The 144,179-nt window shown below is 40.7% G+C and overlaps 2 protein-coding genes across 2 annotated transcripts; one reads left to right on the top strand and one right to left on the bottom strand.

Annotated features, from left to right (window-relative positions):
* Positions 1-53,149: 53,149 nt before the first annotated feature.
* LOC148015882 (gamma carbonic anhydrase 2, mitochondrial-like) lies at positions 53,150-138,626 on the bottom strand. The gene is made up of 5 exons (XM_087663577.1): positions 138,408-138,626; positions 99,700-99,843; positions 98,751-98,876; positions 98,514-98,665; positions 53,150-53,620 (listed from the first exon to the last, which is right to left on the bottom strand). The coding sequence occupies exons 1-5, from the start codon at positions 138,520-138,522 to the stop codon at positions 53,333-53,335; spliced, it is 825 nt and encodes a 274-aa protein (XP_087519703.1). The 5' UTR covers positions 138,523-138,626; the 3' UTR covers positions 53,150-53,332.
* Positions 130,216-130,797, top strand: LOC148015883 (uncharacterized). Its single transcript, XM_087664793.1, has one exon. It carries the CDS (start codon positions 130,216-130,218, stop codon positions 130,795-130,797), a length of 582 nt encoding a protein of 193 aa, XP_087520919.1.
* Positions 138,627-144,179: the final 5,553 nt, after the last annotated feature.

The raw sequence follows: 144,179 nt of genomic DNA, 5'->3' as shown, positions 1-144,179 counted from the left end.
CCGCCTCTCCCCGGCCCTCATAGGCTCTTTGAAGGTGCTCCTTGGCTTCATTGGGCACCTTGTATGCCCCCATTTTCCCCTTTATCCTCAGCATGACTAGCATACCCCACAATAACAGCTCACGTGTTTTGTGCCTGTTTTCAAAATCTGACTTAAAAATCCCATTTTTTTTCTCATATCTCGGGCATCCGGAACCCGATTTAGGCAAGGTAAGAGTCTAATTTGGGGTTTTGGCACACTCCGGACGCAATGATGATGTTAGATCTGCCAAATTCTGATCACAAAATCTTCTATAACAGATCTGAGTTGATTTACAACAAGAAAATGTCATTCTCTTAGCTTATGTGATGCTCCCGAGGCTTGGTATTTGATGCCCAAATTCTTTGGGAATGTTTGCCCAATGTTTTGAGATGCTTTGGGACTTGGTTTGAGCTTCCATAGCTCAATTTAGGCAGAAATTTTTTGCTGTACATTGTTTAGGCAGCAAGGTTTTATCAGGGATGGCTTATGCATAGTGCTCTTTGTTGACATTCGGGTGTCCTATTGGATGTATTGATGCTTGGTCATCATGGTTCATGCCTGGATATGCTATTTGAGAGCTATTGAGCCTTGATTTGGATGCAGACACTTTGTTCTTAGTTGGGATTTATGCTACCTTGGTTGATAGGTTATTTTACCTCCAGTTTGGTTATGCCTATGGTTTACGGGTGCTCCCGACTACTTAGGATGATATGCTGATGTATTTGGATGATGCCACTTTGATGTTTATGCTCTCTGATGCTTCTTGAGAAAAGAGTAGAGCTCAATTCTTGGTTCACTATCATTTTCTTTGCAGTTGGCATTTCACTTGACAAGGTTTATGCCCCATGCTACCCATTATGGGACTAATGTCTGATGTGGATGCTTTTGGGTTCGACTACAGTATGGCAGATGTTTGGGCTTGAATTGAATTGCATTTGAGAATTTTGTGGAGCAATTTGCATTTAGTTAGCTTATCACTTATGCAGCTTGGATGCTATTTGGCCCTTAATGCCCCGATTATGGATCTTGGATTTACTTGGATGCAGATACATGTTTTGAGCGGTGCTTGCTCCATTGTCTTGGCAGTTGGTTATTGAGATTTCATTGCTCATTGATGCTTTGTTCTTTGCGGGTTACTCCTTGATCACTAGACTTCTTGACAGTGCTTGGGTTTAGCTGTTATGGCTTTGTTGCTTCTGTGTTGCCTAGCTTCTATGGAAGTTGGGTTGCTTTTTCCCATACAGGTTAGAGAGTAGTTGCTCTTGATGCTTACCCAGCTATGCAATTTTTCTACTGTCATGTATTTTACAGAGCCACTTATTTAGATATTGTTGCACAGATACTTGGGCTTCTCCTGGAGCTTGACCATTGCAAGATCTTATGCCACTTACCGGTCTTGCATTGACTTGGATGCTACTACATGGTCTGACGTACTGTAGAGTCATGTTTGCTATTATGGTTATGGGCTGATTTCATAGTTGAATAGCATATGCTCTTATGACAGATGTCTTATGCTTTACCGTATTGTGGTTGGTTATGTCATGCAGTTGGCTACGACTCTTCTTCATGTGGGAGCTTTTGCATCCTTGGTTGATGTCTTTATGTCCTCCCATTTGTTGAGGTTTCATGAGCCTTTGCAACATGCTTCTACCACTGATGTACTTGCAGATGATTGTCTTTATGAGCAGGTTCCCTCCGTTGGGATAGTCCTCAATTGCTTGAGCTCTGTGGATGCTATGGATAACCCTATTCATGATTACTTGGATTCCTTGTCGTCTTCTACAGATGTATGCTTCCATTGTGGGAAGCTTGGGCATGTTAAAAGAAAATGTTTCAAATGGATTAGAGAGCAGCAAAGACAAAGACGGACTCGACATGAGCAAAGAGTCAGATATACAGGAGATGCAATGTGTGTTACCACTGTTACTAGTGGTGAGGTACATGTTGTTACCCATGATGATGCAGTTGAGCATGTACTCATGCCATCTAGTTTCCCTACAACTTTCTTGCTCAGTGATAAGGCCTACGCCTTAGATTGGCTATTGGATTCTATGGCATCTTGTCATGTTACTCCACATAGAGCATGGTTCTCTACTTACAAGGAGTTTAATGGATGAATTTCTTTGGGCCTTGAGCAAACTTATGCTATTCTTGATATAGGGGAAATATACCTAGCTTTGCCTAATGGGACTTCTCTTATTCTTAGGGATGTTTTACATGTTCCCATACTCAGTAATAGCTTGGTTTCTGTCAGTCTGTTGCATGATGCAAGTTACTCTATTTCTCTTCAGGATAGGTCATGGAAGATCTATCATGGTTGCTTGGTTTTGGCAAGAGGTTCTCGAGTTGGTTCTCATTACCTAGTGCATGTCTCTCATGTGGGAGATTCTATGGTTGCAGTTATCCGGATACCACATGCATTGTTATGGCATTATCACCTAGGCCATATGCACCACAGAGAGATGGAGATCTTGTCTCGTTCAGACTCATTGTTGCCTCCTATGTCACTTACAGATCTCAATGCTTTTCCTAATTGTACTCTTGGTCCTTGCAGAGCCCCCTTGGATTATGGCGATCATACAAGGCATACTTCTCTAGATCTTGTCCATTGTGCAGTATATGGACCTATGCCTTCCTAGTCACTTGGTGGAGTGTCGTACTTTGTTACCTTTGTTGATCATGCTACCCACCGTGTTTGGACTTTCCCTTGGTGCAGATTGAGGATGCTGCAGTTATGCTTGACAGGTTTATGGATTCTACTGGTAAGCATGCCTAGGTGCAGATGGATTATGAGAGTCATGCTCTCTCTCCCAACATTCGGACCTCTTGTCAGCAGTTTGGCATTGATTTCTTGTGCCCACGGTATTATGGGATTGCTCATGGCATGTGCTTGACCTTATAGTCAAAGGTTGCTTCTATGCTTACCACAGCTGGGTTGTCTTATGGCTTTTGGGATGAGGCCCTTATGACGGTAGTCTATTTGGTTAACAGGATGTCGTGCTTGACCTTGGATGGTATTACACCCCATGAGGCATGGAGTGGCATGTAGCCCTCCTATGATTACTTGAGGATGTTTGGCTACTAGGCATTTGTACGTATGCCACATGAGTCTATGTCACGTAGATGTATCCTCCTTGGTTATGGAGATGGTGACTTTAAGGCCTACAAATTATGGGATTTCGATGCCCAGCAGGTCATACACAGCCGTCATGATGTTGTCTTCTATGAGATGCAGACACCTCTTAGGCCTCTTTGATGAGCGTTCAATACGCTCTATGGGTGATTTTATAACAACTACAGTGCCATTACAACAATCTATTTATGCTGAAAATGAGGCACTTATTGGCCTAGATGACATAGCTATGCATAGCAGTTAGGGGTCAAGATGTTGGTGGTCAGTTTTGCTAGACCCCTTGCAAGCTCATGAGAGCCATTTTCTTGTAGTTTTGTAGGCTAGATAGCCAACCATATGTTAGTCTTCCGCTTCGCTAAGGCCACATGTAGTCTTGAGACCCCATTGGACGAGTGTTCACGATGTTGGATCTCTTTCAGTGATTGACTCTGGAGAGTTTGACTGCTCTCTGCTGTCTTGTATGCGCTATGGTGATGCTATGCCCGACTCTGATGCTTTACTGCCGTGCACTGATGAGTTGTGCTTGCTTCATGAGAAGCATTCTTGGATTGCTCCATTGTATGGAGCTACGGGATCGCTTATCTCCTAGATGTCATGGACTCAGAGATACTTGACTTTTCTATTGTAGAGGTTCCCGACACTTCTTGCACAACTCGCTTTCCGATTGGGCATTGGGTGAGGTGTCATGATTTCTCACCTTGTCTTTTTTTCCTTTTCTTTTCTTTGTTTTCACTCCCCAGCCACATTGGCCTTTTAGTGGGAGGTTGTTAGGGTAAAAGGCCTCTGGGCCTGCCCGTGTACTGCCCATGTACACTGTGACCGCCCATTCTTTATTCATATATAATATGATAGTGTAATAAGGCTGTTAGTTTAGTTGGACAGCACCTACATTGTGTGTGCTCTTCTCTCCCGCATCTTCCTCTTCTCCTGCCATTGCATCCCCTTCACAAGCGATTGATGCAACCTAGATGGGGGGAGTATTCATGGAGGGGGCTAGCTAAGGCTAGGGTTCCTTTTAAGAAACACTAATGTTTACTTTTCATTTTCTTTTCCTAAAGATAATATATATTTAAAATATTTATGTGTCTAGCAAATAGAAATTAAGGAAAAAGGGATCGTGCCGATGTTCCTATACAAGAAGTCCCACTCTCTCTCCCTTGTTTATCATTCTTAGAGATATCTCTCTTATTGCTCGTATTTGTGGTTTAGTTCCTCTTCTACATACATCTAAAGGTGCAATTCACTCCCTCTTCCTTTCTAAGTTTTATGGAATGCCATAACCCTTCCCTTGTTCATATGTAGAGTTTCTCAAGATTATGGTTGCCTCTAATGCATCAATAAAGTCCAAGATATTTTAAAATACATTTTCTCTCATATATGTGAAAGAGATAGAGTATGAGAGATAGTCATTTCTATGCTAAAAAACATTGAATCTATATGAGAGATTGAGACAAGACTATGAAGGCATTGAAGATGAATGCTATGTAATGAAATTTTATTCAAATTGGAGCATTATTATTATTTTTTAAATTTCTTTTATGGATTATTGGAAGAACATGAAGAATGTGATCAATTTTGTTAAAGATAGAGCAGTGGGAGATTCTTTCCATCATGGTGTGTGAAGATTTGTTGTGCATGGTATTCTTTTTCCTATTGTGTTTACAGAAATGATACAAACATGCTTGTTGATGAATACAATATAGATTTTCTTATAGTAAGATCCCTATTTTCTTGGTATTCTCTTAATAGCATCACGTTTTTTGTACACAACCAAGGGAAACTACCATCAACAAGCATCAACAGAGGCTAAAAATGAAAGAAGTGGCACTATTCAAGAGAAGGAAAAGCAATGGAAGATTGTAGAGTTCTTGCTACTATTGAAGAATTGGATATCTTCATTGCTAAATACACTTTCTACAAGAAGTGCATTCCTCAATGGCACAAACATGTTACTATCTTGATGTGGGTTCTATGTGATAGATTGATTCCACTGTCTTTTGAAGCTATAGGAAGTTGTATGGCAATAGCCAATTGTTTCCAACAAGATGAAAAATCCAAGTAGAAATAGAGAGAATGACCATCCATGGGAGATTTGGCCTTCATTGAAGAATTTTTAAAAATAATCAATCGAGATATTGTGAGAAGCTTCAGGAGTCATGCTCAGTTGAAGTTCACAAGAATAAGAAGCAAAAGAGTTGGAATTTATTTGTGAATGCTCAACAACAAGATACAAGGGATGCCTGGTGCACTAACAACCTTCTGTTTGTCTAATTGGCAATCCATTGGAAGCTAGTGGACAGAGTGTTCTTCACAACCTATGCTATTGAAACACTCCAAAGTTGGTATTATATCAAGACAATAGCACTATGGTGATCCTTAGAAGAATGAATTTTGATACCTTCAAAACTCAATATCTTCCTCTCTATAGTGGAATGAAAGCTAAATTCAGAGACGTTGAAAAGAAGGAAGTAGAAGAAATGTTGGCAAGAGAGTCCTCCAAAGAGATTGAAGCCCTTCTGATTCTGTTCTGTTGAGTATAAACAAATTGGGTGGAGCTAACTCCTTGATTAATGACATGATCAAGAGGCAAGCACTAGAACGAATCCAGAGGTAAATAAGAAGAGAGAATGAGAAATTCAAAGCCCAGAACAAGCTAGCAGTAGAAGCCTCCTTTGACGCCCTCATGGCACTCTTTACGGAAGTCTTGATAGCGATTCAAGGTCCCCTTTCTAGCTAGATCCATCCTAGAAATATTGATGATAGACCAGCCAATGTAGTCGCATTGCCAATTTTTAAAGGAGAGCACAATGAAGACCCTGATCTTCATGTAGCTAAGTTCATGATAGTGTGTGTGGCCAACAATGCCAGAACCCTCGAGCATTGGTTGGCAATATTACCTGTCACTTTCAAAGGCGCAATATTTTAGTGGTATGAGAGACAAGAAGTAGGAACTTTTGGCACATGGCACAGGTCTTTCTAACTAAAGTTAGGCATGAAGGATTTGAAGAGTGGATGCAAGAGGAGTTCATGAACTTAAGTCGGTCCTCTACTGAATGGGTGACAGCATATGTCTCTATAGAATGGAATCCATACTGAAGAAATGGACCAAACCATTACTTGGATGAAGGTATCTAGAAGGGAGTATTTCTTAGAGGCCTACAACTAGAAGTTTTGAAGTTTATGGAGTTCATAAGACCAGTTAACCTGCAAGCTACAGTGGAAGGTGTGAGATTATATGATGAAGTTGAATTAAGACTGTTGATGACCTCAAAAAGAGGAGTCTTACCTTCTCCCATGCTAGGAATAGTATACCCACCAAATGCAGCCCCAGTGACTGTTCCCTGCCCCTAACCTCATATGCAAAAAGTATCGCAGTACAATCTACCAAATCCATAGTGGCCATAGAAAATAATACCTTAAATGATGGTTCAGCCACAACAACAATGGCCTCAAAAAATTCCTCCAATGGCAACTCAACAACAACAATGGAACCCTACCAACTAGAACCAATAAGTAGCAATTCAACAAGAGCTCTAAATGAGAATCAGAACATAGGAACCTTTGGATCAACCCAACCAGTTTATGCAGTGATTACGAAGGCTTTCCAAAACCCTACTGTGAGTACCTCATGAGGAGAAAATTTGAAGGTCTATTTGTCCAATTCAGTTGCAAGCATCAAGAAATAGCTGACGGATGTCAGTAGAGAATAGCTCTAAACACTAAAGGTGAATACCGCCAACATATCCAGACTTGAAAGAGGTGGAAGAGATGTGATGTGATCTAATACATGGTGCAGAAAGTGCAACCAACAAGCAGAACATTTAGCCGCTGAATGTACTCGGAAACCAACTTTCCATGGAGTCTTCTGCTCATACTATTTAAGGAAGAATCATATAGAGGATATCTACTCTCTAAAGTAGATGCATGAAAGAAGGAAGAGAGACAAAGAAGAAAGATCCAACTTGTTGGAATCCAAGATGACAACCCAAAATATCAAACCCAATCCTAGAGAGTTTGGTCTTAAATTTGGCCCAAGGAGGTTTTCCTCTCAAAGTTATAGAAAACAATAGTTTGGCAAAGGTTAGAGATCAGAAGTGGAGTGTTATAGATGTGGATTATAAACCCTTATCCAATCGATCCAAAGGAGAAGGCCATATTGCAAAAGATTGTCCCAATCCAACTCATGTGAAAGCCAACACCATTGATAAAACCAATAGAAGAACCAAGAACCTGCTTCTAACTTAGTGGAAGTGGAAGTTGCCACAATAATACGTATTAAGAAAAGAGAACCCACAGTTTCAAAAGAGAACATTCCCTCTGTCAAAACTATGAAGTTCAATTTTCCAAAAGAGAAATACAACATTACAGTACATAGAAATTCAATGCCACAAAAGGATACAGAGACAATTACAGAAGAGCAAGACCGGAGGTCCAAGAGATAGAGGATGTAGAAGTATCCCCAGTGACAGAAGAAGTGTAGATATTACCATTGTTAGAAGAAAGAGGGAATATGAAAGTGGGTGTTGCCTCATTCCCTAACCAGCTGGAAAACCCCATGGATCCCATCAAAGAGTATGACTTGGTCAAAGACCTAGACACCTTCAAATATAACCTAACATTTCGACAATTTGCTAATGCTATCGACCAACTATCGAAAAAATGAATTAAGAAGAATAAGCCTTCCTTTAGCAGTGGCTCTTGTCACCTGAATTTGCCCTTCTCTAGTAAGGATGATGATGATGCACCTTGCCAACAACCACTAGGTAGGTAGCCCAAATAAAACTCGGATGATTCCTATTATGTGACATTCCTAAAGGCATCCTTTGAAGATGAGTCCTCAAGTCAAGAGAGAGTTAACTCTTCCATAAAATCCAAAACGGCCATGATACCATTTCCGTATCTCAAAGAGCTAGCCTCGTCCTCCCCATGGAAGGAAGAAGTCGCTTCTAGCAAAGTATCAAACGAGGAGGCCACTCCCTTGAAGGAGTTGGATATGTACCCAGAAGCAGTCCCCGAGACCTTTATCCATGAGGTGGAATATAAAAAGCTTTATCCATGAGGTGGAAGATGAAAAGAAATTAACTTTTGTGGATAAGATGGTACTGAATGGCACTTAAAGGTGGGTATCTGTCTTCCAGAAGAGGAGCTATGAGTCTTGTGTGACCTATTGAAAGAGAACTTGGACGTGTTTGCATTGTCGTATAAAGATCTAAGGGCAATTGATCCCATGGTGTGTTAGCATCACATCGACCTAGAGCCCAATGCCAAACTTATAAGGCAAAGGAAGAGGTGCATGATCCAAATTACTTAGCCCTAGTAAAAGCCAAATTATTGAAGCTCCTTAAAGTTGATTTCATTTATATCATGGTCAATAGTGAATGGGTTTCGCCCATCGTGGTAGTATCCAAGAAGAATGGGAAGCCCTGAATATGTGTGGACTTTCAAAAGCTAAATTCCAAGATAAAGAAGGATTATTTACGTATTCCTTTCATAGATCAAGTGTTAGAGACAGTAGCGTGAATACGCTCTTGAGGAAAGACACTAAGTTTACTTGGACAATTGATTGTGACAAATCCTTCAATACTCTGAACTAGTGTTTGATTGAAGCCCCCCATCCTACAATGATTTGATTGGATGAAGGAATTCTATGTGCACACTGATGCATCTGCCAAAGGGCTAGGTATAGTCTTATGTCAAAAAGGCTCCTTAAAATTGGATTAGCCGATCTATTGTGCATGCTAAAAATTCACTCATCAAGAAAGGAACTACACAATGAGGAAGTTAGAGTGCCTCCTTGGAGAAATTTCAACACTGGGCCTGATGTTGATTCACTTCAAATTTTGTGTGGATCATGAGGCATTGTTATTGTTGATAAATAAAGTAGATGTGAAAGGCTAAATGATGAGATGGCTCCTTCTATTCCAAGAGTTTGACTTTGAAGTGGTTACCAAGCGTGGTAACTCCCATGTTTTGGCAGATCATCTATCGCGAATCCCTCAAGATGAAGAAGCATTGCAAGATGATCCAAACCTCCCTAATTCTTTCTTGTTTCTAGTCAAAATTGTAACTCAATGGTATGTAGACATTTCCAACCTCTTGGCCACACAATAATATCCCCCTAGCATCTCTAGCAGAGAGAAGAAAAGCTTCTATTGGAATCAACCCCCTACACTCTACTAGGTGGCACTTTGTACAAGAAAGGAAAAGATAAAGTGTTGCAGAGATCTATTGCAAGAGACAAGATCAGCATCATCTTGAAAGCTTGCCATGACAAGCCATGTGGAGGACACCTTGCAGGAGAAGCGACAGCCAAGAAGGCTTTGCTTGTAGGTTATTGGTGACCTACATTACATAAATATGCATATGATTATTGCAAATGTTGTGATGCTTGTCAGCCCTACGGATGGGAAAACCTACCAAATCTAGTGTTATACCACTACAGCCCCTGTACTAATGCATGAGGACATGGATTGGGTGCCGTCATGTAGTAGGCATTGGGCAGAGCACAACATCACGGAGCTGTTTCGACAGACCTTCTGGCGCTGCCTATGGGACAGCTGGAGGTTGAGGAGGGTATCGTATTTTTTATGGCTGGTGGCACATGGAGGCGGTGGAAAGCTGGCTTGCCCAGATGCAGAAGGAGGGAGTTTATAAGTGCTGCACACAATAGTCTATGGAAATCCCAAAGCACTGCCTTTGGTCGTGTGAGGCGGCACAGCTCATGTGGAGAGGAAAATGCCGCATCCTGCACCGCATAGCACCCAGCCTTGGATGTATCTCTTGGGGTGCTTTTTGTTGGTAGGCGGTCAGCCAGGGCCGTCACCTTCTGTATGAGGTTGAGATGCAGGATACGATATTCATTATCGAGGCAGGGTCGTGCGTAGTGGTGGGTTTAAAGGCTCTACCCATCCGTCAAGTACTAGAGCCCATAGCAGACCGATCTGAGGTATGGGAAATCATAGAGAGTCTTACTGGTTGGCATATTTGGAAGGCGCGGTGTTAGGTGGCTTTCGATGGAGAGAGACTTTCAGTACATGCGACCTTAGCAAAGCTCTGGACCTCCATCATCCACTCCCTTCAAGGCCGATGGGATCAGGTGCAGGGTGAGTCCAGGGCTCGTCAAGAGCTCCGAGGTCATTTCATGCGCACTTGGGTAGCCAGGACCTGTTCTTTGTGATGCAGGTAGGTAGCCCGAGATGGTGATACACCCCCCCTCCATGGGTTCTTGCCCCTATCCCCTTCAGATTGCCTTGAGAGGCTTGTATATATGATGTATCTGTGACTTACACCAGGTCAAGCCTGGTCTGTTGAGCATGAGCACTTCTTTGTATTCAGGTTTTTTTCTAAAGTAATATAATTAGCCACACTTTATTTGCAACAAAAAAAAAAACCCACTACAACCCAATCCTTTCTCTAAAGCCATTTGAAAAGTGGGGCATTGATTTCATGGATCTAATTGATCTGCTTACCAGAAGGAAGCAGAACTGGTACATTTTAATATTTACGAACTATTGACAAAGTGGTGTAGATCCAAAGCTATCAAACAAGATGATGGTAACAACATGGCATTGTTTCTGTAGGATAATATCATTACTTGGTTTGGTAGTCCCTTAGACCTGGTTAGTGTGACAAAGGCACTCACTTTCTAAAAAATATTATGGAAGACCTAGCAAAGCTTTACAAGGTATACCATAGCAAGTCCATACCCTACTACCCTAGAGCTAACAGCCAAGTCTCTATTCGATCCTAACAAGGACGATTGCTACATATCATCATGATTGGGACGATTGACTTACAGAGGTCCTCTAGATGTATAGAACTTCCCAAGAAAGATACCCTTTTAGCTGGTGTACAGTACAAAAGCCATCTTCCCTATTGAGTTAGAGTTTTCCTCTTTGCAAGTGATTATCACTAAGCACTTGGGAGATAATGAGTCACTATATCTCCATCTTCCACACTTAGAATATTTGGATGTGATCCAAAGGATGGCCTTGCAGTGTATGGAAGCCACTCAGGCTCGACGAAAGGCTTACCATGACAACTTTATCAAGCACAAAGAATTCAAGGTAGGTGACCTCATCCTTGCTTATGATTCTTGCTTTGGCAAGTTTCCAAGAAAGCTCGAACTGTGCTAGATGGACCTCTACAAGGTATTTGCTATCAACCCTAATGGCTTTGTCCAAGTGCAAGCCATGGATGCCTTTGATGATTCCTTACTAATAATGACTATCACCTAAAGTACTTCCCTCCCTAGGGATCGTGATAATGATAGCTAGCAGATCCTCTCCCTTTGAGACATCTGCCTTTTGTTTGATTACCTTCCTATTCAATCCAATTGACATGGCGAGGCTAGTTCCAACCTATGGTGCCTATCGTGCTGACCTATAAATGGATATGATATTAAAAAAAATGGGTATGATATAAAAGGACTTCGGTCCCTATCGTGCTGACCTACTCTTTGAGAAAAAGTGGAAACACCATCATCAAGAGTAGGAAAAAAGAAAAAGAAAATAAAACAAATAGAACTATTATGGGAGAAAATGAAGAAATTTCCTACCAGAACAGGCCTTGCTCCAAGAAAAGGTGGCAAACACCCTTGGGCGGAAATCTAGCTATGGAAAAGGTGGTAGCATCTCGTAATCCAAACTAGCAGATTCCATAATCAACCTTCTAGAATCCAGTTCGGAAGCTGCCTCCCTTGGTGTCTTGTGTCCTACGATTCTCTATGAGTGTCTGGCTCCTCCAATAGACATAACCTCCTATAGCCAAAATAAGTTCTTGAATAGTCAGCTACCTCCCTCCTTTCCATCAATAGAAAAACTTTCATGTCATCAACAAGTCAACACCGATCTTCATCGATCACCCATTGAGTGCCATGAGCTTGCATCCTAACAGGATGGGGTTAGGAGTATGGGTTGCCTTTTATATTTCTCAATCAAGTGTGAGATAGAGGGTGGGGTGAGTGACCAAACCTTGCCCTTTAAATTCATAATAAGAGATGAGATGTATGAATGGAGCATTATATACACGGGTTGGGCCTCTCAATACATAAAGCACAATTTGTTCTTATGCACAGCACTATAAGGCTCGGTCTTCTTTCTTGCACTGTATGCCGTCACAAGGTAGGATACACTATTACACCATCAATTGCACACAAGGAATACAACTTTCATACAAGTGATAATGAGAGGGTTATATCAATGGGTGTTAGGAATCGGGTTGCTTTGTTGTATTCATCAACACAGCATGAGACAAAGGAGGGTTGAGTGTGACTGGTTTTCCCTTTCATCAATTTAGAGGTGTGCTTCAAGGGATGTTACAACTACTAGCTCCATGTACATTTTTGTTTCCTATGAACATACGGGACGGGCCTTTGCCATCATCACAAGACAAATCAATCTGTTTTGTGCATGGCACTGCAAGGCTCCCTGGCCTGCCTTCTTGCATCTATACCAGATGGATTGGGATGCACTAATACACCATCAAGTGTACATGCTGCCATACTTCCTCCGCCATTTTTCTTGTTTATTTCTCAACAAGGTGTGTGATATGGGTTCTCCTTCCTCCCTCTCTGAGCGATGTGAGACATGGGGCGAGTGACTGCTCTATCATCCCAACATGAGTGGCTGTCAAGATTGAGTGTTGTATTCTTTGCCATCAATGGCTTATCATTTCTTCATCAACATCACTACCTCCTAAGATGTTGTTGCATGGTCCCTACCATGTTGGAAGTATGCTATGGCGAGCCATGGTACATCCTAGGATGACTTCAACTCCCCGTTCGTCAATGTTGGTCTACATCGACCACTTGAATGAGCCAAGTGTTTCTAAACCCACCTCTTGAATTTATTTATGTGCGTGACATATCTTAAGTGTGGGGATGCAAGAGTACATATCATGGTTGAGTACTAGGCCCCTATTGATTAGTCAAACTAATTTGTTCACATTTTAAGTGTGGGGATGTATCCTTGCATCTCATATTTGTATATGTTCATGAATCCATTGCTATTTGATCCTTACACGATATTATATTTCATTTATGCCCTATTAAGGTTCCTTCCTCACCCACCCGTCCTATTCTACCCCATTCCGTGGTCTTTTCTTGCCCTTTCAGTTGTTTTATAAATTTGTTGATCCTCCATGTGAATGCATGCTACGTTCACCAAAATTGGAATCTGACCTTACAACCCTATTTGTCCCTTTGAATTGGTCACTTTTTCTTTTTCTTTCCCTCTCTTTCGAGAAATGGTTCATCAGTTATTAATTTTTGAAAAAAAAATGTGAATTAGATGTGTTTCCATGCGAACGTGCCTTTCTCATGCCAGAACTGTAGATTGATATAATAGCCTTGATCTATGAGTTTATTTTTAAGTGATTTTTATCATTTTTTCTATGTAAACATGCTCTTTCTCGTGGGACTAGTATCTCGCTTGGATAGCCTCAAGTTGTTAGTCCCTCCCTGGGCAATTTTTCTTTTCCCATTGATTTTTTGTTATTAATTTTTAATTGTGTTTTTCTATGCATTTTTGCTTCTTTTTTCATATGAACGTGTATTTCTTACATTGGAGTTGCATTCTGACTTAATGGCCCTGTCAATTACCATTTCTCTAATATTTTTTCTTTTTGTTGACCCTTGTTTCGCTTGACGAATTGTCTTGAATTAATTTTTGTTCTGATTTTTATATGTGCTTTTATCGTTTTTTTCCATGTGAACACCCTTGTTTGTCATCAAACCCATGTTTTGATCTGATATCCTTATCCATCTTTTCAAATCAAATATTTTTCCTTCTTGTTATATTCTATTTTGACCACCCAATTTTTTGTTACTAATTTTTTATTATATTTCTTTTAAAAAAATTCATGTGTACATGTCCTATTCTCGTCAAAACTGTGTTTTGACTTGATAAATTTGTGTGGCACCTTTGCTTGGACATTTTTCCTTCTTTTTGCACTTCGTTTTGGCCAATGGATTTTTTGTTATTAATTTTTAAGTGTGTTTTCATACATGTTTTTTGTCCTTTTTCCATGTGAACATCTAGCTTTTGCCTCGTGACATGTGTCTGTGCATCCGTTGTGTCACGTCTGACCTGCCCATATTTCTCCCACTCCTATTTGCTCCCATCATCATGGCAAATTTGTTTTACCCCTGCACTTTGCAATGGGGCATAGGATGAGAGAGGCGATTATTGTTTTCATATCTATTTTTACCAAAAAACCCCCCAAAAAACCTAGCAAAAAAAAACTTAAAAATCAAAACAAAAAAAAAATCAAACCCCCCAACCATTCCTTCCCGTCCCCTCACCTCCCTACTCTCTCTTCTTCTTTCTTTCTTTCTTTCTCTTATTCTCTCTCCTCCCCCTCTCTCCTCGCCATCCCTCCCTCCTTTCTCCTCTGTTTCTACCTTCTCCTCTCTCCCCTTCCCCCTTGCTGACCACCATCTCCTCCACCTCCCCCTCTCTCCCTGCCATCCCTCCCTCCTCCTTTCTTCTCCTCCCTTTCTCCCTTTGCCACTCTCCCCTTTTCCCCCGCTGGCCACCATCTCCTCCCCTCCCTTGACCCTCCTTTTCATGGCCCCCCCGCCTTCGCCACTACCTCCCCTACTCCACCTCCTCACCTCCTACCCTTCCCTGCCACTCCTTGGCCTCTACCTCCTTGCACCTAGGCCTTCCCCACCACCTCCTGGGTTGCCCCCTGCCACTTCCCCGCTTCCTCCTCTCCTCGTCCCCTTCCCCTTCATTGCTTCCTTCTCCCTTGTCGCCACTCGCATGCTCCATACCACCCTTGCAGCCACCTGTTGTCGGCACCTCTTCATTTGCCCCCCTACCTGCTTGAATTTTCCCACCCCACCTGCCTAAATCATCCCCTCACCCACCTCATTCACCCCGCCCGCCTGCTTCTATTTGATCCCCCCCTTCCCCGACCCCTTTTTTTTTCCCACTTCCCTCCCATTTTTAAACCCCCCCCCCCCCCCCCCCCATTTGCCTACCCCCACCTACCCGCTACTCCACCAGCCCCACTTCCCACCCCACTCACCCACCCCTATTTGATCGCCCCCCAACCCGTGCCCCCCTTTACCACCCCCATTTCCCAACCCACCCACCAACCCAATCCCTATATTCAATTATACCCCCATTTCCCACCCCGCCCACCAACCCAATCCCTATATTCAATTACACCACCCACCCATTTTCCCTACCCGCCCGCCCGCCCTTTTGCCTTTTGGCCTTCCTGCCCATCTTTTTGGACACCCCCTCCTATGCACACCCCACCCCCTCCCTCGTGTGTCGGCATTCGTGTGTGGATCATGTTGGGCTTGTCCCCCTGTGTCATTTTCTTCGCGTCGTGTTTGCATTCATGTGGGCCCTTGTTCATGCATTCGTAATCCATAGCACCTGTTCATGCATGGGACTGTAGAGCACTTTTTGAGTGTTTCACCATTAGTGGTCATTCACACACAAATTTTTTTGGTTCATACATGCGTGCCCTCTATCCCCTCGTTCACATGCAAGGATGTGCATGTGGCCTTTTTTCCACTCAATGTTTCTACATTGAATAAGTAGTACAAAATTGTCTTTGTACAGTAGGCAACTCTTTTTGAACTAGTCAACACATCAATCTTGACATGAGATGCAATCATTGCTCTTACTTATTTTTAAAAAACCTTAAATATTTTAAAAAATCTTAAAGCTTAAGATCCTTAAAGCTCACATCTCAATAATCCTCCCTTCATGTAGTTGCATTTTTTGTTGAGATAAAGACTGTAGTCTTTTAAAAGGACCACAATCCTCTTCTTTATAAGCCCATCAAGAGATCTCATTGAGAAGACAAACCTTGTTCCTACATGGGAGTTAGATTTTTGATACATTCAAGGAAATTTCTTATGCAAAGTCTTCGATTATCAAGAAGTTATCTATGTGCAAGATAGATCTTTTATGATCAATAAGAGTTTGATCCTACACAAGGATGTTAATTTCAACCATGTCTAGACCTTCTAATATATTGACAAAGTAGACATGGAACCTCCTCTTCTCGAGATAACCTTGTAGCACACAAGAAATTAAAGGGTTAGAAATTTTCATGGGTACATATAAAGAAAAGTGTGACTTCTGAATTGCCCCTCTTCAATCATTTGATATTGTCTTGGGTATGTCTTTCAGACATTGATACAATTCAAACATTGATTAACTAGCACTCACGCACGCACACGCACGCACGCACGCACGCATGCACGCACACACACACGCACGCACGCATGCACGTATGCACACATAGAGTAACTTTTAAATTTCAAAGAGTGACCATGAAATCAAATTATTCCATTGATGAACCACACATGAGCTAAATGAGTACTCAAAAGAAAACAAAAAGTATACATGATTTTTTAATAGCTCCTAAATCTTCTAGATTGACCCTTGCATGAAAAATTTATTGGATTCATATAAGCACTATTTTGTTTATGACTATCCACTCGAATTGCCACAATCTTGTGGAGACCTAGATCACAAGATATAACTTTTCCCTAGGGTAACTCCATTTGCATAAATATCCATATAGGCACAATACTTTGCACCAAAAAAAAATGCAAAGACAAGTTATCAAATTGCTAAATAAAGGGCTATTTCATTGTCGTTCTTCACCATTTGGTGCACTTGTCTTTTTGGCTAAAAGGAAAGCAACTCTAAATGAAGACAATCCTATAACCAATCCTCTAGACTGCATTAATTTCAGCCTTTGCACATTTGCATGTCCAATACGTTTATGCCATATTTCAATATCTGCAACTACTCCTTTTCCTTTAGCATACATAGCAACATCCATTGTAGGAATTCCAACATCTAGAGTGAACATGCGGCCAACTCTACTTTCTTTTGTGACCAACCTGCACTTATCATTAAAGTTTTCTACAAAACAACCTTTTGCATTGAATCGAACTTGCAACCCTTGCTCTACCATTTGGCCAACAAACACTAGATTCTTTGTAATTGATGACACATGTAATACATCTATCAGACTCTTTGTCTGGCCATCATACGAGGACAAGGGAACATTTCCAATGTGTGAAATTGGGTGGCATGAATCATCACCCATCTACACATAACCTGGATTTTGTAAGTCATGCATCTCTCCAAACCATTCAACATGACTGTTCATATGATTAGATGCACCTGAATCGATATACCATACATCATCATGTGTCCCTTTTCCTGTAAATGCATTCATCATATGCTGCATAACGAACAGATGCTCATTTTTATCTTCATTCTATTGTGAAGACGATGCATAGTTTCCTTGCTGCAATTTACCACTGTGAATATCATCCTTCTTAGCATAACAATTTACTGCAATATGACCTATTTTTTCACAATAATGACAAACAATAGCAGAATTTCCAGAACCTCTATTCTGTCATCCACCTCTTCCTCTAGAACTCCCCCTACCTCTAAAGTTTCCTCGGCCTCCTGAAACCTGCATTTTACCAAATTGCTTATTGAACTTGTGTTGTTGGTTATCGCCACCACGTCCCACACCACAGCCTCTTGAAGAGGATCTACCACGTCACCTTCCTAAACTTAAGTAAAAAGCTTGAACCTATTCACCATTTTTTTCAAATGAGTCACCCTGCATATTGATCTCTTCGATAATCATGAGAGAGATTAGCTCATCAAAATTTGGAAATGGCTTCCATACGTATATTGAAGTAACCAATGATTTCCATGCCTTCTCATTATTAAGGCCACTCAAAGTAGATGAAACCAAATCATCATCATCAGGCATTACATTAATTGCTGAAAGCATCTGCAATGCTCCTCACCTTCAACACATACTCATTAACAGATATTTTTCCTTTCTTCAAGGCATTCAACTCTTGCTTGAGTTGTATCTTTTGTGCCTTTGTATTTACTAAAAATATATTCTCAAAGATTGTCCAAGATGCATGTGAAGTTTGTGCATTCGTGATATGTCCCAACATCGTATTATCAATGACTACAGATAACCAATACATCACCTTTTTGTCTTTCGCATTCCATTCTTTTCATGCTTTTAATTCATCTACTATCGGAGGGATACCCAGCTCTGACTCCTTTTCTTCACCTGAAACAAACTCATAAATGCCCTTTCCAATGAGGAAGTGCATCACACGGAACTTCCATGAAGGGTAGTTGTTCTTGTCGAGCTTCTCAATAATGGGATTTCCGCTGCTCTCTACCATTATCACAAACAAGAATACAACACAGCAAGCTAGTCTTCTACAATCTTTCACAACACGTGCACAACAATACACCAAGCAACATGATTCACTGATTGCTCAATAGTACATGTAATCTGCAACCTGGTTGCAGATAAACCTTATTGCTTCCTGCAAACACCTCAAAAATTACAGATTCAAAATCTATAACCTGTGCACCCACTTTTGGTCAATATAGCCGAAATCAAAGCGTGCCTTGAAAATGTTGTCTGCAACCTTGTGGCTCTAAAACGGGGCCTAAAACGGCCTCAGATGCCCAAATTAATTGTGGAAAAGACCTAAAGGGCTTACCTACAGAATACACATTGCTGTGCTCACACACCAAATCTCACATCAATCTGAGATTTTTGCTCTACCCTACTTCCGGTGCCTCCATAGACACTATCGAAGAGAGAGTGGAAGAATGGGAGAGCTTCTTACCCGTTGCTTGCTTGCTTGAACCTTCCTTCTTCTCCTTCACTTCAGCCTTCAAAATCAGCCTCTCTCAGTGGCACGGCTCTGATACCATGTCAAGAATCGCGTGATGGGGGGATTTACTTGAGCTGCTGCGCCAAACACACACTGTATACACAAGAGGAAGCTCACTCAAGAACACAAGAAGAGAGATGGAGGCCAAAACGTTTTCTTGCTTATTTTTTCTTCTTCTTCCACACACTATACAATGTACACAAAGTATACATAAGATACAACATAAAGAAAAGTAGCCTACTAAGTCAAACAATGCATAATCGACTACACTAATCGACTGGTGCTATGTCTTTGCCAAGTATAGGTAGGTGTAACAAACTAAATATAATATGTGATAAGTCAGTGGCCATGTGAGTATCATAATGACCACCAATGTGCTAAGTGTAGACGTGCGGACCCATCTAGCCAGGCAGTCCATCATCAATGTCCGCACGTGTTGACCTTTCCATCTCAACATGGCCTCCCTCCCTTCATCTCTCCCTCTCTCACATATAGACACATAGTTATGATTGTGAGGATATTCCATTAGGGGACTAGTAGAACCCCTACTTCTCCTTATGTGAGAAAATTACACTATTTTAAACTATTGATAAGAAGGAAGTTAAGTAGAGTTTAAATTGAGATCCTTTATGAGATTCCAATCCAAAGAGTACTTGGCGCACAACATTAAAGTCAAATGGATATTGAATTACTTTTAAGATAGAGACAGAAATTAACTTTATCAAGTTTCTACCTAAGGAAGTGAGGATGTAGTTAATCACATCTAGGCTAGAGAGAGATCCCTGATATGGCCTATATATTTTCCTATTTAACCATTGAAAATGCTAGTATTTTTCCTTCAATTATCCATGAGTTAGGATTGAGTAACTAGAATAGTATGGTGGAGAACATTAGCTAAGAGATGATGAGGGTGCCCAAGGGGCTCTAGCACTCTAGGCATAAATCCCTTGGTTATCTAGGACTAGTCTAACCCCTTGCATCCAAGTCCAAACATGAATTAGCTCAGCCATCCAACTTTCACAAACTTTTTTATGTATAAACTTGAGTTCCACAATAACTCTACAAAGCAATATATGAGATATGCAATTATTCCACAATGCCTTAAGGTTGTTATTTGCACATTTTGCTTTATTTCAATCCCTTACCCACAATAACTCTACAAAGCAATATATGAAATATGCAATTATTCCACAATGCCTCATGCTTGTTATTTGCACATTTTGCTTTATTACAATCTCTTACCCACCATGAAAATCCTATAGCTCCTTGGCTATGGAAATGTCATCCAAGTGGTGATGGACTAAGGGAGCCATATGATCAGATGCAATAGACCATCCCATGAGCACCATAGGAGCTAATAAAGCCTCCCTAATACTCTTGCCACATGGATTGAGAGGCAAAGAGCACAAAAAATACATAAGGAACTATAAAAGCTCCATCTAAATTTATACGTATCGAGTTCAAGTCTATAGAACACGTACAACGATTTGGCAAGTTTCAATCTGAGCTCATTGATCAGGCGATTGCGGATTTTCAACAAACGGTAATCATTAAACACCTTGAAAAAGCACAAATGTTTTTAATAATAGTGTCGAAAAAAATCAACGAAGCGTATGTACAAGATACCTGAATAACTCGGTCACACTCGCATCACTCCACCGGTATTTTGCTTGCACACTTAAGAGTGCAAGCAGTGTCTTCAGGTGAGATACTCAGCACCCATCATATAATGGTATGGATGCTTCCTCTCTAAACGGACCAGAAGTCTTGACATCTATGGCAATCAATGCATCGATCATTGCCTCCATCTCAGGCTCCAAGATTGTAGGTAGGTTTGGAAGGCTGCCTGTCTCCTCTGGCATTGATGGTATAGATTGGCCTTGCAAGTGGTAGATTGGCTCATGCACTCCATCCATCGCACGCCCATGAACTCTTCTAATTGGTCACAAAGGGTGCACTCCTCCTTGGGACGAAACGGTACCTCCCTGGATAGAAAATTTGCAAAAATTTGCCAGCGAGACCCAATCTTATTGTATATGGTATTCAATTAGCTTGCAAGTACAATGCATGATTGATATTAAAACTTATAACATATGCATTGATTATAGGGAATTAAACAAAGTGACTATAAAAAACCAATACCCTACTTGAAGAGTAGCTTCCCTATTGGATGTATTTAGGGAGATAAAGTTTTTAGTGAAATATATTATCTTAAATTGGGATATCATCAAATTTGCATGGTGATGTGTTTAATACCGCATTTAGTGCATGGTTCATTCATTTATGGCTATGCCTTTTGATCTTATTAGTATACAAACTACATTTATACAGATGATCAAAACAATATTCTTGGATTATCAAGGACTTGTGATTTTTTTCTTTGATGATATTATTATCTTTTGTAAGTCGAAAGAGGAACATAAGAGGCTACTTGGAATTGTACTTGACTCACTACATAAAACTCATTTGTATGCAAATCTTGACAAGATTTGGGTCATTCAAAATCAAATTGAGTACTTAGAACATATAATTTTTGCTAACGGAATCATTATGGATCCAAAGGAAGTTCAAACAATAAAAGATTGGCCATTCCATAAGAATGTACATGAAGTCAGATCTTTTCTTGGTTTAGTGGGTTTCTATTGAAAATTTATCCGAAACTTTTCATTGATTGTGTTACCTTTGACTATATTATTATGTAAAAACATTGTTTTCTTATGGGATTCTAGCCAATAGAAGTCTTTTGACACTTAGAATATATTTTGACCCATACACCTATATTGCAATTGCTAGATTTTCTCACCATTTTCTTTTAGTAGTGAAGACACTAGTGTTTCATGTACAAGTGTAGTTTTTAATGCAAAATTATCACCCTATTACCTATAAAAGTCGAAACATAAATCCAATCATCTATGACAAGGAACTATTGTTAGATTAAATTCTCTCACCATTTAAACAAGTATACCAAATTTTACCTTCTTTCTTTCCTTTTTTAGCTTTGTAATAATGTGCCATGGCCTATGATTGTGTAACAATTGGTCAACATGAGATGAGTTCCAAGCTATTTGGGGGTAGAGAACAAGACTACATAGTGCAAGAGAGTTAAATGGAGAAACTATCCCCCCCCCCCCCCCCCCCCCTTTTGTAGGGCAACCATGACTCAAAGTCACTACAACATTATGCTTCTAAAAAGAGATGAGCTAGTATTAACCTAAATTCAAATTGAGTCTCATGAAGAATCTTGCCAATTAAAACCATTGAGCTAAATATGAGACTAATGTACTTCATTTCAAAGTCTACTCACCATAAAGACTAAGATCAAAGCTTCAATAGAGTAACAACTCAAAACCTAGAGAAAACTCATCTTTTGACCATGCACTAGAATTGTTACAATATAGCATGTGATAATGCTATATTATTCATATATTCATTTGGCCTCTATGTTTGGAATGTAGGTCCTCATAAGAGTCCTTCTAATCGGTAGCCTTAAATTTTTCTTTATTAAGTAATCGTTCCACATTTCCAATTGACATCTTCTAGATTCCCCTTCATGCACCATGACTTTGGATAATCCTTTTGTTTTTCCCCATACACTATTCTATACATATGGCATGCCCAAGGGAATGGACACAATGTAATCCTCATAGTACCTTTATGCATCAAGGGTAGTGTAAAATATGTAAAGCTACATTGTCATCATTTAGTAGTGGGGGTATGTGCATCTAATGACAACAATTCTCACAGTAATATTTTGCATTCCTCTCACTTTACATACTTCTTCAAGAAATATAAATCTAAATATTCAAATGGTTTTGTAAGACATAATTGTGATTGGATCATATTCTCTTTAAGTCCATAAATCATAGGTTGCTTACAAGTATATCATGTAAGAGATATGTAAAAATGCATACCCTTAGCCCATGACTTCGAAACCTCCTACTTCTCTAGATAGTAAAAATTTTAGAATATGTCTTCAATGTGGATAGAGTGTGCATGACCTGCTATAGCTTAAAGTATACCAATGCTTCCCCTTTCATATCCAATGTCCAAATCTTATCATTCAACCACCCAAATTGAAGAAAATTTAGCAAATTAAGTGTGTTTCTTTGAATAAACATCACATAAAATATGATAGGCAAGTGACTTTGGTATTGGATTTAGGGTTATAGAAATGTACACACAAATTAGAAGAAGCTATGTGTGCACATGTAGCTTCTTGGAGAATAAGAAACTTGAGAGCACACAACATAAAATAATGGGAGGCATCCAAGTAAAAGATTTACAATATGAAGTTTTCCCTAGAGTGAATGGGTATATATATACGAAATTGGCAAAAAAATACCTCCCTATAAGGGAAAAAGGTGTATTGATAGTTTTAAGTGTGTTTGCATAGGTCAATGCCAAATATGGTAGCAAATCCCCTTACTAGTGATGTGGCAAATAAAAGTTGGAACTCATATATGGAAAAGTGTTAAGGCTAGTGGACTTTGATCAATCAAAGGAAATAAACCCAAAGCTTTATAAAAAGCTTTGAATTTCTCATGAGGCAAAACCTTTGTAAAAAGATTTGCAAGGTTATCTTGTGTTGGCACATAGGCCAAGCTAATCTCTCATGTAGAGAGTCTCTCCTTGACATAATGATAATGCACCTCAACTTGCTAAGTGTGAACATGAAACATTAGGTTCCATGCAACTATGAATGTTATTTCATAGTCTCATTGAAGATAGTGGTGGTGGCAAATGCACATCCAAATCTACCAAAAGGTAGCTAAGCCAAATGTACTCAATCATAAGTATGAAAGTTATAATATACTCAACTTTACAACTAGAAGTGCCCACATTGAGTTGCTTCTTGCTCAACCATGATATGCAAGTATGAAGCCAAAACCACTTAGGATAGATTGTTGGATGTGTATGTGTGTGTTTTTTTTTGGGGGGGGGGGGGGGGGGGGAGGCTACATGTGTCTAGTCGCCTATATTTATCTTGTATTTACTACCCACACACATGTACACTGCAAGTGGTGGCCACCCATCACTATTACTTTATTATTTATCATTACTCTAATAATGAGCTAATAATAGAATAAGGGAAGCTAGGTCACACATTGTGATTGTTGGAGTTCCTGGATACAATCTTGCTCTCTCTTCTTGGTCCAGCCTCCATATACCTTGCTTTATTCTTTTGCTTGTGCTCTCATTCTTGCTCGGCCCTTCCATCTTTCAACTGGTATCCAAATGTGCATTTGAGGAGTGTCATCAGCCTTCACTTCAGCCTAGGAAGAGATATTTATTCATAGTTTTCTTGGCAACCACTCTTTGAGGTATTCATTGGTCCTATCCCTTCCCAGATTAGTCCCACATCTTCTAAGCTTGAATCAAACCTTCCCTTGGATTGTTTGAGCTTCCCAAGTGATCATTCAACTCAAAAGAAATTGGGAGTCCTTTTAGATTAGCCCATGTTGATTGCACTAGTTTGGGTAGCACATGTCCCTCATTTGCTCAAGCTTCTTCAACCCCTACTACCTATTGCTCTAGAAATTGTTTAAGCTTTGGTACACCTTGGTACTTGCTCTTGGGTATTTTTGGCTTGATCTTGAGTACCATTTGGAGAGATTGAAATAAGCCATCGATTCATTATTAAGCGTAGACTGATGTTCAATATTTAGAAACATACATTTGATTATTTGATGCTCCCATGATGCTTACAAGGTATGTTTATGATGTCCAAATGATGTGTTGATGCTTAGCAAAGCTTCTTGGATTGATTAGAGCTCATTTAGCTCAAGATTTGGGAGGTTTAATGCTATTATACACTATGGGCAGTAAGGATACATAGTGAATGCTTATGTATTTGATGCCTACAAGCTTTCAAGGTATGCCACATGGTTGTATTGATGCTTGCCACTCATAGATATATACATATATGCTAATGTTGAGCCTTGAGCCTAGATATTGAGCTCAGATATTTATATACTCAAATAGGCTACTTGTTTTGAGCTTTATTAGTTACAAGCTTGGTCACTTATATTATACATATGCTCCCAAATGTACATTTGATACCTCTTGGATTCTAGGATGCTATGACACATGTCTCAAGCTTGGGTTACTCTTTGGTCTTCCAGACATTGTTCTAGTGGGAGTACTTCGATATTTTCATTACAAATCTTGGCTTATTTGAGGCAATGGAAATCTCTTATTTATGTATATATGCTCAATGGGTGGGCTGGTTTATATTATATTTGTACACATATCACTTCCTCTTATGTCAAATGGGGTTGCCAGTTTTCGATATATGCATGATTATGTACTTGAGCTTTGTTGTTCATTTGTAGTGAGTTAGTTGCAGATTAGTGGCTCTCCGTTGCTTTTGGAAATCTTTCATAACAATTGGCTTATGCACATGCTACTCTTTTTTTTGGGAATGTATCTATGTACTTCATATCTTTGGAACTTTGACAATATTTGGTACATTGGTGGTTTATGTTCTTTCTTGACACTCCTAATTGCATTATACATCCTAGTTGCTATCTAGATTTTCATGGCAATGGGAGCTTGTCATTTTAGCCTTTTGCTTATAGTTACATATTTTTTCCTCTACAATTTTATGAATAGCAATGTTAAAATTCATTTTTGAGTTAGTTTCTTAAGAGAAAATATTTGGTTTGAGCACTTTAGTGCATTTAATTTGTGGGATAGGTATACATTCTATTGCACCCCGCCTCTTGCATTTTGTTTTGAGCTAATTTTGGGGGTGATGTATTGTTATTACAATAGCCTATTCACTCATTGTTTTGTAATCATAATGATATCTACTTTAAGGGCTTCTAGGGATAGTGCCATTTTGCACAACCACAAGTTGGACGATAACCAACTTCAATTATTGAAAGACCTAGATATGGAAACTTTTGATTTGAAAGGACCAATTAGAGCATTGAAGACTTAAATAATAAAGCCCAAAGAGTTTTATATAGAGGCTTTATCTAATCTTGATGAGTTATGCAAGTCAACTATTATATTATCTTTGTCAAAGTAAGCTTATTTTAATGTAATTGAAACTAAGGGTGGTCCTAGGAGTTATGGGATGAAATATGTAATCTTTATGTGATAAGCAAAGCCCTACTTTGCAATTTTATTGGCTTAAGAGCCTCATGGACTTATTATGAATAAAGTCATCCAACTTACTTCATAGGGGGTTACTTTTGAGGAGAATCTCAGGGCTATGTTCTTGCTTGTTACTTTCCCTAGGTCTTGGGGTACTTTCCACCTTTCATAGATGAGTACCATAACAATTGTACAGTGAGGATGTAGTTAATCACATCTAGGCTAGAGAGAGATCCCTAATGTGGCCTATATATTTTCCTATTTAACCATTGAAAATGTTAGTATTTTTCCTTCAATTATCCATGAGTTAGGATTGAGTAACTAGAATAGTATGGTGGAGAACATTAGCTAAGAGATGATGAGGGTCCCCAAGGGGCTCTAGCACTCTAGGCATAAATCCCTTGGTTATCTAGGACTAGTCTAACCCCTTGCATCCAAGTCCAAACATGAATTAGCTCAGCCATCCAACTTTCACAAACTTTTTTATGTATAAACTTGAGTTCCACAATAACTCTACAAAGCAATATATGAGATATGCAATTATTCCACAATGCCTTAAGGTTGTTATTTGCACATTTTGCTTTATTTCAATCCCTTACCCACAATAACTCTACAAAGCAATATATGAAATATGCAATTATTCCACAATGCCTCATGCTTGTTATTTGCACATTTTGCTTTATTACAATCTCTTACCCACCATGAAAATCCTATAGCTCCTTGGCTATGGAAATGTCATCCAAGTGGTGATGGACTAAGGGAGCCATATGATCAGATGCAATAGACCATCCCATGAGCACCATAGGAGCTAATAAAGCCTCCCTAATACTCTTGCCACATGGATTGAGAGGCAAAGAGCACAAAAAATACATAAGGAACTATAAAAGCTCCATCTAAATTTATACGTATCGAGTTCAAGTCTATAGAACACGTACGACGATTTGGCGAGTTTCAATTTGAGCTCATTGATCAGGCGATTGCGGATTTTCAACAAACAGTAATCATAAAGCACCTTGAAAAAGCACAAATGTTTTTAATAATAGTGTCGAAAAAAATCAACAAAGCGTAAGTACAAGGTACTTGAACAACTCGGTCACACTCGCATCGCTCCACCGGTATTTTGCTTGCACACTTAAGAGTGCAAGCAATGTCTTCAGGCGAGATACTCAGCACCCATCATATAATGGTATGGATGCTTCCTCTCTAAGCGAACCAGAAGTCTTGACATCCATGGCAATCAATGCATCGATCATTGCCTCCATCTCAGGCTCCAAGATTGTAGGTAGGTTTGGAAGGCTGCCTGTCTCCTCTGGCATTGACGGTATAGATTGAGCTTGCAAGTGGTGGATTGGCTCATGCACTCCATCCATCACACACCCATGAACTCTTCTAATTGTTCGCAAAGGGTGCACTCCTCCTTGGGACAAAACGGTACCTCCTTGGATAGAAAATTTGCGAAAATTTGCCAGCCAGACCCAATCTTACTGTATATGGTATTCAATTAGCTTGCAAGTACCATGCATGATTGATATTAAAACTTATAAGATATGCACTGATTATAGGGAATTAAACAAAGTGACTATAAAAAACCAATACCCTACTTCAAGAGTAGCTTCCCTATTGGATGTATTTAGGGAGATAAAGTTTTTAGTGAAATATATTATCTTAAATTGGGATATCATCAAATTTGCATGGTGATGTGTTTAATACCGCATTTAGTGCATGGTTCATTCATTTATGGCTATGCCTTTTGATCTTATTAGTATACCAACTACATTTATACAGATGATCAAACCAATATTCTTGGATTATCAAGGACTTGTGATTTTTTTCTTTGATGATATTATTATCTTTTGTAAGTCGAAAGAGGAGCATAAGAAGCTACTTGGAATTGTACTTGACTCACTACATAAAACTCATTTGTATGCAAATCTTGATAAGATTTGGGTCTTTCAAAATCAAATTGAGTACTTAGAACATATAATTTTTGCTAACGGAATCATTATGGATCCAAAGGAAGCTCAAACAATAAAAGATTGGCCATTCCATAAGAATGTACATGAAGTTAGATCTTTTCTTGGTTTAGTGGGTTTCTATTGAAAATTTATCCGAAACTTTTCATTGATTGTGTTACCTTTGACTATATTATTATGTAAAAACATTGTTTTCTTATGGGATTCTAGCCAATAGAAGTCTTGTGACACTTTAGAATATATTTTGACCCATACACCTATACTGCAATTGCTAGATTTTCTCACCATTTTCTTTTAGTAGTGAAGACACTAGTGTTTCATGTACAAGTGTAGTTTTTAATGCAAAATTATCACCCTATTACCTATAAAAGTCGAAACATAAATCCAAGCATCTATGACAAGGAACTATTGTTAGATTAAATTCTCTCACCATTTAAACAAGTATATCAAATTTTACCTTCTTTCTTTCCATTTTTAGGTTTGTAATAATGTGCCATGGCCTATGATTGTGTAACCATTGGTCAACATGAGATGAGTTCCAAGCTATTTGGGGGTAGAGAACAAGACTACATAGTGCAAGAGAGTTAAATGGAGAAACTATCGCCCCCGCCCACCCTCCCTCCCCCCCCCCCCTTTTTGCAGGGCAACCATGACTCAAAGTCACTACAACATTATGCTTCTAAAAAGAGATGAGCTAGTATTAACCTAAATTCAAATTGAGTCTCATGAAGAATCTTGCCAATTAAAACCATTGAGCTAAATATGAGACTAATGTACTTCATTTCAAAGTCTACTCACCATAAAGACTAAGATCAAAGCTTCAATAGAGTAACAACTCAAAACCTAGAGAAAACTCATCTTTTGACCATGCACTAGAATTGTTACAATATAGCATGTGATAATGCTATATTATTCATATATTCATTTGGCCTCTATGTTTGGAATCTAGGTCCTCATAAGTGTCCTTCTAATCGGCAGCCTTAAATTTTTCTTTATTAAGTAATCATTCCAAATTTCCAATTGACATCTTCTAGATTCCCCTTCATGCACCATGACTTTGGAGAATCCTTTTGTTTTTCCCCATACACTATTCTATACATATGGCATGCCCAAGGGAATGGACACAATGTAATCCTCATAGTACCTTTATGCATCAAGGGTAGTGTAAAATATGTAAAGCTACATTGTCATCATTTAGTAGTGGGGGTATGTGCATCTAATGACAACAATTCTCACAGTAATATTTTGCATTCCTCTCACTTTACATATTTCTTCAAGAAATATAAATCTAAATATTCAAATGGTTTTGTAAGACATGATTGTAATTGGATCATATTCTCTTTAAGTCCATAAATCATAGGTTACTTACAAGTATATCATGTAAGAGATATGTAAAAATGCATACCCTTAGCCCATGACTTCGAAACCTCCTACTTCTCTAGATAGTAAAAATTTTAGAATATGTCTTCAATATGGATAGAGTGTGCATGACATGCTATAGCTTAAAGTATACCAGTGCTTCCCCTTTCATATCCAATGTCCAAATCTTATCATTCAACCACCCAAATTGAAGAAAATTTAGCAAATTAAGTGTGTTTCTTTGAATAAACATCACATAAAATATGATATGGCAAGTGACTTTGGTATTGGATTTAGGGTTATAGAAATGTACACACAAATTAGAAGAAGCTATGTGTGCACATGTAGCTTCTTGGAGAATAAGAAACTTGAGAGCACACAACATAAAATAATGGGAGGCATCCAAGTAAAAGATTTACAATATGAAGTTTTCCCTAGAGTGAATGGGTATATATATACAAGATTGGCAAAAAAAAAAACCTCCCTATAAGGGAAAAAGGTGTATTGATAGTTTTAAGTGTGTTTGCATAGGTCAATGCCAAATATGGTAGCAAATCCCCTTACTAGTGATGTGGCAAATAAAAGTTGGAACTCGTATGTGGAAAAGTGTTAAGGCTAGTGGACTTTGATCAATCAAAGGAAATAAACCCAAAGCTTTATAAAAAGCTTTGAATTTCTCATGAGGCAAAACCTTTGTAAAAAGATTTGCAAGGTTATCTTGTGTTGGCACATAGGCCAAGCTAATCTCTCATGTAGAGAGTCTCTCCTTGACATAATGATAATGCACCTCAACTTGCTAAGTGTGAACATGAAACATTAGGTTCCATGCAACTATGAATGTTATTTCATAGTCTCATTGAAGATAGTGGTGGTGGCAAATGCACATCCAAATCTACCAAAAGGTAGCTAAGCCAAATGTACTCAATCATAAGTATGAAAGTTATAATATACTCAACTTTACAACTAGAAGTGCCCACATTGAGTTGCTTCTTGCTCAACCATGATATGCAAGTATGAAGCCAAAACAACTTAGGATAGATTGTTGGATGTGTATGTGTGTGTTTTTTTTTTTGGGGGGGGGGGGGGGAGGCTACATGTGTCTAGTCGCCTATATTTATCTTGTATTTACTACCCACACACATGTACACTGCAAGTGGTGGCCACCCATCACTATTACTTTATTATTTATCCTTACTCTAATAATGAGCTAATAATAGAATAAGGGAAGCTAGGTCACACATTGTGATTGTTGGAGTTCCTGGATACAATCTTGCTCTCTCTTCTTGGTCCAGCCTCCATATACCTTGCTTTATTCTTTTGCTTGTGCTCTCATTCTTGCTCAACCCTTCCATCTTTCAACTGGTATCAAAATGTGCATTTGAGGAGTGTCATCAGCCTTCACTTCAGCCTAGGAAGAGATATTTATTCATAGTTTTCATGACAATCACTCTTTGAGGTATTCATTGGTCCTATCCCTTCCCAGATTAGTCCCACATCTTCTAAGCTTGAATCAAACCTTCCCTTGGATTGTTTGAGCTTCCCAAGTGATCATTCAACTCAAAAGAAATTGGGAGTCCTTTTAGATTAGCCCACGTTTATTGCACTAGTTTGGGTAGCACATGTCCCTCATTTGCTCAAGCTTCTTCAACCCCTACTACATATTGCTCTAGAAATTGTTTAAGCTTTGGTACACCTTGATGCTTGCTCTTGGGTATTTTTGGCTTGATCTTGAGTACCATTTGGAGAGATTGAAATAAGCCATCGATTCATTATTAAGCGTAGACTGATGTTCAATATTTAGAAACATACATTTGATTATTTGATGCTCCCATGATGCTTACAGGGTATGTTTATGATGTCCAAATGATGTGTTGATGCTTAGCAAAGCTTCTTGGATTGATTAGAGCTCATTTAGCTCAAGATTTGGGAGGTTTAATGCTATTATACACTATGGGCAGTAAGGATACATAGTGAATGCTTATGTATTTGATGCCTACAAGCTTTCAAGGTATGCCACATGGCTATATTGATGCTTGCCACTGATAGATATACACATATATGCTAATGTTGAGCCTTGAGCCTAGATATTGAGCTCAGATATTCATATACTCAAATAGGCTACTTGTTTTGAGCTTTATTAGTTACAAGCTTGGTCACTTATATTATACATATGCTCCCAAATGTACATTTGATACCTCTTGGATTCTAGGATGCTATGACACATGTCTCAAGCTTGCATTACTCTTTGGTCTTCCAGACATTGTTCTAGTGGGAGTACTTCGATATTTTCATTACAAATCTTGGCTTATTTGAGGCAATGGAAATCTCTTATTTATGTATATATGCTCAATGGGTGGGCTGGTTTATATTATATTTGTACACATATCACTTCCTCTTATGTCAAATGGGGTTGCCAGTTTTGGATATATGCTTGATTATGTACTTGAGCTTTGTTGTTCATATGTAGTGAGTTAGTTGCAGATTAGTGGCTCTCTGTTGCTTTTGGAAATCTTTCATAACAATTGGCTTATGCACATGCTACTCTTTTTTTGGGGAATGTATCTATGTACTTCATATCTTTGGAACTTTGACAATATTTGGTATGTTGGTGGTTTATGTTCTTTCTTGACACTCCTAATTGCATTATACATCCTAGTTGCTATCTAGATTTTCATGGCAATGGGAGCTTTTTATTTTAGCCTTTTGCTTATAGTTGCATATTTTTTTCTCTACAATTTTATGAATAGCAATGTTAAAATTCATTTTTGAGTTAGTTTCTTAAGAGGAAATATTTGGTTTGAGCACTTTAGTGCATTTAATTTGTGGGGATAGCTATACATTCTATTGCACCCCACCTCTTGCATTTTGTTTTGAGCTAATTTTGGGGGTGATGTATTGTTATTACAATAGCCTATTCACTCATTGTTTTGTAATCATAATGATATCTACTTTAAGTGCTTCTAGGGATAGTGCCATTTTCAACAACCACAAGTTGGATGGTAACCAACTTCAATTATTGAAAGATCTAGATATGGAAACTTTTGATTTGAAAGAACCAATTAGAGCATTGAAGACTTAAATAATAAAGCCCAAAGAGTTTTATATAGAGGCTTTATCTAATCTTGATGAGTTATGCAAGTCAACTATTATATTATCTTTGTCAAAGTAAGCTTATTTTAATGTAATTGAAACTAAGGGTGGTGCTAGGAGTTATGGGATGAAATATGTAATCTTTATGTGATAAGAAAAGCCCTACTTTGGAATTTTATTGGCTTAAGAGACTCATGGACTTATTATGAATAAAGTCATCCAACTTACTTCATAGGGGGTTACTTTTGAGGAGAATGTCAGGGCTATGTTCTTGCTTGTTACTTTCCCTAAGTCTTGGGGTACTTTCCACATTGCTATAAATCTCCTATAGATAAGATCAAGGACGTATGTAATGATGGCAAATATGATCATGACTAGCATGGCAGAGATGCACAAGAAGGTAGGTTAAATTCTAGATATCATGGGTAGGGTCGTATTAAATCCAGTGGCATCAAGTCATCACTTACATATCATTATTGCAAATAGCATGGTCATATTTGGCCATAGTGCCATAAAATGAGTCAAGATAGATGTGATAAAGGCAAGGGAAAAGTGTTATACATTGGAGTACACTTCTAATGACTACATTTTGGTTGCTTCTTCTCCTAATGTCCAATTGACTGATACTTAGTCAACTAGAAATCGTTCTCTTTGTGTTAGTTTGCTTGATTTGGGGACTTTCTTTCATGTGACCATGCATCATGCTTGTTTCTCTACTTATCATCCTATGACAAGTTTTGTGAGACTAGGAGATGATCATGTTTATGATATGAAGGATATTCATTTGTAGTTTGGTACTAGTACTTCATTTTTGCTGCATAATGTACCCCATATGTTGGCTTTGACTAAAATCCTTATCTCTTCAGGACAATTAGATATTGTTAGATATCATGTTTCCTTGGGTGATTCTACATGGAAAATCAATCGTGGAAATCTCATTTTAGTTAGAGGTGCCAAGACCAATAGTCTTTATCCCTTACTTGTATATGGTACTGTTGATCATGTTTTTGTTGTGACTAATCTTCCACATATATCTCTTTGGCAAGCATCGTTGTCTTAGGCATATGTCCCTAAAGGGAATGAAATTCTTGACACATTTGCAATACCTCTCGTCCCTACACTTTTCATGTTTTGATTCATAGTATCATTATTCATAGAGTTAGTAGACTCGTAACATGCATAAAAAGTTTGGCACTATATGCACAAGTGAGCCTTTGGCTCTAGTTCATTCGAACGTTTGTCGTCCCATGCCTTATCAATCCTTGGGCAATGCAAAGTATTTCATTACATTCAACAATGATTATTTACATAAAGTTTAGTTCTACCCTTCCTACTTTTCAATGTTTTGTTACTATGGTTGAGGACCAATCTAGGCATAGGTTTAAATGTCTAAGATTTGATAACTAGGGTAAATATGTCTCACAGGCTTTTGAGAAGCTTTGTGATAAGAAGGGTACTAATCATTAGTTGTCTAGCCTTATACCCCACCTTAGAATGATGTTGCAAAACACATGAATAGCACTATTCAAGAAAGAGTTTACAATATGCTTAGTCATGTAGGCTTACTGCATACATTTTGGGTTGAGATAGTTATAATTATCATTCACTTGATTAATAGATCCCTATCTACTGCTCTTAATGGTAGATTTGCATATAGAATATGATTTGGAAAACCTCCCTCATATGCCCATTTGCAAGTCTTTGGATGTGAGGCATTCTTCCATATTCCCAAAGAAAAACATAACAAGATGGATCCAAAGTCTATCAGATGGATCTTTCTTGGATATGGTTATGCAAGTGAGATGGGCTATCACCTTTGGGATCCATAGGCTTGGAAGATTATCCGCATGCATGATGTTGTCTTTCATGAGGCCAAGATGCATAAGCAACCAGAGCCAGTGATTAAGCTACACAAAGTGACCTTTCAAGAGGAGCCTCATGTTACCATATAGCCAGCCTAGTTAGACAACCTATAGTTTCTAAATGATCTAGTAACCCAAGATCCACATGTTTAGTAACATCATGATATTGGATAGAGAGAATCAGATGTACGACCCCCTATCTAGTATTGAGACACTCTAGTAGAGCCTCGCATCCTCCTGATCATTATGTACCAGCTATGCATTATGACATGGTGACAAATTCTCGTGAACCCCTTACTTAGGAGAAGGTTATATGTAGAGGTGATAGCCACTTTTAGGAGAGGGTCATGCAATCTAAGTTTGATTCACGGCATAAGAAACGTACATGGAATTTGGTTTTTATTTTCTAGTGAAAAACATACATTGACCTATAAGTGGATGTATAAGTTGAAGAGTAACCCTGGTTGCCCTAAGCTAGCATATAAGCCCATTTGGTTTAAGGGTTTTAAATAAGAAAAGGGAGTTAATTTTCATGAGAAGTTCTCCTTTATGGTCAAGATGACTATCCTTTTCTTGTTTTTGGCCCTGAGACAACTTTCTTATATGGAGACCTACCTGATATCTATATGTAGTAGCCTAAGGGCTTTGTGGAAAAGGGCAAGGAACACTTGGTGTGTAAGATAAGGAAGATTCATTATGGAGTTAAGCACGCACCTACGAAGTGGTATCACAGGTTTTGTGCCTTTATGCATTCACATGGTTATTACAACAATGACATGGATCTGTATCTTTACATGCAGAAGGCCCTTAATGGTAGCCTTACCATTTTGGTATTATATGTTGATGATATACTGATTGATGGGAGTACTCATGATGAGCTAGATGCTTTGAAGACTCAATTGAAGAACATCTTTTAGATAAAGGACGTGGGGTATGCCTCTCATACACTTGGTATGTGCATTATAGGCAATCATTCCAAGGGCCTCCTCTACTTGTCATAGAAGGATTACATTCACAAAGTACTTGAGAAGTTTTATATGTAGGGTGGTAAGCCAATTGGCATGCCTTTACCTTCTCAAGTGAAGGTTAGTCAAGTTGATTGTCCCTAGTCAAATGATGAGAGGGCCAAGTTGGCCAAGATTCCATATGTATCTTTAATGGGGACCAACTTGATATATGACATCATCATCACTAAACCTAACTTATCATTTGCGATTGGGATTGTGGCTCATTATATGGTGACACTTAGTAAGCAACATTAGGATACTGTGAAGGGTATCATGAGGTACCTTGAGGGGACTATACACTTGTGCCTTTACTATGGCAGTCAAAACACGAGAATTCTGGGTTACACAAACTCAACTTATGTAAGACATTTAGGTAGTAGGAAGTCAACCTCTAGCCATAACTTCATCTTTGTTGGAGGCGTTGTTTATTGGGTGTCTAAGGTTTAGAAATGCACTATATTTTCTATTACCAAGCATGAGTACATTTGTAACGTGCCCGCTATCCAAGAACATTTTAGCGATCCATCGAGAAACGAATCTACGCATCGCTACCTAGCACTCCCATGGAATGTTCCAAGTTTGTCACCTAGGGTTTCCCAAGTCCGCGTTGCAACGAAACATTCGCGGTCGAACCCACGAGGATCGACCTGAAATCTGGGCTCCTAGTGTCCAAGGTCTCCTGACAGCATTCTAGCGTTGGGTCATGGACATCCTACTTTACGCAGAGATACTCAAGTCGAAGTTGACCCATACCGCACTCAGCTCAAAGAAGAGAATGGGAAATGAGAGGATGCACTGCTCGACCTCTCTGCCTGTAGGGCATAGTCCCATCCTAGTCACTTAAAATAGCATGAATCAGGTTCTAACTTAACAATACATAAAGGTCGATGGTAAAACCTTATGAGAAGCCTCCCAGTTCTCTTGGACCACCCTGACGTAGGAGGACCATAGGGAGTTCCGCCCACCTGCTTCCCTTGATAGCTTTAGTTTTCTAATTAGGTTCTATCACATTTATGTGTGACATTCAAAATCAACTTCCTTACTTAAGCCTTTTAGGGAACGAGGTTCGTTCATGTAACTTATGGCATTGACATGAAAATAGTGCAAGTAGTCCTTTTGACAAACAAGTTCCTTAACTTATTTTCCAGTTAATCTTTGTCTCTTCCCCATATAGGTGAAATTATATATTCCCTTTTGTCCAACAGAAGTACCCGGTCCAAATCACATGGCACCATAATTTCCATCCAGTATCGAGAATAGGATCTTCCAACACCCTAGACGTTGGGCTCACAGCACTCTACAACTCTGTTTCGAACTAGGCAAGGGGTGGCCTTTTCACCACTCGGCCTTCGGCCCGTGAATCGAGCAGTGCCCTCTCGGGTTGAAACATGGTGTGACCTTGGAGATGATCCACTCGCACAAAATATCATTCCTTAATTAATCCAATTAAGAATCAAGCACAATCTAGGCATTCAGATCTAATATCATTGTTCAAGAAAACATTCATTTATTCCCATGGCAACTTGTCATCACAGACCCCTGCCATGCATTTACCATCAAACACACATAAGTACTTGGAATAATCATCCAAACCACAATGCAACAATCAGTTGACTGTAAAAGCATTTAGCATGTTGTTCGATTAACCAACAAAACAATGGTATTCTTTTCCAAGCATTGCAAGAATAGATGCGATAACATTTCCATTGCACATTTGCTCTCCCCCTTGAGACAAAGAGGAAAATTTATTTAACATTCCCTTCTTTCGACTAAGGCATATGCTAAGGGTTCAAATACTGTACACGACATAAGTCCTATCATTTCAATGTGAGTTAATCAATCTGGAAGAGCATTTATGCCTCTTCTCTAAGTGACATTTATCTTTCAGCCTTTCCCTACTATGCAACATTTTATCTTGACTTTATCTTCATTTCTCCTAAGGCAAGAAGTCGCGTGTCATTGATGTAAAGTTCACATAATCTCTCCCATGTATGTTCCGCGTCTATGTGCATCTGCGAACCTTAAACAATATTGTCCTAGATAAAGACTAATCAAAGACTCATTGATGCTTAATACTTTAGAGTCCCATATGCTGCTTATGCTATGCATGGATTCATTGCGTAGCAACTAGGTGCAACTAACTTCCCTTGATACCAGCACTTTACAAACTTCATCTTTGAATATTTGAGATGTGATTTATCCTTTTCAATGACCTATTCTAGCACGACAAAGTACGGAGCCTAACGTATCTCATGCGAGAATAAAAGCAAGCATCTATCAATTTGGAAATACATTACTTGCAATATGTACTGCAATTGGATTGATAGTGATGCCTTTACCCTAAGCTTTGTTGTGCTGGTTGTGGGATTACCATCCGCACATGACATTCTTTGCTTGGGGGCCATCGTTTGCAAATAGATTCGAGAGATAAGAATGAGGAATGGATTTTGAGATGGAAGAGCACAAGAGAAGGTGGCTCAATCGAAGACCGAGATAAGGGGAATTGAGCTAACTCTCTCCCTTGTAGCCTCTCAGGGTAACTCCTCTCTCTCTCTCTCTCTCTCTCTCTCTCTCTCTCTCTCTCTCTCTCTCTCTCTCTCTCTCTCTCTCTCTCTCTCTCTCTCTCTCTCTTCTCTCTCTCTCTCTCAAGCTCCTTCTCACGATCTCTTGGAGGGGTAACCTTCTACCTCTCTCTCGCAGTCTCTTAGGGTCTCCTTGTGCCTCCCCATGCCTCATATTTATAATGAATTAGAGAAGAGGATTTGTGCCTGAGAAAAAGAGCTCTTTGCGGAGGGGATCTTGGAAAAATCAATGATTCGATGCTCAAATCATAAATCTGATGGTTCCATTGGCTCCGAAAGGGGGGTAAAACCCCAAGACACTAGTTTAGAAATCTTTCGGATCACTCCTTCCTTTTCTCCCTGTTCGAAGTGATGTCTACTGCCTCCAAACTACAATCGCAGCGCACACGATTTTGCCAATCTCTCTTTTTTTACTTTTTATGAAATCTCCAAAACTAGCTAAAACATCACTTGTCTTTTTAAAAAAATATATACGACATCAAGTTCTAGAAATCTCCATATCTTTTTAGGATAATATTTAAAATATACTAGTTTTGCCCAAAATCTAATATTTTTGCACCATCCATACTATACACATTAATACTAGTGCTTAATATGGCTCATAACTCTCGTTCACGTTGTAACTTTCGTGAAAGGGTGGCTATAGTCCTTGTCAATTTGAGAAAAATATCGAATTATGACTCTCATTTTTTTAAAACATATATTTTTAATTAAATAAAAATCATTAATTATTGACATTAGTTAGTTTTTAGTTAGTAATCTTACTAACTTATTAATTGACTAACTAACTTTTAAACTAACCAACTAACGTTTAATTGCGTGGAAATATTACAACATTGTAGCTACCACTGAGGCTTGTAAGGAGGCCCTATGGTTAGGCCACTTGGTTATGGACCTTGCTATCACATATATAACTTCTACCATTCAAACTCTATGAGTTCCATCCGATTGACACGTAATTTGGTCTTTCATGCGAAGACCAAGCATATTGAGGGTCCCTTTCTACTTTGCATAGAGGTGGTTGAGGACAAGTAGATAGAGCTTGTCAGATGAGAATCCTGCTAATCTACTCTAAAAGGCTCCCCGTGGAATATTATATCTTCTTAGGAAAATGATGGGCGTGGAATGAGATAATTTCTATTCCTCATCTAGTTCTATTTATATGTACACATTGTAATTTGTCACCTTCTTTTCTTGTTTTTTTTCTCACTCAGGCATATTCACATTTAAGTGGAAGGTTGTTGGGGGTTAAAGGCCACCTATGCCTAGCTGCCTATATTTATCTTATACTTACTACCCACAAAAATTGGTCTCTCTTCTTGCTCAAAATTCCATAGCCCTTGATTTCTTCTATCGCTTGTGCTTTTATTCTTATAAGCCCTTCCACCTTTCATAGATGAGTACCATAACAATTAGTTGAGTCAAAGCCAAAAAAAATCATATAAACATAATGTTGATGATTGCTTCCTAGGATCAAATAGCCCAACTTTACTAAGCACTACTCAAATAGCAAAAGACATATTTCACTACCATCCAATACTTGGTGTGTGAGCCGTGCATAAACATGCTCATTTGTGAGATTACAAACTAGTGTTAGGCCTTGTAATGCATGTATAAATTAAGCATTCAATAAACTATTGATAGAGAAAACTATCAAAGCATTATCCCACATCATGAAGGCTCAAATTCAAACCTATTTAAATAGGAGTGGCAATAGGCTTGCAATCCTCAAGATTAAATAACTACAATAATGTCTTAACATACTTTGTTTGGCACACATCAACACATCCATCACATTATTTGAAATGAATGTAAAATAATGATGCAATAGGCTCAAACTTGACATGTCAAAAGCCATTCAACTCAACCATAAAACTAGCAATATGTCATCAACATAAACCATGATGATTAGAGCTACATCACTCTCATGTCTAACATATAAGGTGCTTTTAGTTGGACTATTATAAAAGCCACATCCAATCAAGTATGCATGCATTTTCTTATACTAAGCTGGAGGTGCTTGCTTCAAATCATTCCAAGCCTAATGCACTTTCTTCAAGTATGCATCTATTTTCTCATACCAAGCTTGAGGTGCTTGTGGAGGAGTCGAAATTTGAATTCGTTAAAGCTTCCGAAGTAGCTGCAGAGTTAATTTCAACCGAGGCATCCAAGGAACAAGCAGTTAAACAGTGTCTCATCACGTCGTATAGCAAGAGCACGATCATGGCCACAAACCAAGAAATCAAGAAGTTTCAATGGCTTACTGGGAACAATTCCCCCTTCCTGCGGAAATGGTACGCTCTACGATTGCAATGGGAGCTAGAGGGATGCCAAATAATGACCAATGCTAAACAACGATGCACAATTAAAGCATCTGAATATGGCCCAACCTATGTCACTCCAACTTCATATAGGGTGTTGACTACTCTCCGTAATCGGCCCATGGAAGACCACATTAAAGAACACCCTTATTTAGATCGCATACTCACTAAGGAGAGGATTTGCATGTTGCTAGTAGAGTGGCCTCTGGTGACTTCTTACTTCATGTCCTCACTTACATTATGCATGTGGGTATCCGCCCTATCGATATGGATAGCTATGCTTGGTTAGAATATAATCCGAGTTTCTACGCCTGGCTCATGCGAAAGTAAAACATTAGAATGGTGTGCTAAAGGCCCTTCATCCTCTAACCCTCTCATCCTAGGAAGGATTATTTTCATTGCAAAGGGGGAAGGGGTAAGGTGAATCAAACCAAACACATAGAGAAAACAATAGAGGAAAGGCATACATTGCAAGGGTAAAATGCAACAACTTGTCATTAAGAAAAATGTCAATAAAAGTTAAAATAAATAGACTATTTGGAGGCAAAAGTCTACTTCTACAAGTGAGCATTTCAGTTCAACAAGCATGTAGTCGTTTCTTGTTGCTTGCAATTACTCTGAAAACCACTAATGACGAATATGGCTTCATGACAGGCACCCACCATGGCAGGCCAAGAAAATGCTAGCAAATTGCCTTTTTCAGAGGAAGAACAATCAAAATATGGACTTTTAGTGGAAATGCGAGCCTTCAACCAGTTCAAATTCCGACATATCTTCAACCTAGATGACGTGGCCATTGAAGAATGGGCGCTAAGGTAGATCATCGACCAATGCAATTTGTAGAAATACATGGGAGCAGTGAACTAGGGAGTGGACTACTTCCACTGTGCAGAGTTCCTGTGGACTTTCCACAGAAACCACAGCACCATAATTGTGCATGAGGAGAGGGAAACTCGCTAAGTGCAGATCGAATTGACCTCGGAGCTGGTGGAAAAGGCATTGGGCTTGGTAAACAAAGTAGAAAGGAAGCCGAAAAGAGACGTATATGCCTTACTAGGGATGGACAAGGTAAAAGTCCACACCAATGATGGCATCAGCTTGGCGGATATTCCTGATCCCAAAATCCAACTCCAAGCCAAGATGGTGCACGCGCTATTTTCTAACCAAATATACAACTCCATAATGAGCCACATCAACGTCCCCCTGCTAGAGAGTGTCGCAACAAGGTTGCTGGATGAGGTCAACCTCAAGAGGTTTGTGAGGAAGACCATTGAGACCTTAGAAAAAGCCCTGGCAACAAGAGGGCAGCCCGCTAGAGAGGAATCTCCTGCCACCAATGCTAAAAGGAAAACTTCATCTTCAAAGGCTGCAACCATTAGATTCGGTGGGGTCCTCACCGCGATCATCATGGAAGCGCTGGGATAGGAGCAGGAAGAAGGAGAAGAAGGGGTGGACAAAACACCAAGCAGGTCGCCACCCCACCAGGAACAGGAGGCACAATCCAGTGAAAGAATGCTGAGTGAAGAAGAAGAGGGCAAGGAACAAGAGCAAACTAGCCGAGGAGAGGCTAGGAAGACAAAGAAGAAAACTACACAAGAACAACAGGAGGAGAAGAGGAGGAAACAAGAAAGGGCGAACTTGCAAAGGGCCCATAGGGAGTCCAAACGGGCCGAGGAGGAGAGAAAGAAAAAGAAGGAAGAGGAGGAGGAGGAGGAGCTGAGGAAAAAAGAGGAGGAAGACATGGCCCTTGCCATGCCTAGGTCCATTGAGCAGCAGTCCAGGTATGATGAGCCAGAACCCACAAGCCCCATCAGAAACAAGAGGCCAAGCTCAAGTGCCTATGTGCCTAAGTTCATGCCACCTACAGTGCAAGAAGACAAGGGCAAGGCTCTGATCACCCCCATCCCTGCCCTCCTGACACCCACTACCACCACCGCCATCTCCACTCCCAGTTCTACGACCCAGGTGGACGCTAACAACCTAATGGCTTGGGTCTAGTACTTTGTAAATAAGGAAATGGGCCAAGGAGAAGAAGGAATCCTCTTGGTAGGGACCAAAAGATTGACTGTGGCAGATGCCGAGTCGAGGCGAGACCCTAAGAAGCAAAAGGTGGCAAGCTCTACAACCTCCATCCCTACAACAGAGAGGCCGCTGTCAAAGAGATCCTCTATCAACTAGAGAGAGCCAAGGAGAAGAAGAGAACCGCAGTAGCATAGCTTGAAGCTGAAAAGGAGGTCATGGCAGCATTCCAGCTAGAGAGAACATGCCAAATGGCCATGGCCCAAAGGGAAGTCAATGAGCTGAAAGAGCAACTACTAGCTAAGGAAGAGAAAAGTTGAATGGTAGGTGCACTTCAACGGAGAAACCGATGCCACACAACGCCTACAGTAGTACAATGAAGAGATTGTGGTACTCTACAAAGGTCTACAAGCTCAAATGGAGAAACTCACTAAAGCCACAGAAGAGTTGGAGGAGTTGAGGGAGGAACGAGCTCACATGTATAAAACAGAGATGGAGAGACTAACCCAAGAGACTATCTTGGCATAAGAAGAGCAGAACAGCTAAGGGCAGAAATGGAAGACCAAGAACGAAGGCTAACAGTGCTGGCCTAGTGAATGAAGGAGCTCATGGGGAACAATGCAGGCAAACTCAGCCACGAAGAGTCACATGATGGATCCATCTAGCATCATTTTCAGTTTCAAAGATGAACCTGTCCCTCAACCTCCCTCCAACACCAAGGATCATATCCAACGTAAGGGCCTTTCAGTTCCATAAATCCCTCCAATACCAGGGATCATCTCCAACTCAAGGGCCTTCAAGTTCCATAAATCCCTCTAGCACACCTCCCAATACGGCTTGTACACAAACTCAAAAAGCCACTTGGCTACTCCAGCAGCACAGTCCGACTCACCACCCAACAAGTGCCATGGGACTAGCACTCAACTAGGAGGGGGATAATGTTAACCCTCAAATGAACAAGGTGAAAAATCTAGAAAATCTAAAGCAGAAGACAAAGCTAAGGCAAAAGCGGAATGGAGAATGAAGGCACGCCAAGAAAAATTGGGAAACACAAGAAGTGTAAAAAAGTCCTAAATCAAGGTGAGGCACTCAAGAAAAAGTACAAGTCAATACTTTTATAAAAGAGCACAAGACGCACTGTGATTTATTTTAAGAGCGCTAGGCTCTGACATGTGCAAATTGTAAATGTAGATGGGCGGTAGGAAGGAAGCTAGGAAGATAGGAGAACAAAAAATGGCCTAGACTATGGCCGACCATGTAAAAAGGGGATAACCGCCTAAATGGGATTTAGGGCTTTGTATATAAAGTTCAAAAGATGAATGAGAGCTCATTCTTTGGTGTGTGGCAAAGTGGACTATTCTTCTTCTCTCCTTCTCTTCTCTTCGCTTGCTTTGTGGAGGGAGTATGAAAGTGTGAGGAAGTAAGTGTGTGAGGGTGAGGGATCAAGGAGGTGAAGCTCTCAACATCTCCTTTCTTCTTCTTCTCTCCTCTTCCCTTCTCTTCTCTTGTCTCATGTGCGGCTATGGAGGATGGAGCTTGAAGGTAGAGGTTTGAGGATGCTTGAGCTTGCATCAAGAATCGTGGAGCTATCGAAGTGCTTGAGAGAGGAAGCAACTCAATCAGGTATCAAGGTAAGCTCACTACACTTGTAGAGAGGGATAGCGCATCGACTATGTGAGAGATATCCATTAGTGCTCGCTTGAAATGCTTGAACAATAAGTGGTCCGTGGGTCTTGGCGGTTGGCCTCCACAAATGCCAAATGGCAAAAGAAGAACCTACAAAGGACCCTAAGTATCAAGATTTAAGAAGGGATGTTCAACTTAAGGATCAAGATCCTAAGTTGCAACTCAAGTACTGAGATTTATCCATTGAGAAAGAGCTTATGCACTTTGAAAAAAGATTATTGATTATGTAAGAAAAAATGTCTATATTAATGAACTTGGATGATACATCTACTATGTAAATCACATGTGGTAATTTCAAAGAAATTTTTTTAGCCATGTTCATCTTCATGTACAAATGGTGCTAAATTTAAGTCAACTTTCTTCTCTTCAATTTTCTTGCATAGCATTCTCTCCTTTCTTGCTAACTCTCTTGCATATCCATATATGTTTAAACACATTTGCAATCAACAACATTGGAACATATTAGCAAAAAAAAAAGTTGTAACCTGAAAGTGATTATAGAGCTTCATGATTCAGTTTTAACTTACCTTTTTGTTGTAACACCAAAACATGTAGTTGATAGGTATGTTGAAGTCCTCATTTTTCATCTTTATGCCAACTTGACATAGAGAGAAATAAAAGATCACATCGAGCAACATCAAGAGCTCATTCTCTAGCTATACCTCTAATAACATGTGAGGATTTTAAATATTCATTGCCAAGTTTGATCCATCGGCACATGATTGTCATTCACAAAGTGCCATCTCATACCATGGAATGCAAGAATAAAGTTTAGAGTGGCAAACATGTAATAGAAATTATAGAATGTTTACTAACTTAACAAACAACACCATTTATTTCTTTTGTATCCTAGTTGTCATCCAACAAATCAAGACACCTCCATCTTCCATATATACATAGATAGAGCCATGTAGACCTTTCATTGTAGAAAAAGTCAACCAATATATCTATAAAGAAATAAAAATAAGCATATCTTCGCCACATAGTTTGCAATGTTTGGTTGCAAAAAAATTTATATTTCTTGATACAGTTTGACTCTTTAGCACTATTCCTTTCTTCCACTAGAAGTGACCATTCGAGACTATTAATTGTAGGCAATGAAGTGGGTCATAATTGTGATAGCCCATAGTAAGCATCACATACCATTTTTCATTTAAGAATACCCCCCCGCTAAAGACTTATAAGACCTCGTATTGAAAAAAAAATTATGATTATTCTATGGAGCTAATTAATAATAACCACAATTCTCTCTAGTTGCCAATCCCCAAGGTTTGATCGATATGTACTTGTTTATAAACATAAATTTCAAACAAGTTTCAATGCAAAAATGTGACATGTACTATCAAAGTTAAAGGAATAAAGAAATAACATACAATTTTACTGGTGCACTCAAATATGAAATGGTCATTACACATGTATCAACAATTCCTTTTTATGCCCACTACTATTATCAACCATTTAAATGTCTTTTACCCTACCTTTGTAAGTGTGTATATGCTTGTGCTTGCTATTTCGTTTTGTTTTTCTAGATTGTAGCATAACATAGCTTCCAATAGAGATTGTGATACAAATCAATCTATGGGAAAAAGAGCAAACCAAAAATGTAAGTCAAAGAAGAATAATCAGCAAACGTGTAGAGAAAGGAAAAATGCAAATGAAAGAAGAGTAAACAAGACATGTGTAGAAAAAGAACTTGCGAATAAAGCTCACTAAAGAATGAGAAATTGTAGTAATGAGAAATTGTTATTCTTTGGAATAAAATTTATTTCCTTATCAAATAACTTTTCTTCATCAAATGAGAGTTGCAATTTGAAAGGGGAATATATCAATTAAATGAGATGGTAGTAATATATTCTAACGTCTTTAGAAGAAAATATTGATATATAAAGAATATAATATTTATTTAAATTTTTATTAAAATATAAATTATATAGTAATTTTCTCTTTTTTGAAAATATATTAAAAATAAAAGAGCTTACTTGGTCCATTATAATAGCTCTCTCTTGATTGTCCAAACACTTTCTTTGGAGAAAAAAATACATGGTTTTCTAGTCAAAGTAAGCCTAATATATATGGTTGAGTAGAGTGAATGAGCTTGATACCATGGTTTCTCCCCCCATGAGTTAACCAAATTGACATACTACTATATTCTTACATAAACCAAGTCCAATACTTTGTTGTAAACATATTTTAAAAATGTAATCAATAAAGCACTTGTAAATCCACGATTGAACTACTTGAGTACTTAGTAATTTCTCTTTGATACAAGTCAAATTTGCACAAGCAAAAGTTTATTAAGTAGACATTTTACCTCAAAGGATTTATTGCTTTGAAAAATTCAAAACCATTTTGATATGTGTAGTCCAAGGTGCTATACTCGAATCAATATATTTCATCTTAATTTTCTTAAAATTAACACGGTGAGATAGAAACAATAAATACTAAGAGATGTCTAGGAAGGATCTTGCTTGGTCATTTATATGTGTCCTCTTCTTTAAAACAATGTATCTCAACTTCATACTATGTGTATCCCAAAGTTTTTTGCCATACAAAAAGATGTTTAGAAAATATCTTACTTGGCTACATGTGTCCTCTTCTTTATACCATTGTGTTGCAACTTCATATCTTATATATATGAAAGCTTTTTGTTATATTCACAAACCACCGTTATATTTTCTTAAAAGTAGAAGACAAAAGATGAATTTTTAAAAACTTTAAGGGCTCATATGCATGGTCAAGCTTGATGTGAAGGTGGTATATAACTCTCATATGTCTCCTTGATGTTGATCTTATCATCTTCTTAAAATTATGCGCATTCTTCTACCTATTTCTTTATAAAAGTTCCCTTGAAAGATAAGGATGTGCCAAAATTGTTAGAGTCAATATAGAGGCCAAACCTATCGTGAGAGAATTTGAATTTATTTCTTAATCACATCCTAACAAGATAAACATGAAAGAAGGATGAAATGTTTCAAGAGGATATTGAGAACTAGCTGGTGCAAGGTTTTGATCCTCATGTATTTAAGAGTCAAAACATCACAAAGGTAGAAAAAGATATCAAATTGAGTACATAGGCTAAAGAAGGCCATCTTGATTGTATCCCTACAATTTCTATCTACCTTATCAACAAAAACAAATATATATTGCTCAATGATATTCAACATATTTTTTATCTTAGAGAGGATTACAAAGAGCCAACTAGGCCATTGAAGCTATTACAATTTATCACAATCCATTATCAAGCTCTCCAAGTTTCCCAATGATGGCTTTAAAAGCTATTTTCGAAGTCATTAGATCTGAAGTTTTCAACATAGGAGTGGAGAAAATAATTTTGGTGAAGGAAGAATCCATAAGGGTTTTTAGCTACATACCAAGTTAAATGGGTCTAGAGCTAAATACTTAGAAGTTCTTAGCTCCTATTTACTCTCCCATGTAGGAGATGCAAAAGATTTAAAGCTTCTTCCAAGCTACAAAAAGCAAGAGTTTTTGAAATCTAGAGGCCTTATTGAGTGTGATCAAGCCAAACATTCATGTGCACAACATAGATACAGAAGGATCTTAAAGAGTCAAGGGTTTCTTAAAACCTATTTTTTGCCTTCTCTTTATTTAGTTTGTAATCAATATGAAAATGTTTGCTTTGCACAAGATTTTAGATATCAATCTTTTCTTTTTTGGATAACCACTTGTACATTTTTTGTGAAAGATGATGTATTACATGTGGTTATATCTTTAAGCTTAAATTTATGCCAATTTTGTATGTAAAAACCATTGAAAGATCTCTAATAAAACCATTAAAAGATCTCTAATAAAATATTTATCCTTGCTTGAGAATGTGATTTTTCCATGCTTTGGGTTGACCAAATAGATAGGATTTCATCTTATTTGATAAAATATTAAGCATGATCTTATAAAATATATTACACATTTAAAAAATAAAGAGAATTACTTAAAATCTTATAAGATTTAAACAAGGAAGAAACATAATTTCTTACCATATATTAAGTGAAGTGACGACTATCCCAAGCTTCTCTCATTGCCTTTTTGAAAAGGTTCAAATGGTCTTTGAAGTCTTTGAGATCATTATCTTTTCAATTAATTTTATCACAATAAAAAAATATTTTATCTAGTGTCTCCTAGACTTTGGCTTTTCTCTTGTCCAATCCTTTCCATTGATTGTATTCAAGAGTTGAATCCCCATTTTTAGAATTTATATTACCAAGCTTTCTATGAAAGCCTAGGAACCTTCTAGTCTCCACTCCACCAATAGGTGGCTTTTTGGGGACACAATTTCCATCCTTGGACTTTTGAAGATTTGTTCAGTAACAATATTATCTCCATGCAAACGATTACAAATAAAACTTACTTTGACCTTTATTACAGCAGCTTGCCTATTTGATAAGGATTTTAGCTTCCAAGTAAATCCTATGTAAAGATGAACAAGCCTTTCAATTATTCTACAAACTACATGAAGTGTAGTTTGTAAGCATTGGCCAAAGAAATATCCAAAACTAGCTTGAACTGTGGATCTCTGATATGCCTCTACAGCTATTCAAATTGCTTGAGCTCAAATGTGTACCTGGGGACATACAATGTAGGTAGGAACCTCTGGAGTTTGCTCCTTTAAACACATTGGACATACACTTGAGTGTCTTTAAGTCACCAACTATATACTATTCGATTTTATAGTTTCCAAGTCACTCAATAAATAGCTCTTCTCATGCTTACTAGCTCATAATCACATCAAGTATTGAAGTTTGATGGAAAACCCAATACAATATATCAAAATCCTTTCTATCTACTTTAAAAGCTCCTAATCACCAGATATTGTATTCAAATTTAACACTAAATGGCATTGAATCAATGCAATGACTTGATGATAGTACTCTATTCATCATTATAATGGATACCCTTTTGAATTTTGTATACTTTAAAATCTCACTTTCATCATGTTTAATCACGAACCTGGCTACTCCTTACGCCTCTTCTTAAGACAAATCATAGAATCTTATCATCAAATATTGTAGGGAAGACAGATCAAGGAGAATGTTGTTAAATTCATTGAAAAGAATCTCTTTCTTCTTGCTCTTGAAGCTTGCTTTGATATGGAAAGGCTCACCTAAAACTTATATCATTTACCATTAAGCATTTCTCTGATAGTCTTCATCATAGATGGCCTTGGAAGTAAACAATTACTAGCTTACCTTGTTTCATATTTAAGCGCATTAGTTAGAAAATTTGTGTATATGCATCTCAACTAATACCAATATTGCCTAAAGTCTTTTTCGCTAGCTCAGAGTCCAAAGAATGATGCTTGATAAAACAATCTAAGTATTGTCTCTTTACTTTTTTGAATTTCTTATTCTCAAGAATATCCTTTAGAATTACTAAGGGCAAAAGGTGATAATAAAACTAAGCTATATTTGAAGCATCTCCCTCACATTTGGCTAAAAAAGAGATCTAAACAATATCGACATCATAACTAATATACTATTATAAGTAAAGTTATATTCAGTATTTCTTTTTAAAAATGTATACCTTACTACTTGAATTCTTTCTCTGCAACCACCTCCTCCTCATTTGAGATTCTCAATATTCTTGAGAGTTCTTTGTCGATTACAAAGGCTTAAAATAGTTTATTTTTATTGCAATGATTTTATGAGTTCTCCAATGAATGATTCTTCTATGGACAATTGTGTAGTTTTTGCAACAACTCAGATCTATGTTTTGTTAATAAGTGATTCTCCAATCTAAGAACATCCTTCTCCACAATAAGGTTAAGCATATAGCCTAAAAATCTATAATAAACATCACCAATAAATTACATCAATGAAGAGTTGTTATAAAACTAAGTACTAATTTTTTATAAGATCTCTAGGGTATAACCTTCCATCCAACCAAAGATCAAGTTTTTTCTTTCCTTCAAAGCAAAACACTATATTTCACGGACTCTAAAATAGTATTTTGTTTTGTTTCTTTCCTGATTTGTTCATACTCACATACTAGTCTAACAAAAACATGATAGAGAACTCTTTTACTAGTGTTGCAAAGATCATTGGATAATTGATCCATAGTTAAAGATGTGATCTACAACTTTGAGTGGGAATACTGTGTGAATTTGAAAAAGAAAATGAATGAAAAAGTAACTAGCAAGGAGAAGAAGAACAAAAAGAGAGAATACGGATGGAGAAAAATAACCAAATGTTGAAAAAGCTCAAATTGAATATTCACTTACACTTCTATCAAGGCGTGACAAGACAAGCCTACATTCTAGATTTTATGTAATCCATGAGAATATTATGATAATGACTTTTAAAGATTTTAGATATGTTTAGTTATCAAAATATAAACTTTTTTAAACACCACAAATTGATTTTTATTTTCTACAATATTTTCCTTCTCTAGGATCTCTTACAATGTATTTTTGAGACCTCAAATCTCCCCTAATGTGTTTATACCTACCCTATGCCTATAATGAGCCTAGCATACCTAGGCTACCCTAGAAGTAAGCCTTGCCTAGCCTATGCGTATATCTATGCTAGCATACCCCTATGCCTATTGCTAGCCTTGTCTAGCCTAGCATAGCATATGATTATTTCTAGCATATGTTTGCACTGAGCTTAGCCTAGCCTAATCTAGCTTAGCATAGCCTAGTCTATGCTACTGCCTAGCTTAGCCTATGCCTACACTTAGCATAGCCTATGCTTATCTATAACCTATGCCTAGACCTAGCCTAGCCTAGCATAGCATAGCCTACAACTATGCCTATACCTAGCCTATGCCTAACCTAGTCTACACTTATGCCTAGCATAGCCTATACCTACACCGAGCTAAGCCTATGCCTATGGTTGCATGTACCCCTAGCAAGCCTAATTCAAGTAACTTCTCTATCCAAACTCCAAGGAGGATCATATATAGATCAATGAACCACAAAGAAAATTGTTCATTGACAATAAATATCATAGCTCCCCTATGGTCATGAGATTGGTTCACTCTTGCATTGGCTTAATGTGCACATAATTGAATCACAATTATCTTTCAACCTATCAAAGAACACAATTGCTATGTATCATTATCTTTCTTTATGCACTATGCAGTGGTGGGTTGTGAATGTGCACAAAGTCTTAAAATTCTTCATATAATTATTCACAACCAAACCCTCTCTCTTTGCATGAAGATGCATTCTAAAACATGCACAAACACAAAGGTGTTATCAAAAATACATATTTGTATTTGTGGCATGCAACATTGTGTTCATATTTGCCTTGTCTTGTTCTTTAAGGTGTCTATCAACACATTTATTAACTTACAGCAATATCTTTACACGCATCTTATAGCATGTTAGACAATTAGACCTACTATTGAACATATATGTAGATATGGTCTCACAATGGATATTTGTCAAAATAAGCCTACCACTTTCAAAGAGAAACATGCAAAATAAGAAGTCTGTAACTTTTTAATAAAAATATAAACTAATGACTTCAAAGAACAAGCATCCTAGCTCCAAGAACAAGACTACATTCTCATAAACATAGATAAAGAATAAGGGGAAGATAAGAGCAAGCAAGGACAAAAAAATGGGGCAAATGCACCTTGCTACAATTTGAAGATAAGAAAAAGATATTTCCAATTAAATTAAGGAACTCATCTTTGATTCTAGGTGTGCACAACTAGTTTTTCTTTGCTTGGGCAAGTAAGAGTATGTCTTTTCTATTCTTCCTTCTTACTGAAAATATTAGATCTTCTGTAGAATAGCATATGAATACTTACATACTATTTTTTATCTTGTAATTTAAACCCCATAATCTATCATTTCTCGTGAAAGTTGACATTTTCTATTTTCCATTTGTTGATTTTATGAGGACCTTTGCAAGAGGAGAGTGGAGTTTTCCCAACCTGGAGCTTGTAAATTGGTGGAAACTTTAGATTATTGTCCCTTAGATTGTAGCATATCCATGTATGAATTCATAAAAGAACTGAGATATTAAAAGAGCTAAGGTTCAAAATAAAGCAAATATATTTGATACATGAGGTTAGATTGGCATTGGGTACCAAAATAATGAAGCTACAAGACAAGTGCACACAGAAGAGCACGAATTGAAAAGTATTCAAATATCTCTCAGATTGAGGTAAATTTTTTTTCTTTTTTACCTAAAAGGGGACTAAAAATAGTACCCCTTTTTTAAAATCCACAAGAAAAAATAAAACAAAATAAAACAAAAATTATCACACAAGCATGAAGCTTTGAATTGGAAGTTCCTCAAGAGAATAAGGGTAGAGACTCTTAATCACATTTTTGCTAAAACTAGAGAAAAGTTGACCAAATTAGTAGAGAGTTGAGTGTTATTTTTTACCACAAGGTATTATCATATTTCTCTTTACTAATCTCATCCTTAATGAAAGTCAATCAAACCATCTATTTGGCCTCAAAATTGACCATAATGGCAAATCATACTTGTGCAATGTTGTTTTGCTCAACTCTTAATAATGAGTATGTCATTGATTAAGATTGATTCAAACATAAGCCATCGAATTCAATGTATTGAACATTCTACTCTTACTTAAAAGGTAATTGAGATTTAAAATGTTTCTTTCTACTTTGTGGTTTTTTTTAATCATATTATTATAGTAAGGTGGAAATTCTTAAAAGGCCCAAATGTCAATCAAATTGTTCCTAATATTCTTGGAGACATTACATATTAAAGGAAATAAAATTGCAATTCTAGTTGTGAGATATTTGAATCCTCTAGTCAATTTATGAAAACTCCAAAGTTATGACAAATGTCAGACTGTGAAATGTAACCATCACCCCTAGGGTTGAGAATTTTGTGTGCATGCGCGTACATATCCATGTATATATACACGCACATGCACGGCTTAAGACTTCATCAAAAACCCTAAATGTGTTTATTGCAAGCAATAAGAATTCACATTTATGACAAATCAACTACAATAAATAAGAATCATGATTGAAGCCTTGCAAGTCCACCATCTACATTGGCCTTCATGAAAAATTGGTTAATATAGCACTTATGGATTCTCTTTTAAAAGTAGCCCATTTTCCTTTAAAACATGGAAGCACAATGCATAGGAGGGTGATATTTTGGGCACAAGGAGAGATGGATTCAAGCAATGGAGCATGTGTTCCAGCAAGACAAAATTCCAGACTTGCAGGCTGCGCGTGTCAAAAGCTTTGAGAATTCGGTTAAAGAATCGTAAAATCTTAGGTGTGAGTGTGAGTGAGTGTGTGTGTGTGTGTGTGTGTGTGTGAAATTCGAGATTAGCACGTTCAAAAGCGTCAAATTTCGAAAGAATTCAGTTACAAAGGTGGCAAAATGCTGATACAAATATCTGTAAGGGCGGCGTGAACTCAGAACAATTTGAAGGGTCAAGGCTGTGCATTATTATTGTGGTTGCGCGGGGAGAAGCTGTTCCCTGATGGAGAAGGGGAGTGGTGTGGCTACTACGGCACCACAAGTTGATGCGAGGGCGCCGCCAACTTGGGGTCCCGCAGAAGGAAGTGCTGCGGGGGCCTCTCCCGAAGGATGCCGAGATGCGAGTCGTAGTCTTCGTCGTAGGCTGCCCATCTCTTGCGGAGGGCCTTGTCGGCCTGGATCTCCTCGTGAGTCTTGGCATTCTCCTGGGCGTGCACCTCCGCCAGTTGCGCGTAATTCTCGGCGGCCTTGCCGAAGAACGCCAACTCCTCCTCCGTCAGCTTCCTCATGAACTTTGCAGGGTTTCCAGCCCAAACCTACACCCCCCCCCAAATTAAACGCACTCAACGGCGTCGCTTTACCCTTTACAACTATTTCTTGCCTAAAGATACGAGTCTAAAAAGACATCAATAGAACACACACACACACACACACGCACGCACGGTAGTTTTTAATGTAAAGATAACAGCCTCCCGCTAATGCCACTGGATATATGTGATTCTTCTTCTTCTTCCTTCTCCCAAACTTCGATTACCTTCTGTCAGCAAACTTTTCCCATCAACGTCAACAACACTACAAACTGTGGAAAGCCCTTCGCTGGTTATCAAGTTTTAGACTCAAAAGTTATACGAGAATTCTGAATACAGGAATGTACCCTAGGAGTCCAGTTATAACTTTGCCACGACAACCATGGTAATGTATATAGCTGTGATACAACAAGCCCAAGGGCCAAGATGCACTAGAGAAAAAAGCTTCGGTTATTAAAGATGAACATTTATATGAAAAATCAAACTTGCTAGGCACATGTATACATTTGCAAAAGAAATGAGCAAACAAGAAGTTGATTGATCTAGGACACAAGAGATGTTGGTCATATATAAGCCCCAAATGAGTACTCTCTCTCAGATTTATACTATACACATAAGCACGAACATAGAAATGTGTTGCACATCAAGTGTCCTAAACCCATCAACACTACAGGTTTAGTCACGAGGACATGAAATTTTGAGATGCTCTAATCTTGCCAATAACATTTGATTATTAATCAAACGTGCAAGGTGGTTTAGCACATATAATACACACGACATTTATTTCATGATAACAAGCCAAGAACCCAAAGGATGCAATAGATGTCAGAGGCAAAAGTTGTATTAAGTTATGCCTAACAGGCACGAGGTGGTACTTGGTGTCAGATTTGAGCCTAGACTAAGAAGTTATGTATGGAGGGTCTTGTAAAGAGAAAGGTTGAGTGAAGAGAGGAGAACACACAAAAAAATGTTGATATTAGAGACTATATTTATTAATTAATTAATGTCAATCTAAGGGTCAATATCTACTTAGGGATACTTGGAAGACAAATTGGCCTATCCAATGTAATTATTGGCTAGTGAAATTAATTTTTCAAGCACAAAAATGTTTATTAAACTAATATTTTAAAAATTACTTTAATAAGTTGAATAATACTGAAAAATAGGATTGGAAGGCTACCAGTCAACAAAACTTACCCATGCAAGTGGGAAAAACGTTTTTAGGGACTGATGAAAGCCTATTCCAACCATTGTGGAAGAAAAGAATGCACTTAGAGAGCAAGAAGACGCTATTGATGTGATTTGCAACCACCAAGGATCAATCCTATAACATGTAACAGCAATTTGGAGCCCTCCAAGAGCAAGTGATAATAGCCCAAGGTCCTAGTGTAGAGGATAGCATCCAAGAAAGGGCAACAATCATTCTGATAGTCTTAAGTTCTAGGTGATAACTTTCATGGCTCTTTGAGAAAGGCGGCAATAGATTTTTAGCATTTCTCGCAATGAAACTCTGAAATTTCTCCCCACAACATACTCTCTTATCCCTGAACCATCTCTTAAGTTACCTCAACATTTTCCAACAGTTTGAGCCCTCCAAGAGCAAGTGACAATAGCTCAAGGCCCTAGTGTAGAAGATAGCATACAGGAAGGGACATCAATATTTCTTATGGTCTTAAGTTGTAGGTGACAACTTTCATGGCTCTTTGAGAAGAGTAACAATAGATTTTTAGCATTTCTCACCATGAAACTTTGAAATCTCTCTCTACAACATTCTCTCTCATCCTTGAACCATCTCTTAAGTCACCTGAGCATTTTCCAACAGTTTCAGCCATTAAAAAAAGAGATTTTAGTCAATCTCTACCGTAAACCCTAATTTACAACAAAAATTAGGGTTTTGACCACTGCCACAAGATGCGTGCTCAAAATTGAGGGCCCAAGTCTTGAATTCCAATAGCTAAAATTAAGGAATTTCAAGGAGATTCAAGAGGCCAGCCAACCAATATCAGATTTGGGCTTGATTTGTCTTTCAAGGAGCAAGATTAAGACCAATCCCCAAGCAAACCAAGGGGCAAATTGGTTTAGAGGCTTACTAGTCACTTTTAACAGCAAGAGGCACTTGGATTGGTAGAGGAGATCAATGGATCTCAGTTGTACTCCTTTCATTTGCATTATAAGATTAAAATATATCCCAAGGAGCGCCAATTTTGGGACCCACAGGGTGTTCAATATCCAAGATTGAAGTGGTGAAGTGTGTATTTTCAATTTATGTGAATTTTATGCTTGCCCTAATTAGTTATTAATCAAATTATTTATCACCCCATCCAAGTGTCAGAGATCAGTGCCTGATCGGGACTGCACAGTCCAATCGGACTGTACAGTCGGGCTGCCACGTGGCAGTCCGACTGCCTGCAGTCCAATCGGCTGCATTTAAATGCAGCCGACCTGCCCTGATTTTCGCCCAGATTCTGGCTATAAATAGCCGAGTTCTTCAGCAGTCTCCTACACTTCTCTACTCGCAGATTACAAACTGGTGGCACGCGCACATTCCGTCTCTGTTCGCAGATTTCATACAGGAGACAGTGCAGACTGCAGCGAACTTCGAGGTGAACAGCAGGTTGCATCGTCGAGGTGGAGACACGCAGTCCAGCGCACTGCGCCCATGTACATATCTGCATATCTTTGTATACAGCACACTTTATACAGCAGATCTTCATCTTCCACTGTCTCTTTCTCTCTCTTCTCTCTCTGCGTTCTCTCTCTCTCAATCCTACGCTTCCGCACCGCTGCACTCTGAAATGGTATCAGAGCAGTGTTAAAGGGCTGACTGAGCGCAGAACCAACCTGAAAAGGAGTTTCTATCGCGACACAAAGTTGCGTTTGAGGGCAGGCAGCAGGGCTGCGCCTCGGAACAAGGCTGAAGCGAGCATGGGCGCGCAAGAAAGGAGTCCAGCTGGTGGATTTGCTGCTGTTTACTGCTGTTTGACGAGGAGGAAGTTTGAGTTTTCAAGTTCCAAGTGCAGGTTTTGCTTTTTCATCGCCTCCGACGGGTGAAGAAGTTACAGGACGCGGAAGAGCCTTAGCAGGCTGAGTTTTCACAGTCAAAGGGGGCTGCTTTTGCGTTTGTGAAGGCATTACAGGTAAAGATGTCTACAGAGATTGACTTGGAGTTCCAGACGATTACCGGCTCTTTTGCAAATCAGAAGCTCGATGGCGACAACTACCGCATCTGGCGCATCATAATGTTGGCCATCCTTGAGTCCTATGATTTGGCGGAGCTTGTACAGGAGGAGATCGACCGGCCCTCGGTAAGAGATGAGTCCAAACTCTCTTCCGAGGCTCGTGCAGAGTTGGCCAAGGCTCAGTCTCACTGGGACAAACTGAATGCCAAGATTCGTTCCTTTCTTTTTCTGTCGTGTACTACAGCCGTGATAGCTCACATCGAGCACTTGACGGTGGCTCGAGAGATATGGCTAAAGCTTGATCAGATGTACAACCGGATGACCCTTATGAAGCGGGTTTCTTTGGAGGTTCAGATACAAACCTTGTCCGTAAACAAGTCTTCTTCGCTACGGGAGCACATCAACAAGCTAAGACAGCTTCAGATGCAGGTTCAGAATGCGGGGAAGCCGATTTCCTCCGAAGACATGGTGATCACACTCTTGTCCCAATTGCCGCCACGATTCGGTACTTTCTACTCTGCCCTTATTGCTTCGGAGCGAGAGTCTACTCTTCATTGGGAAGAGTTGGTTCCTATGGTCTTGGACCAAGAGGAACAGCTAAAGGGACAGAATGCTTCCAAGTCAGAGGCATTGACAGGTCAAGCCTCTCAGAAGAAGGGGAAGGACCAAAAGAAAAAGAAGGGGGATAACAAGTCAAAGAAGGACAAGGACAAGGACAAAGAATCCACATGCCATATTTGTGGAAAGACTGGCCATTGGAAGAAGGATTGCCCTAATAAAGACAAGAAGGACACCAACAAGGACACGAAGGATTCTGGAGCGGTGGCTGCACCCTCATCAACTGCATTTCTTCATCTAGCTATCATTGAGGACTCTTCACCGAATGCTTCTGATGCTGCGATGACGACTCCCCAGGCTCGAGAGTGGATCATTAATAGTCGTGCCTCCCGGCACATGGCTCCTTCATCAGATGGTGTTGCCCAATTGCGACCCTCGCGTGGGCAGATTCTCATTGGAGATAGCTCTTCTGTGTCTATTGCAGGACGGGGTAAGAAGTAGCTTATTCCAGATGGACGTGGTGGTACCCATACCTCAGAGGTCTTGCATGTACCAGGTTTAGGGTATCATCTCCTGTCAGTTCATAAGATTTGCTCCCTTGGACTTTTGGTGGAGTTTGACAGTAACTCGGTGCGAGTCCTTGATCATGGGTCAAGGAAGGTTCTATCATCCAGATATGAGGAGAACAGCATCTATAAATTAAAGTCTTCCACCGCCCTCTCTACTCTTCTTCTTACCTCTCAGACACAGTCAGAGTTATGGCATGCTCGGAGGGCATCATGTGGACAGCTTGTTCGAGGGTTGCCGGATATAGTGGTGAGCCAGCAACCATGTGTCTCCTGCATTCATGGGGAGCAACATAGGGATGTCGTTCCCCACACAGCTTCGCGGCGGTCTACTTCACCGATGGAGCTTGTATCTACGGATCTATGTGGCCCCATGAGGAACGAGTCCTTGCATGGGAGCTCGTACTTCATGTTGATCGTAGATGACTACAGCAGGATGACATGGGCCTATTTCTTGGCATTGAAGTCAGAAGCTTTCTCCCACTTCAAGGATTGGCTTCTCTTTGAGGAAAACCGATCCGGCCGAAAATTGAAGACCTTGCGATCCGACAAGGGTGGTGAATTTGTTTCTAATGAGTTTGCTCGTTTTTGTGCAGATAAAGATATTCACCAGGAGTTTGCTAATACCAACACTCCTCAAGAAAATGGCATTCTTGAACGGAAAAACTGCAGTGTGATCGAGATGGCGCGCACCATGATGGAGCACCGATAGACCCCTCAGGTTCTGTGGGCCAAGGCTGTGGCTACTGCAGTCCACATCCTTAATCGATCCCCCACTTCGGCCGTTGATGGAATGACCCCTTTTGAGACTTACTTTGGGACTAAGCCCGATGTTTCTTACGTTAGGATCTTTGGGTGTGATGCCTATGTTCACATTCCCAAGGCTCACCGTGATAAATTTGAAGCAGCTTCCCGAAGACAGGTATTTGTTGGCTACAGCTCCCAATCCCAAGGCTATCGATTGTATGATCCCATCAAGGGGAATGTGTACACTAGTCGTGATGTGCGGTTTGTGGAGGTTCCGGCCATATCAACGGGTGAGGAGCATCCCGTTCTTGGAGATCCAGAGGAGAGTTGGGCTCCTGCTACAGTTCCTTTGGAGTCTGTGTCTTTTGATTATGATTCTGTTTCTGACAAAGAGTCTACTGTTCCACCGGTCACCCCTGAGGAGTTACCACCGGTGGATATTCTAGAGTCTTGAGCTGATGGAGAGAGACGAGGGGAGGTTCGGTCTCCTCCTCGATGGGCCCGTGACACACTCTGTGATTCAAGGATCGAGGGGGTTCCTGAGGAGTGGGGACCGCAGGATGGTCCGCGGCGGTCACGGCGGCACCAGGCACATTCTACGGAGCTTGTTTGCTCTAACTATTGTTTGATGACCCGTGTTATGTAGGATCGAGAGCCCACCTCCGTGAAGGAGGCTTTACGGTCCGCACCATGAAAGAAAGCTATGGAAGCCGAGTTGGAGGCTATTGAGAGGAATGGCACTTGGTCACTCGTGCCCCGCCCCCCCAATAAGAAGGTGATTGGCGTCAAATGGGTCTTCAAGTCCAAATACCTTAGCGATGGTTCTTTGGATAAGCACAAGGCCTGCCTTGTTGCTAAAGGTTTTGCACAGCACCCAGGGATTGATTGTCATGATACTTTTACCCCCACTGCTCCTATGGCGACCATTAGAGTTGTTCTTGCCTTGGCTGGCCATAGGAGATGGCCTGTCTATCAGTTGGATGCGAAGTCGGCCTTCCTCAATGGTGATTTGAAGGAGGAGATCTATGTTGAGCAGCCTCCTAGCTTTGGATCTTCAGATGGGAAAGTCTACAGGTTGAAGAAGGCCTTGTATGGCCTCAAGCACGCTCCGCGTGCATGGAACAAGAAGATTGATTCGTTCCTTCAGTCATAGTTGGGATATCGGCGTTCTAAGGCTGATCCGTAGCTTTATGTTCACACTTCCGAGGATGGTTGTGTGCTTTTTGTGTTGTATGCTAATGATTTGATTGTCACAGGTGATCATGCACAGCAGGTCCAAGAGACGAAGTCAGCTTTACATCGGACGTTCGAGATGACGGACTTGGGTCTACTCCATTTCTTTTTGGGCCATGAGATTTATCAGTCTCAGAGGGGGATCTTCATCTCTCGGCAGAGATATGTACAGGAGCTCTTGGTTTCTTTTGCGATGGAGGATTGTCGGCCCCTTTCTACTTCCATGGATCCGAACTGGAAGGCCAATTCCCATTCCTCTTCTCCTATGGCGGATGCTTCCCGCTATCGTCAGTTGATTGGATCCTTGATTTGGCTTCTCAACACTCGTGTTGATCTTTGTTTTGCTGTTGGGCTCTTGGCAAGGTTTATGAGTGAACCTCAGACGGTGCATTGGCAGGGTGCTCAGAGGATACTTCGGTATTTGAGAGGGACGTCTGATTTAGGGATTCATTATCCCGCAAGGACAGATGGTTCAGATCTTGTACTTGCAGGTTGGAGCGACTCGGATTGGGCCGGTGATGTGGACCACAGGCAGTCTACTTCAGGTTTCTGTTTTACCTTGGGTGCAAGTGTTATCTCATGGAGTAGCAAGAAGCAGCCCACGGTAGCCCTTTCGTCTACTGAGGCGGAGTATCGGGCCGCGTCCTCCACCACATGTGAGGCTGTGTGGCTTCGGAGATTGTTGGAGGAGCTTGGCTGCCCCCAGACTCGTCCTACTTTGCTGCAATGTGACAATGAGAGTTGCATTGCCTTGGCACGGAATCCTCTTTTTCATGCCTAAACGAAGCACATAGAGATCCAGTACCACTTCATCAGAGAGAAGCTTCTGGATGAGACCATCACTGTGGAGTACTGCAAGACGGAGGACAATCTTGCAGATTTGTTTACGAAGGCACTTCCCCAGGCTCTACTTCGGAGACATTCCCGATCCCTCAGGCTTCTACCCCGCCCAGGCTGTGAGAGGGGGTGTTAGAGATCAGCGCCTGATCGGGACTGCACAGTCCAGTCGGACTGCCACGTGGCAGTCCGACTGCCTGCAGTCCAGTCGGCTGCATTTAATGCAGCCGACCTGCCCTGATTTTCGCCCAGATTCTGGCTATAAATAGCCGAGTTCTTCAGCAATCTCCTACACTTCTCTGCTCGCAGATTACAGACTGGTGGCACGCGCACATTCCGTCTCTGTTCGCAGATTTCAGACAAGAGACAGTGCAGACTGCAGCGGACTTCGAGGTGAACAGCAGGTTGCATCGTCGAGGTGGAGACACGCAGTCCAGCGCACTGCGCCCGTGTACATATCTGCATATCTTTGTATACAGCACACTTTATACAGCAGATCTTCATCTTCCACTGTCTCTCTCTCTCTCTTCTCTCTCTGCGTTCTCTCTCTCAGTCCTACGCTTCCGCACCGCTGCACTCTGACACCAAGGAGCAAGGTTGTCCACATCTGACGAGCGGGTCAACTTGTCCAATCCCATCTACCATGTCTATTCCATCGGACCCGTCCGACTTGATCCTCATCTAACTATGCCCTACCTCTCGTATGTCAAACAGTGACCTTTTTCTCCTTTTTTCATGCGCTTTCTTTTATTCTTGTATTTCTTTTCTTTCTTCCTTTATCTCTTCTCTATTCTTTTCTTTCTCTTTATTCTTTTATTTCTTTCTCATCTTTCTCTCTATCTTTTCTTTCTCTCACACAAAGACTCAAGAGAAAAGTTTAAAGATTAAACTAACAAGTCTAAAAACTCTCTTCCCTTGCCTCTCCCTCTCTCATGATTCATCCATCACTCTCTCTCTCTCATATATACACAATGGCACGAAGCAACCATCCTCTCCCATGGGCCACCATTCAAATTTCAGAATTTGAAATCTCTCTCTCTCTCTCTCTCTCTCATCCTAAATCCCAAAGCACTCTCCCTTTCTATTAAAATCTCCCTCCCCCCATCTCATTCATCCTTTCAAGTTTTCCACCCCTCCTACTCCTTTCTACTCTCTCAAGCTCTCTCCTCCTCTAACTTCTCAACCCTTTCAATATCCTCATCCATCAAGCTCTAGCCTCTCTCCACTCCCTCAAGCTCTCTACCCTTTCCACTCCTTTCTTCAATCATCTCACCCACCACCCGTGACCCTCTTGCCTCTCTCTATACATCATCAATGGCACCCCTTCTCCATGAGGCCTTTCACTTGCATTGCGCCTACTTCGAATGAGTGAAGGAGAAATCCAACACATACAAGTGGCAATGCAAGTATTTTCCAAAACTCTTTCTCATCCACCTTTGCAAATTAGAAGGAGAGGCCACACCATGCCCCGATATTCCCAACAATGTCTATGAAGATCGTTGTCGGAAATAGTTAGCATTGAAGCAACACAAAGGCCTTGCAAGGGCAAGTAAGGAGGTGGTCTCTCCCGATCATGAGGTCTCTAATACACAAGAAAAACCCCCTCCAACCGTCGCAGTTTCCCCCTTGAGGGGCCTCTTCTATCCCATCTAGAAAAAGCCATTCAAGTGGTGCACCTATGCCCAAGAGACAAGCCACTCCTGCCCATGCAACGGGGCAAGTTTTGGTTCCTCTCTCCTTTCTGAAGGAGAGGCTAAAACAAGTGGAAATAAAGATTGCTCACACCATAATTAAGGACAATCTCTCTTTTCATGTTCTCGAAGTGAATCGATGGAAGTAGATGGTGAAAGCTATTATCGTCATCGGTCCATGCGAGGAATGGTACGGCATCACATACAATGACATGCATACTGAGAAACTCAATGAGAGAGAGAGAGAGAGAGAGAGTCCCTTGAGCCCATGCATGCCGATTGAGTGAAGTATACGTGCTCTATCCTATAAGATGGATGGAGTGACCGTAGAAAAAGGGAGATCATCAATATCCTTGTCTCTTGCCCACTTAGCACATACTTTCTATGAGCGGTGGATGCGAGTACAAGGGAAAGGAGAACCACGAGCTCGTTCATGTATTGGCATAAACGGCAAGCCATCATTGAGATAATGCTTCTTAATCCATTATTTTGCAATCTTTCTTTTCCTTTAACCTTCCAAATTTTTTCTAACTTCATCGTATGTAATCTTGTAGATTAGGCTACAAAATGTGATGCAAGTTGTCACGAACAATGCCTCGAATTGTGAATCTATTGGACGGAAACTTCAGGCCAAGTTTCTATCCATAGTTTAGACACCATGTGCTACACATTGTCTAGATCTTCTTATGAAGCAACAGGCAAGCAAGTTGGAGTGGGTAATGAGGATTGCCAATGATACTTGCACAATCATTGGCTTTGTTAACTCCATGGTTCGAGTTCTTGTGATTTATCACTTATACTCGGATTTGAAGAAGCCTTCGAAGACTCGGTTTGCGGCCATGTGGCTTCTCCTCGAATGTTCGCAATAAGTACGAAAACCCGTCGTGTCGGATAAGTTCGAGTAATGGCTTGAAAGGAATTCCACATCAAGCCAAGTGGAAGTAAAGACCATTCAAAGGCTTTGCTTAAAGAAAGAATTTTGGATGGATGTGAGAGGCATTGTCATTGCCATCACTTCTACAAGGTACTTCACATCATAGACATGGAGGAAGCTACAATTGGCCTCCTCTATCATCTTATGGTAGATACGATGAAGGAGATTCAATAATCGACCATCGTGGATAGGGAGGACTGTTCTTCATGGTATTATTTTTACTTCTTCTTTTTTAAATGATTTATGCTTCTTTTTAGTTTTAGAATTTATAATTCACATTATCTCACTCTCTTTCTTTTCAAATTTCACCTCTAAATATCCCTCTAAATCTCTACCCTCTTACACCTATTGTAGTGACATCTTGAATACCACCCCTAAAAGAAATATTTTTTTTTTTAAACGAAGAAGAGATGGGAGTGGATAAAGTGACCCATATATGGATTCAAAGCACTCTTGCATCTTGCCTTCAAAAAACCCTTTCTCTTTATAGATACAAATGTCCTTGTCGATCGTGATGCCTTTTTTCCAAAGCCTTTGGCAGAAAAACACCATGGTGCCTTCCTCCAAGAGCTCATCAATTATACCGATCAAAGCGGCATCGCTTTTGCATCTGCCATTTATTGAAAGCGGGAATTATTGGTAAAGTCTCTTTTTGAGTGGGAGTCATTTGGCTACCAATTGCTCCACCTCCAAAGAGTGGCCTTACCCGTTCTTGCATAGGTTTGAAATCTCCTCTCTTTTTTTATTTGATTTTAGTTACAACTTGTAAGTTTAAAGTTTAAACTTATTTTCTCTTCACATGGTTTAGAATTGTTCGTCAAGTGCATGTGAGAGGAATTCGCCCATATATACACCAAAATTCGTCATAAATTTACCACACGACGATTGGAGCAACTAATTTGTCGTCCCTCCAATTTACACATGCTATGCAGCATATATGACATATCTATGGCAAGATAAGTATCATATATCGAATTTTTGTACTTTTTAGTTCATAACTTTATTCATAAATTACGAAATATATTTAGAGAAATTTCATTTGTTTAATCTAAGTTTTTCATTCTTTAAATATATAGATGAATGTGGATTCACTCAAGCTCTCCGCTAGCACACTTAAAAGTATGACTTACAAGAGAGACTTGGAGGAGGAGTAAATATTTAGGGAGCTTTACTTAGAGCTCGAGGAGATAGATCAGCGGGTCTCTCACACTTGTGCACCATGTCCGTGTTGTTATTCGTCCTCATGCTGATAGTGATGAAGCTTCCATAGCATTTGCTCGTAATGCTCCCCTTAGATGCTACATAAGGCATGGAAGTGGCTCGAGAAGTATTCCTAGTTCGTCCCAGGAGAATATACCTATCACTACCTCTCACACAAAGCTTAGAGAGCCCGAGTAGAATGACAAGGGCAATGTCATTAGTGAGGGTAATTTTATTGATGAGGGTGATGGCTCATAGAGCAACGATAAGGATACTTCCACCTTTGATACCGAGAGTGATATGAGTGCTTAGAGTAATCATGTATCTTGATTCGGATTAAGCCATGGATGATGGCTTTTACCTCAATCCCTTTTAGTATATTTTTTAAATGAGATTGTACATTTGGCTCATAATAAAGTTATTGGTTTCATTATTCGTGCTATGCTCTTGGATCTTGACTCTTCAATCTTGTTTCAACTCTCTTTTACACTTACTTTTCACCTAAATCTCCAAGTTTATGTTTTAAGTTCAAATATTAAACATAGACTTAAAATTATACGTTTTTTTTTCATCGAACATAGATCCAAGATTTATTAGTCTAATTAGTACCGTACTAGCATCGGACTATACTAATCAGACGCCATCAGACATAACAACCTTGTCAAGAAGGAAGGCTAGTTGCAAGGTTCCACTGCCGCGATGCCCCTCAACCCTTGATTTGGTGGACTTGAGACACCTAATTGAAGATTAAGAGCTTTACTCTAGTACTGAAATTGTATTCAGCTGAGCATTACAGCAAGAATGTCTTCAAATAGTGAGATGAGATTAAGCAAGGATAATGCCTCTCAATCTAAAAATTCAAAAAGTGTCGAGGAAAATGCAATGTTTGATCTCGAACAAAGCACACAACATGGATAGTTGAAACTTGCCTTCCTTCTTGGAAAGGGGGGTAATTCCCTGATTAAGCACTTAAACTACAACAATCAGCGAATGAATATAACTTGAAATGCACAAGTTACCTTAATAATCTCGAGCATTGGACACCCTAATGGCCCCAAAACTAACGCCCCTTTCAGTATTTCTTTAACTTGATTGCTAATTGAATGAGTACAATTGAGATTCACAATCTCCTTCATTATTCTAAAAAGTCTCTTTGCTATAGCAATAATCAACAATCAATTCGGGTCAATTGCCCCTTCATTTTTCACCCAAGACTTGCACAAATGAAACCACCAATTGACCAAATGCTACCCAAAATTACAACGAATGGGCTGGTATCTAAATCCCCTCACAATTACACAAATTTCAAGTGTTGAATTCAGTGTATCATACCTTCACCAATTGGCACAGGTTTTAAGGTGACTATCAACCGTAACAATGTTGGCATGATACTAAGGCGCAAAGTGGCAAGTTGGCAACACATATATTCATCCCATTGTATTTGGGACTCATGGTATTAATGATCGGGGTTGTCATGTTCGATGGCATCCGATTAGTACAGTCCGATGCTAGTACGGTACTAATCAGACTAATAAATCTTGGACTTGTGTCCGATGTTACGTCCGCTGAAAGAAAAAATACATATAAGTTTAAAGGGAGAACTTGAAAGGATGAATGAGATGGTAGGGGAGGGGAGATTTTATAGGAAGGGAGAGTGAATTTGTTAGTTTAAAACTTAATATTTAATCTTTTATCTTGAGTCTTTGTATGAGAGAAATAAAAGATAGAGAGAATGAAAAGAAAGATAAGAAAGAAAGAAAAGAAGAATAGAGAAGGTTCAAGAAAGAAAAGAACAAAAGAAAGGTAAGAAAAAAAAGAAAAAAAAATAAAGAAAAAAAGTTATAGGGCCTGAAAATGGTCAAAAAAGTGACCACTTGTTCGCCACAAGGCCCAAGCGTATGGGACCTGCTGTCCGCATAACGGTCGACCGTCAGGAATCCAAGGTCGGCCGACACGGCACAATCGGACGACTCCGGTAGGGAACGAACTGAACGGGTCTGGACATGGCGGACGGGACCGGACGTGGCGGACGGGACTGGACGGGTCGGATGAGTTGACCCATCCGTCAGACGTGGATAACCTTGCTAATGATGGTCATGCAAATTCTCCATACCGTGCTAGTCATGAGGGCAATGCAACTAGTAATGCATGCAATGTATAAGTATGTAAACATGAATGTTTTCTTAAGCATTTGGTTCTCTTAGCATGTCAGGTATATAGAGAGACTAGTCAACTAGATACAATATTGCATATTAATTAAGTTGGCATTTAAGCAATGTGAAAGTATAAAGCATCGCAATGCTTAAGGGGAATAAAGGCCTACAATCTAAAGAAGGTTTCAAGGCAAGCACAATTAGAGATAAAGTTTCCATATATTTCTTGTAAAGCTTCAACATTGTTTCAGCAGTAGATGCAAATTGGATACAAGAGGATGACTTGGCAGACTATCCTCGATTCTTGCAACTTTACCAAGATATCTTTCAGTTAGAGCCGACTTCAGTTTGGCCTCAATCAGGCTTAGTAGAGCAAGGGTTCATAGCACTGCCGATACTCAAGGGAGAGGTAGCACTTCCACTCCTCCAATTGCGAATAGATCTTGTATGTAGTGGATCTCGGATATATTTAGCATGCATCCAAGGTATTGTGCTGACAATATGTCTGTGATGACGTCACTACTCAGTGTACTAACCACTATGAGATGTATGTAGATGAGTGTGAGTTTCACCAGGCACTGAGACTACTTTTGCATCAGTTTATGATCAATTTGACACGAGTTTTTACCTCAATTTTGAGATTGATTTTTGATCGGTTTCAACTCAGTTTTTTATCTATTTGAGAATTATTTATGGTCACTTTTGGGATCAGTTTTTGCATTAGTCACTGATCAGTTTTTGCAATCAGTTTGTGATCACTTCTCAGATCACCAAATGATCAATTTATGATCAGATTATGCTCAATTTTCAATGGTTTACAGCTGATTCCATGGATAGCAACATGCTAATAAATGCCATTGAAAGTTTCAGCCATGATTTATGTTGAAAATATACTTTATTGTGGTGTTGAAGGAAGAACAGTTGAGAAACATGAGATATGGATGTATCCAATGGCTGCTAGCAACAGTTCTGGATTGTTTTTCAGATTTATGTCATGTTTATGCTGGCTGAAAATTTTCAGCAAGGCTTGAGGCATGTGACATGGTTGGACAACAATGCCCAATATTGTGACTGTAATGTCTTATAGAAATTTCAATGGAGTATGCTTTTATTTGTACAATGCAATGCAATCAAGCACAATTGCACAAATTTCAAGGGGGAGGTATGTCATGGGGACGTGAAATTTTGATATGCTCTAATCTTGCCGATAACATTAGATTAAGATATTAATTAAATATGCAAGGTTGTTTAGTATATGTGATACACATGGCATTTATTTCATGCTATTAGGCCAAGAACCCTAAGAATGCAGTGGGTATCAAAGGCAAAAGTTGTAATAAGTTATGCCTAACAAGCACTAGGTGGTATTCGGTATCAAATTTGGGCCTAGACCAATTTATTGTAATGTTAGTCTAAGGGTCAATATCTATTCAAGGATACTTGGAAGACAAATTGGCCTATCCAATGTAATTATTAGCTAGCGAAATTAATTTTTTGAGCACTAGAAAAAGTATTAAATTAATATTTTAAATTTAATAAGTTAGATAATGCTAAAAACTGGGATTAGAAGGCTGCTACTTGGCAAAACTTACCCATGCAAGTGAAAAAAGTATTTTTAGGGGCTTGTGGGAGTCTATTTCAACCATTGTGAGAGAAAAGAAAGCTCTTAGAGAGCAAGGAGATACTAGTAATAAGATTTGTAACCACCAAGGATCAATCCTATAACATGTAACAGCAGTTTGGAGCCCTCCAAGAGCAAATGACAATAGCCCAAGGTCCTAGAGCAAACGTTAGTATACATGAAGGCGCAGCAATCTTTCTGATGGTCCAAAGCAATAGATGACAACTTCCATGGCTGTTTGAGCAAGGTAACGACAGTTTTTTAGCATTTCTCGCGATGAAACTCTGAAAATTCTCTCTACAGCATTCTCTCTCATTCCCCAATCATCTCTCAAGTTATCTCACTATTTTCCAACAATTTAAGCCATTAGAGAATGAGATTTCAGTTAATCTCTGCAATAAACCTTAATTTACAGCAGAAATTAGATTTTTGACAGCCGCCACAAGATGCGTGTTCAAAATTGAGGGTTTAGGACTTCAATTCCAGCAACTGAAATTGTGGAATTTCAAGGAGATTGAAGAGGCTAGTCGATTAATATCAAATTTGGGACTAAATTTATCTTTCAAGGAACATAGTGAAGGCCAATTCCTAAGCAAACCAAGGGGCAAATTGGTTTGGAGGCTTGCTAGTCAGTTTTGATAACAAGAGGCACTTGGATTATCGGAGGAGATCAGAGGATCTCAGTTGTACTCCTTCCATTTGCAATATAAGATAAAGAAATATTACAAGAGGCAACAATTTTGGGTCCAACAAGATGTTCAATGTCCAAGATTAAAGTAATTAAGTGTGTATTTTCAATTTATGTGAATCTTATGTTTGTTGTAATTAGTACCTAATCAAGTTATTTACCACCCTATCCGAGAAGGAAGCCTGGTTGCAAGTTTATGATACCTTCACTGGTCCTCTTAGTAAGGCTCACAAGCAAAAATCCAAACACTGATACTAGTAACACACGCACTATTATTAAAGAACAATGAAGATTGCTTCAAAAATTCACAGCCCATTGTGCTACTAGTAACACACCCACTACAATTAAAGATCAATGAAGATTGCTTCAGAAATTCACAATCCATTGTGTTACTTTTCTATGTGAGCTCTCTACATTGGATACTTCATGGTCCCTCATGATGGATCATGTAACCTTTTGTATGACCTTTGAGGATGCTCTTTCATTGAAAAGGCCATAAGGGGGTTCAGGCCTAAGTCATCTCTCAAGCAAGACACATGGAAACACATCTTGATTGTCCTCACCAAGCCACAACCATAATCACTATGGTGGTTCTGCTCTCATCCCTGACCCATTAGTGTTCAATATGACCACAAAGTGCTCCAAGGAGCCCAAGCAACATGGCTGCTAGCGCATGACAAGTGCATGTCCTACATACATCTTAGCCCTTGGGACTTATGACTCACCCCATGTAGAGCTAACCAATTGTTAGTCTCAAACTCTATGCACAATTGACCATCTGCCACCTTTATATGCTAAAGGTGAGGAGTAATGGCTTCCCAATTAGGTGTCTACCTGCCAAAGCAACCCCTGCCTAACTCGTGAATCACCTGCCTAAGCTCCAAGCCTCCCCAAGAACCCGAGCTAGTCGCATGTGCTAGACCAGACTCTAACTAGGAATTGTTGCAAACACACACAAAGGTATCATCTCTGTGCACACACACCCCCTCATCTACGAGGTTACTCAAGAAAATTTGTCTCTAAAGAGTAGGTAATGTCTATTGTTCAAAGCCCTCCTCTATGCAATCCAATCGCTTGATATTTTTATTTAATGATCTAAAAGTATTCATTCCTGTGACCTATTGATTGCCACTCCTAGATCAGATAACCTGACATACTGATGAACTTTTACATGAGAAGGAAAATCTAATTTGTATAGGATTTCACAAATTCAAGTAATAATCTTGAAAGGTTCACAACATGTAGGGGATAGTTTCTTAACTCCCCCTGTAATCAGTCTTGTAATGTTTTCGAACCACCCTTACCAACAAAAAAATCTCTCCCTCATAGAGGATCTCAATTAATTTATGAAGGCTGCAAGTACAGCAGACAGTAACATAACCCCAGATCTGTCTGATACATGGATGTACCATTAGGCACAGCAAGCCCTGTGCCCAGCCTGGCATGAGGCTTTTAAAGGGCCTTCCTTTTCATGGTAATCACCCATGGAGCTCCACTGGAGCGTCATCTTGGATCTTCTTGCTTTGCTCCCCGAACAGGCTGCCCATCAGCTTCCACAGGAACTCGGGCTACATGGGGACAAGTGGCTGAACACACTTCTCATTTGAGGCAAACTGAGGCCTAATACCTTTTGGAGTAACCATCTAAAGCACAGAAGGTTGCATGTTGTGTTGAGCTACCAAAATTGAGACATGCATTGATCCTAAATTATCATGTACTAATGCCTAAATTTCCTCCTTAAGAGCTTTATTTAAAGTGAAAGTCTTTATTTTTAAACAGTATAACAAATGCCCTAAAATCCTGTATAAATAGAACATGCAAGCATCCATTTTATCCCCGATTTTTGCTTTTCAATCCCCAATGTTAAAATTGTTCCTGCATTTTCATGAAGAGTATGTTTTCCCACCTAGGAGGACAACCATTTGGCACCTATCCTCTACAGCTTCTATAAGGGCTAAGTATTTGACTAAGGAATTACTGACGTTCAGTGTGATTATAGCAAAAATATATAACTGAAGCGGGGGTTAGCCATGCGGGAGCCAGCAACTCCTTTGACACCATCTAGGATCCAACTTGCACATGAGACACAACACAAGAAATGTCCACAAACACATAGGGGATGGAGACCAAACTCACCTCCCAACCATAGAGCCAAAACGGGCTCACCCCAAAACCTAGCAGCTAGCAACAATCAAATCACCACCACATCCCAAGAGCCAATGTCCCATACCACCAACCCACACCATCCCAATGTACGAACGCTTAGGCCTACAGACCAAGAGTCCAAGAGTGGTGATCACACAATGATGTGCACAATAGACCCTTCAGTACTATAAATAAGACTCATCAGCCCTAACCCAAATGTGCCCTATGTCACTATGCTACTAGCACCCATCCGGATGTCCAAGATTGTGACACATGCCCTCCTCAAGAATGAAGTGCGAAAAGTAGCATCCTAAGAAACCCTAATTTCTGCTATAAATTAGGATTTCAGCAACAATTTCAACTAGACAGCCCATTTTAGGGTTTCTTCAATTGTCTCTCATCTCACCCTAGGGTTTCTTCAATTGTCTCGTGTCTCGCCCTAGGGTTTCTTCACTTACTATGTCTCACCCCAAGGCTTCTATGCATGCTCCACTGCACTCTCAGTTCTTGAATCACATCATCTTGTATCATTGGAGAGAGGGAGACTAGAGGCATTGTTGCTGCTAGTCATCATTGTGTTGGTGTCCTATTGGTATTGTCTGTACATCTTGTGCTTCATCACATGGATTCCATTGCCCGTTCATTCCGACTTTCTTATATTCATGCATTCTTTCTTTTTATCAATCCTTATGCTTCTAATCATATGCACATTCTTAAACTTATCAAACATCTGATTCCTCTTTTCATTCTTTCCCTAGGTCAAGCATGCGTTCAATAATAAGACTCATTTTAACAATTTGAACTTCAATGTGATCCAATCTAATGCAGCTTCCCTAGAGACCTTGTTTAGGGGCTAAAACCCCAACATGACCCCCATTAGTCCTCATACAAGGTAGTATGCTCTTGGAAGAGCAAAGATGCTACAGCCATACTTCAACCAATGCAAGGTCTTACACTAAAATTTCATTCGCAACTTCCATTTTGATCTTGCATCTCATCATGACTGGGGTACATTTAGCTGAGCACTATGCAACTTGTGATTGCACCCAATATATTACCTTGACCATGATTTTAAAGAGTTAGAAAAACTAAGTAGGATAACTTGACAATCAAGTTGGCAAAAAATCCATGCCTACTAGTTGAATTTGCCACCACACCTCTCAAAAGGAAAAGCAAAGGGCTAGAAAGAAGACCAATCCTTGTTTTTATCTCTCAAAAGGAGAAGCAAAGGGCTAGAAAGAACCCAACAGACTACTAAGAAATAAAAAACCTCACTGAATATTGAAGTTGGATTGGTAGAGTGTCCCCAAGATGAATAGCTATTCTCAACATTGAGAAAAGGCAGCTCATTCTGAGGATAAGTGATATTCAAATGTGAAGGGCAGGGCAGCCCACTCAAACCTCCACCCTTTACAACACCTAGGACCTCAATGCTCTCATACCTTTGGCATCCACCAAGCCCACAAGATAGTCACAATGATGAATGGAAACTTGTCGATGTTGGCCGCATGGCCATTGGACAATCCCCTTAACCATTTCCCTTTACAATACCAATTTTGCAAAATTGATACTGAAACTGGCCTTCCAAAGCCCAAGAGGCAATAAACCACATTTTAACAACCACTTAATTCAACTTAAGAATAAGATCAACAAGGAAATTCCATGTATAACCGGAGCTAAGAGTGCTTTTGCACCACACATGACACTTGTTGACCCCAAAGTTTGGTGCCCCTTTTGGTAATTTTTTAGATTACTAATGTATGCTTGAAATTGGTTACAACTTTACAAGCAATTGTATGTTAGTGATTTCTTGCCGTGCAACTCATCCACGGATGCACAATGATCTTGTCACCTTCAATGTTCACTTGCAACCAATTGCAGATTATCCAAAAATACAAAAGAACAATTCATCCTATCGAATTCTAAAAATGACAACTTGCATTTGAACCCAATTTCATGGAGTATTTTCCTAAACAATTGTCCTTCATGGTTCCCATGTAATCCCATAATATTTCTCAAACAAATATAGGGATTTGTTAAAATAAGACTATGAGAACATTACTTTCTTCGCAACAAACTTATTCAAAAAGTGCACTAGGCTTGAGATCTTAGAGAAAAAAAGAGGATCTCAGCTTGTAGTGCTATAAATACCTGTTTTTCTAATATTTAGATTAAAAAACAGCGGCACATCTTGCTATAAATGGAGTTATAAAGCTCCTCAATGGAGTCCCCGTGCCAAGAGGAAAAGATTGGCTACTGTCCACACTCCATTCATATTGTCAGCTCATGTTCCAAGGTTGAAATCTGCAATTTCTATGGCAAAGAAGAGAAGAATGGTTGTCCGCAAACTTGAGGTACTCAAATGAGAGAGGAGTGGTCTCCAAATAGCCAAGATTAACTTTCTAAATGAGTAGCTAGTTGCTCCTTAATCAAATCTCGTTTTTTATTAGGGGTTAATTAATGACTTGATCAATAATTATAAGTGAGTAGCTCATTGGACCAATTTTGACCTCAAGGCTTGCTTTCTAACTACAGTGTCCTAAGTGAGCTGCTTACCAGGCAAAACTTACAATATAACTTGATTCTAAGCTGCAACTTTCGAACTTAATGAAAGTTTCACATTGCACCTTGTTTCTTTTGCCTTGCCCTTGTACCTTGCTAAATTGGCAAAGAACCCCCAATTTACGATATCCTTGGATACTCCAAGAAATGACAGCAAAGGCAAAAGAAAAAGACCTATTCTAGAACTTTGAGACAGCCAGAAGAACCAAAGGAGATGCCTAGACATTCTTTGGAAGAGTCCAAAAAGCTTGATGAGCACAAACAATCGGTACCCGTGGAATAACAAGTACAAATGCATGGCCAACTTGCTAGTGGCAATCCATGGGAGTATAGACAGCAAGGTATTCATGTAGATATAAGCATGAGGCAGCAAGGATACTTTGGTGGAGGTACCATTTTTCATGCTATGGTTGGAAAGTACCACATATAGAAATGTATGGCACAAATCCCTATGATATAGGACAACCAATTCATGGCTCACAACACCCAATGTTCTGGTAATACAAGAGAAATGAGTAATCCCATATATGGCAGCATAGGCATGATGCCTAGGGCACAAAGTGATCCATATGGATATGTATCTACACTCCCGCGGACTGTTGAAGCACAAGGATTTGGCGTTGGTCATGGAAGTACATTTGATAGTGCTGGTTTTCATGCAAATACAAAAAATGTACCCATTTTGCAACAACCTATTTATGATAATTTGACACCTATAGAATCAGAGTGTGAAGTTTGAGCCTTTCAATAGTGCACAAGATAGGCTCAAAGCACATATTTGGATTCAGCAATTTGAAGCAATCTATTCTGGAGGCAACTTCTTAGAGGCATCTAAGATACGCAAGGCAGCCACATTCTTGAAGGGAAAGCCACTGCAATGGTGGTCTATACTTCTCATCAAGGAAAGGCACCTACCACTTGGTTGACAAGTACCTTTGAAGTAAACACTATAATAGAATGGAATCGATTGGATTCTAAGGATTGCAAGAACTTGAGTCAGTAAAATAAGAATTTTTAGGATACTTTGCTACATGTTACTTTTTATCGATCAATACCCCTCCATGAGCAAGTGGAGACGTATGTTTGTCATTTGCCAAAGGGTATACGGGATTTTTGCATAAAGTCCATTGTCTCTGGCATGTGCTAGCTCATAGAAATCGCTATTGTAGTTAATGCATTGCATCATGGAAAAGATGCACGATTCTAGGACAATGATGCCAAGTCACATGTCAAAGAGACAAAGACTGAGAAAAAGGATAAATTTGAAATAAAGGCTGAAAATCAGGGCAGATCTAAAAATAGGGCTGGGAAAAGGAACAAATGGTAGAGAAAGAGTGGAAAAAAAGATCGTACAACAGCTCTCTTGATGCTATCATGGCGGTGACTTCTATCTTTGCTCTTCTAATAAGAATGCTTCATCATCTTCATCTATATGGTTCTCGACACCACATGAAAACTAACATCCTCAGGCTCCTCTTTCTTCTTCAACATCGACACCCTAGTTGAAAGGGGGTTCGTACAACGGACATGCACCCTTTGTCCAATGCCCTTGCTACTTTGGGATGGATGCCTTGGGGTAAACATTGTACGCCTTCCCTTTTAGGCTCAACTTTGGGCTTGAGAGAGGGTATTGAGCTTAAACATGCTTTTCAATTGATTAGCATCTTGAAACAGCCCCAAAACACACTTAATCAATGAAAAACGCAAAAGTGGTGCATAGTTCGAGAGAGTTTCAATGGTCCCCCCAAAACCCTAATTTTTTGGACACCCTTCAACCCTATAAATAAACAAGTTGCCCACCATTTAGCCTCACTCCTGTGCAGATTTCAGCCATCAACCTTCATCCACATGGAGGTCGTACTATTGGAACAGCTACCACACTTTCCACATCTCCTCCAACGCCTAGCATCTTCATCCATTGTTGTCACCCACTGTTTTGTGCCCCACACTTGGCTACATTCAACATCCCTGTCATCACCAGCCCCTCTTGTTGCTTGCGTTTGGACTCTACAATCCCAGATATCAAGTGGCAGCCCTCCACTCCTCCAAGTGACCTTCAGGAGCTTGCATTTGGCCCTTTCCTTTGCAAGCAATAGCTGGTTGTGCTCTTCCTCCTCTAGGCAGCAACTCTATTGCTGCATTTACAGCTTTCTGGTGCCACCACCCTCCTTAGGCATCATCCTCTACAGTCGCATCAGCTCCCTAACACTCTAGTGATTAGTGTTTGGTGTTTCTCGCACTCTGCACTCCGATTGGTGATCACAGCACTTGGGATCTGTCTCAAGTGGAAGTCGCTCTCCGACACTCCATTGCTTTGCCCTTGGGCACTCTATAAATTCTTACATTCATTTACAATATTCATTCACTTTAGAGTTTCTTCTGTCTATGTTTCTCTCTATGTTGGAGTTTTTTGTTTTAAGTTTTGCATTTAGGGTTTGAGTTTCAGTCTTGGTCGTGCATGCTATGTTTCCTCCATGCAAACCTTAGCATATATTCACATATGCAATAATTTTCAGTGATACAAATTAGGCTAATGACTCAAACACTCAGTACTCTACTAATGGACATTGTTTCTGTTTGGGCCATTTATGCATTTCATGGCTTAGCAAAAAACAACCTATAGTGGTTACCTCATCTTATAAGGCTGAATACAGGGAAACCTTCACAACAACAGTTGAATGTGTATGGCTGCACAAATTGTTGGCTGATCTACAAATCTCATGGGAGGCTCTACACCCTTTTTTTTACAATCAGAGTGCTATTGTGGTAGCACGAAATCCTATGTTTCATTGATATTCACTATCATTATGTCATAGAAAGATCCTGCACAGGAGAGATCAGCTTTGGTATATGTTCCTACAAAAGAAAATGTTGCAAACATTTTCACCAAAGCATTAGTACATCAGAAATTTGATGCTTTTCAAAAGTCCTTAAACTTACTACCCTTTGGTAATTGAGCTTACTTATACTTCATCACATCGACACCGCAAGGGGGGTGTTAGAATTTGCCAATTCTAGGCAATGCCCAATGTAATTTGTGTTGTGGACACTTATCAAAGTGCCATTGTAGACTGTGTACACCTAGTGTATTAGTGCATTAAAGTAGCAACACTAAGCTCTAGAGTAAATAAATCTAGCTCTAGTTACTTGGTGGAACTGTGGTACTTTCGCCTATCATTCAATTTAGTTCAATAAGTAAACTCTCTATTTTGTACTCTCTCTTTTTTTTTTGCAAGTAAAATGTGGCTGATTATATTACTCAAAAAAACTGATTACAACAGAGTGCTCATGCTCAACAGACTAGCTGGAGCTAATGAAACTCACAAATACTTCATGTATACAAGCCTCTCACGGTGGTCTTGGGGGGGGGGGGGGGGGGGGGGGGGGGGGGGGGGGGGTATATCGCCATCTGGGACTGCCTGCCTGCGTCACAAAAACGGGTCTCGGCCGCCCCAAGTGCGCATGAAATGACATTGGAGCTCTTGAAGAGCCTTGGACTTGCCCTGCACCTGATCCCATCGACCGTGGAGAGAGTGGATTATGGAGGTCCAAAGCTCTACTAAGATCGCCTATACTGAAAGTCTCTCTCCGTCGAAAGCCTCCTGACACCACACCTTTCAGATATGCCAACCGGTAAGACTCCCTATAATCTCCCATACCTCAAAGCGGTCTGTAGTGGGCTCCAGTACCTAGCAGATGGGTAGAGCCTCTAAACTGACCACTGCGCACAATCTTGCCTCGATAATGAATATCATGTCCTGCATCCCGCCTCATACAGAAGGTGACAGCCCTGGCTGACCGCCTGCAAGCAGAAAGCTCCCCATGAGATACATCCAAGGCTGGGCGCTATTATCTATATGGCAAAGGATGCGGCATGCTCCTCTCCACACGAGCTGCGCCGCCTCACACGACCAAAGGCAATGCTTTGGGGTTTCCAAAGACTGCTATGTGCAACGCTTACAACCTCCCTCCTACATCTCGGCAAGCCAGCTTCCCACCGCCAAGCCTCCATGTGCCACTAATCATAAAAAATATGATACCCTCCTCAGCCTCCAACTATCCCATAGGCCGCGCCAGAAGATCCGTCGGAAAGATTCCGTGATGCTATGCTCTATCCAATGCCTGCTAGGTGACGGCACCTAATCCATATCCTCCTGCATCGGTACGTGTCTGCTAATCCTGGCGGTGTACTCCAGGAACCTCAATGGGCTTCTTGACGACCGCAGTGGCTGACCATAGCCACTCTCCGAGATCCCTCTCCAGCCCATCAAGTGGCCTGCCCTCCCAAATCCAGAGGCGCCACTCCCTGAGCTCGTGCCAAAAGACAAAAGGGTCCAGCCGCCATGTCTTCCCCTGTTGGCCAATCACCTGACTCCTCCCCCCTGAAAGGAAAGTTATCCCCTCATCCTGCTGCCCTCTGTTAAGAGCCAGATGCCCCCCCTCCTCTGCGGTGAATCACCTATAGGGGGAAGCCTGCTAGTGAAAACCTAGCGGCCCATACCTCCCCGGGCTCTATCGGCTCTCATATCAGGAAAGCAAGCCACTTGTGAGGTATTGTTGCGTCTATCTCTCTTCTCCTAAGCTCCACTCCTCTCTGGCAACCTAATACTCGCTGCAACACCTCATCCACCATCCTGTACACCTCCCGCCATGTCCTGATGATACAAGCCAGGCCAACCTCCCAACCGGCCCACTGGATGTAGGGGCGCTCGCCAATCTGTGCTCCTTCCCGATCCTTGACCTGGGGGTTCCAGATCACTAGCTGACGGTCTATCTCCACCAGACAGCTTAGGGGGCTGAAACCAGCCTTCCTTCTTGGAATGGGTGGTGATAACCTAATTTAAGAGTTAATTACAGCAATAAATAAATGCACATAAAATGAAATACACACTTTACCATAACATTCTTGGACAGTAGACACCTTGTTGGCCCCGAAATTGGCACCCCTTGCAGTATTTTTTTAGCTTTCATTCAATTGGAAGGAGTACAAATTGAGATTCTCCAATCTCCTCCTGCTAACCAAATGCTCTTGCTGTCATAAATGTCCAGCAAGCCTTTTGGGTCATTTGCCCCTTGTTTCACCCAGGACTTCTCCAATTTGACCCTTGGCTGGCCAAATGCTACCCCAAATCAATTCGGGATGGGCTGGCCCCTGAAATCCCTTGACAATCTTCAATTATCAGCTGCTGATTTCAATCCCTTGAGCCTTCAATCTCTAGCACAAACCCCAAGGTGGCTGCTAAACCCTAATTTCTGCTATGAATTACAAAAATGGCTGAGATCTCCTCCGAATGGCTGAGAATGGCTGAGCATAGGCTGAAGGAGATGACAGAATGCTATAGAGAGAGAAAATTTTGAGATTTGTTGAAGAACTCATCAAAATCAGCTGCTGCCCTGCTGTACCAGCCCCAAACGGATGCACCAACAACAATAGGAGCATCAGAGACTATGATCTCCAGGAGAAAGTGCATCAGCAGCAATTGTCAACTTCCCAAGGTCAAGAATATGCAATCTCCATCACCAAAATGGTCTCCAATGGCTGGGAAATGGCTCCAAAAGCTGGCAGCAATAGTCCAACACCTCTTTCCAACAACTCCAAAAATGAAAAAACAAGATTTCCCTCGCCCTTCAGCCCTATTTAGCCTTTCCCCCACTTGCATGGAAAAGTTTTGCCAAGTGGCAGCTTTCATAATCTATTTTCAGCAATTTCCAGTCATTTAATTAATTTTCAGAATTAATTAATTCTGAAAATTAATTCAGCCCTTAATCCATGCCCAGAAAATTTGACCTTGCCCATCCAAAAATTAATTGGCTAGGCCATTTGCAACCCAAAGTGGTCCCATGCATTAATTGACCCTTGGACAAGCATTAATCCATTAATTAATGCCTAGTCCCTAGTGTCACCACTGACACTAAATGGCCAATTAATGGTCCTAGGGGCAAACTGACACCAAAATTCACCTAGAATCTAACAAGTGTAACTTGTTACAACTTTTGCCTTTGACATTCATCTTTTTCACAGGGTCCTTCGGCCTTCAACTGTGAAAAAGTAGCTTGCACCTCACATGTGCAACACATGTGCATCTTTTAATTGCACATTTGACTAATCCTTTAATCAAATGTCAATTAAACATAAGCAAAGCATCAAATTTTCACGTCCTCGTGACAGACCACCCCCTTGAAATTCTTGCAATCGTCCTTGATTGCACTATAATGTGTCAAAGCAAACAATACTGCACTGGAATTTCCACAAGGCATCATAGTCAACACAACATTGGCCACTGCTAACTAACTATCTCAAAAAACCCACCATTTGCTGAAAATTTCCAGCCAGCATAAACATAACATAAAGCTCAACAATAGTCCAGAACTGTTGCCAAAAACTCATCGGATGATCATAAACTGATCATGGAGTGATCAAAAACTGATTCCAAACTGATCACAAGCTGATGGTAAAAAAAAAAACTGATCAGAAACTGATGCAAATGCTGATGCAAAACTGATCCCAATGTGATAATAAATGGTTCTCAAACTAATCAAAAACTGAGCTGACACTAATCAAAAAATTGATCTCAAACTGAGGCAAAAACTCATGCCAAACTCGTCCAAAAACTCATGCCAAACTCATCCAAAAACTCATGCCGCAGTGACAACTATACTCATATATATGTATCTCACAGTGACTAGTACACCGAGTAGTGACCTCATGGCAAACACACTGTCAGCACAATACCTTGGATGCATGCTGAATACATCCGAGATCCACTACATACGAGAGCTGTCCAAAACCAGTGGAGTGGAAATGCTACCTCCCTCTTGAGCATCAGGCAATGCTCCGAACGCCCGCTCTGCTGAACCTGAGTAAGCCCAATTCAAAGTCGGCTCTAACTGAAAGGCATCGAGATAAAGTTGCAACAACTGAGGATGGTCTGCCAAGTCATCCTCTTCCATCCATTTTGCATCCATTGGTGAATAATTTTGAAACTTCACCAAATATCTTCTGAAAACTTTACCTCTGGTCTTCCTTTCCTTATGTGCCAAAATCTGCTCGGGTACCAAAATCTCATCTAGTTCCTCAACCTCTAGCTGAATTTCAGCAGATACATCTTCTGGCACATCACCACGAAAAGGTCTCAACAAACTGACATGAAAGGCATTGTGTATCCGCAAATGTGGAGGTAATTTCAACCGATATGCAACATCGCTGACCTTTTCCAACACTTGAAAGGGCCCATAGTATCTCATGCTTAACTTCGGATGCAACCTCTCTCTTCCCTTCATCATTTCCAACCTTGCCTTTTCGAAAAGCAGCAATACATAATCGCCCTCTACAAACTGCAAAGCACGTCTATGGCGATCAACTGCCCGCTTTTGCTTGTCCTGTGATCTCTGAAGTGCATATTTTATCTTTGCATAGGCTACATCCAAGCTTTCCACAAAGCGATCAGTCTCAAAGATCTTATCCTTAGTGTGCAAAATAGGTGGAACCTTCTTGCCACCTTCAACCACCTCAAATGGAGCCTTGCCAGTGGAACTATACACCGTATTATTGTATGCAAACTCAACCAATGGCAAATACTGCACCCACTGTGTCTTGTGGTCTGAAACATAGCACCTCAAAAGATCCAACACTGTGGAATTCACTTCCTCAAACTGACCATCTATCTGCGGATGGAAGGATGATGAGAATTTCAGCATGGTGCCCATATTCTCAAACAACCTCTTCCAGAATAGATTGGCCATCCGAGGATCTCGATCGCCGATGATCGACTCAGGCATACCATGATACTTGAAAATGTGCTGCACAAATAATCGTGCCATATGATCAACCTTTATATTCTTTCTCACCAGAATGAAATGGGCTTGTTTGCTAAACCTGCAAATAATAGTCCATATCCCATCATTCCCTATAGGTATCCTAGGAAGCTCAAAGATAAAGTCCATAGCAATGCTCTGCCAAGGCCTATTTGAAAGAGGCAAGGGCTGCAACAAGCCCGGCATCTTTTGCCTATCATGCTTTACCTTCTGACATATGATGCATACCCTAACATACTACTCTACATCATGCCTTAAAGCTGGCCAATAAAAGAAATGCTCCATTACCTTGACTATGGCATCAATACCTCTGTGTCTTGCATACGGAGGGACATGACTTTCAATGATCACTCTAGGTCTCAACTGCTTTGTGACACACAGTCGTCCATGCATCAATAAAAATCCATCTCTTAGCATAAAATACTCATGCCTTTGGGCATTGCAAAGCTGATCATAAACATTAGCAAAGTCCGAATCAGCAATATATTGCTCTTTCAAGGCATCCAACTCAGTGTGATAAACCATAGTGACGGCTGAAATTTGAGGCTTACGTGACAGTGCATCAACCACAACATTCTTTTTACCATCAATGTATACAATCTGAAAATGAAACATAGAGAGAAAATTTGCCCATCTCATATGCTTCTCTGACAACTTTGTTTGCGTTAGAAAGTATCTCAAAGTCTGATGGTCTGTTTGCACTGTAAAATCAGCCCCCAACAAATAATGTTTCCACGTAGACAATGCATGAATTACAGCCAAGAGCTCTTTCTCATAAACCTGTAAATTCTTCTCTGAACCGTAGAGAATTCGGCTCTCATAAGCCACAACTCGGCCATCTTGCATAAGGACAGCCCCAATGCTATTACCACATGCATCACACTGAACCACAAATGACTTCCTTAGATTAGGCAATACAAGCACAGAATCTGAAGTCATCTTTTCCTTCAACTTTTCAAATGCTGAAATTTCCATTGTTGTCCATCTCAATGGCACATCTTTCTTTTGCAAAGCATGCAATGGAGATGCAATTTCAGCAAACCCCCGTACATACTTCCTATAGTAAGAGCATAAACCCAAGAAGCTGCGGATCTCATGAACATTCTTCAAAGCTAGCCATGAACGTGAATGTATTGCTTCAACCTTAGCAAGGTCCACACGAATACCATCAGCCGATACAATATGTCCCAAGAAGTGGATTTCATGCAAAAAGAATTCACACTCATTCTTTGAATAGATAATCATGTCATCAAAGAAAGTACCCACAAATGCTCTATGTGACCGAAAGATGCGATTCATCATCCAATTAAAAGTGGCAAGAGCATTCGTAAGTCCAAAAGGCATGAAAAGAAATTCATAAAACCCAAAAGATGTCCTAAAAGTTGTCTTAGGCACATCCTCCAGTCTAATGCATATGTGATGATACCTACTTTTCAAATCTATACGGCTGAATATTGCTGCCCCCTGCAATCTATCCATAACATCATCGATCCGAGAGATCGGAAAGCAGTTCTTTACCGTGATCTTATTCAGAGCACGATAGTCAATGCACATACGCCATGAACTTTTTCTAACAACTCATTTACCTGACTCGTAATCTCCTCCTGTTGGGCTGCACTCACTCTATAGGGTGGCTTATTAGGAGGGCTACTTCCAGGGATAAGCTCTATGCCATAACCTTCGAGTCTTTCAGGTGGTAGCTAACATGGAAGTGATTGAGAGAAGCAATCAGCATACATTTTCAAAAATGACATGCGATCATTCTCTAATTTAGACATATTCCCAACATTCTCACTATCATCCTTATCCTTAGCAAAAACTAAACATGCGGAAAGATGATTTTTCATTACTTTAGAAATAGCAGCTGCAGATACAACAGGGACAGATTCTCCTTTCAACTTTACATCAAGTGTGAGTGTCTTTCCCTTATATTGAATAGTGATCTCTTTTGCATATGAATCAATCACTGCATGCATACGGTGGCACCATGGCATACCAAGCAACACATCACAACCCTCAAGTGGAGCAATGTAAAACTCTTCGCTATCCACATATCCCTGTATGTGCAACCGAAGCTTTCCAATGAGTGGTGTGACAGTTTCTACATGACCCTTACATGCCATTCCAACTTCCCCCATGGCTCCCATCTCATCCTCTTTGATGCCTAGGCGGGCTGCCATGTCAGTAGAGATGAAGTTGGCTCGTGCACCATTATCAAAGAAAATCAATGCATGCTAATCCCTAATTTTGCCCCATGCTCTACACAACTCAGTAGCATCATCATTGGGTTGATCACTAACAACATCAGGCCCCAATCCCACTGATGTTTTGGGCCTTTTACCCTTAGAATCTCCGTGATTTTCTGATTTTGCAGCTTGTTGCCTATTGGGACAATTCTTTGCAATATGACCCTCCTGTTCGCAAATAAAGCATTTATTTGCAGCCATCAATTCCCTACATTGTGCCAATGTTTTCGAGCCCTTTCTTTGCTGTTTTGGCCTCTTTTCAAGCTGGTTTTCAGATATGCCCCTTTTCTCAGTCTTAAATAACTTTTTATTCGGCTTCTCCCCTCTCTCTTGGAAGCCCGAATCCTTTCCATGCAGCAAAACATCGGCTCTAGCAACAGTCTCTATGAGCTGAGACATGCTAGACACGGTGGATTTTATGCAAAAATCCTTGATTCCTTTGGGCAGCCTGCATACATATTTTTCCACTTGCTCATGAAGAGGTACAGCACGATAAGAAGTGACCAACAGCAATGCATCCCAAAACTTCTTATTGTATTGCTCTAAATTCTTGCATTCCTTTGCATCAAGCTTGTTCCAAGCTGTCATGATGTCCACCTCAAAGGTACTAGTCAACCAATTTGATGCAAACATTTGCTTAAATTGTACCCATGTTGACGGTGCTCTACCTTGCATCAAGAGCATGAACCACCACTCCAATCCATTCCCCTTTAAGAAAGTGGCTGTCTTTCAAATCTTAGAGGATTCCGTAAAGTTTCCCCCTGAATAGACTGCATCAAACTGCTGAATGAAGGTCAAAGCTTTCAGCCTATCTTGTGCACCACTGAAGGACTCAAACTTCACTGCTTTTCCACCCTCATCATAGTCTTTTGCTTCCCCTTTGGGAGTCAAGTTGTCATACACTGGTTGCTGCAAAAAGGGTGCATTTGCTGTTTTTACATCATGACCAAGCCCAAATGAAGCATTTGGATGACCAGCAGTCATTCCTTGAGTCCCATAAGCATTCGGGGGTGCATATGCATTGCCAAACATTCCACTTTGTGCCCAGGCATCAAGCCAATGTTACCATACATAGGGCTTTGCACATTTCCAACCATACCCGAATACAATGGGCCTTGCACACCATGCATTGGCTGCTGCATACCACAGGGATTTGTGCCATGCATTCCTGTATGAGGCCCTTGGCCAACCATTGCATGAAAAATCGTACTACCACCAAAGTATCCTGGCTGCCCCATCATAGCATGCATGCCCGGCTGTCCAAAATCCATTGGATTGGCACTTCCATAATGGCCTTGCATTTACATTCCTTGCCCCATAGGTACCAAATGTTTAGCTTCATTGGCCTCTTTAGGAGCTTCAAGTGAAGGATTTGGCACTACCTTCGGTGCACCTTGCTGTCCCGAAGGTGTAGAAGTTGACTTCTTCTTCTTGCCCTTGCTGTCATTCTTCGAAGCATTCAAAAATCGGGTGAACTGAGGATCCTTTGCCGATTCAGCAAAGAGATTTGTTGTTGTCCTCATCCGATTCTTGAACTGGTCATCAAATTCCTCTTCACTTTGCTGGTCATCTACCTCATGACAGCTTGAAGGCCCTGCATCTTGCCCAACAGCAACATTTTCAACTTGTTGTCCATCATGAGAGCCTTGTCCAAGATTAGCCATTGCATTTCCTTCATTCCCATGAGAATGTCCATACTGAGAGGCATCATCACTACTTGATTCCATCTCACTGTATGAAGACATGTTGCTGTAATTTCTCACCTGAGCACAAAAATTAGCACTAGCACAAAGCTTTCGCTTGCAATCAGGTCCCTCGGGCCCACCAAATCAAGAGATTTGATGTATCCCGGCAATGGAACCATGAAACCAGCCTTCCTTCTTGGAATGGGTGGTGATAGCCTAATTTAAGAGTTAATTACAGCAATAAATAAATGCATATAAAATGAAATACACACTTTACCATAACATTCTTGGACAGTAAACACCCTGTTGGCCCCAAAATTGGCGCCCCTTGCAGTATTTCTTTAGCTTTCATTCAATTGGAAGGAGTACAACTTGAGATTCTTCAATCTCCTCCTGCTAACCAATTGCTCTTGCTGTCATAAATATCCAGCAAGCCTTTTGGGTCATTTGCCCCTTGTTTCACCCAAGACTTCTTCTCCAATTTGACCCTTGGCTAGCCAAATGCTGCCCCAAATCAATTCGGGATGGACTGGCTCCTAAAATCCCTTGATAATCTTCAAGTATCAGCTACTGATTTCAATCCCTTGAGTCCTCAATCTCTGGCACATATCCCAAGGTGGCTGCTAGATCCTAATTTCTGCTGTGAATGAGGGTTTACTGTAGAAATTATAGATCAGCCCACCAAAAATGGCTAAGATCTCCTCCGAATGGCTGAGAATTGCTAAGAATGGCTGAGCATAGGCTGAAGGAGATGACAGAATGCTATAGAGAGAGAAAATTTTGAGATTTGTCACGAAGAACTGATCAAAATCAGCTGCTGCCTTGCTGTACCAGCCCCAAACGGATGCACCAACAACAATAGGAGTATCAAAGACTCTGTTCTCCAGGAGAAAGTGTATCAGCAGCAATTGTCAACTTCCCAAGGTCAAGAATATGCAATCTCCATCACCAAAATGGTCTCCAATGGCTGGGAAATGGCCCCAAAAGCTGGCAGCAACAGTCCAACACCTCTTTCCAACAACTCCAAAAATGAAAAAACAAGATTTCCTTCTCCCTTCAGCCCTACTTAGCCTTTCCCCCACTTGCATGGAAAAGTTTTGCCAAGTGGCAGTTTTCTTAATCTATTTTCAGCAATTTCCAGCCATTTAATTAATTTTCAGAATTAATTAATTCTGAAAATTAATTCAGCCCTTAATCCATGCCCAGAAAATTTGACCTTGCCCATCCAAAAATTAATTGGCTAGGCCATTTGCAACCCAAAGTGGTCCCATGCATTAATTGACCCTTGGACAAGCATTAATCCATTAATTAATGCCTAGTCCCTAGTGTCACCACTGACACTTAATGGCCAATTAATGGTCCTAGGGGCAAACTGATACCAAAATTCACCTAGAATCTAACAAGTGTAGCTTGTTACAACTTTTGCCTTTGACACCCATCTTTTTACAGGGCCCTTCAATCTTCAACTGTGAGAAAGTAGCTTGCATCTCACATGTGCAACACATGTGCATCTTTTAATTGCACATTTGATTAATCCTTTAATCAAATGTCAATTAAACATAAGCAAAGCATCAAATTTTCATATCCTCGTGATAGGGGCTCTGGATTAGGGCCTTACGGAGACCTTGCCACACGTGGAGCAAGCTGCATAGGAAAGGTGATCTGGGGGGGTGATCTCGGCTGACGTGAAGATCCATCTCAGGGACGGCCTCCACTCACAACCAAGCCTCGGTCTACAATCCTGCAGACCCTCCTGCAATAGGACCTTCCAAGTCTGCCCTCCCGGTGTGAGGCCATGGACAGCTAGCTTGCCCAAGAGAGCTATACTCTGATACTCTGGGTCTATGATCCCAAGCCCTCCCTCTGACGGATGCCGTATGATGATCGCCCACACCACCTTGGCCCTGGAATCCCTCGAGCCGTCTAACCGGGACCAAAGAAAGTTATGCACTAGGCAGCAAAGCTACAGTACCCAGGATGAGGAGAAGCACCAACATGAGGCGATGTACCAGGGCATCGCTAGGAGGACCTGGTTAACCACAAGGGCTCGGCCGGCTAGTGAGAGGTGAGCCGTGCTCCAGTAGGTCAGCTTCCTCTGAATAGAATCGAGGACTGGAAGAAATTTCTAGGCGAGAGTGATGTTGAGTCCCACTCTGTTCTAGAATCCGGGTTTGTGAGAAAACCAACCGACTTTCGCCAGTTGATTTTCGCTCCCACTGCAAAACAGAACACCTAAAGAGCCAGCCTCACTCTCTCCAGATCATCTGTATACTCTGAGTCTAACAACTGAATCTCCTCTCTCATTGGAAGTCGAAGGCCGTGTATTCCGCTCACATGTGACTTGAGGAAGTGAGGCATCACCTCTGCAAAGAGTAGGAACAGGTACGAGGCCAGGGGGCATACCCTACCGGACCGATCTTTCCAGCCGAAACTCCTCCCCTCGCCTACCACCTATGAGAACCCTGATGGTGGCCGATCTGTAAAGTGCGGAGACCCCGCAAATCCAAGCCTGGGGAAAACCCAACCTCACCATGGTGCCCTCTAGAAAATCTTAGTCCACCCTGTCATAAGCTTTCTCGAAATCCAAGAGTAGTACAGCTAGTCTCTCCCCACTGTGCTGAGCCCACTCTATCATCTCAAAGAAGGTGAATACATTGTCTAGGATGCTCCTATCTTGGACAAAGCCAGTCTGTGTATCATGGATGATGTCTGGAAGAGCGGGGCATAGTCCCCTACCAATCATCTTTGCCAATGCCTCATAGGCCACTGACAATAAGGTGATCGATCTCCACTCGGAAAGCTCCAACCGGTCTCCCCCTTTGGGCAAAAAACTGATAAGGCCTGCTGAAAGACTCCCTGGCATCTGTCCTGAAGTGAAAATCTCCTGGAAGGCCATCAGTAGGGGGTCCTTCACCACTTCCCAGTAGGTAGTGAAGAAGGCCTTAGAGAGGCCATCCTCTCTCAAAAATTTCTACCTGTCCTGTGTATGGAAAGCCTCCTCTAGTTCCTTCTCTGCAAAGGGGGCTAGGAGGGAGCATCCCATCTCCTCAATGAAGAGGAACAAGATGTGATCCCAGACCTGCTCTCTACATCGCTATCCTCTAGCTGAGGCTGTCTCCTGCTGGAAAAGGTGTCTATAGTAGTCGGTGGCAATCTCCATCACCTCACCTGGGCTAGAACGAGTCCTCCCATACTAATCTCGAAGGCTGCGTATCTGCTCTCCTAAAGTGCGAGCCTAGTACACCTGGAAAAACCTCTTGTGCATGGAGGGTGGGATCCCGTAGTGCCTCCTGTAATAATCTCTGCGTGGCTGCAAGGTCTCGCCGGAGTGCTCTCTCCTCCTCGCTGCTGTGCTACCTAGCCTGTATGGCTGCCTCTTGGCAGATTCTGCTCAACTCGGCTAGGACTTCTGCAACCTCCTCTGCGATCCGGTCTCTTCTTCCCCACTCCCTAGTCCAAATCTGCTCTATCTGTCTCATCACCTCCTCCCTCCTATAGATCAAGTCAAGGATCCAACAGGATCGTGTGTCTAGGGCAGACGCTGGGGGATCTAGTGTCAGAAGAACCGGGCAATGATCGGACAATGTGGTGCCCGCCAACTGGCCAATCTAGTCTCCACAAGAGCCTCCCCACTCTCCCACATAAAACTTGTCCAACCGCTCCAGCAGGGCTCCACCTAGCTGCCCGTATCCCCAAGAGAAGTCTCTCTAGGCATCGCATGCTCCTACTACTAGTAAAAAGATCTCCCATGCCTCCTGCTCCTCCCCAACCATGCCCTGGTAATTTCTGCATTTGCCCTACTAGTCCTCCAAAGCCTCCAGGTTGTTGAAGTCTCCTCCAACGATCCACGAGTCCACCTTTGGGAGTCCATCCACGATCTCCACCCAGAACCTATTGCATGACCTAACCTCCATAGGGGCATAGACATTGAGGACTCTATTTTGTACTCATATTGTCTATTGTCTATTGTCTACAATTCACACTTTCGTTTCTCTCTCTTCCATAGCTATATCTATTTCCTTATAGTTCAATAAGTACACTCTATTTCACACTCGCACTGTCTACTATCTACAGTTCATACTCTCGTTTCCCTCTCCTTCATAGCCGGCTCTATTTCCTTCACAATTAAATCATTAAGTTTATTTCTCATTCTAGTGAGAGAGACATGCGTATATCCTACAACAAGCAACCTTGATTTTTGTCTCAAGGCACCAATATTGACTCTACTTATCTCAAATAACTCAATACCAAAGGAAACAAGCACCAAAATTGTGAAGGGACATTCAACGCTTCCACCCAGATAGGACAAGCTTGCTAAATATCTTTCCATAGATGTTGAGGCATGTTTTAATAGCCACTTTGGCTCACACAAGCTGTGGAATAAGTTCTCACACTAGTACAAAATTGTGAGGGGACATCCAACGCTTCCACCCAAATAGGACAAGCTTGCTAAATATCTTTCCATAGATGTTGAGGCATGTTTTAATAGCCACTTTGGCTTACACAAGCTGTGAAATAAGTTCTCACACTAGTATACCATATTGCTTCCTAGTAGCTACTCTTTACAATTGTATACAAGTCAATCATTTTGTCTTCCCTTCTTAAATTCACCAACTCACGAAATCTCTACCATAGCCCCTCGATGCTGAGGATTCAACCACACTTTGGCTCACACAAGCTATGAAACAAGTTCTCACACTAGTAGAACATATTGCTTCCTAGTACCTACCCTTTACAATAGTGTACAATTCAATCATTTTGTCTTCCCTTCTTAAATTCACCAAATCACGAAATCTCTACCAGAGCCTCTCGATGCGGAGGGTTAAACCACAACTCAAACTCAAAAACACATACCAAAATTTGATTCAACTATACAATCTTCAATTACACCTCTTCAGAAAAAAAATCCAATATTTGTTGTGACTCAAGTAGAGTTTGAATGATTTAGGTCCACTGATAAACATAGAAGAAGAAGAAGAAAAAAAGAAGAAGAACAAGATAAGAGGAAGAGAAAGAGGAGAAGGAGGAGGAGGATTTGGCAAAGAGCTCTTGAGGATCTCAATAGGCTATATAATCCAACATCCCAAGCTACCAAAGTCACTATACACCGTACTCTTTTGGGTACTCCAGCACAATTAAGTATAGTAAGTGACATGAGATGCCTTAAAACATGTGAGACACATCTCTAGGAGTGCCTTGTTGGGACTACACATAAGCTTCATCTTGTGAACGCTTTGAGCCCACAAAGGAGACCAGTTTATCTGATTGTAGCTACTAGCCACAATGACTAGCATGAGGTGGTCATTTTCCTTGTATTTATATCAAATGCAGCCATCATTCAAAAACTGAAAATTGCATAATATGTATTGCCAAACTGTCATGAGTATAGGAAGTGCTTCTTCAAGGGCAAGAAAGATCATTCTCACACCTTACAAGACTGACTCAATGAGGAACTGAAGCTTTATTATAACAAGATTGAATACAAAACTTGACTTGGATATAAAACAAGACTAGACTAGATACAAGACTAGAATTGCTAAAGTACTTACCTCACAATTGATGTTGGTTAGACCGAGTCCCTTGTAGTCCCCCGACTCGGATTTATTAGAACCTATGGAGGTTACGAGGCTTTTAGGGTAGCACTGACATAAGCAACTGTAACCAGTCTATGACTCACATAAAGCAGTAATTCTTTCAATTAACACTGAATTCATTGTTCTTATTGTCCTGCATTTTCTATGACCAATACTCAATGATTCATGTGCAGAATTTCAAAGAAAACACAAAATTGTACCTTCGATGGAACCAGCCATCATGCGAAGCATTTCCTCTAAGAATAGAGAGAAAGTTAATCTGATCAGAGGGAGCAAGCTCTACCTCCGTACTTGAGTCACAGACGTAGAAGTACTCTCGATGGCTAATTTTCTTGTAGCAATCTGCCCTTAGCTCCTCAAAACTTCATTCTCCCCACTACCCCTTATACCTATTACGTTTTTTTTAATGCACTCTCTCTCTCTTTTGGGAATTTGTGCTACATGGCATACATGTAACAATTTTCCCGTTTAAACATTCTGGTCTAAAATTCTCCATGATCGGTGCAAAATTTGACATCAGCATAGACCAAAGAATTAATCCTTGTGCAAAAACAAAGATAATGAAGCGAACAAATTCTGGGGTTCAAAAATAGTAACTCCCTAAATTTTAGGGATGGTGACCCCTGCATTCCTCAGGTTGTTCTAAGCAACTTTTATCATTGTCCTAGCAGCTAATAAACTTGTTTCTTTAAATTCGAAACTTACGAAACGTTTTTAAGAGTAAAAAACGTGGGTGTTTTTATTATTTTTTATTTTTTAGGTGAGTTGAAACCCAAAACTTTTTTTTTTAACAAAAACTATTGGGCAATGTTAAACATGATGATAATGATATATAATGACTCGTGAGGGTTCAAGATTTTGGATGAGAGAGTGATTTTTTTATGATTTTGTTTAGTTATTGGACTTTGTCAATCTAGTATCTATTCTTGTGTTGAGATTTGAATATTATATGACTTTAGTCTCATTTATGAGTTATTTATGATATATTACGATTCATTCTCGATTTCGACATTTTATCAATTGTTTTGAAATGAGATGCAACTTGACTTAATTCATATTATAGATAGACTATTTGCATATTAATTTCAATTTTCTTTGTATAATATGTATGAATCATAATGTTTAAGTTCTAAACAGTAGTATAGCTTGTCCAAAGACTAACTTTGACATAAGTGACAAGTCAATAATGGATCATGAATATGTAACGTATAATGTATTATTCTTAATTGACTATTGTCACTCAAGATGAATTAGCCATTTTTTGTTCAAGAGAGAGTTCCATAGAGGTTTAGAACCTCTTTCCCCAGTCAAAACTATTAAAAATCCCTATATAAAAAAACCCATGTTTCTTATTTTACCCCCTATTGAAAGAAACTTATGAAATATGTTTTTAACGTTTCGCTTCTAAACGTTTCTAACGTTTCTAGCTGCTATGATCATTGTGACCACATCAAAAAGTATAATGTGACTCAATTACAGTGACTTTTATTCCGTGAGCATTCTCAGATGTGCATCTTCTGTCTTGGCCAAGCTCATTGTCGTGCACCATCTCCAATGGCTAAGCACACAGTCCCAAACCACTGGCATTCTATTCTTCAGTGCCCTAGCTGCCAATGCCAGTGAGATAAAGTTTGCACGAGCTCCAAGATCAAAGAAAATAAGCACTGTGGAATCTCTGATCTTTCCCCAACCTCTGCACAATTTTGTAGCATCATCAGCTCATTGATCTCCCACCATATCAGGCACTAAGCCAATGCTAGGCTTCTTTTTACTTGGCGCATCTTTATCCTCCGCATCTTTAGAAGATTGCTATGGGCACTTAGAAGCAATATGGCCTTTCTGTTCACATATAAAGCATTTACCAGACATCATTAAAGCCTTTCTTTCTTCAAATGATTTGCCAAAAAGTGGCCTCTTCTGTCCTTTACCCTGTTTAAAAAAGAAGTCTAAGGTTGCTGCTAAAATCTTTTCTTCCAAAAAGACTTCTTTGTAAAGCTGGTCTATCCTTGAAATTGCTTCTTTTTCTTACCAAGATCCTGCTTAAACTGAGAATCCTTCTTTTCAATGCCTTTAAAGCTGTCAGCTTTTCCTTTCAACAATGCATTTGCCACACCAGCATTTTCAATTAACTGTACTATATTTGTAACCCTAGTCTTGCTACAATAATCCTTGATGGCTTCAGGCAAGCCGCAACAATACTTTTCAATTTGTTTTGACAGGGACACTGTCTTGTAAGAATTCACAGGCAAAAGTGCTTCCCAAAATTTCTTATTATACTCTTCTAAATCCTTATAATTTGCCGCGTCCAATTTATGCCATGCAGTCATGACATCTACTTCAAACGTGTTAGTTAACCATGAGGCTGCAAACTATTGTTTAAAATGGACCCAAGTGGCAAGTGCATATCCTTGCATCAACAATATGTTCCACCACTACAAAGCATTACCTTTCAAAAAAGTTGCAGCCTTCCGCACCTTAGAAGTCTCAGTAAATTCCCTCACGTGTAAAGCTGCATCAAACTGCTGTATAAATGTCAAAGCTTTCAGCTTATCTTGCATACCACTGAAGGTTTAAAACTTTATTGCCTGACCACCCTCTTTATAGTCTATAGGCTTTGCACTTTTTGGTGTTAGGTTGTCATAGACATGTGGCTGTGAAAAGGGGAGTCCCTTACACGCATTATCAGCATTCATTTCACCTGTCTTAACTACCATATGTCCACTAGGCTGAAAAAACCAATGGCTGCATTTTGTACTCTAGGCATCAAATAAGGACTCTGCACAGTCCGATAACCAGGTTGTAGACCAATATTAGCATAAAGTGGGTTCACTGCCTCAAAAGGCATCATTCCTAGTAGCCCTCTAGGCAAGTATCCCTGATAACCCGTGGGTAATCCAGCCATTGCTTGAAAAACTGACCTACCACCAAAGTAACCAGGATAGATAGCAAATTGAGGAGGAATAGTCTGTTGTACCACTTGTGCATTACTGCCTTGACCATTCATTCCCTAGTCCTGTGCTCGTGCTTCTTCTTGCACTGGACCTATCTCCATGTTTGATGTCTTTTCCACATGCTCATACACATTAGAAGTTTTCCTTTTTGAGAGCTCCATGGTATGATGTGATGGCTTAGCCTGAGAATCCTCATTATGTGACTTCAACAATTTTTGCATCCGAGGATTCTTTACAAGCTATTCGAAAGAGTCAACCATACTGAGGAGTTGTGCCATAAACAAGTCCTCTTGTTCTTACTCCTCATCCTGTGGCTCAATGTGGGTTCTAGAAGGTGCTCACACATGTGTACCAATACTCCCTCTTCAGTGTCTACAAGCAGAAGAAGAACTCTCTTCTTCATGAGGGAGTTTTCCTTTGCCTTTATCCATGTCTGCCATCTCTCTAGTCCTGTAATCTCTATAAAACCTATGTGTATGGCCTTTTCACCCAAAACTACCCGAGCTTAAATTCTTACAGAAAAGAATTCAGATCCGCGGGATGGAACCATGTAACCGGTCTATGACTCACATAAAGCGGTAGTTCCTTCAATTAATGCCTGGTCTTTACACACACACACAAGCAAAGATGTGACATTAATGTGATATTTAATGTGACATTAAGGTCACAAACATTGAATGTGACATTAAAGTGACATTTAATGTGACATTAAGGTGAATCAAGGGGAACATGCACGAGGATGACCGTCCGGGCTCTTGGGCGCCCGAACGGGGTTAAGGGGAGCCTAGAACTGAAGAGAGTCCAAGAATAGTAGGACTCACCAAGGTTTAACGCCTGGCAATCGGATCACGATGGTCTGGCCAGCAATATACTAGGCAAGGCTGGGAGGTGAAAGGAATCACTCATGCTCATTCATCCGGACTGCTTTCTCTGGTTTTTATGGTCTTCTTCAAAGTCATCTGTCATTGGGAAGGAAATGTGACATTAATGTAATATTAAAGTGATATTTAATGTGACATTAAGGTCACAAACATTGAATGTGACATTAAGGTGAATTAAGGGGAACATGCACGAGGATGACCGTCTGGGCTCTTGAGCACCCGAACGGGGTTAAGGAGAGCCTAGAACTGAAGAGAGTCCAAAAATAGTAGGACTCACCAAGGTTTGACGGCTGGCAATCGGATCACAATGGTCTGGCCAGCAATATACTAGGCAAGGCTGGGAGGTGAAAGAAATCACTCGTGCTCATTCATCCAGACTGCTTTCTCTGGTTTTTATGGTCTTCTTCAGAGTCATCTGTCAAAAGACCTCACTCCCTCACTCAACACTAGATTGGCTCCAAAGACTAGCGCCCCTCTCGGTATTTCTTTATCAATTAAAAGATAAAAATTTACAAAAATTGTAATGTTCCAAAATGCATAACCTATGAACAATTGGTTTTAAACTCTTCTGAGTAAATCCCAGCTGCATAAGAACAGTACAGCATGTCCAGATCAACATCTCTTTAAGGAAAGCATTTTCTGTGACCAAAACTCAATGATTCCTATGCAAAATTCCAGTTTGCAAATCTCGGAATTCACTATTCTTACTGTCCAACATGTGCAGAATTCACTGTTTTTACTGTTCAACATGTGACCAAGGCTCAATGATTCACGTGCAGAATTACAATCTGCAGATCTCTAAATTCATTGTTTTTACTGTCCTGCATTTTCTATGACCAATACTCAATGATTCATATGCAAATTTCAACGAAAACACAAAATTGTACCTTCCATGGAATCAGCCCATCATGCAAAGCATTTCCTCTAAGAATAGAGAGAGAGTTTATCAGAGGGAGCAAGCTTTACCTCCGTACTTGAGTCAGAGACGTAGAAGTACTCTCCATGGCTGATTTTCTTGCAACAATCTGCCCTTAGATCCTCAAAACATCATTCTCCCCTCTGCCCCTTATGCCTATTACGTTTTTTTTAAAGCTCTCTCGTTCTCTTTTGGGAATTTGTGCCACATGGCATACATGTAATAATTTTTCCGTTTAAACCTTCTAGTCTAAAATTCTCCATGATCGGTGCAAAATTTGACCTTGGCACAGACCAAAGAACTAATCCTCGTGCAAAAACGAAGATAATGACAAGAACAGATTCTGGGGTTCAAAAATAGTAACTCCCTAAATTTTAGGGATGGTGACCCCTGCATTCCTCAAGTTGTTATGAGCAACTTTTATCATTGTGACCACATCAAAAAGTGTAATGTGGCTCAGTTATAGTGACTTTTATTCCATGAGCATTCTCACATGTGCATCTTTCCGTCTTGGCCAAGCTCATTGTCTTGCACCATCTCCAATGGCTAAGCACACAGTCCCAAACCACTAGCATTCTATTCTTCAGTGCCCATTCAATATGGAACCGGTCCTAAGGCTCAGACAAACCATTAGTCCAATTTGCCCCAATGGCTACCTCTTCTGGCCACGCAAAGATCCAGGCTTATTCCAAGAGAACTCTCGGGGTAACAAGCAACAACAACAAAAGAAAATTTAAAAAAAAATATTTATATAAGTAAATAAGAAAAGCAACTGTAAAAAGTATCACCACCTGGTGACAGCAACACAAGCTCAAACATATAAGCAATGGCATGAGCCTTGATGACATCAGCAATGATGTAAGCTACTAACATAGGTGCTTACATAAGTGATTATGAAAGTATTGACATAAGCCATAACACAAGTAATATTCTAGGATCTTCTTCAAGAAATGCCTAGAAACTTCAAGACAAAAACAAGGCCTTCTCTAGCTTGAGTGTTTCTGATATCATCTACCAAGCAAGCCCCATTTGAGATAGCTTATGGGCAGCCGATTAGTAATACATTCAATTGTGCTTCTAATTGTGGATATGGATCAGTTGTTGAAGAAAGAATCCAGCAGACACACAAATAGCAAAACAAGGGTAACAAACATCGGCGAGAGTTGATCTTCCAAGAGGACAATGATGCCATCACAAGATCTAGAAGCAGTGTTTGAAGCAGTTTGGATTTGTTTTCACCTAGGCTAGCACCTCAAAAGAAGGGGCTTTTCTACATGACTGAGAAGCTTAGTGATGTGACTTACCAATTGGAGCTAGCCTCTAATGGGAAGCTGCATCCACTGTTTCACGTAAGAAATCTTGTGGAGTATTAAGTTAGTGGATGTTGACGAGATTCAAGAGGAGTTGGTGCTAACAAAAGTGTTGCTTCACCATGGTAACCGTGAGACATGTTTCACTCACTTGAAGGGAAAAAGAAACATTTTTATTAAAAATTTGCTGAACATATGTATTCTAAATGTGTTATTTTATCATTTCATGTGGCATTTCACTTACAACCCACCCAAGGGGTGAAATCTATCATGCTGAAATGCAAGATTCTGAGGGTGGAGCATTTCAAGGGTGAAACTTTTTGCAGTTACCTTGTGCTTCATAGGTACAAGAACATGCAAGACATAGGATTGGCAAAGCTGGATGACGTGGCTGGACAGCCCTGTGGATGGGCAATCGATGGCAAGTCATGGTGTGCAAGATCATGAGCAAGAAGATCGTGTTTTGTTGATCTTGGTGATCATCTTGGTGCAGATCAGCAAATGCATCTTCTTCTTATTCTTCTCTTGATGCTGAGTTGCAAGGAGCAACAGAGAGTATGTCTAGCCACATACTCGAGGGAGCATGAGATTGAGGAGAGCCAAAGTGTTCATGGCTTGATCAAGGTGAAGATTCTTCGATACAAATCAAGACAAAATGAGGAGCTGTCTCAAATAGAACAGTTAGGCAATTTTGTAGATTCAAAGTGCCGGTTCATGCTTGGGCTCTCAAAGCCAATAGTTGTGCAATTCTCCATTAACCAAGATTTGAGGATCTCTTCCACCTTAATTGGGTTCTCTCTCTTCCATTGGGTTGTGCATTAGAACTGTAAAACTTACAGCCAAGAGGAAAAAGGCTGGAAGCTGTGCTGGCTGAAAAGAAAAGAGCTGGTGGCTGCACAGAATGGCTGCAGGGCAGCACAGGCTGAGGAGGAAAAGCTGGGGGCTGCATGTGAGAGCTTGGGATCTATTCCCTGCTCTCTCTTCTTCACTCTTCCCTTAGCTCCACACCCCAAACCCAGTAAACCCCTCTGCCCCTCTCCCTTCCCATCAACCCTTTTGCCCTCCCCTTCCCTTCCCATTCTCTCTATAGCTCTCATGGACATTTCTGTGGGAAAACATCGCTGCATCGCAATTTTGCAAAAATGTAACTTGTCTAATATGCTCCTGATGTGTTTGATTATGAGGGCAATTCCCACTTTACAACTCCCAATTGATTAAGCAATACATTGACCTACTCAGTCAAACGCTTGATGTTTTAGTAACACAACCCCTGGTTAGGTTTGAATTTACGTACCACAAATAAAACACGGTTTCCAACTCTTTCTCATTCTCAACGAATATTGAACCACAACTTCAGTAACACAATGATTCCAGCTATATGTAGGAATACCTCTCCAGATGGAATCCGTGTCTTTTGCTTCACAAGAGATCCTGCGGCAACCATAGCATGTTTCTCCACATGTACCCCATCAAGAAGAACAGCCCCCATCCCAACAAATGCATCATCTTCAATTGTGCAACCATGTAAAACAGCATTATGACCTGACCATTTGGATCGAACCCACTGATCATCAGCCAGACTTATGCAAAAGGAAAGCTAGGTAGACAAAATGCTTTATTTACATACCAACTGTTACTCTGCTACCAATATGTGTTGAAAGCACGCTGCCACTGATACTTGTTTTCGCAACATGAACAAGAGTGTTGTCCTGAATGTTGGTTGCTGATCCAATATAAATACTGTTCACATCTCCTGAAAATCAAATTGTCCTTTAATATACATGCACAAATAACCATGCCCTGTCTTGTCTTCTGTGCCAGTGGAGTTAAAAGGCAATGCATAAAGCGGACAGCAAGTCTGGAACAACTAGTTCCCACTATAATTCTCGATGCTTTTTAAGACAACCCCCAACTGTCACAGCAAACAGCATTTTCTGGACAGATTGTGTGCTGACCATGTGCAAAGAATGATTTCAAACTTCAAAGTCTGGCAGAAATACGAAGATACACAGTTCAGCTGGCTCAGTATTGCCACACTATGATTTCATCTTCTAGTGCTGAGATTTCAGCTCTCAGGTCATCAGGTTCATGAGATCTGCAGGCATGGCTGAGGTTCAAATGCAATCATTGAGACTCATTATCTTTGGCATAAGGAACTGGATCAAGTAGTCCTGGACCATCATGCCCTCTCTCTCTATTTCTACTTCTGTACTAATCCTGACCTTAAGGCCTCTTGCCCTTCTCCTAAACTTTCTCAGATTACTTTGCTAAAAGAAAAACTTCAAAATTTGGGTGATGTCTAGCGTTCATGTGTGTAACACTTCTTGCAAAGCACCTTTCTTAGATAATCAGAGCTAGCCCTATATATCCATTGTGAGGTCAATGAAGTGTGAGACACACACTCTGCATAGTTCAAACATCAGGTGAATAATCCAAGAAGCTCGATTTGTAAATTAAAGCAGAGCAACAAATACATCTCAAATTTTCAAAGCAAAACAATAGAATCAATAACAGATTAGAAAGTCAAACATCCTTACTAACAAAGAGAAATATTATCTATTGAAATAACAACCTACCTCGAAGAACACACCCATACCAAATTGAAGAACCTGCACCCAGCCTAACATCTCCAATGATGGATGCACTTGGAGCTACAAATGCATTCTGTGCTACATGGGGAGCTTTGTTAAAAAGGTTCATCAGAGTCCGATGCCTTGAAACTGCACAAAATGACAACAAGAACTCCAATATAATTAAAGCCTGCATCTGCACTTAAGCACATGAGTTTAAGACAGCCAAGAAAGTTGTGTCAACTAAATGAAATGTTGGTATGGACTGATTGATATCAGAAATCCCCACTAAAATTGCACAATTAAATCATTATAGCCACTTAGCAAAAGCATGGCGATAGCAATTTAACAAAACTTGACCATCTACTTTTATTGACCCTTTCGTCATTTAGGTAGCCAGCAATCCTAGTCATCCACAAACTGATATGTCACAAACAATCACTTCATACGGACTTTTATAGTTCAGTTTGTTGTCAGCCAAGAAACCTTGATTTCCGTCCATCAAACCCAAAAGTAGATTTACTTATCAGCGCAGCAAGGAAACCAAGCTTTTACATCACACAGTCTTTGTCACTGCCATGCTCATCTCTCCTCCTCATGAAACTCACTGCCAATCTCGCCTCTCCTCCTCATCACGCAGCTCACCACTACCACAGTCCGCCCCCAACCCTCTTCCCCAATCATAACACATCAAGCAACCCTTCACCGCCCTTCATGTCATGCCATGTCCATAATGGAGGGACACATACACACTCCCAATGCCATACCAATGGCAACCCCCACTCCTCAATGATACAAGCATGAAAAGGGAAATAATCCGTCTTGTGCCACTTCTCCTTCACTCCCACCAATCCCCACAATCCCCTCTTGTTCAATTGGCTGCTTCTTTGGACGTTGGACCATAAACAAGGTGCTTAGGACTCAAACCAGGGCCACTTCCCAATAGACCCAAGAAGCTGATTGTTTGACAGAAACTACAACCAACCCTACTATTATCTCTCATGCATTTTCAACAACTGTTATGACTATGGATTTGTGCTACTTTTGAAGTAAGAACATGCCTCTATTTCCTTAACTAGCTAGAGGTGGGATTAGAATTTTGTACTACAAAAAAAAAATTGTAAAATGGTAGTCAGCAGTCAGACAAAAACAGTAATGTTCTAGCAATGGGCCTAACTGCCCCCGCCCATCCTAATTGCATCTGCACAATCTGTTCCTTCATATGAGAATGGAAGCACCATTGAATTGTGAAGGAATCGATCAGGCACGAAGATAGAGGTAGACAAACCTTACGTTCTGAGAGAGAGACACAGAGTGCGAGTAAGCAGTGTAGGGACTGAACACGTTTTTCAGTACAATGAAGAGTGTACCACTTTAGGTTTTAGATAGATATATGTATGAAAGTACAATGTGCTAAGGGTGTATTCACACCCGTGCACATATAAAAGGCATGATGGCCCTTTATTCCCAACAACCTCCCACCTAAAGGCAATGTGCCTTAAGAGGAGAAAAGAATCAGCTGAGTCTAAGTAGGTACAAAGCTGAAATAAATATATCTATCCAACTCCCATCGTCTGTCGGCAATGAGCAAACCGCTTTGCTGGAAGACCCTTCGTGAGAAGGTCTGCAGGATTATCATCTATATGCACTTTGACAAGCTCAATGCTCTTGCTGTCAAGTACATCTCTAATGAAGTGATATTTCACATGTATGTGCTTTGTCTTTGCATGAAAGATGGGATTCCGTGCTAGCATGATAGCACTCTGACTATCACAATGGAGAACAGGTAACTCTGTGATGCCAAGCTCTCCCACCAAACGTGAAAGCCATAAAGTCTCCTTGCATGCCTCAATGGCAGCTACATACTCTGCCTCTATAGTAGACAATGCAACACACTTTTGTAGCCTGGAGATCCAAGAGACCGCTCCTCCTGTGAAAGTAAACACATACCCAGAAGTGGACTTCCTGCAATCCGCATGACCAGCATAGTCTGCATCCATAAAGCCAACAACACATGCCTTCTGCTTTCCAAAGCAAATGCACAACTCCTTTGTCCCTTTGAGATATCTCATAATACCTTTCGCTGCATCCCAATGCTTCTTGCCAAGGGTTGCCATGTATCTACTAACCACTCCCACTGCAAAAGCAATGTCAGGACGTGTAGCAACCATAGCATACATCAAACTGCCAACAGCTGAAGCATATGGTATCTTGGCCATTTCAGCCTTCTCATCATCAGATGTAGGGTTGTTCTCTGCACTGAGTTTCACATATGGAGGCAATGGAATCCCAATTGTTTTCCCCCCCTCCATATTGAAACGCAGCAAAACCTTGGAGATATACTCCTGCTGAGATAGATAGAGTAAACCTTTAGATCTATCTCTAAGTATTCGCATGCCAAGAATGTGATTTGCATCACCCAGATCCTTCATATCAAAGCTGCCATGAAGACTTTGCTTCAATGAATCCAAGGCATGAGTATCCCTGCCAACAATCAGCATGTCAACAACATACAAAACCAAGATAATCGGCTGCCATCTGTTGCCTTCTTGGTATACAAGCAGTGATCCACTTGACTTCTATGAAAGCCTTGGGACTGCATGAATGTATCAAACTTATGATACCATTCTCTTGGTGCTTGTTTCAGCCCATACAAACTCCTTTTGAGTTTACAGACCATTTGTTCTTTCCCTTGTTCAACAAACCCTTCATGTTGCTGCATATATATGTCTTCATGCAGATCACCATGTAAAAATGCAGTCTTTACATCCATCTGTATGAGCTCCATATCCTCAACTGCAACCAAGCCCAAAATTGTTCTCAATGTAGTCATCTTGACTATAGGAGAGAAAATCCCATCAAAATCAATTCCATGCTCGTGTTTCTACCCCTTTGCAACCAATCTTGCTTTGTACTTTGGTGAGGAACCAAAAGTGACCTTCATTTTGTAAACCCATTTGCATGGAAGGGTTTTCTGCCCTTTAGGCAACTGCACCAAGTCCCAAGTGTCATTTTTGTCAAGAGATTTCATTTCTGACAGCATGGCTTTATACCATTTCTTGCTGTCTTGTCAATCCATTGCTTCCTTGAAGCAAGTCGGTTCACTAGAGTCTGTCAACATGACATACTCAGCCACATTAATTGCACCATGAACAAATCTGTCACATTGTCTAGTAGTCCTAGACGATCTCCTAACCCAATGGTCATTGTATGCTGGCAGTTCCCACAAATTTCCACTTTCAGCATACTGTTCTGACATTTCAGCTTGCAAATCAACATTAACAGCTTGCTGTCCTAGCTGTTCCTGCACATGTAATGGCTCATTTTCATGGGCAATAGCTGGCTGATCATTTCCAGCATCATTTTCTGCATTTACAGGTTCATTTACAGCAGGTATTTGCTGCTGTACAGTGGGCACATTTTGCTATCCAAAAGGTATTTCTTCCCGGAATACAACCCTACGGACCTCCTCATTCTTTTCGGGTTGTTTGTGCATGCGATCTTCCCGGAAGATAACGTCATTGCTGCGTACTATTTTCCTTTTCTCGGGATCCCAGGATTTATACCCCATTTCACCCTCGCTACCATATCCTAGGAAAATGCATTTACAGGACTTTGGCTCAAGTTTGCTGCGTTTTTCTTTACGAATGTGCACAAAAGCCTCACAGCCAAACACTTTTAGATGAGCATATGAAGGTGGCTTGCCCGACCACGCTTCTTGGGGAACTCCCCCCCCTCCCCAAAGACCTGTTTGGTGACTGATTCATCAAGTGAACAGCTGTCATAACAGCCTCTACCCAAAAACCATGGGTAAATGCAGCAAGAGACAGCATCGTACGGACCTTATCCTGTATGGTCCAATTCATACGCTCTGCAAATCCATTTTGGGGTGGATTATGAGCGGTAGTGAGCTCCCTCTTTATCCCTTTGTTGTCACAAAATGCCTGACAGACTTTGGACACATATTCCCTACCATTGTCAGAGCGAAGACACTTAAGTGTGTTATCTGTCTGATTTTCAGCCAATTCCAAGAATTTTTTAAACTTGTCAAGCACTTCATCCTTGCTACGAATAGAGTAAACCCATACTTTTCGTGTAGCATCATCGACAAAGGTGGCAAAATATTTCTTTCCCCCTAAAGATAATCCTGGCATTTGACATACATCTGAATGTATTAACTCTAGAGGAGAAGATTTCAAAGAAAGAGACTTTTTGTGAGAAGTTTGTGCATGTTTGCCATAAATACAAAGATCACAGTGCTCAAAATTAGCATAACAAAGACAAGGCAAGTAACCCAAACGAGAAAGCACTTTCATTCCTGTTTGTCTCATGTGTCCCAACCGGCCATGCCACAAAGAAACACTTGGCTGCTCGATCACGGCAACAACATGATCACGCACACTAGATACATGAAGTGGATACAACGTATTACTCTTGCAACCTCTGGCAATAACCCTAGATCCCTTACAGATCTTCCATTTTCCATCACCAAAGGTGGTAGGAAAACCATCATCATCTAGCTGCCTTGTCTGATCAAGCTCTTCTTGAGCTGAGGTACATGCCGTACATGCTGAAGTGTAAAGACAGAGCCATGTTGAAACTGTAACTGCACACTGCCAATACCTGTAATCTCACATGCATAGTTGTCCCCAAGATGGACAACACTATGTCGACCCCCTGTATGTGCGGAAAACCACTCACGATAAGGGGTGACATGAAAAGAAGCACCCGAATCAAGAATCCACGTATGCATGTCATCGTTTGTATCTGCAAGTAGAGCATGTGCACCAAAATGTGAAGAGACAAAGAGTACCTCACTCCCACTGTCACTGTCATGAGTGACTGCATTCACCTCTTCAATTTTTATACTGCTTTTCTTAGGCTGAATGTCCTTCTATTCCTTGCAATCATCTGTCTTCTTGCCTTTTCCTTTCTCTTTCTTCCATTTGTTGCAGTCACATTTAAAGTGACCCTCCTTGCCACAATGATGGCATTCAACATCTTTGCCACGTGATTTACTGCGTCCCTTGCCATCATATTTGCCCTTTTACTGTGATTTGCCCCTAGTATGCAAAGCACTGGAAGACTTGCTGAATGCGTTGTTCTGCCGATTCATCTCTTTCATAAGTAGAGCACTCTCTACATTAGCATACAAAAGGATCACATTAGAATTGCTCATGGCAGTCCTGAATGTATCCTAACTCTCTGGTAGAGTGCAAAGCAAGAAAGTAGCCTTAAATTCCTCATCAATCATGAACTTCAAGGCAACCAGCTGGCTGAAAATGGAGTTAAACTCACTCAAGTGAGTAGACATTGCTGTACCTTCTTTCATACGCAAATCCATAAGCTTTTTCAGTCAATACACTTTACTTGCAACGCTCTTCAATGCATACAGTTCTTCCAATCTAGTCCATATAGCATATGCAGAATCCAAACCTTCAATGTTGAAGAGCAAGGCATCAGAAATCGATAGCTCTATGGTTGAGTGTGCAAGCTCATTCAACTCATCCCAATCGTCCTGATCCATGTCCGCGGGCTTTGCCCCTTTAGTTTTGATCCGCTTTGCCTGCTTCTTTTGTAACAGGATATTGTAGCACTATTTTTGCCACACTACAAAATCATGTGCACCTTCAAGCTTCTTTATATGCATCAAATTACTGCTGTCATTGCTGCCAGCCATGGTTTTCAACTCAAAAGTGACCAAAAAACCAATAAATGCAGGCCCAAATTGTCACCCAAGTGACCAAAGTACAAACAAGTACCAATCAACAATAAATGATCACGCAGAAGTACAGATTTCAGATCTGTAATTCAGTTTTCAGAAGCACCAAACCAAGTGCTACAGCATTATCCAACTGATTACAGCTGTTCCAAAGGGCATGTGCATCACATTTCTGTTGTACGTGTACCCACGGGCATAAAATTTGACACGAACGGTCAAAAGCCCCAAAATTTTGTGCAAAAGCATCAAACACACATCTGCATTTCCTCTGCCATGCATAGGGTTGTCCAATTTTGCCCAAATGAAGCAATTTTCAGCAAAACCCCCAAATTTCACCAAGTGTTGATGTCCAAATTGCGCAGAATTCAACCTGCATGTACATAAAATGACCAAATACTGCACAAATTTTGACCAAATTGCAAATGCCCCAAATTGCACGGGGTCCAATGTGCCTCAATGTCGAGAAATTGAGTTAATTTCAGCCCAATTTGTGCATGTACATGAAAAACCCCAAATGTCGGGGACGAAATGTCACAAATTCCTACAATTTCAGAGACAAATTTGCTTGTCCTACATCAAATTTCCCAAATCTGGAAAAAACCCCAAATTTCTGGGCTAAATGTTGAGAAATTTCACTCAAATGAGCCAAATTTCAACAATTTTGGCGAAATCCCCAATTCAAATGCGCACAATGTCTGCAATTCCGACGCAGATGCCTCAATTTTTCCCGAACAGTGCTCAGTCTGGCAAAGCCCCAGCTTTCTGGGCCAAAATTGCACAAAGTTGATGTTTTGTGCTTGCACGCACGAACCCCGGTTAGGGGAAGGAGTTTAAGAAAAAGATTTTTTTGAAAAAAAAAGTTTTGAATGACGGGTCCGTTGACCCGTCAGGCCTCCCCATCGCGCGCTGGCCCACTGGTTCTGTCACGCATTGAGCGCCTTGTCAGGTCTTCTTGCCTGCTGGCTCCGTTACATGTTGCCTGCTGCCCACTATTGCCTGTCAGTTGCAGTCGCCTTGTTCCACGCTGGACCCCAACTAGTCACAGCCCATCACACTACTGACTGTTCTGTTCAACTGTTGCCCGCCAGCAATTCTTGCTCGCACTGCCTCTTGCCGGCTCCTCAACAATCCACAAGACTGTTACACGAGACTCTGCGTGTCGTCTGCACCTCTCAACAACTTGAGTGAGCCATTGGCTCTAATACCAGTTTGAAGGAATTGATCAGGCACGGAGATAGAGGAAGACAGACCTTACGCTCTGAGAGAGAGAGAGAGAGAGAGAGTGCCAGTAAGCAGAGTAGAGAGTGAACACGTTTTTCGATAAAATGAAGAGTGTACCACTTTAGGTTTTAGATAGATATATGTATGAAAGTACAATGTGCTAAGGGTGTGTTCACACCCGTGCACATATAAAAGGCACGATGGTCCTTTATTCCCAACAAATTGGATGTTATACTCATATTAGAACTTCCATGTTTGCACTACGAATTGAAATTCTTCGATGAAAAAGTAAATCCCAAGTCATATATTTGTGCTTCAATTTCACTGTTATTATACATCTCTCCTACAATCTAGTGTCGTAATGGTTCCCTTTTAGTGAGAGTTGCCCTTCACTTTGTGTTTAAAATAGAAAAAGCATATACATACATTCACTTTGCTTGTTTTGAAATGAAACAAACTTAGAATACACAAGTATAACATAGGATACCCTTCTTATTTATTTTTCGATTTCCATCTCATTGTGGTATCAAATAAGTTTTGGAGTTTGTAGGGCAATCTTAAGCTTTTGAAAATTTGAAGTTTTGTAGCTTTATAGTTGTCAAATTTTTCTCTGACAATCTAAAGTTTTACTTCCCAATTGTCTAAAGTTTCACAACGTTACGATTGTCCAAAGTTCTTTTATGAAGTTTTACAACATTGTGGTTGTTTTTTATTTTTTCAAAAATTTTACAACATTATCGTTGCCCAAGTTCTAATCTTTGCGGTTAGGCTCTTTGAAAATGGAAAACTTTGTCCAACGTTTTTGTTAACCCAAACTATGGGACTTCTTTTCTTTCTCAATCTTCTTTTTCTCCTGTTGTAATCATAAAACTACAAAAACACCTCCTCGTATTGCCTGCTGAACAAGCAGCACAAAGAAACACTAGAAAACCTTTTAGAGTGTGAAAAAAACTTGCTAACATGACAAAAATTAGCAGCTACCTTAGTGATTTTAATCCCAACTTAAGATTTTCTTGGTTCAACATTCTGTTGGAAAAGTTTCTTGTGAGTCCTATCTACGTTTTAATCAATTTTCACTTCTCCTCATTCATTTTCCCATGGTATAAAACCAACTCTTATACCATCAAGATAAACTTGTTTAAATTTTTCATCCTAACATATCCATAACCCAATATTGGAAGTAATTATCAATTCAACTTGTCCCTTGAGATTGTTCCAATCATGTAGAAGTATCTCAAAGGTCATAATACAAAAACAACTCAAATCAAGCATTTCGATAAATTTACAATTTTGAGAACATGTGAGAGCATTTATATTACAAGGGTAGAATAAAAATGCACAATGAGAAGTCATCACCCTCCCAACCTTTCTACAACCTTGCTCCGAAGATTACAGCATTGAGATCACCAAAGGCTGAGAAATTTCAGATTTCTCTACTATAAACCCTACTCTGCAGCAAAAATTAGGGTTTAGCAGCAGCCTTGAGAAACGTGCCAAAAATTGCAAGCTCCAAGTCTTGGATTCAACAAGGCTGAAGTTGTTTTCAGTCAAATTTAAGTGGAGGAACCAAAAAATCAATGAATTTGGGGCATTTTCCAATGGCTGCCCAAACCAAAGGGCAAATCAGATTGAAGACTTGCTGGTCATTTTGGACAGCAAGGGGAGTTAGAATACCGAAAGAGATTGGAAAATCCAATTGTACATCAACTTCTTTTTCAATTAATTTAAAGAAATACCGAAAGGCACACCAAATCTGGGGCCAACAAGGTGTCCATTGTCCAAGATTGTGAGTTAATTTGCATTTCTCGATTTTGTAATAAATATTGCTACTGTAACTAAGTTGTAATCAGGGAATTACTACCCATCCATGGAAGAAAGGCTGGTTTCATGGTTCCATTGCTGGAATACCATGGAGTCCCTTCAATTGATGGGCCCATGGCACTTGATCACAACTTGGGACTATTGCATTAGTGCTGAAATTGCTCTCAGCAATGAATTACAGCAAGCATGTCTTCACATGGTGATATGGGATTAAGTGGAGAGGATGCATCATTCCTTGGTTAGCCACATGGTAAAGGGGAAAATGCCAGGACCGATGTTGGGCATGGTTCTCAACATGGACAGCAAGCTGAAAATGTGGGAAATGATCCAAATGTTGGCACTTCAATGCATAAAGAGGTTGATGACTAGCAAGGGACTCAAGAATTCGATGATAACTATAAGGATCGAATGTGTACAGCAACAAATCTTTTTGTTGAATTGACAAAGGATCCCTAATTTTCTCGATCGTGAATGCCCCAAGGAAGGACAGCAAAAGCAAAGATAAGAAGACACCTTCTACAGCTTCGGAACAACCACAAGAGCCGAACAAAATGCCTTACTCTTCTTTGGAAGAGCCCACAATGCCCGATGAGCACAAACAACTAGTACCTTTAGGGCAACAAGTGCAAATGCATGGCCAACTTGGTAGTGCCAATCCATGGGAACATGGATAGCAAGGTAATTATGCACATGCAAGAGTGGGATAGCAAGGTGACACTATCAACACACACAAGCAATAATAGTCAAGCGCAAATAGAAGAGTTGGGGCCAACAGGCTAGGCTCGTCTGGTCCCCCTCTCACATGACCATTTCCACCTCCGGACGAAGGGCATGCACCCCGCATTGCCACCGTGGAAAGCCTTGACCAACATCTCTGATGATATAACCAGGGTGTAGTCCCTTTCTATACACCTTTCCCTTTCCCGTCCATCCTTCCGAGGATGAGCCCTGCCCAAATACATGACCACCAGCCGATGTAACTCGGCGTGAGCCAAGATCTGCTAATGGCGGGAGACTAAGTCAACATCAACATGGGGGTCATACCATTTTTCATGCTATGGTTGGATAGGCACCACATACAGGAATGTATGGCTAACATCCCTATGGTATGCAGCAGCCAATGCATGGCTCACAACACCCAATGTATCCAACTAATGCAAGTGGAATGCTTAATCTCATGTATGGTAGCATATGCAAGATGCCTCAAGCATTAAGCAGGCCATAGGGATATGTATCCGCACCCCCAGGGACAGTTGGAGCATAGGGATTTGGTGCTAGACATGTAGGACCATCTGATAATTCTTGTTATCATGTAAATACATCAAATGCACCCTTTTTGCAACAATCTATTTATGATAACTTAACTCCCATAGGTTCACCCAAGGACTATGATGAAGGTGGCAAAAGTGCGAAGTTTGAGCCTTTCAATGGTGCACAAGATAGGCTGAAAGCACTTGTTTTTATTCAGCAATTTGATGCAACCTACTCTAAAGACAACTCCACAAAGGCCTCTAAGATACAAAAGGCAACCACATTTTTTAGGAAAAATGCATTGCAGTGATGGTCTATACTTTTTATTCAAGGGAAGTCACCTGCCACTTGGGTCCAATTCAAGCAAATGTTTGCTTCAAATTGGTTGACAAGTACCTTTGAAGTAGACAGTATGACAGCTTGAAATCGGTTAAATTCCAAAGATTGCAAGAACTTGGATCATTATAATAATAAGTTTTGGGATGCATTGTTGTCAGTTACTTCTTACTTCCCACTAGCAGGTGGAAAAGTATATTTGTGGTTTGCCAAAGGGTATTCGGGATTTTTGCATTAAGACCATTGTTTCCAACATGCCTTAGCTTATAGAAACTGCTACTACAGCCGACACATTGCTGCATGGAAAGGATACTGGATTTTTGCATTAAGTCCATTGCTTCCAGCATATCTCAACTTATAGAAACTGCTACTACAGCCAACACATTGCTGCATGGAAAGGATGCAAGACTCCAAGATAGTGATGCCAAGCCACATGTCACTGAGGCAAAGGCTAAGAAAAAGGGTAAATCTGAAAATAAAGCTAAAAATCAAGGCAGATCTGAAAATACGACTGGAAAGAGGAACAGATCGTAAAGAAAGAGTGGGAAAAATGATGCACAATGTAAGGAGCTAATGGCTGCAAATAAATGCTTTATTTGTGAAGAGGATGGGCACATGGGATGCAGCTGTCCTAATAAACAGCAAGTTGAAAAGGATGATAATAAGGAAAAGAAAGGCAAAACCACTACTAGTTGAGTGTCTAATGTAGTGGCAGATCAACCCAATGATGATAGAATTGAACTTTGTAAGACATGGGCCAACATCAGAGATCAGCATGCATTGATTTTTCTTGATCCAAGGGCACGATCAATTTTGATCTCTCTTCATATGGCAACCCGTTTAGGTATCAAAGAGGATGAGATGGGGCCCATGGGTGAGATTGGTATGGCATGCAAGGGACATGCAAAGCCAATCACTCCTACCATTGGAAAGCTTCATTTGCACATTTAGAGTTATGTGGACAGCAAAGAGTTCTTTATTGCTCCATTGGAAGGATGTGATGTTTTGCTTGGTATGCCTTGGCACCATCATGTGCATGCAATGATTGATGCTCATAATAATATTGTGACCCTCTTCCATAGAGGCAAAAATCATACTTTGGATATAAAATTGAAAGGGGAATCCATCCCTTCTGTATCTACTTTTGCTATTTCCAAAGTAATAAAAAATCATCTTTCAGCTTACTTGGTTTTCACCAAGGATAAGAGTGATAATGGAAATGTTAGGAATGTGACTAGTTTGGATAAAGATCACATGTCATTTTGGCAAATGTATGCTGATTGCTTTTCTCCGTCACTTCTAGGACACTTGCCACCTAATAAGCCTGAGGATCATGGCATAGATTTAATCCCCGGCAGTAGCCCACCTAATAAGCCACCTTACACGGTTAGTGTAGCCCAATAGCAAGAGATTAAAAAGGAGAATGGGTCATGGCGTATATACATTGACTATTGTGCTTTAAGCAAAATCACGATAAAGAACTGATTTTTGATCCCTCGGATCGATGTTATCTTGGATAGATTGCAAGAGGCAGCCATCTTCATCCGTATAGATGGAAAAATGGTTACCATCAGATTCGGATTAGGCCTTAGGATGTACCCAAGACAGCCTTCCGAACATCTTTTGGTTTGTATGAGTTTCTTGTCGTGCCATGTGGGCTTACAAATGCTCCTACCACGTTCAATAGAATGATGGATCGCATCTTTTGGCAGCATAGGGAATTTGTGGCAACTTTCTTTGATGATGTGATTGTCTTCTCGAAGAATGAGGCCGAGCATCGCAAGCATTTGGCAGTAGTATTCAATGAGATGCACAGGCATCAATTGTTGATTAATGACAAGAAAAGTGAAAAAAGTGAATTCTTTTTTCATGAGATTCACTTTTTGGGCCACATTATATCGGCTAATAACATTCGTATGGATCTTGCTAAGGTTGAGGTGATTCGTTCATGGCGACATCTTCAAAATGTTCATGAGATCCACAACTTTATGTATCCATGTTCCTACTACAAGAAGTATGTACCGAACTTCACTGAAATTGCTTCTTCATTGTATGCTTTACAAAAGAAGAATATGCCATTCAAATGGTCAACAGTGGAAATTTCAGTATTTGATGTATTAAAAGAAAATATGACTTCAAATCCTCTGCTTGTGTTGCCTGATTTCACGAAGTCATTTGTTGTGCAGTGTGATGCATGTGGAAACAGCATTGGGGTTGTATTAATGCAAGACATTTGTGCGGTTGCTTATGAGAGTCGTGTTCTCCATGGTGCAAAGAGGAATTTGTAGGTCTATGAGAAAGAACTCTTGGCTGTAATTCATGCACTTTCTACATGGAAACATTATCAACTTTGTGCTATTGTTTGACTCAAACGAAGTTATCTAAGAAGCATTTGCAATGGGCAACTTTTTGCCTATGTTTCACTTTCAGATTGTACACATAGATGGCAAAAAAAATGTAGTGGCTAATGCATTGTCCCGTAAGCCATGTTTCACTTTCAGATTGTGCACGTAGATCGCAAAAATAATGTAGTGGGGAATGCATTGTCCCGTAAGCCTCAGTTATCGACTATCAGTATGGTTTATCGCACTCAGTTGGATGCCATAAAGAATCAATATGCTATAGTTTCTGACTTTAAAAAAGTCTTTGATCAACTTTGCAATGGCCAGAGGCATGATCATTTCGTACTTCGAGAGGGCTTTCTAATGATGCAAGGACGATTGTGTGTCACAAAGCAATTGAGAGCCAAGGTAATGACTTAGAGTCATATTCCTCCTTATGCGGATCATAGAGATATTGACGCCACAATTAAGGCAATTGAACACTTCTTTTATTGGCCAACTTTGAGACATGATATTAAACAATTAGTCAAGACATGCATAGTGTGCCAGAAAGTTAAGTATAATAGGCAAAAGATGCCGGGCTTATTGCAGTCCTTACCTATTCCTGATAGGCCTTGGCAAAGCATTGCTATGGATTTTATCTTTGAGCTCCCACGCACACCTACAAGGAATGATGGGATATGAACTATCATATGCAAGTTCAGTAAGCAAGCCCACATCCTTCCCATGAAGAAAAAGATCAAGGCTGATCATATGGCACGTCTTTTTATACAACATGTGTTTAAATATCATGGTATGTCAAAGTCAATCATTAATGATCATGACCCACGGATGACAAGTCTATTTTGACATGAATTTTTTGAGAACATAGGCACAACGTTGAAATTCTCATCATCCTTCCATCCACAAACTGATGGTTAGTCTGAGGAGGCTAATTCCATAGTGTTATCCATAGTGTTAGTGTTAGGAATAGAGACTTACCGTGCCTTTTACCGTGTTCAGGTGTGAACACACCCTTCACTTCTTGTACTTTATATATATTCAAAACCTAAAAGTGGTACAATAGTCTTTGTACTAAACATCAAGTGTCGTGCTCACTCTCCTCTCTACTGCTCTCAACTCTTTGCGCATTCACTCAGCTCAAAAAACTATCCATCAAACTAGTAGTGGTTAGCATATACATGGCATATCTGCGCAAAAAGCATTGGGAAGCAGTGAAGGGTATCATGAGATACCTTAAGGGCACAAAGAATTTGTGTATCTGCTTTGGTAAGCAAAAGTCATTTGTTGTCGGTTTCATGGATGCAGACTATGCTGGCCATCCTGACTGCAGGAAGTCTAATTCAGGATATGTGTTCATGTTCACAGGAGGAGCAGTCTCTTGGATATCAAGGCTGCAAAAGTGTGTTGCATTGTCTACTACAAAGGCAGAATAAGTGGCTGCCATGGAGGCATGCAAAGAGGCTTTACGACTTTCACGTCTGGTGAGAGAGCTTGGGATTACAGAGGTTCCTATCCTCCACTGTGACAGTCAGAGTGCTATCATGCTAGCACGGAATCCTATCTTTCACACAAAGGCAAAGCACATATGGGTAAAGTATCACTTTATCAGGGATGTACTTGACAGCAAGGGCATTGAGCTTGTCAAGGTACATAATAGATGATAACCTTGCAGACCTTCTTACGAAGGGTCTTCCAGCCAAGCTGTTTGCTCATTGCCGCCAAATAATGGGGGTTGAATAGTATATATGTCTTTCAACTTTGTACATATATAGACTTAGATGATTCTTTCCTCTACCTTCAGGCACGTTGCCTTTAGGTGGGAGGTTGTTGGAAATAAAGGCTCATTGTGTCTTTTACCGTGCTCGGGTGTGAATGCACCCTTCACTTCTTGTACTTTATATATATTCAAAACCTAAAAGTGATACACTAGTCTTTATACTGAACATCAAGTATTGTGCTCACTCTCCTCTCTACTGCTCTTAACTCTCTACGCATTCACTCTCAACTCGGAAAACTATCCATCGGTTAGATCTTTTAAAGTGCTATGTATTAGACCACAAAGCGCAATGGGAACGCTATTTACCATTGGTTGAGTTTGCATATAACAACATGGTACATAGTTCCACTGGTAAGGCTCCTTTTGAAGTAGTAGAGGGTGGTAAGAAAGTATCCCCTATTTTGCACACAAAAGATAAGATCTTTGAGGCCGATCGCTATGTGGAAAGCATGGATGCAACTTATCAGAAGGTTAAGTATGCACTTCAAAGATCTTAAGATAAGAGGGCAGTTGATCATCATAGGCGTACTTTGCACTTTGCAAAGGACGATTATGTATTGTTGTGTTTTGAAAAGGCATGGCTAAAAAAGATAAAGGGCAACAAGTGATTGTATCCAAAGTCATCTATAAGATACTACGGACCATTTCAAGTATTAGAGAGGATCACTTATGCATGCTATAGACTAAAATTGCCTCCACACTGGTGGATATACAATGCCTTTCATGTGAGCTTGCTTAAGCCTTTTCATGGTGATATACTAGAGGATGTATCTGCTGAAATTCAGCCTAAGGTTAAAGAGCTCGATGAAATACTAGTACCAAAGTAGATTTTGGCACACAAAGAGTGGAAGATCAAGGATAAGGTTTCCACAAAGTACTTGGTGAAGTTTCACAATTATTCACCAATGGATGCTGAATGGATGGAGGACGATGACTTGACAGACCATCCTCAATTGTTGCAGCTTTACCTTGATGCTTTTCAATTAGAGCCAACTTTAGTTTGGGCTCAATCAGGTTCAATGAAGCAAGGGTCCAAAGTATTACTTGATGCTCGTGAGAGAGCTAGCACCTTTGCTCCTCAATGATAGACAGCTCTAGATGTAGTGGATCTACCTTGAATGTATTCAGCATACATTCAGGGTACTGTAGTTGATAGTATGCTTGCCAAGAGATCACTATTCAATGTACAACTCACTATGTTTGGTTACTGGTATGTAGATGGATATGGTTTTCACTACAGCTCTGAAATTGTACATTTGCATTGATTAATGATCATCGGGTACTAATTAACACATGCTAGTTCTCAATGTATGATCATTAATATTCAGTAGTATTCAGCTGATTTTGTGGACAGCAGCATATGTTATGATGCCATTGATGATTTAGCCATGGTTTATGCTTGGTTTATGCTATGCTATGATTTGGTTTTGCCAGATGAGTTGAGCTCATGAGAAAGAGACATGTCACATGATAATCTGACAATGTTTTTGAGATTATTTTTGAGTCTTATGTTATGTTATGCTAGCTGGTAATTTTCAGCATGTGTTGCGCATATAGGATGGTTGAGTAGCAGTGCACAATGTTGTATTAGCTATGATGCCTTGTGGAAATTCCAATCCACTATTTTGTGTTTGATGCATCTGGCAATGCAATCGAGGATGATTGTAACGATTTTAAGGGGGAGGGCTGTCATGAGAACATGTATTTTTGAAACCTCACTTAACATGTGAATTAATTTTAAATCACATGGTTAAGTAAATGCTGCACATGTGAGGTGTAACTGGGGTTAGAGTAAATTTACGAGCCCAAGACCCGAGGAAATCACGGGATATCAAAGGCAAAAGTTGCTATAAGTTATATTGCACAAGTACTTGGTGGTATCTGGCACCAATTGTTAGCCTAGGTCATTCATTTGGCCATAAGCGTCAAGATGACACTAGAGAAGTGGCATTTAATGGTACCTAATGCCAAGCTGATGGTCAAAGATGGCGCAAAGCCACTCAAAAATGAAAGTTGCCTCAGTCAGTTTATTTTTCAAGGCACCAAAATAATTATCAATTTAATTTTCAATATTTAAAGACTAAAAACTAATATTTAACTATAGACCATGCTGGAAAAACCATTTGGGAAGGCTGCCATTTGACAAACTTGCCCATGAAGGCTGGTGGGAGGCTGAAGAAGAGGAAAAACGTGACCATTCTACAGTTTGCAATCGTGAGGAGCTATTGGAGCTAATTGTGACTGTTTTTCCTCCATTTTCCAGCAGAAAAGAGCAAGTTGGCTGCAAGTCACAGCTCTTAGAAACCCCAACCTGCAAGCGACAGCATCTGGGCTGCTAGTGGTAGCATTTATTGCAAGTGACAGTAGGGTGAGGGCTCCCAACTACAAACAACAACATCTACAGGCTATTGAGACAGGGCAGCAACAGTAAATTATTAGCAAAGAAAGTCTGAATTTTTCTCTCTCCTCGGCATTCTCTCTTATCTCTCAACCTTTCTACACCCTTGCTCCGAAGATTACAGCATTGAGATCACCAAAGGCTGAGAAATTTCAGATTTATCTGCTGTAAACCCTAACCTACAGCGAAAATTAGGGTTTAGCAATAACCTCGGAAAGCGTGCCAAAAATTGGAAGCCCCAAGACTTGGATTCAATAGGGCTAAAGCTGTTTTCAATCAAATTTAAGTGGAGGGACCAACAAATCAATGAATTTGGGCATTTTCCATCTCCATCAAAGTAGGTGAAGGCCAATTGGCTACCCGAATCAAGAGGCAAATCAAATTGAAGACTTGCTAGTCATTTTGGACAAGGGGAGTTGGAATACCGAGAGGGATTGGGAAAATCCCAGTGTACATCAACTTCTTCTTCAATTAATTTAAAGAGATGCCAAAAGAGACTCCAATTTTGGGATAAAGAGGGTGTCCATTGTCCAAGATTGTGAGCTAATTTGCACTTCTCACTTTTGTAATAAATGTTGCTGCTGTAAATAAGTTGTAATCACGTAATTACCACCCATCCATGGAAGGAAGGTTGGTTTCAATCATCCTTCAATATAGGTAAGAATGAAGAAAACCAATAGCATAAAATTAAATGTCTTCTTTTCAGCTGATATTGGAGTGAAAAGTCTTCCCTTTTTTTACATTCTTGCTTATTGCATATAATCTTAGCTTCCACTTAAGACTTCAATGTTTAAAACTGAGTAACAATGGTCATTTAATAGTCAAAAGATCTCTCCAAAAAACCCCCAAGAAGATACTATTCTCTCTCACATGCATTTTTTGACATAAAATTTCATAACATGATACTTACTAATCTGACAATGCCCTTCCACATGGTACCATTGTGCACCCATGTGGCATGGCATATGTCACAAGCATGCAATGTGTTATCTTCCAAAAATAGTAACATTTTAATCAATGGGACATAAAGGTTTTTCCCCATGTTCTTTCAATGTTCTAACATTGTCCATACCATCTATTTTTCATTCAATAAATATGGGAGAGCCACCTTCGAAAAGCTGACCTACTAGAGCACACCCAACTCTCTTTAGCAGTCAAGGCCCTAGTGATCAACACTAGGTGTTACCATCATTTCCACGAGTTTCAAATGGGAGTTTCAAGAAGCAAAGTTTCAAAGTTTTGGCTAGTTGAAATTTTTGTGGAGACATGTATAAAATATAAACAAGAGATCCAATGCTAAGCATATTACAGTCACTCAAAAATCTTAAGACAATGGGCATGACTAGTTCCAAAATACAAGACCTATGTCTCAAAATTTCACATAGTCATTAAACTTGCTAGATGTAGAATTACCCAAAATGACTTTAAATATTTTTCAAATGACCAAAAGGGAAAGCATTCCATTTCAGAACCCCAAAAAGAGCGCATTTACTGTTTAGAAACTATGGGAGCTACTAGCTGTTGTTGAATATTTAAAATGACCAAAAGGGAATGTTTCCCCAAAACATTCCATTTCAGAACCCCAAAAAGAGTGTATTTACTATTTAGAAACTATGGGTGCTACTAGCTATTGTTGAGACACCAAAATTAAGGCATGCGTTATCTCCAATTTACATGGATTAATGCCTAATGTATTCTTCTCAACCCCAAAAAGCATCAAAAAGCAATTACCGAAAATAAAAGGCTTTTTTTGAACAATAGGACAAACATACCAATATCCAGAGCGTATTTACTATTTAGAAACTATGGGTGCTACTAGCTATTGTTAAGACACCAAAATCAAGGCATGCATTATCTCCAATTTACATGGATTAATGCCTAATGTATTCTTCTCAACCCCAAAAAGCATCAAAAAGCAATCACCGAAAATAAAAGGCTTTTTTTGAATAATAGAACAAACATACCAATATCCTCTATAAAAGAGCATGTTGTGGGCATCCACATCTTATCCTTGATCATTCCAACCAGCCACATTCCAATATACTGCCCACCCACCTAGAGATGCAATCATCATCATCTTGGAGAAGGCCATTTGCATCTCGGAGGTCCACACTAGCCAAAACAACCATTCTAGCTACCACCCAGCATAAGCTACACTATCATCCAGCATTCTAGAGACCCGCTCTTGTTATCACCAAACTTCACCCAAATTCTGTCAGAGTGCAGCAATGAGGAAGCGTAGGACAATGACTGAGAGAGAGAGAACACAAAGAGAAGAAAGAGAGAAAAGGAGACAGTGTAAACGCAGAAAATCTGCGGTGTAGTATGCTGTGTAAGAGTGCAGAAATACACAAGGGGGCAGAGGAAATATCTACGTATGTCTCCGACTTGATGACCTCGATCTCCGTCAGCCCGAGCACAGTCTATCTCAACCAACAGATCTCAAGATCAGAATCTGAATTAATGAATGCTGGAGTGAGGCACGAAACAAGCTATAAATAGCCGAAGAAATAGGAAATAATTGGAGCAGGTCGGCTGCATTAAATGCAGCTGACTGCATTAAATCTGGCCGACTATACCAGTGCCCTGCCGTACTGCTGATTTGCTGACGTGGAGCCTGCTGTCCAACCTGCTGACGTGGAGCCTGCTGTCTGCCAACTGTCCAGGAAATGACTGTCTAACACCCCCTCTCAGATCTTGGACGGGTCAAAAGACTGAGGGATCTGGAATACTGCCGAAGAAGAGATATCTACAAGATTATCCTCCGTCTTGCAATACTCCACATCAATGGTCCCATCCAGAAGCTTCTCCCGAATGAAGTGATACTGGATCTCAATGTGCTTCGTTCGGGCATAGAATATTGGATTCCGTACCAAGGCAATGCAACGCTCATTGTCGCGCCCCAGAAGAGTAGGACGAGTCTGGGGGCAGCCAAGCTCCTCCAACAATCTCCGAAGCCACACAACCTCACATGTGGTGGAAGACGTAGCCCGATACTCCGCCTCAGTAGAAGAAAGGGCTACTGTGGGCTGCTTCTTGCTACTCCAAGAGATAACACCTGTACCCAAGATAAAATAGTAGCCTGTAGTAGACTGTCGATGGTCCACATCGCCAACCCAATCCAAGTCACTCTAACCTCTAGAAACCAAATCCGTAGCATCTCTACCTGCGGGATAAGAAATCCCTAAGTCAGAGGTCCCCCTCAAATACCGAAGAATCCTCAAGGCAGCCTGCCAATGCACCTGTTTGGGTTCCGTTATGAACCCTGCCAAAAGACCCACAGCAAAACAAAGATCAACAGGAGTGTTGAGAAGCCAAATCAAGGATCCAATCAACTGCCGGTAGCGTGAAGCATCCATCACGGGAGAATTTGAGTGTGAAGTGGCCTTCCAATTCGGATCCATAGGAGTAGTAATGGACCGACAAGTCTCCATCTCAAAAGTCACCAAGAGCTCCTGAATGTACCTCTGCTGAGAGATGAAAATCCCCCTCTGAGACTGATAAATCTCGTGACCCAAGAAGAAATTAAGAAGCCCCAAATCCGTCATCTCGAATGCCTAATGTAAAGCTGTCTTGGTCTCGTGGACCTTCTGGGCATGATCCCCTGTCAAAATCAAATCATCAATATGCAACACAAACAACACACGACCAACCTCAGAAGTGTGCACATAAAGCTGGGGATCGGCCTTGGAGCGCCGATATCCCAACTTCGACTGAACAAACAAGTCGATCTTCTCGTTCCATGCACACGGAGCCTGCTTGAGGCTATACAAGGCCTTCTTCAACCTGTAAACTTTCCCATCCAAGGATCCAAAGCCAGGAGCCTGCTCAACATAGATCTCCTCCTGCAAGTCACCATTCAGAAAGGCCGACTTCACATCCAACTGATAAATAGGCCATCTCCTATGGCCAGCCAAGGCAAGAACAGCTCGAATAGTCGCCATACGACCAGTGGGGGCAAAAGTATCATGGAAATCAATGCTTGGGCGCTGAGCAAAACCTTTAGGAACAAGGCAAGCCTTGTGCTTGTCCAAAGAACCATCGCTAAGGTACTTGGTCTTGAAGACCCACTTGACACCAATCACCTTCTTATGAGAGGGACGAGGCACAAGAGACCAAGTGCCATTCCTCTCAATAGCCTCCAACTCGGCTTCCATGGCCTTCTGCCAATGATCAAATTGCAAAGCCGCCTTCACTAAAGTGGGCTCTTGATCCTGCATAACACGGGTCAGCAAACAATAGTTGGAGCAAACAAGCTCCAAAGAATGTGCATGATTCCTCCGTGACCTCCGCGGTCCATCCTGCGGTTCCCACTCCTCAGGGACCCCCTCGATCCCTGAATCTTGGAGGGTGTCACGAGCCCAACGAGAAGAACGAACCTCTCCCCGTCGCTCTCCATCTACTGAAGACTCAGGAACATCCACCAGCGGAAGCTCCTCAGGGGTGGCCGGTGAAAGAGAAGACTCTGAATCCAAAGAAGAATCTCCATCAAGAGACTCTGGCTCCAAAGAAACTGTCTCGAGAGCCCAACTCTCCCCTGGATCTCCAAGGATGGGGTGCTCCTCACCCTCCTCTATGGCCGGTACTTCCATGAACCGCACATCTTGGCTCGTGTAAACATCCCGCTTAACGGGATCAAACAAATGATAACCTTGGGATTGTGAGCTATAGCCAACAAAAACCTGTCGTCGGGAAGCCGCCTCGAACTTATCACGCTGCGTCTTCGGAATGTGCACATAAGCGGCACACGCAAAGATCCTGAAATAAGAGACATCAGGCTTAGTCCCGAAGTAAGCCTCAAAAAGGTGTCATCCTATCAACGGCCGAAGTCAGAGATCGGTTAAGGATGTGAACTGTGGTAGCCACTGCCTTGGCCCATAGAAACTAAGGTGTCTGTCGGTGCTCCATCATGGTGCGTGCCATCTCAATCACATTTCGGTTCTTCCGCTCCAAAATGCCATTCTCTTGGGGAGTGTTGGTGTTAGCAAACTCCTGGTGCATGCCCCTATCTGCACAAAAACAAGCAAACTCATTAGACATAAATTCACCTCCCTTGTCTGAACGCAAGGTCTTCAGTCGCCGGCCAAAACAGTTCTCCTCAAAGAAAAGCCAATCCTTGAAATGAGAGAAAGCCTCCGACTTCAAAGTCAAGAAATAGGCCCAATTCATCCTGTTGTAGTCATCTACAATCAACATAAAGTACAAGCTCCCCTTCAAAGACTCGGTCCTCATCGGGCCACAAAGATCCGTAGATACAAGCTCCATGGATGAAGTAGACCGCCTAGAAGCTTTGTTGGGAATCGCATCCCGAAGCAGTTTCCCACGAATGCAAGAGACACATGGCTGATGGCTCACCACTATGTCCGGCAAGCCTCGGACAAACAACCCTCGGGACGCCTTCCAAAGTTACTCGTAGTTCAGGTGGACAAACCGAGTATGCCATAGCTCAGACTGTGTCTAAGAAGTAAGAAGAAGAGAAGTAAGAGCTGAAAAAGACTTCAATTTGTAGACTCCATTCTCCTCACACCTTTCTAAGAGAACCTTCCTCGATCCAAGATTAAGGACTCAAACAGTATCATTGTCAAACTCCACCAAGAGGCCAAGAGCACAAATCTTATGAACCGAAAGTAAATGATACCCCAATCTTGGCACATGCAACATCTCAGAGATCTGGGTACCACCACGTCCATCTGGAATAAGCTGCATCTCACCCCGCGCAACAATAGACACAGAAGAGCTGTCTCCAATGAGAATCTGCCCACGCGAAGGTCGCAAATGGGTAACACCAAAGGAAGGAGTCATGTGCCATGAGACACCGCTGTCCACAATCCACTCTCAAGCTTGGGGAGCTGTCATCGCAGCATCAGGTGTCGGTGTAGAGCCCTCAATAACTGCTACGTGTAGAAAAGCAGCTGATGAGGATACAGCCACCGCTCCAGAGTCCTTCGTGTCCTTCTTCTTGGTATCCTTCTTGTCTTTGTCAAGGCAATCCTTCTTCAAGTGACCGGTCTTGCCACAAATATGGCAAGTTGATTCCTTCTCCTTGTCCTTCTTGGATTTGTTATCCTCCTTATTCTTTTAGTCCTTCCCCTTCTTCTGAGAGGCTTAACCAACCAATGACTCTAATTTGGAAGCATTATGTCCCTTCAATTGTTGCTACTGGTCCAAGACCATAGAAACCAACTCTTTCAACTGAAGAGTCGACTCCTAACCTAAAGTAATAAGAGCCGAATAAAAAGTATCGAATCGTAGAGACAACTGGGATAGTAAGGTGATCGCCATGTCTTCGGAGGAAATAGGCTTCCCCGCATTTTGAACCTGCATCTGAAGCTGTCGAAGCTTGTTAATGTGTTCCCGAAGCGAAGAAGACTTATTCACGGACAAAGTCAACATCTGCACCTCCAAAGAAACCCCTTTCATCAGGGTCATCCGATTGTATATCTAATCGAGCTCCAACCATATCTCACGAGCCACCGTCAACTCCTCGATACGAGCTATCACAGCTGTGGTGCAAGACAGAAACAGAAAAGATCGAATCCTAGCACTCAGTTTGTCCCAATGAGACTGGGCCTCAGTCAACTTCGCACGAGCATTGGAAGAGAGTTTGGACTCATCCCTCACCGAGGGCCTGTTAATCTCCTCCATCACCAGTTCCGCCAAATCATAAGACTCTAAAATGGCTAACATCATCACCCGCCAAATGCGATAATTGTCACCATCAAGCTTCTGATCTGTTGGAAAAGCTGTCACAAGACTGTGACAACTATTACCTTTTTGTTGATTTCTTTATTACATATTTTATTTGGTTTTTCTTTTTGGAAGGATCCCTCTTGAAATCTAAACGCCTGAGTTGCATGGCCAATATGTGAAACAGACAGGAATGTCTAGTGAGTCAAGACTGGACAGTTAAGGCCCAGTACAAGTCTGGAAGAGACTTGTGAAAGTGTATATGGACAAGTGTGTTGAAGAACTAGCTTGGAAGAGACTAGTTCAAAGTGAAGATGGACAAATCTTCAAGAGATTAATCCATGTGGGGTCATCAGTGGAAATTCACTTTCAGTTGAGCTACATTACAGATTTGGATGTAGCCATAGTCTGCAAAGATGGTCAGAAAACTAGTGGGGATGCAATGGAAGCAACTCCTAAAATTTAGGGAGTTACTATTTTTGGACCCCAGAAACTGTTCGCGTCATTATCTTCGTTTTTCCACGAGGATTAATCCTCTGGTCTGTGCCGAGATCAAATTCTGCACCGAGCATGGAATTTTAAACCGGAAGGTTAAAACGGGAAATATCTTACAGTGCTGTCACTTGGCACAAATGTATGCACTTACCTCTTTAAAGAGGGTTGGCGTGCAGTTTTTGGGCAAAAAGGGGGCTCATTTGTGAAAAACAGCTGTAGATGGAGAGCTCGAGAGCTGGCCTGCCTTGTCCATGATGCACAGAGGGCTGGGCTTGCTTCCTACCCTCTCTTTCTCTCCCTAACAGTATGGTTATGCTACAGAATCAAGGGCCTTTCTTCTGATTCAGGTACAGCTGTGTGTAATATGCTGTTTTTGCATGAGGCAAGAGCCTCTTTTCGTCAAGAACAGGAGCAGCTGTTTGCTGTCCCAGCAGGGACGGGTAAGGGTGGTAACCTCACCAAGCAAGTGTCTGAAACAGCACTAAATCAGTGCAAAGTTTGGCCTGTTCAGAGGTTAATTCAGAGCCCAATTGATGCCAGAATCAAGGGGCATTTGGCACAGATGTTGGAGAACAGTACAGGGATCAATATAAGCTGAAAACAGGTTTCAGAACAGGTCTGAACCAGTAATTACAGTGGGCTGAACAGTGCAGGGAACAATATGAGCTGAAAACAGGTGTCAAAACAAGTCTGAACTAGTAATTACAGCAGGCTGAAATGGTCAATTCTGCACTCCAACCAGAAGTTTCAGACTTGGGCAGAGTTTCCCTCCTGGTTAACTTGTTTTGGATCAGTAATTGTACTGTTATGCTGCCAAATTTCACCCAGAATAGGTGAAAGACAGCCCATTGTACTTTCTCTCTGTTTAAAAATAAAGAAATACCGCAAGGGGCGCCTAACTTAGGGGCCAACAGGGTGTCTTTGTCACAACAGGAGCATTCTAGCTTCCTGTATGTCTTCTAGATTCTGTGTCTTTAAGTTCAGGTAAAGTGGGCGACTGTAAATTGGGTGAAAGCATTTATGTATTTTGGTTGTACACTACCGCCCTTTCCAGTGAACACGCCGGTTACATGGTTCCATTGCCGGGATCGAATCACTTTTTCCCTAAAGAGCGAGCCAAGGTTTGTTTGGGTGTAAGACACAGAATTGTGCATTATGGCTGATAGAAAGGAAGACACGAGAGAGGAAGCGACTTCATCACAGGAGATCCCTGTTGTTCATGAGGTGGGAGAGTCTTCTAGACCTCCACAGTTTGTTACTGCTCCTATTATGGTTGAGCCACAAGTTCTTACGGCTTCTTCTATGGATGAAGACACTTTCAAGACTCAGTTAGTTGCTGCTGTGAGTATGTTTACTCAAGTGATGCAGAGTCCAAGGTTTTTGGCATTTTTGCAGCCATCTGCAAAGATTTTGGATCCAGTAGAGGTCCAAGATAAGGGTAAGCATGCTGCAGATTCAATGGAGACACCAAGGCAGCTTGTGGAGTCAATGGAGACTCCAAGATTGGTTCCGACTGTCCAAGAACAGGTGGTGGAAACACTAGTTAAACAGGCATTGCCAGTTCAGCCTGCCAGTTTACAGCAGCCAAATGTTGGCCTAAATGGACAGGGAAACAGTTTTCAGGCTTTACCACAGGTTTTCCCACCGACCTCTGTACATCCTGGGTACTTTGGAGGTGGATCTGTATTTCAAAGTATGGCTGGTTATGTGCCTAGAAACGAGATTTATGTACCAGGAACAGTGTTTGGGGGTACACAAGGTTTTATGCCAAACCCCATGTATGGCAATGTAGGCATGCAGCCTGGATTTCAGGGAGTTCAGGGCAGTTTTGGCATGCCACAGGGCACTTTTGGTATGGCTGATTATCAAAACCAGCAAGCAAGTATTGTGTCTACAAGCCCTGTAGTCAGTGGTCCGGCAACTCCTATGCTACCTATTAGTGTTCCTATGTTACAAGCATATCCTACGGATCCTTTGATGGCTCATGAGAAGCCAAAGCCATACAAGGAAGGTGGTGCAACCGTACAGTTTGACATCTTTCAAGGATTTGAAGATAGGACTAAGGCTCTTTCTTTCTTACAGCAGTTTAATGCCGCATTTGCAAGAGGGAACTTTACAGAGCCTTCTAAGGTCCGGAAAGCTGCCACTTTTCTTAAGGACAATGCTAGTCAGTGGTGGAGTACACTGTTGATGCAAGGACAGGCTCTTGCCACTTGGACTTACTTCAAGCAAGTATTTGCTTCTGCTTGGTTGACCAATGAATTTGAGATTGATGTTATGTCAGCTTGGCACAATTTGGATGCATCTAAATGCAAGGATCTGGAAGACTATAACAAGAAGTTTTGGGAGGCTTTACTTCCAGTCACTTCTTACAGGGTTGTGCCATTGACTGAGCAGATAGAGAAATATTGCTGTGGGCTGCCCAAGGAACTCTGGAATTATTGTACAAAGACAAAGATCACCACTTTGACTCAGTTAATTGAGAATGCCACTACAAGAAATGCATTATTGTTGGGACAGTCAATTGGTTTTGGGGGCAGCATTAAACAGGACAAATCTGAAAAATTTTCAGCAAAGAAGCCATTTGGTAAACAGGTTTCTCAAATTTCTCAAAGCACAGGTAAATCTTGGCAATTCAAGAAGAAGCCAGCCAAGTTCTTTGGACAGCAGCCAAAGGACCAGAAGAAACCTTTTGTGCGCAAGTCTCTTGAAGAGAGAAAGGCTTTAATGGCTGAGAGGAAATGCTTTATCTGTGAGCAGACTGGTCATATTGCTTCTAACTGTCCGGACAAGAATAAGAGATCAGCTGATGATGATAAAGAGGACAGGAAAGGAAAGAAGCCTAAACCTTCAGCACGTTTAGTGCCAGATATGCTGGGAGACAAGCCACACTCGAATGCTAATGAGCTTTGCAGAGCTTGGGGTAAAGTTAGGGATCAACATGTACTTATTTTCTTTAATCATGGAGCTAAGGCAAACTTTATCTCACCAGAGTTGGCTTCTACTTTGGGCATCAGAGCAGATGAGATGGGCTACACAGCAGAGGCATGGTTGGCATGTCCTGGCCACTCAAAGTCTGTGACACCCATTCTTGGAAAGTTGTGTCTTCATATACAGTCTTATGTTGATGCAGAAGAATTTTATATCATGCCACTTGAAGGCTGTGATGTCTTGTTGGGAATGCCATGGATGTTCAGAAAGCATGGTGTGTTGGATGCCTTTAACAAGACATTGACTTTGGAACATAGGGGAAAGACGTGCTTGATGTGAAGCTTAAAGGAGAGTATGTACCTGTTGTATCGGCTTCTGCCATTACATCTGTAATAAAGAATCATCTTTCTGCCTACTTGATTTTTGCACGTGGTGTCAAGGATAATGGTGAGTCAAATTTTTCTATGTTAGATAGAGACAGGTCTGCTTTCTTGTCTCAGTTCAGTGATTGTTTTTCTGACTCATTACCATCACAGTTGCCACCAGAGAGGTCTGAGGATCATGCAATAGATTTGGTGCTAGGCAGTAACCCACCAAATAGACCTCCATATAGGGTTAGTGCAGCCCAACACAAAGAGATATTGAGCCAGGTGAATGAGCTGTTGGAAAAAGGGCTGATTCAGCCAAGTTCATCTCCCTTTTTCTCACTAGTGCTCTTAGTGCAAAAGAAGGATGGCTCTTGGTGCATGTGCATAGATTATCGTGCGTTGAACAAGAGTACCATCAAGAACAGGTTCCCCATTCCAAGAATTGACAACATCCTTGACCGTTTGGAAGAAGCGTCGATTTTCAACAGGATAGATTTGAAGAGTGGATACCATCAGATCAAGATTAAGCGAGAGGATGTGCATAAGACTGCATTTAGGACCACGTTTGGTCTCTATGAGTTCTTGGTAATGCCATTTGGACTTACTAATGCTCCTGCTACGTTTAATCAAATGATGGACAAGATTTTTCGTCCATACAGGCAGTTTGTTGGTAGATTCTTTGATGACATGATTGTCTTTTCAAAGAATGAACAAGAGCATAGAGAACACTTGAAAGCAGTCTTTGATGAGCTTTGTAGTAATAGGTTGCTTATCAATGGCAAGAAGAGTGAGTTCTTCTTGGAAGAAATCCAGTTTCTGGGGCACATAGTGTCAAAGGATGGTGTCCGAATGGATCCTGCTAAAGTTGAAGCAATTAGAACATGGCCAGATTTGAAGACTGTCCATGATGTTAGAAGCTTCTTGGGTTTGTGTTCTTATTACAGGAGGCTCATTCGCAATTTTGCAAAGATTGCTTCACCTTTACATGCTTTACAGAAGAAAGGAGTCTCTTTCCAGTGGACACAGAAAGAGATTTCAGCTTTTAACCTTCTTAACGAAAAGATGACTTCTAGTCCAATGATCATTCTGCCAAATCTTAGGAAGTCATTTGTTGTCCAGTGTGATGCCTGTGGCGATAGCATTGGTGCAGTGTTAATGCAAGATGGTCGGGTTAGTGGCATATGAAAGCAGAATCTTGAGAGGGCCAGAGAAGACTATGCAGGTCTATGAGAAAGAATTGCTGGCTGTGATTCATGCGCTTTCTTGTTGGAAACACTATCTACTTGGGGCAGATTTTGTTGTCCAGACAGATCATCAGACATTGCGTTATTTCCTAACTCAGACTAAGCTATCAGAAAAGCATATGCGTTGGGCAAACTTTTTGTCAATGTTCCATTTTCAGATTGTGCATGTGGAAGGCAAAAAGAATGTTGTGACTGATGCTTTGTCAAGGAAGCCACAAATTTCAGCTGTGTCAATTCCTTATCATCATGAGCTTGATGATATGAAGGAGCAGTATGCTGATGATGAAGATTTTGCAAGGATCTTTGATCAGCTTGTCAATGGACAACATCATGAGCATTATCCATGGTAGACTATGTGTAACTATGCCATTGAGACAGAAAGTTAGACAGAGAGTCACTCTCCACCGTATGCAGGGCATCGTGGTATTGATGCAACAGTCAAAGCAGTAGAGACATTCTTTTATTCGCCTACTTTGAGAAGAGATGTGGATGCTTTTGTGCGACAGTGCTTGATTTGCCAGAAGGTCAAGTTTGACATGCAAAAAGCACTAGGGCTTTTACAGCCATTGCCTATTCCAGATAAACCATGGGAAAGTATAGCTATGGATTTTATCTTTGATCTTCCAAGGGCACAGACAGGAAATGATGGGATATGGACTATTATTTGCAGGTTTAGCAAACAGGCTCATTTCATTCCTGTCAGGAAGAAGATAAAACCAGATCAGATGGCACGTTTGTTTATGTGCAATGTCTTCAAGTATCATGGTATGCCACAATCTATTGTCAGTGACTGTGACCCACAGATGACAAGTCTATTTTGGAGAGGCATTTTTGAGATTATGGCCTTCAACTTCCAGTGAGGGAGGAGACTGAGCTGTTGGACTCAAAGTATGAACATGATGCTGCTCTTTACGTAGAGGATGATGAGTTGATGTTGGAGAGAGTGAGACTAGCTCCGGAGGTATTTTGCACTGCAGCTGGAGTGAAAATCAACTAGCGAAAGTCGGTTGGTTTTCTTATAGATCCGAACTCTAGCACAAAGTGGGGTGTCTTGGGGTTCATATGGGTGAGCAGGGGATAGACCATCCGATATCTAGGATTCCAAGTGGGACTCAACATCACTCTTGCCCAGCAGTTTCTTCCAATTCCCGACCCTATTACGCGGAAGCTGACCTACTAGAGCACAATAGGTCAGCTTTCGCCTTTCCTTAGCGGGCCAAGCCCTAGTGGTCAACCAAGTTCTCCTAGCGACGGCTTGGTACACCGCCTCTTGTTGGTGCTTCTCCTCGTCTTGTGTAGTTCAACTTTGCTACCTAGTGCAGAATTTTCTCTGGGCTGGCTCAAACGGTTCCATGGATTCCCGGGCCAAGATGGCATGGGTGACTATCATCCGGCATCGGTCTGAGGGAGGGCTTGGGATCATCGACTAAGAGTTCCAGAGCTTGGCCCTTTTGGCGGGCAGACTTGAAAGTCCTTTTGCAAGAGAGTCTCCACCAGGAGTGGAGACCGAGGCTTGGCGGTGGATAGAGGCCATCCTTATGATGGATCTAAGAAGATAAAACCAGGCTTCAAGTATCATGGTATGCCACAGTCTATTGTCAGTGACCGTGATCCACGGATGACAAGTCTATTCTGGAGAGGCATATTTGAGAACATGGACACTGCTTAAGTTCTCATCGTCATTTCATCCACAGACTGATGGACAATCAGAAGAGGCAAATTCTACTGTCTTGGATCTGCTTAAGTGCTATGTGTCAAAACACAAGTCAAAGTCAGTATTTGCCTTTGGTCGAGTATGCATACAATAATACTATGCATTCGTCAACAGGCAAAGCCCCTTTTGAAATTGTTGAAGGTGGTAAAAAGGTTCCTCCCATTTTGCATACAAAGGATAAGATCTTTCAGGCAGATCAGTATGTGCAGAGTATGGGTGAAATGTATCAGAAAGTTAAGCATGCCCTTGAAAGGACTCGGGCAAAGCAAACGAAAGCTGCTGATCATCACCGTCGTGAATTGTTGTTTTCACTTGGTGATTGGGTACTGTTGCGGTTTGAAAAGGCACGCTTAAAGAAGTGGAAAGGCAAGGAAAGTCTTTTCACTAAGCTTAGTATGCGATACTATGGGCCTTTTCAAGTAACAGAGAAGATTAGTGATGTCAATTATAGGCTGAAATTGCCTGACAATTGGAAGATTCATAATGCTTTCCATGTAAGTCTTCTTAGACCATATATGGGTGATATGCCAGAAGATATGCCAGTTGAGGAACAGCCCGAAGTTGAGGAACTTGATGAAATTCTTGTTCCAAAACAGGTATTGGCACACAAAGAAAGGAAAGTGAAAGGCAAAGTTGCTAGAAGGTATTTGGTTAAGTTCAAGAACTATCCAGCTATAGATGCTAAGTGGATGGACGAAGGTGAACTTGCTGAGTCACCTAATGTGTTGGAACTTTACCTTGAAGCATTTCGCTTGCAACCTACCTTGACCCCTTGTATCTCTAAGCTGAAATAGATTGTCAAAGCGACAATTGCTCAAGAAAGAAATTATGTACAGGTTAACACTTATTGTGTCCATATGGTTTTCTCAGTGCTAAAGAAATAAGTATTGCTTGCAAGAATACAGTTTTACTTCTATTGAATTGAATACATGTTGTAACAATGATTACTCGATCGGGCATGTATTTTGTGAAGTGACTCAGCGGGGATATCATTTTGATATACCGGCCACTAGATCTCTAGTCAAGGTGATGTGGAGTTATCAAATGAGAATCTGCCACTATGGGGATATCATTGTGGTGTACCGGCCACTATATCAAACAGTGATATGGAGTCACATGATGATAGTCTACCATGTTTCACAGTTAAAACATACATGTGTTAACAGTGTGTTCAATACACAATGTTGACTGATAGCATGTATGTGTTGTACATGTCCTGCCAAGTGTAAGTTCACTGGGTTAGCTGGAAGCATGTATGACATTCATGCAAACGAGGACGTTTGCGATTTCGAGAGGGGGGTATGTCACAAGACTATGACAACTATTACCTTTTTGTTGATTTCTTTATTACATATTTTATTTGGTTTTTCTTTTTGGAAGAATCCCTCTTGAAATATAAACGCCTGAGTTGCATGGCCAGTATGTGAAACAGACAGGAATGTCTAGTGAGTCAATACTGGACAGTTAAGGTCTAGTACAAGTTTGGAAGAGACTTGTGAAAGTGTATATGGACAAGTGTGTTGAAGAACTAGCTGGAAGAGACTAGTTCAAAGTGAAGATGGACAAATCTTCAAGAGATTAGTCCATGTGGGGTCATCAGTGGAAATTCACTTTCAGTTGAGCTACATTACAGATTTGGATGTAGCCATAGTCTGCAAAGATGGTCAGAAGACTAGTGGGGATGCAATGGAAGCAACTCCTAAAATTTAGGGAGTTACTATTTTTGGACCCCAGAATCTGTTCGCGTCATTATCTTCATTTTTCCACGAGGATTAATCCTCTGGTCTGTGCCGAGGTCAAATTCTGCACCGAGCATGGAGAATTTTAAACCGGAAGGTTAAAACGGGAAATATCTTATAGTGCTGTCACTTGGCACAAATGTGTGCACTTACCTCTTTAAAGAGGGCTGGCGTGCAGTTTTTGGGCAAAAAGGGGGCTCATTTGTGAAAAACAGCTGCAGATGGAGTGCTCGAGAGCTGGCCTACCTTGTCCATGATGCACAGAGGGCTGGGCTTGCTTCCTACTCTCTCTTTCTCTCCCTGACAGTATGGTTATGCTGCAGAATCAAGGGCCTTTCTTCTGATTCAGGTACAGCTGTGTGGAATATGCTGTTTTTGCATGAGGCAAGAGCCTCTTTTCATCAGGAACAGGAGCAGTTGTTTGCTGTCCCAGCAAGGACGGGTGAGGGTGGTAACCTCACCAAGCAAGTGTCTGAAACAGCACTAAATCAGTACAGATTTTGGACTGTTCAGAGGTTAATTCAGAGCCCAATTGATGCCAGAATCAAGGGGCATTTGGCACAGATGTTGGAGAACAGTACAGGGATCAATATAAGCTGAAAACAGGTTTCAGAACAGGTCTGAACCAGTAATTACAGTGGGCTGAACAATGCAGGGAACAATATGAGCTGAAAACAGGTGTCAAAACAGGTCTGAACCAGTAATTACAGCAGGCTGAAATGGTCAATTCTGCACTCCAACCAGAAGTTTCAGACTTGGGCAGAGTTTCCCTCCTGGTTAACTTGTTTTGGATCAGTAATTGTACTGTTATGCTGCCAAATTTCACCCAGAATAGGTGAAAGACAGCCCATTGTACTTTCTCTCTGTTTAAAAATAAAGAAATACCGCAAGGGGCGCCTAACTTAGGGGCCAACAGGGTGTCTTTATCACAACAGGAGCATTCTAGCTTCCTGTATGTCTTCTAGATTCTGTGTCTTTAAGTTCAGGTAAAGTGGGCGACTGTAAATTGGGTGAAACCATTTATGTATTTTGGTTGTACACTACCGCCCTTTCCAGTGAACACGCCGGTTACAAGAGCCGGTAGGACAAGCATCTTCCTATCCATGATCGCCTGGAACTCCAAATCAGTCTCTGAAGACATGTTAACTTGCAATACCTGCACAAACGCAAAAGCAGCCCCCTCTGACTGTGAAAGCGCAGCCTTCTAGGACTAATTCCTCCGCTGCTCAAACCTTCTTCACCTGCCAGAGGCGATGAAAAGGTAAAATCTACAATGGAAGGCCTCAAACGCAGCCTTCCTCACCTTCAAACAGCAATAACCTGCAGCAAATTCACCGATTAGACTCCTTTCCCGCACGCCCACGCTCGCTTCAGCCTTGATCCAATGCGCAGCCCTCCCGCTCGCCCTCAAAACCTAGAAACGCAGCCTTGTGTCGCAATGAAATCTCCTCTTCGGATAGGTTTAGCCCTCAATCAGTCCATCTTCACCGCTCTAACACAGAGAGAAGAGAGAGAGAGAGGAGACAGTGTAAACGCAGAAAATCTACGTATGTCTCCGACTTGATGACCTCAATCTCCGTCAGCCCGAGCACAGTCTGTCTCAACCAACAGATCTCAAGATTAGAATCTGAATTAATGAATGCTGGAGTGAGCCACGAAACAGGCTATAAATAGCCAAAGAAATAGGACATAATTGGAGCCGACTGCATTAAATCTGGCTGACTGTACCAGCAAATCTGGCCAACTGTGCCAGTGCCCTGCCATACTGCTGACGTGGACTGCCGTACTGCTGACATGGAGCCTGCTGTCCACCAACCTGTTGACGTGGAACCTATTGTCTACCAACTGTCTAGGAAATGACTGTCTAACAGCTTCACCAACCCATGGAAAGTATAACTCAGCCATTCACCATCTTCACCCACTAGCACATCATGATGACTATTGCAGGTTGTGTTTTTCTACTCCCACAACCTATGTTTTTCCATTTGGAAGCTAGCTTGTTGTCGTCATTGTTCACTACCTATGGAGCTGCCATTCAGCCATTCAGCCAGCATACCTCCATTTTTACTGCCATGAGTCTCCTGCAACTTTTGTTGCCCAGAAGACTGTGATTTGCTCCCTCTACTACTAACCATGATATCATCATCACCAATGGACTGCCACTATTGCATTTTTAGAATCCATCAGGAGTACGACAAACTCTTGGACCTATTCACAATGTCTTTAAGTCCACTCTCAGCTCACCTCATTTACAATCCTTGAGACACAAATGTTTGAGGCCCCAAATTGTATCATTTCACCTTCATATTCATTCATGCTCACTAAGCATTCTGCAAGTTGTGTTCCCCGTATACTTACTCTACATTTCTCTTTGACTACCCTAGCATTTCTTTTCATGGTATCAAAGCTAGGTGCCCTTCACTAACATTTGAGCCTTGACAAGGAAGCCCAGAATTCAAGAGTGCATGAGAATGCAAGAAGAGACAACTTGACCACCATCATCAAAGCAATCAGCCAAATTCCTATCTCCTCTGCTCTCATACCATGTAAATAAATAATAGGGTCTAGAGGAAGACAACAAAGGGAACAACAAACACTAGCACTAAATGAGATCAAAAACAACAAAGAATGGAAGAAATGATGAAGGAAATCAACTAATGACACAATCGGCCTCAAGCCTTCATATGTCTATTACTAGGGCTAAGCAAAGTCAAGGAGGAGGTGGAGTGGCTCAAGGTGAATGCACTATCCTGGCTAATCAAGGCTGCACACCTATAAAAGGGAAGTGCTCTATGGAGGAAGCAAAATGTAGTCCTCCATGTAGGCAAATGTCGAGGAAGACACCGGATAATGTGAACGGCATTGAAGGAGGCAAGACCCAATCCTCCGAAGCTGAAGGTGATGAAGAAGATATCCCTACAAGCAATAACAACATAATGTAGGTGTTAGCCGCTTGAGAAAAACTCCAAGAAGGTGGGCGATTGTACCATAGTGTGGGCAATTGGCTGCAACAGCAGCAAAAACACAAATATTAGCTTCCTAGGAAAACCTCTAGGAAGGTGGGGCTTGGGTATTGAGAAACCCTTCACCTGCAGTTTGCATTTTTGCATTTTTGTGTTTTGCGTTTTGCGTTTAGGGTTTGCAACCCCAAAAAGGGGCACCATCCTAGACTGACTATGCCCATTTATAGGCCACTCACTCATTCATTCCTCACAGCTAATTCATTCAGTCTGTCACCTCTTCTCTCTAGCCTCTCCACTACCCTCACATCCCTTCAGGAGGACATTGCGGTTCATGGTTCGTGGCTGTCTTCATCATCTTCCTTGTGTTACGGCACCCTTGTTCCCTTGTATCACATTCACTCCATGATTCAGAACTTCATCATTCCATTCATCAGAGTTTCTTCTCTCTTCTCTTCTCTTCTCCATGTTTGCCGAGTTCACTCCGTGTTCCTCCCCGCCAACCCTACTATCTCGCTGATACATCATCTTTTGACATTGGGTGATTGGGTGACAAAGTTGCAAGAAATGGACAACAATCACCAAGTGAGCAAAAGCTGAAAACGGCAAGTAGCAGCCCTCCAAATAAGGTGGTGACAGCCCTATACGATGGGGAACAACTTCCAAGAAGTGTAGCAATAAAAAACATAGGTGGCAAGCAATTTGTTTGGACTCAGCAGCACCTTAGTGGAAGCTAGCAATCGTAGGGAACACTTGCAAGGATGTGGGCGCGCAGCTCCAAGTGGCTCCAATGTGTTGAGATACCAAAGTCATTAAGTGCATTGTATTACATTACTTCCTATTTTGGTCTCCATTTACAGCCCCAAAAAGGCTTTATTTGTATTATTTATTAGTGTCCTGGCGCCGCTTGAGACACCCCAAGAGCCACCCTAGAAACAATTCAATGACTCGTGCCTATAAATAGGACATGGGCGGATGGACCCTATTGACTACAAATCCATCCTCACTACATCTTATTTCTTCTTTACCAATTCATCCACTCCACTTGGGCGGATATCCCAATTCATGGCATTATCTAGCTGATTGCAACGCCATACCGGCAAGCGACTTCATTCTGGAGGCCTACTTCACATCAATATCAACTTCAAGCACTCTTAACTTGCTGTGTTTTGAGTCCATAAAGCCCAATGACCTATCCATCATCATTTGTATTGTTGCATTTGCTGGTTTCACTTCTCCCTAGACTAGTACAACAAATCATCTTTATCATGATTGTGCATTTCCAGCTCCTGCTACCACCCCAACACCTAGGCGACAATTCCCAAGCATGAGCCAGGGGCAAGCTACATCCTCTTTATCATCCGTACATCAGATATTTGCATTTTTGTATTGTCTCCTTTCCTAAAGGGCTGCCCAACAATTGCTTGTTTGCAGCCACTTATATAGAGAGATCCTCATCAAACATTCTTACATTTTTTGCTCCAATTGACTGCCTAGGACTTGCTTTGACAGCAGATATTATCTCGTAGGAATTTCATCATCATCTTCTACTCCAACATTACACTGCCGAAAGGACGACGTTTTGCTCCCTCCACAAAGCACCTCTTTTCCTCTTCAACAACACCTCTACTTGAAGGATTGTGTTTCACTCCTTGCACAATGCAAATCCCTTTCAAGTGTTACCAATTGATCAACCAAGACTGCACTCATCTTCAAGCTCCGCTCCATTATATCAACATGATCTACTCTGTTTTTCCCCACATACCCTACCGTTTCTCAACGCAAGGTAGACAACAATATGTCTAATTGAGATAGCATCAACCACGTGCCTGAAGAAAGAGAGGGAAAGCACTTGGTGAAGGGGGGGAGTAGTTGAGAGTGAATGATTTAAGAGATTGGGTGCGAGTGAGATGGGAGAGTGGATTGCCCACAACATGCCCTTTTAGGGGATTCTTGGGCATTTGTACCACTATGCACAAATAAAGTCTTTTGAACATGAATAAAGCTTTTGGGTTTATGGAGCGAAAAGAGGCATTATTACGTGACAATCAAACATTAATGCAAATCTTGATTTTGGTGGCTCAACAATCATGGGAAGCTCTAAGGGAATGGTACCCCTCAATCTCCAATTGAGACAGCAACAACTCCTCCAATTGAGACAACATCAACCACACACTAGAAGAAAGAAAAGCAAAGCACTCAATGAAGAGAGAGAGTGGCTAAGAGTGAATGAACCAAGCGACTGACTGTGAGTGAGATCGGAGAGTGGGATGCCCACAACATGCCCGTTTACAGGGGATTTTGGGCATTTGTCCTACTGTGCACAAATAAAGCCTTTTTATCATAAATAAAGCTTTTTGGGTTCATGAAGCAAAAAGAGACATTGATGCATGACAATTAAATGTTAATGCAAGCCTTGATTTCGGTGGCTCAACAATCATTGGAGGTTTTAACAAAATAGTACCCCTCAATATCCTTCTTAATTGCAAGCATCATGTTTTGATACGTCTTCAACTTAGGTATACTGTTTTGAACATCATTACATCAAAATTTTGCCTGCAGTAACTACTAATTAATCAACTAAGGCTGTCTTGTGGCTGAATTTTCATAACGAATGTGTTCCAAAAGCTGCAAAGAGCCTGGCCATTGTATTTTCAACCCTTTGCAACTATTACTTCTAGGATTTGGGAATCTGAGGTGTCATTAAAAAGGGCTTCATTCTGTTCGACACAATGCTAACCAAAGGAGGATCCCTTCATCACATTCTCTTGTTTTTACATGCACTCATTGTCCCAAATATTAGAAACTATGCATCTTCAATTTGACAGACCTAAATGCCAGATTGTTGTCTCTATCTTGTACAGCAAGTGAGCCCTTCCCACCGTAATGCAATGTTTCTCTATCACTGTTATCTAGAAGTAGCAGTTCCTAATAAGCAAACATAATTTTTACTTCAAAAACCAACACCCATCAATGTTATTCTCCTTTGAAAAACTCTGATGATTTCAAAAGGGCATCCAGTTCCCCGTCCTCGAATGGCCCAACATAACAGCAAAAAGAGAACCAGACATCTGAAATGCGGCATGTCAAGATAATGAGTCATACTTCCCAAATTCATCTTGTGTTGCTGCTATCAACCTTCTAGCACATTCACCCAACTTCAACATTTTATCCATCTCAAAATAGATCTCCCTGGCACGAGTCCAAATGTAGCACAATGACGAGACTTCATTGTGCCATATGACAGGACTTGTTAGCCAGTCTTACACTATTATAACTTAGGTGGTAAAAGACCTACTAGGGAGCTTTTAACAAGAAGTAAGGGGCACTCGATCCATTTCATCGGACACGTTCTATTTTTGTCATGCTGTGAAGGCCTTTACAACCTCCGATGAGACGGTTTTTTTTTTTGTCATGCTGTGAAGGCCTTTACAACCTCTCATGATTATATTCCACTAGCTCAATCATGGACCACGACAGCATTTGTTGGCTTGTTGCCTTGCAGGTCCGTTCAAGTTTCGTAATCGTTTGAGCGCGCACAGGCTAACTACGACTTCTCCTCCATTTGAACTACTGAATCAGACAAACCTAACAGATTCCCTATGCCTTTGCACAGTGGTAATTCTGAGCCAAACCCTAGAATTGAGTTTCGGTTAAAAAAAGTAAGCAAGTATTGTACATTCAAGTAGTGGAGAAGTTTCTTACTGTTCTCTTGAAATGCATACGAGCCCTGGAGACGACATCCGAGGCGATCGATGGCTTGTCCCGTTTCACGTATCAAGAAACCCATATAATGGATGGCCTTTCCCAGAGATGCCATTCTGCAGACTACCCAAAAAACACGAGCTCGCTCGGAAGGAAGGCCGGCAGACCAATTTGCATTTTACGTTTGGCCTGCCGTATTGCTTTCTTTCTATCCTTCACCTAAGGTAGTTTTTCCCCGGGGGGGGGGGGGGGGGGGGGGGAGAGAGTGTGTGTGTGAGTGAGAGTGTGAGTGTGTGTGTGTGTGTGTTTTTTTGCAATCTCAAACACTTTGAGACTTTGAGGGGCTTCATACAAACCCAAGTTTGTGGTTTGCTACAATTTCAAACACTTAAGAGGGGCTTCGTACAAGCCTCAAAAGCGAGCTTAGCATTTGCAAATGATATCCAATAGAGGTGAAGTTTGCAAATTGTGGCTCTCTTTAACAAGAAAACATTGCTTTTTTTAATCCATTCAATGCAAAAGGCATATTGTGGCTTCCCTGTGCAAACCCCTTTTAAAGTATTTTAGTGGCATGTTTAAGCACCATGTAGCATGATACGTTACATATGCATATAAGCATGGTATTATAATAAATCTCCCAGATGCATAGCCATTGTTTGTAAACCCATTCACAGGTGTAGAGTAGAAGAAGACCCCTAACTGTAGGTTAGCATGCTTATTCTTGGGGGAACGATTAGGTCAGGATATGAAAAGTTTCTTTGAACCATAAATATCAAGACAGGAGTATGTTATGATGTTTTATATATTTCAAACATCGCATCCTAGGGCCAATCTCTAGGAAGTAGGAGAGATGCAAAGACCACAAGAGTCGGCTAGGGGTACCCTTTATACATGTGATTCGAGGTGAAATAGTCACCTACATATGGAAAACTCCTTTGTTGGAGTGGGAAAGGCAATTAGTTGGACGACAATTTGAAATTGTATCTATAAACACACTAGTTAGAACAATTATTTATAGTATCCATATTCTCTTGGCCACAAGGCTGTGTGGGGTCATTTTGTGTGTTTAGAAGCTTGGCTAGAGCCATTAGAGCTAGTGCTAGGTCCACATTAGATCTCGACAGGTAGTGCATTTACTAAGAGTCTTTAGGATTCCCGTAAGGGCCTAATACTCAATTCTTACGTGTATGACTCTTCGCTCAAAAGTGGAGAAAGAGCTATTAAGGTAAGAATATGAGCATAGGTTAGAGATCTCTCAAATTCAATGAAAGCAATGCAAAGAATAGCTAAGGAAATGCACACATATTTTTCGCAAATACTCTTTGGATTGTACTAGTCTAGTATCTCTCAAAGTTAGGGGTCTTATAGCTCCTTGTAGTAAGAGCAATCCTAGTACATGCACGAGTGGAATCTTATCTTTAACACCTAAAATTGGATAGTCGACTCCTTTTAGGACCAGGAAAAGTAGTGGATCAATACCACCATCTAGTGGTGCCATTATGAGCACCATAGTTGTCCTTCCTAAGCTTATTTCTATACCTATAGAAATGCCACAACCACCTTAATATGCTCTCAAGCAATACAAATCCCAACGTCCACATTGGCTCTATCCACTTTAGGATATCTTTTGTCTATCTTTAGTGGAAGTCCAAACAAAGATACATAATCACATATCAAAGACTTCTAAAAACTCATATTTAACAATCAAGTCGATGAGAAAGCACATCGTCTGATGTTCTTCAACATGACTTTGAAGGGAAATGTAGCCTAGTGATGCTACTGACTTATGGCACATTCGATTGCTACAATGCAAACATTCTACAGTGTGTTTCATAAGAAGTTTTCTTTTGAAAAGGGGAGCCAATATTGGCTGCGTATCCTAAATGAGACTTGACACGAATTTAATGAGAGTGTAAAAATGTATGCTCAAAAGCTACGCAAAGTCTTTTGATGTTTGGGTAATTCTACCCAATTACTCCCTATCACTCAATTATAATTCTTTTTTAAGAGGGTTGGATTTTACGATCCAATTGCACTTGAGTAACACTACACTAAACGATCTAGATGCAGCTATAATAGCAACATAGGAGGTCCAATGAAGAATTCAGGCTACCTATGAGACAAGAGAGCAAGCCCTCCCAATGACTGGATGATGTCATTACCATCACCACCCATATAATATCATGGGTTAGAGTCAAGGGATTTTAAATCATGGGTTACTTCGATTACACGCATATGTAGGGTTGTTGCCCAACCAAGACCCATGATGTCTATGAGTTGTGGGCAAGGTCCCATCATAAGCCAAGGGTCTGTACACCCCTTTACTAATCGTAAAACCTAATGTGGGGGCGACTCCAGATGCCATTGGTTTACAAATCCTCCACATCCAATATTATAGAGGAAGTCAAGGATATAACGAAGCATTGCATAGATATGAACATTGAACAATATCAGTAGATCACTGTGGATGTTAATTTTCTTAAGTGTCAATAAAATCTGATGGACACCAGGAAGCCTAATAAGGTGGGTCCATCAAGATTCAATTGTAACTGGTGTGGTAGTCAACACTTCCCTCGAAATTATCCCAATGTTAAATGTAATATATGCAAGAAGTTTTGCCACTTAACCGGCACTCTCATTAGAGCAAGATTAGTTTTCTTCAACAAGGAAGTAGACAACTAGGTCCTATTGATCACCAAAGACAAGGAAACAATCTTCAATAAGATAAGAGACTAAAGTAGATTTTATAGAGAGGAAAGGCTATTGTGGAAGAATTTCCTAGTGGCAATGGCATAAGTTTAATTGAAGCAGTCTATGTTAATGCCACTGATGGTTCTAATTTATGAGCAATTACAAGAAGTCAGAAGGCCAAAGAGGGAGATAAAGATAATGCAAAAACCTATTGAGATAATCCCTAAATAGGATGATAAGAACAAGCAAATCCTTAGCCTTGACGTACAAGGTGGTCCTTTGAAGGTTGCTAGGCAAAGCATACCTAAATAAGGAGCCCATGAAGAAAAAAGTGAAGGCCAAGAAAGAGGCACCTAAGCCTATGAAGTGGCCAAGAGAGCGGATGGTTTGGCAGAGAAGAGAGCTATTGCTAAATTTCAAGAATTTGATTTAGCAAGTTCTCTTTGTGAGGTCAAGCCTAATGTTAATCTCTTGTAGCTAGTTAAACTATCTCTTTGTGAGGTCAAGCCTAATGTTAACCTCTTCTAGCTAGTTAAACTATCCATAGGAGTGCATAAGGAGTTTAAGAATATCCTTTGTTCATGATATATTGTCAAACCCTTAGGTATGGCCCATGTCAGTGAGGATGACTAGTTTGAGCATACCAAAAAACATTGCCTAAGGTGCCAACTCATGTTGATAGTATATTGGTGGACTATACCATTATGGATACACGATCCTCCATTAATATTATAAGTTTAGAATTGATGAAGAGGTTGGGATTAGAGATCCAAAAAGATACCTCCACAATTCTAAGGATGGCTGATGACAGTTTGAGGCAACCAGAAGGTTATATTACTAAAGTTCATGTAACTGTTGTTAACATCAAATGTATCTTGGACTTTAGGGTCATTAGGTTTGTAGAGCAACCAAGCGACCAAATGCTATTAGGAAGACTATTGGATCTTACTAATGTCAAATGTATCTTGGACTTTAGGGTCATTAGGTTTGCAGAGTGGCCAAGCTACCATGTGCTATTAGGAAGGCCGTGGATTTGGCAATCCAATTGTCAAGTTGACATACCACTTGGTTGTTTGATCTTTGGTAGAGATGTCAGATGAGTTATAATTGATGCTTACTTGGAATCACCTCAAAATGAGAGAGTACCCATAATCTCAACAGAATTGGATGTGATAGAGGGGTCTTCTAGTAATGATTCTTCATTGAGAGATTAATCAAGAGAGAAGTCTACTATGGAATATATTTACCAAGTAACTCTAAATGAGCCTATAAAAACTCAAGATAGAATTAGAGATGTAGATGTGATAGAGATGGACCTTGGTTGCTTGAATGATTCACGACCGATCAAATTAGGGTCCATGCTCAACATGGAAGAAAGAAAGGACTATATGTCCTTAATCTAGAAATTTCATGATATATTCAATTGGAGTTATGATGAATTGAGGGGTATTCCCCCCAATTTAGCCATGTATACAATTCCCCTAAAAGAGGGAAGTCCTGTCTCGCAAAAAGTGAGGTGCATGTCTTTTGAGTTAAGGGATGGGCTATTCTAAGAGTTACAAAAATTACGTAAGGCTGGCCTAATATTTTTTGTGTAACACACAGAATGGTGTTCATCGGTAGTTATCATAAAGAAGAAGAATAATCAAATTCAACTTTGCATTGATTTTAGTGAGCTCAATAAGCAAACTATTAAGGATTATTATCCATTGCCATTCATTGATCAAATCTTATATCAACTAGCAGGTAGGGATATATACTCCTTTATGGATTGTTATGCCACTATAATGAAATGGCCATCGTAGAGGAAGATAAGTTAGACAATATTCGTAATCGTGTTTGGAACCTTTGTGTATCATGTCATGGCCTTTGGATTATGCAATGCACCGGGTTCTTGGCAACGCATGATTAATAAAACCTTTGGTGACATTTTTTCAAAAGAGCTGAAAGTTTTCATTGATGATCTAGGGGCAACTACCACTAGGAGATAGATAGTTAAAATTTTGAGGAAATGTTTCGAGTGCTATAGGAAATTTTGTATTGCTCTAAATCCCAAGAAATGCGTATTTGGAATGCCCTATGGATTACTATTAACCCATGTAGTTAGTTGGGTTGGAATTACAACCAATCTAGAAAAGAGCCATTGTCACTTAAAGTCTATTGCAAAAACCCAAGGAAATACATAGTTTCTTATAATCAGTTGGATATTATCAACGATTTGTTAATGTACTAGTTGAAAGGATGTTCCCATTGACAAATTTATTAGCCTTCCATTGTTTGTTTGTTTGGAGTAATATGTTCAAAATATCCTTTGAGGATGTGAAGCATGAATTGGCTAAAGTGCTAGTTCTAAAAGCACCTAAAAGAGGTGAGACATTGCATGTGTTTTTGATAGCCATAATGTATAGTATCAACTATTGCTTAGCTCAGATATGGGATGAGAAATGGTACCACCTGATTGCATTCGTCAGTCACAAATTAGGTGTATCAATATATATATATATATATATATGGAAAAATTGTACTCAAGATGCATGTGGCAGCCACCCAATCTCCTAGCAAAGTGTTTGATCACTTTGCAAGATTTCGATTATGAGATTAAGAGTAAGCCTCTAATATTGCAAGGCATCATGGAGTGTCTTATAGACTTCAAGGAGCCAAATGAAGTATTGGCTGAAGTTAGTAACCTTAAGGTTTTGTTTAAAATAGATGCATCCCCCATTCCATCTTAGTATGCTATAATAACACATCATCTATCCACAAGAGAGACTAGAGCATCTTTGTCAAAGGTTGAGATTGGAGCATCTTGGTATGTTGCAATAACGCTTTATCTATCCACAAGAGAGATTGGAGGATCTTTGTCTAAGGTTGAGAAAATAAAACTTAAAGTGCAAGCCTTAAAGTTTTCCTTAATTGTGGGAACTCTATATTGTTAAGGGGTAGATGATGTTTATCATCGATGTGTTATGCTTGATGAAGTTTCATTCATCTTGAAAGAGTGTCATGACTCTGCTTATGGAGGGGACTTTTCTAGATGATTGATTGCACAAAAAACCTTAAGAGTCGAATATTGATGGATGT

Source organism: Lygodium microphyllum, chromosome 23 (assembly GCF_053477565.2).
Source record: "Lygodium microphyllum isolate KBCC chromosome 23, Lygodium_microphyllum_v1.1.10, whole genome shotgun sequence".
In the NCBI taxonomy this organism is placed as follows: domain Eukaryota; kingdom Viridiplantae; phylum Streptophyta; class Polypodiopsida; order Schizaeales; family Lygodiaceae; genus Lygodium; species Lygodium microphyllum.
The sequence above is the reverse complement of the archived record's forward strand: the minus strand, read 5'-3'. Positions and strand labels throughout refer to the sequence as shown.

Bases quoted from the DNA above. Each gene is read 5' to 3' on its own strand.
- LOC148015883 (XM_087664793.1), top strand. From the start codon at position 130,216: ATGGGTGAAATGTATCAGAAAGTTAAGCATGCCCTTGAAAGGACTCGG.
- LOC148015882 (XM_087663577.1), bottom strand. From the start codon at position 138,522: ATGGCATCTCTGGGAAAGGCCATCCATTATATGGGTTTCTTGATACGT. The intron at 98,877-99,699 runs GTAGGTTGTTAT...TTTGATTTTCAG, and splicing joins GTATGGGTGTGTTCTTCGAG to GAGATGTGAACAGTATTTAT. The intron at 98,666-98,750 runs GTATGTAAATAA...CCAAATGGTCAG, and splicing joins TGGTAGCAGAGTAACAGTTG to GTCATAATGCTGTTTTACAT.